Raw genomic sequence first — 144,179 nt, forward strand, 5'->3', positions numbered from 1 at the left:
TCCCCAGAATTTGTTGTTTGTAGATTTTCTGAGGATGCCGATTCTAACAGGTGTGAGGTGATACCTCATTGTAGTTTTGATTTGCATTTCTCTAATACTTAGTGCTGTTGAGCAGCTTTTCATGGGCGTCTTGGCCATCTCTGTGTCTTCTTTGAAAAAACGTCTCTTTAGATCTTCTGCCCATTTTTGTATTGGGTTGTTTGTTTTTTTAATATTAAGCTGCATGAGCTGTTTATATATATATTGGAGATTAAACCTTTGTCCATTGATTCGTTTGCAACGATGTTCGCCCATTCTGAGGGATGCCTTTTTCCATTCCCGTTTTTTTGAGAAAAAAGGAAAGAAAGAAAAAGAAGCAGAACACTAATGTGGGTAAAATATGCCTTTTGAAATGGTCGTTTTGAAATATGGACGTCCTTTGAATTTTTTGGTCGATATGTGACCCCAGGATTTGTTTTCAGGGCAGGTGTCATTTACAGGCCTGCAATGATTTTGAATATCAACTGACCATTGGCGCTGGGATTAAAGCTGCTGTTGCGTGAAACGGCCACAAGGTGGCAGCAGTTCTCCCTTACCTAATCTGGTTACTAGAGCAACAGAGCCTCAATGGAGGTCGTGTTCTAGATTGGAATTTAGAATGGAATGTGCCAGGAGAAAGCCCCTCAAGTTTGTCTCACTACTTCTTGTTCGTGTTTTTATTTTTTTTTTTTTATTTTCTATTACAGCAAGTTTGATTACAATGTTTGGCTTGTTGTAGGTGTGGAAGATGTGGTTCTTTTACACATATACAGATGTCTGTTCTTCCTGGGATCCTTTTCCCATGTACGTTAGGACAGAATGTTGAGTAGTCTTCTCTTGGTATTCCGTAGGTCTTTGGTGATTATATATGTCACCTGTGTTTGATTATGTCTGTTAACCCCGATATCATAATGAAACCAATCCTCACACCTTTCCATTGGTGAACCATAAGTTTGTTTAATGAATCTGTGATTGCCCTTCTCCGTGGAAATATCTGCCCTGGTATCCATTTTTAGGTAACACCTATAAGTGATATGATACGATATGTGTCTTTCACTTTCTGACTTACTCCAAGTCACGTGATTACCTCTAGACTCATCTACGGGGCTGCAAATGGCATTATGTCCTTTTTTTCCTTGGCTTCTATTCTGCCTTAGCGAGGTCCATTTTCAACAATGTGATTCCCTGAGGGTTGTGGATTAGCTGACCTGGGCAGCCTTACCCTGCCGGCCGGCCCTCCCCAGGTGTGCCTGGTTGAGGTCAATAGAAACAGCGCTCCAGGCAGCAATAGCCCCTGAAGTTGTGCCTGACTCCATATTCTCTGCCCCGTCAGCAGTCTCGGGGCTGTGCTGGTGGGAGGGAGTGAGGGGCCAAGGCTTTGTTGGTGGCCCGGTGTGAGTGGGGCTCTGCTGGCCTTTCTGCAGGAGTTGCCAGGCTGCCACCTTTAAAGAAGAGGATGTGTCACCCATACCTTCCGCTGGAATTTCTCTCCGGACTGAGGTGAGGAAGGAAAAAAAGCAGTGGGGGCCGGGACAGGAGGGGTATCTCAGGCAGGGCAATAGAAAGCTTCCAGAAGAGCGCCCAGGGCCAGGAGCATCTTGGCTGGCCTGCAGGCACCAAGTTGGCCTGCGTGCTGTCGCTGGTGTGGCTCCAGGGCCCTTCTTCTAGGCTTTCAAGCCCTTGTACATATTCAGGTGTTTTACCTGGGAAGGGTGGGAACAGTTCAGCAGCAGCTGGCCTAGGGCTCAGCTCACGTTTACTCACAGATGCCTCAGCACTGTCCCCCAGCTTTGCAATGAGGACGCTCCTTGCATGGGGGGTGGGTTGCTGGCTGTATGGGAGGTGATTCCCCACCTCTGAACAATTTCAGAATTGTTTACCGCTGGAGCAAGTGCCCTGCTAGGGTTTCCCTCTGTATAACTGGTGGGTTCAGGTTTTTTTTTCTTTTATGGTTCAAGTTAGATTTGATTCCTCTTTTATGTATTTATAGATATCAGCATGGAAATAATTCATTCCTATAAATACATCTGTGTGAAGGGAATAACATTTTTCTGTTTTATTTGGAAATTTATTTTTTAAAATTTTGAAATTTAATTTTATTTATTTTTTTATACAGCAGGTTATTATTAGTTATGTATTTTATGCATATACATGTATACAGGTCAATCCCAAGCTCCCAACTCATCCCACCACCACCACCCCATGGCTTCCCACATTGGTGTCCATACGTTTGTTCTCTACATCTGTGTCTCTATTTCTTCCCTGCAAACCAGTTCATCTGTACCATTTCTTAGGTTCCACATATATGCATTAATATACAATATTTGTTTTCCTCTTTTTGACTGACTTCATTCTGTATGACAGTCTCTAGATCCATCGATGTCTCTACAAATGACCCAGTTTCATTCCTTTTTATGGCTGAGTAATATTCCATTTCATATATGTACCACATCTTTATCCATTCATCTGTCTGTGGGCATTTAGGTTGCTTGCATTACCTGGCTATTGTAAATAGTGCTGCAATGAACATTGTGGTGAATGTGCCTTTTTGATTTATGGTTTTCTCTGGTTATATGCCCAGAAGTGGGATTGCTGGATCAGATGGTAATTCTATTTCTAGTTTTTTTAAGGAAACTCCATACTGTTCTCCATAGTGACTGTATCAATTTACATCCCCACCAATAGTGGAAGAGGGCTCCTTTTGTCCACACCCTCCCCAGAATTTGTTGTTTGTAGATTTTCTGAGGATGCCGATTCTAACTGGTGTGAGGTGATACCTCATTGTAGTTTTGATTTGCATTTCTCTAATACTTAGTGCTGTTGAGCAGCTTTTCATGTGCGTCTTGGCCATCTCTGTGTCTTCTTTGAAGAAACGTCTCTTTAGATCTTCTGCCCATTTTTGTATTGGGTTGTTTGGTTTTTTAATATTAAGCTGCATGAGCTGTTTATATATATACTGGAGATTAAACCTTTGTCCATTGATTCGTTTGCAACGATTTTCGCCCATTCTGAGGGATGCCTTTTTCCATTCCCGTTTTTTTAACAAAAAAGGAAAGAAAGAAAAAGAAGCAGAACACTAATGTGGGTAAAATATGCCTTTTGAAATGGTCGTTTTGAAATATGGACGTCCTTTGAATTTTTTGGTCGATATGTGACCCCAGGATTTGTTTTCAGGGCAGGTGTCATTTACAGGCCTGCAATGATTTTGAATATCAACTGACCATTAGCGCTGGGATTAAAGCTGCTGTTGCGTGAAACGGCCACAAGGTGGCAGCAGTTCTCCCTTACCTAATCTGGTTACTAGAGCAACAGAGCCTCAATGGAGGTCGTGTTCTAGATTGGAATTTAGAATGGAATGTGCCAGGAGAAAGCCCCTCAAGTTTGTCTCACTACTTCTTGTACGTGTTTTTATTTTATTTTTTTATTTTCTATTACAGCAAGTTTGATTACAATGTTTGGCTTGTTGTAGGTGTGGAAGATGTGGTTCTTTTACACATATACAGATGTCTGTTCTTCCTGGGATCCTTTTCCCATGTACGTTAGGCCAGAATGTTGAGTAGTCTTCTCTTGGTATTCCGTAGGTCTTTGGTGATTATATATGTCACCTGTGTTTGATTATGTCTGTTAACCCCGATATCGTAATGAAACCAATCCTCACACCTTTCCATTGGTGAACCATAAGTGTGTTTAATGAATCTGTGATTACCCTTCTCCGTGGAAATATCTGCCCTGGTATCCATTTTTAGGTAACACCTATAAGTGATATGATACGATATGTGTCTTTCACTTTCTGACTTACTCCAAGTCACGTGATTACCTCTAGACTCATCTACGGGGCTGCAAATGGCATTGTGTCCTTTTTTTCCTTGGCTTCTATTCTGCCTTAGCGAGGTCCATTTTCAACAATGTGATTCCCTGAGGGTTGTGGATTAGCTGACCTGGGCAGCCTTACCCTGCCGGCCGGCCCTCCCCAGGTGTGCCTGGTTGAGGTCAATAGAAACAGCGCTCCAGGCAGCAATAGCCCCTGAAGTTGTGCCTGACTCCATATTCTCTGCCCCGTCAGCAGTCTCGGGGCTGTGCTGGTGGGAGGGAGTGAGGGGCCAAGGCTTTGTTGGTGGCCCGGTGTGAGTGGGGCTCTGCTGGCCTTTCTGCAGGAGTTGCCAGGCTGCCACCTGTAAAGAAGAGGATGTGTCACCCATACCTTCCGCTGGAATTTGTCTCCGGACAGAGGTGAGGAAGGAAAAAAGCAGTGGGGGCCGGGACAGGACGGGTATCTCAGGAAGGGCAATAGAAAGCTTCCAGAAGAGCGCCCGGGGCCAGGACCATCCTGGCTGGCCTGCAGGCACCAAGTTGGCCTGCGTGCTGTCGCTGGTGTGGCTCCAGGGCCCTTCCTCTAGGCTTTCAAGCCCTTGTACATATTCAGGTGTTTTACCTGGGAAGGGTGGGAACAGTTCAGCAGCAGCTGGCCTGGGGCTCAGCTCACGTTTACTCACAGATGCCTCAGCACGGTCCCCCAGCTTTGCAATGAGGACGCTCCTTGCATGGGGGGTGGGTTGCTGGCTGTATGGGAGGTGATTCCCCACCTCTGACCAATTTCAGAATTGTTTACCGCTGGAGCAAGTGCCCTGATAGGGTTTCCCTCTGTATAACTGCTGGGTTCAGGGTTTTTTTTTCTTTTATGGTTCAAGGTAGATTTGATTCCTCTTTTATGTATTTATAGATATCAGCATGGAAATAATTCATTCCTATAAATACATCTGTGTGAAGGGAATAACTTTTTTCTGTTTTATTTTAAAATTTTATTTTTTAAAATTTTGAAATTTAATTTAATTTATTTTTTTATACAGCAGGTTATTATTAGTTATGTATTTTATGCATATACATGTATACAGGTCAATCCCAATCTCCCAACTCATCCCACCACCACCACCCCATGGCTTCCCACACTTGGTGTCCATACGTTTGTTCTCTACCTCTGTGTCTCTATTTCTTCCCTGCAAACCAGTTCATCTGTACCATTTTTTAGGTTCCACATATATGCATTAATATACAATATTTGTTTTCCTCTTTCTGACTGACTTCATTCTGTATGACAGTCTCTAGATCCATCGATGTCTCTACAAATGACCCAGTTTCATTCCTTTTTATGGCTGAGTAATATTGCATTTTATATATGTACCACATCTTTATCCATTCATCTGTCTGTGGGCATTTAGGTTGCTTGCATTACCTGGCTATTGTAAATAGTGCTGCAATGAACATTGTGGTGAATGTGCCTTTTTGATTTATGGTTTTCTCTGGGTATATGCCCAGAAGTGGGATTGCTGGATCAGATGGTAATTCTATTTCTAGTTTTTCTAAGGAAACTCCATACTGTTCTCCATAGTGACTGTATCAATTTACATCCCCACCAATAGTGGAAGAGGGCTCCTTTTGTCCACACCCTCCCCAGACTTTGTTGTTTGTAGATTTTCTGAGGATGCCGATTCTAACAGGTGTGAGGTGATACCTCATTGTAGTTTTGATTTGCATTTCTCTAATACTTAGTGCTGTTGAGCAGCTTTTCATGTGCGTCTTGGCCATCTCTGTGTCTTCTTTGAAGAAACGTCTCTTTAGATCTTCTGCCCATTTTTGTATTGGGTTGTTTGTTTTTTTAATATTAAGCTGCATGAGCTGTTTATATATATACTGGAGATTAAACCTTTGTCCATTGATTCGTTTGCAACGATGTTCGCCCATTCTGAGGGATGCCTTTTTTCATTCCCGTTTTTTTAACAAAAAAGGAAAGAAAGAAAAAGAAGCAGAACACTAATGTGGGTAAAATATGCCTTTTGAAATGGTCGTTTTGAAATATGGACGTCCTTTGAATTTTTTGGTCGATATGTGACCCCAGGATTTGTTTTCAGGGCAGGTGTCATTTACAGGCCTGCAATGATTTTGAATATCAACTGACCCTTAGCGCTGGGATTAAAGCTGCTGTTGCGTGAAACGGCCACAAGGTGGCAGCAGTTCTCCCTTACCTAATCTGGTTACTAGAGCAACAGAGCCTCAATGGAAGTCGTGTTCTAGATTGGAATTTAGAATGGAATGTGCCAGGAGAAAGCCCCTCAAGTTTGTCTCACTACCTCTTGTTCGTGTTTTAATTTTTTTTTTATTTTCTATTACAGCAAGTTTGATTACAATGTTTGGCTTGTTGTAGGTGTGGAAGATGTGGTTCTTTTACACATATACAGATGTCTGTTCTTCCTGGGATCCTTTTCCCATGTACGTTAGGACAGAATGTTGAGTAGTCTTCTCTTGGTATTCCGTAGGTCTTTGGTGATTATATATGTCACCTGTGTTTGATTATGTCTGTTAACCCCGATATCGTAATGAAACCAATCCTCACACCTTTCCATTGGTGAACCATAAGTTTGTTTAATGAATCTGTGATTGCCCTTCTCCGTGGAAATATCTGCCCTGGTATCCATTTTTAGGTAACACCTATAAGTGATATGATACGATATGTGTCTTTCACTTTCTGACTTACTCCAAGTCACGTGATTACCTCTAGACTCATCTACGGGGCTGCAAATGACATTGTGTCCTTTTTTTCCTTGGCTTCTATTCTGCCTTAGCGAGGTCCATTTTCAAAAAGGTGATTCCCTGAGGGTTGTGGATTAGCTGACCTGGGCAGCCTTACCCTGCCGGCCGGCCCTCCCCAGGTGTGCCTGGTTGAGGTCAATAGAAACAGCGCTCCAGGCAGCAATAGCCCCTGAAGTTGTGCCTGACTCCATATTCTCTGCCCCGTCAGCAGTCTCGGGGCTGTGCTGGTGGGAGGGAGTGAGGGGCCAAGGCTTTGTTGGTGGCCCGGTGTGAGTGGGGCTCTGCTGGCCTTTCTGCAGGAGTTGCCAGGCTGCCACCTGTAAAGAAGAGGATGTGTCACCCATACCTTCCGCTGGAATTTCTCTCCGGACAGAGGTGAGGAAGGAAAAAAGCAGTGGGGGCCGGGACAGGAGGGGTATCTCAGGCAGGGCAATAGAAAGCTTCCAGAAGAGCGCCCGGGGCCAGGACCATCCTGGCTGGCCTGCAGGCACCAAGTTGGCCTGCGTGCTGTCGCTGGTGTGGCTCCAGGGCCCTTCCTCTAGGCTTTCAAGCCCTTGTACATATTCAGGTGTTTTACCTGGGAAGGGTGGGAACAGTTCAGCAGCAGCTGGCCTGGGGCTCAGCTCACGTTTACTCACAGATGCCTCAGCACGGTCCCCCAGCTTTGCAATGAGGACGCTCCTTGCATGGGGGGTGGGTTGCTGGCTGTATGGGAGGTGATTCCCCACCTCTGACCAATTTCAGAATTGTTTACCACTGGAGCAAGTGCCCTGCTAGGTTTTCCCTCTGTATAACTGGTGGGTTCAGGTTTTTTTTTCTTTTATGGTTCAAGTTAGATTTGATTCCTCTTTTATGTATTTATAGATATCAGCATGGAAATAATTCATTCCTATAAATACATCTGTGTGAAGGGAATAACATTTTTCTGTTTTATTTGGAAATTTATTTTTTAAAATTTTGAAATTTAATTTTATTTATTTTTTTATACAGCAGGTTATTATTAGTTATGTATTTTATGCATATACATGTATACAGGTCAATCCCAATCTCCCAACTCATCCCACCACCACCACCCCATGGCTTCCCACATTGGTGTCCATACGTTTGTTCTCTACCTCTGTGTCTCTATTTCTTCCCTGCAAACCAGTTCATCTGTACCATTTTTTAGGTTCCACATATATGCATTAATATACAATATTTGTTTTCCTCTTTCTGACTGACTTCATTCTGTATGACAGTCTCTAGATCCATCGATGTCTCTACAAATGACCCAGTTTCATTCCTTTTTATGGCTGAGTAATATTGCATTTTATATATGTACCACATCTTTATCCATTCATCTGTCTGTGGGCATTTAGGTTGCTTGCATTACCTGGCTATTGTAAATAGTGCTGCAATGAACATTGTGGTGAATGTGCCTTTTTGATTTATGGTTTTCTCTGGTTATATGCCCAGAAGTGGGATTGCTGGATCAGATGGTAATTCTATTTCTAGTTTTTTTAAGGAAACTCCATACTGTTCTCCATAGTGACTGTATCAATTTACATCCCCACCAATAGTGGAAGAGGGCTCCTTTTGTCCACACCCTCCCCAGAATTTGTTGTTTGTAGATTTTCTGAGGATGCCGATTCTAACAGGTGTGAGGTGATACCTCATTGTAGTTTTGATTTGCATTTCTCTAATACTTAGTGCTGTTGAGCAGCTTTTCATGTGCGTCTTGGCCATCTCTGTGTCTTCTTTGAAGAAACGTCTCTTTAGATCTTCTGCCCATTTTTGTATTGGGTTGTTTTTTTTTAATATTAAGCTGCATGAGCTGTTTATATATATACTGGAGATTAAACCTTTGTCCATTGATCCGTTTGCAATGATTTTCGCCCATTCTGAGGGATGCCTTTTTCCATTCCCGTTTTTTTAACAAAAAAGGAAAGAAAGAAAAAGAAGCAGAACACTAATGTGGGTAAAATATGCCTTTTGAAATGGTCGTTTTGAAATATGGACGTCCTTTGAATTTTTTGGTCGATATGTGACCCCAGGATTTGTTTTCAGGGCAGGTGTCATTTACAGGCCTGCAATGATTTTGAATATCAACTGACCATTAGCGCTGGGATTAAAGCTGCTGTTGCGTGAAACGGCCACAAGGTGGCAGCAGTTCTCCCTTACCTAATCTGGTTACTAGAGCAACAGAGCCTCAATGGAGGTCGTGTTCTAGATTGGAATTTAGAATGGAATGTGCCAGGAGAAAGCCCCTCAAGTTTGTCTCACTACTTCTTGTACGTGTTTTTATTTATTTTTTTTTTATTTTCTATTACAGCAAGTTTGATTACAATGTTTGGCTTGTTGTAGGTGTGGAAGATGTGGTTCTTTTACACATATACAGATGTCTGTTCTTCCTGGGATCCTTTTCCCATGTACGTTAGGACAGAATGTTGAGTAGTCTTCTCTTGGTATTCCGTAGGTCTTTGGTGATTATATATGTCACCTGTGTTTGATTATGTCTGTTAACCCCGATATCGTAATGAAACCAATCCTCACACCTTTCCATTGGTGAACCATAAGTGTGTTTAATGAATCTGTGATTACCCTTCTCCGTGGAAATATCTGCCCTGGTATCCATTTTTAGGTAACACCTATAAGTGATATGATACGATATGTGTCTTTCACTTTCTGACTTACTCCAAGTCACGTGATTACCTCTAGACTCATCTACGGGGCTGCAAATGGCATTGTGTCCTTTTTTTCCTTGGCTTCTATTCTGCCTTAGCGAGGTCCATTTTCAACAAGGTGATTCCCTGAGGGTTGTGGATTAGCTGACCTGGGCAGCCTTACCCTGCCGGCCGGCCCTCCCCAGGTGTGCCTGGTTGAGGTCAATATAAACAGCGCTCCAGGCAGCAATAGCCCCTGAAGTTGTGCCTGACTCCATATTCTCTGCCCCGTCAGCAGTCTCGGGGCTGTGCTGGTGGGAGGGAGTGAGGGGCCAAGGCTTTGTTGGTGGCCCGGTGTGAGTGGGGCTCTGCTGGCCTTTCTGCAGGAGTTGCCAGGCTGCCACCTGTAAAGAAGAGGATGTGTCACCCATACCTTCCGCTGGAATTTCTCTCCGGACAGAGGTGAGGAAGGAAAAAAGCAGTGGGGGCCGGGACAGGAGGGGTATCTCAGGCAGGGCAATAGAAAGCTTCCAGAAGAGCGCCCGGGGCCAGGACCATCCTGGCTGGCCTGCAGGCACCAAGTTGGCCTGCGTGCTGTCGCTGGTGTGGCTCCAGGGCCCTTCCTCTAGGCTTTCAAGCCCTTGTACATATTCAGGTGTTTTACCTGGGAAGGGTGGGAACAGTTCAGCAGCAGCTGGCCTGGGGCTCAGCTCACGTTTACTCACAGATGCCTCAGCACGGTCCCCCAGCTTTGCAATGAGGACGCTCCTTGCATGGGGGGTGGGTTGCTGGCTGTATGGGAGGTGATTCCCCACCTCTGACCAATTTCAGAATTGTTTACCGCTGGAGCAAGTGCCCTGATAGGGTTTCCCTCTGTATAACTGGTGGGTTCAGGTTTTTTTTTCTTTTATGGTTCAAGTTAGATTTGATTCCTCTTTTATGTATTTGTAGACATCAGCATGGAAATAATACATTCCTATAAATACATCTGTGTGAAGGGAATAACATTTTTCTGTTTTATTTTGAAATTTATTTTTTAAAATTTTGAAATTTAATTTTATTCATTTTTTTATACAGCAGGTTATTATTAGTTATGTATTTTATGCATATACATGTATACAGGTCAATCCCAATCTCCCAACTCATCCCACCACCACCACCCCATGGCTTCCCACATTGTTGTCCATACGTTTGTTCTCTACCTCTGTGTCTCTATTTCTTCCCTGCAAACCAGTTCATCTGTACCATTTTTTAGGTTCCACATATATGCATTAATATACAATATTTGTTTTCCTCTTTCTGACTGACTTCATTCTGTATGACAGTCTCTAGATCCATCGATGTCTCTACAAATGACCCAGTTTCATTCCTTTTTATGGCTGAGTAATATTGCATTTTATATATGTACCACATCTTTATCCATTCATCTGTCTGTGGGCATTTAGGTTGCTTGCATTACCTGGCTATTGTAAATAGTGCTGCAATGAACATTGTGGTGAATGTGCCTTTTTGATTTATGGTTTTCTCTGGGTATATGCCCAGAAGTGGGATTGCTGGATCAGATGGTAATTCTATTTCTAGTTTTTTTAAGGAAACTCCATACTGTTCTCCATAGTGACTGTATCAATTTACATCCCCACCAATAGTGGAAGAGGGCTCCTTTTGTCCACACCCTCCCCAGAATTTGTTGTTTGTAGATTTTCTGAGGATGCCGATTCTAACTGGTGTGAGGTGATACCTCATTGTAGTTTTGATTTGCATTTCTCTAATACTTAGTGCTGTTGAGCAGCTTTTCATGTGCGTCTTGGCCATCTCTGTGTCTTCTTTGAAGAAACGTCTCTTTAGATCTTCTGCCCATTTTTGTATTGGGTTGTTTGGTTTTTTAATATTAAGCTGCATGAGCTGTTTATATATATACTGGAGATTAAACCTTTGTCCATTGATTCGTTTGCAACGATTTTCGCCCATTCTGAGGGATGCCTTTTTCCATTCCCGTTTTTTTAACAAAAAAGGAAAGAAAGAAAAAGAAGCAGAACACTAATGTGGGTAAAATATGCCTTTTGAAATGGTCGTTTTGAAATATGGACGTCCTTTGAATTTTTTGGTCGATATGTGACCCCAGGATTTGTTTTCAGGGCAGGTGTCATTTACAGGCCTGCAATGATTTTGAATATCAACTGACCATTAGCGCTGGGATTAAAGCTGCTGTTGCGTGAAACGGCCACAAGGTGGCAGCAGTTCTCCCTTACCTAATCTGGTTACTAGAGCAACAGAGCCTCAATGGAGGTCGTGTTCTAGATTGGAATTTAGAATGGAATGTGCCAGGAGAAAGCCCCTCAAGTTTGTCTCACTACTTCTTGTACGTGTTTTTATTTTATTTTTTTATTTTCTATTACAGCAAGTTTGATTACAATGTTTGGCTTGTTGTAGGTGTGGAAGATGTGGTTCTTTTACACATATACAGATGTCTGTTCTTCCTGGGATCCTTTTCCCATGTACGTTAGGACAGAATGTTGAGTAGTCTTCTCTTGGTATTCCGTAGGTCTTTGGTGATTATATATGTCACCTGTGTTTGATTATGTCTGTTAACCCCGATATCGTAATGAAACCAATCCTCACACCTTTCCATTGGTGAACCATAAGTGTGTTTAATGAATCTGTGATTACCCTTCTCCGTGGAAATATCTGCCCTGGTATCCATTTTTAGGTAACACCTATAAGTGATATGATACGATATGTGTCTTTCACTTTCTGACTTACTCCAAGTCACGTGATTACCTCTAGACTCATCTACGGGGCTGCAAATGGCATTGTGTCCTTTTTTTCCTTGGCTTCTATTCTGCCTTAGCGAGGTCCATTTTCAACAATTTGATTCCCTGAGGGTTGTGGATTAGCTGACCTGGGCAGCCTTACCCTGCCGGCCGGCCCTCCCCAGGTGTGCCTGGTTGAGGTCAATAGAAACAGCGCTCCAGGCAGCAATAGCCCCTGAAGTTGTGCCTGACTCCATATTCTCTGCCCCGTCAGCAGTCTCGGGGCTGTGCTGGTGGGAGGGAGTGAGGGGCCAAGGCTTTGTTGGTGGCCCGGTGTGAGTGGGGCTCTGCTGGCCTTTCTGCAGGAGTTGCCATGCTGCCACCTGTAAAGAAGAGGATGTGTCACCCATACCTTCCGCTGGAATTTGTCTCCGGACAGAGGTGAGGAAGGAAAAAAGCAGTGGGGGCCGGGACAGGACGGGTATCTCAGGAAGAGCAATAGAAAGCTTCCAGAAGAGCGCCCGGGGCCAGGACCATCCTGGCTGGCCTGCAGGCACCAAGTTGGCCTGCGTGCTGTCGCTGGTGTGGCTCCAGGGCCCTTCCTCTAGGCTTTCAAGCCCTTGTACATATTCAGGTGTTTTACCTGGGAAGGGTGGGAACAGTTCAGCAGCAGCTGGCCTGGGGCTCAGCTCACGTTTACTCACAGATGCCTCAGCACGGTCCCCCAGCTTTGCAATGAGGACGCTCCTTGCATGGGGGGTGGGTTGCTGGCTGTATGGGAGGTGATTCCCCACCTCTGACCAATTTCAGAATTGTTTACCGCTGGAGCAAGTGCCCTGATAGGGTTTCCCTCTGTATAACTGCTGGGTTCAGGGTTTTTTTTTCTTTTATGGTTCAAGGTAGATTTGATTCCTCTTTTATGTATTTATAGATATCAGCATGGAAATAATTCATTCCTATAAATACATCTGTGTGAAGGGAATAACTTTTTTCTGTTTTATTTTAAAATTTTATTTTTTAAAATTTTGAAATTTAATTTTATTTATTTTTTTATACAGCAGGTTATTATTAGTTATGTATTTTATGCATATATATGTATACAGGTCAATCCCAATCTCCCAACTCATCCCACCACCACCACCCCATGGCTTCCCACACTTGGTGTCCATACGTTTGTTCTCTACCTCTGTGTCTCTATTTCTTCCCTGCAAACCAGTTCATCTGTACCATTTTTTAGGTTCCACATATATGCATTAATATACAATATTTGTTTTCCTCTTTCTGACTGACTTCATTCTGTATGACAGTCTCTAGATCCATCGATGTCTCTACAAATGACCCAGTTTCATTCCTTTTTTTGGCTGAGTAATATTCCATTTTATATATGTACCACATCTTTATCCATTCATCTGTCTGTGGGCATTTAGGTTGCTTGCATTACCTGGCTATTGTAAATAGTGCTGCAATGAACATTGTGGTGAATGTGCCTTTTTGATTTATGGTTTTCTCTGGGTATATGCCCAGAAGTGGGATTGCTGGATCAGATGGTAATTCTATTTCTAGTTTTTTTAAGGAAACTCCATACTGTTCTCCATAGTGACTGTATCAATTTACATCCCCACCAATAGTGGAAGAGGGCTCCTTTTGTCCACACCCTCCCCAGAATTTGTTGTTTGTAGATTTTCTGATGATGCCGATTCTAACAGGTGTGAGGTGATACCTCAGTGTAGTTTTGATTTGCATTTCTCTAATAATTAGTGCTGTTGAGCAGCTTTTCATGGGCGTCTTGGCCATCTCTGTGTCTTCTTTGAAGAAACGTCTCTTTAGATCTTCTGCCCATTTTTGTATTGGGTTGTTTGTTTTTTTAATATTAAGCTGCATGAGCTGTTTATATATATATTGGAGATTAAACCTTTGTCCATTGATTCATTTGCAACGATTTTCTCCCATTCTGAGGGATGCCTTTTTCCATTCCCGTTTTTTTAACAAAAAAGGAAAGAAAGAAAAAGAAGCAGAAAACTAATGTGCGTAAAATATGCCTTTTGAAATGGTCGTTTTGAAATATGGACGTCCTTTGAATTTTTTGGTCGATATGTGACCCCAGGATTTGTTTTCAGGGCAGGTGTCATTTACAGGCCTGCAATGATTTTGAATATCAACTAACCATTAGCACTGGGATTAAAGCTGCTGTTGCGTGAAACGGCCACAAGGTGGCAGCAGTTCTCCCTTACCAAATCTGGTTACTAGAGCAACAGAGCCTCAATGGAAGTCGTGTTCTAGATTGGAATTTAGAATGGAATGTGCCAGGAGAAAGCCCCTCAAGTTTGTCTCACTACTTCTTGTTCGTGTTTTTACTTTTTTTTTCTATTACAGCAAGTTTGATTACAATGTTTGGCTTGTTGTAGGTGTGGAAGATGTGGTTCTTTTACACATATACAGATGTCTGTTCTTCCTGGGATCCTTTTCCCATGTACGTTAGGACAGAATGTTGAGTAGTCTTCTCTTGGTATTCCGTAGGTCTTTGGTGATTATATATGTCACCTGTGTTTGATTATGTCTGTTAACCCCGATATCGTAATGAAACCAATCCTCACACCTTTCCATTGGTGAACCCTAAGTTTGTTTAATGAATCTGTGATTGCCCTTCTCCGTGGAAATATCTGCCCTGGTATCCATTTTTAGGTAATACCTATAAGTGATATGATACGATATGTGTCTTTCACTTTCTGACTTACTCCAAGTCACGTGATTACCTCTAGACTCATCTACGGGGCTGCAAATGGCATTGTGTCCTTTTTTTCCTTGGCTTCTATTCTGCCTTAGCGAGGTCCATTTTCAACAATGTGATTCCCTGAGGGTTGTGGATTAGCTGACCTGGGCAGCCTTACCCTGCCGGCCGGCCCTCCCCAGGTGTGCCTGGTTGAGGTCAATATAAACAGCGCTCCAGGCAGCAATAGCCCCTGAAGTTGTGCCTGACTCCATATTCTCTGCCCCGTCAGCAGTCTCGGGGCTGTGCTGGTGGGAGGGAGTGAGGGGCCAAGGCTTTGTTGGTGGCCCGGTGTGAGTGGGGCTCTGCTGGCCTTTCTGCAGGAGTTGCCAGGCTGCCACCTGTAAAGAAGAGGATGTGTCACCCATACCTTCCGCTGGAATTTCTCTCCGGACAGAGGTGAGGAAGGAAAAAAGCAGTGGGGGCCGGGACAGGAGGGGTATCTCAGGCAGGGCAATAGAAAGCTTCCAGAAGAGCGCCCGGGGCCAGGACCATCCTGGCTGGCCTGCAGGCACCAAGTTGGCCTGCGTGCTGTCGCTGGTGTGGCTCCACGGCCCTTCCTCTAGGCTTTCAAGCCCTTGTACATATTCAGGTGTTTTACCTGGGAAGGGTGGGAACAGTTCAGCAGCAGCTGGCCTGGGGCTCAGCTCACGTTTACTCACAGATGCCTCAGCACGGTCCCCCAGCTTTGCAATGAGGACGCTCCTTGCATGGGGGGGTGGGTTGCTGGCTGTATGGGAGGTGATTCCCCACCTCTGACCAAATTCAGAATTGTTTACCGCTGGAGCAAGTGCCCTGATAGGGTTTCCCTCTGTATAACTGGTTGGTTCGGGATTTTTTTTCTTTTATGGTTCAAGTTAGATTTGATTCCTCTTTTATGTATTTATAGATATAAGCATGGAAATAATTCATTCCTATAAATACATCTGTGTGAAGGGAAGAACTTTTTTCTGTTTTATTTTAAAATTTTATTTTTTAAAATTTTGAAATTTAATTTTATTTATTTTTTTATACAGCAGGTTATTATTAGTTATGTGTTTTATGCATATACATGTATACAGGTCAATCCCAATCTCCCAACTCATCCCACCACCACCACCCCATGGCTTCCCACACTTGGTGTCCATACGTTTGTTCTCTACCTCTGTGTCTCCATTTCTTCCCTGAAAACCAGTTCATCTGTACCATTTTTTAGGTTCCACATATATGCATTAATATACAATATTTGTTTTCCTCTTTCTGACTTACTTCATTCCGTATGACAGTCTCTAGATCCATCGATGTCTCTACAAATGACCCAGTTTCATTCCTTTTTATGGCTGAGTAATATTCCATTTTATATATGTACCACATCTTTATCCATTCATCTGTCTGTGGGCATTTAGGTTGCTTGCATTACCTGGCTATTGTAAATAGTGCTGCAATGAACATTGTGGTGAATGTGCCTTTTTGATTTATGGTTTTCTGTGGGTATGTGCCCAGAAGTGGGATTGCTGGATCAGATGGTAATTCTATTTCTAGTTTTTTTAAGGAAACTCCATACTGTTCTCCATAGTGACTGTATCAATTTACATCCCCACCAATAGTGGAAGAGGGCTCCTTTTGTCCACACCCTCCCCAGAATTTGTTGTTTGTAGATTTTCTGATGATGCCGATTCTAACAGGTGTGAGGTGATACCTCATTGTAGTTTTGATTTGCATTTCTCTAATAATTAGTGCTGTTGAGCAGCTTTTCATGGGCGTCTTGGCCATCTCTGTGTCTTCTTTGAAGAAACGTCTCTTTAGATCTTCTGCCCATTTTTGTATTGGGTTGTTTGTTTTTTTAATATTAAGCTGCATGAGCTGTTTATATATATATTGGAGATTAAACCTTTGTCCATTGATTCATTTGCAACAATTTTCTCCCATTCTGAGGGATGCCTTTTTCCATTCCCGTTTTTTTAACAAAAAAGGAAAGAAAGAAAAAGAAGCAGAACACTAATGTGCGTAAAATATGCCTTTTGAAATGGTCGTTTTGAAATATGGACGTCCTTTGAATTTTTTGGTCGATATGTGACCCCAGGATTTGTTTTCAGGGCAGGTGTCATTTACAGGCCTGCAATGATTTTGAATATCAACTAACCATTAGCGCTGGGATTAAAGCTGCTGTTGCGTGAAACGGCCACAAGGTGGCAGCAGTTCTCCCTTACCAAATCTGGTTACTAGAGCAACAGAGCCTCAATGGAAGTCGTGTTCTAGATTGGAATTTAGAATGGAATGTGCCAGGAGAAAGCCCCTCAAGTTTGTCTCACTACTTCTTGTTCGTGTTTTTACTTTTTTTTTCTATTACAGCAAGTTTGATTACAATGTTTGGCTTGTTGTAGGTGTGGAAGATGTGGTTCTTTTACACATATACAGATGTCTGTTCTTCCTGGGATCCTTTTCCCATGTACGTTAGGACAGAATGTTGAGTAGTCTTCTCTTGGTATTCCGTAGGTCTTTGGTGATTATATATGTCACCTGTGTTTGATTATGTCTGTTAACCCCGATATCGTAATGAAACCAATCCTCACACCTTTCCATTGGTGAACCCTAAGTTTGTTTAATGAATCTGTGATTGCCCTTCTCCGTGGAAATATCTGCCCTGGTATCCATTTTTAGGTAATACCTATAAGTGATATGATACGATATGTGTCTTTCACTTTCTGACTTACTCCAAGTCACGTGATTACCTCTAGACTCATCTACGGGGCTGCAAATGGCATTGTGTCCTTTTTTTCCTTGGCTTCTATTCTGCCTTAGCGAGGTCCATTTTCAACAATGTGATTCCCTGAGGGTTGTGGATTAGCTGACCTGGGCAGCCTTACCCTGCCGGCCGGCCCTCCCCAGGTGTGCCTGGTTGAGGTCAATAGAAACAGCGCTCCAGGCAGCAATAGCCCCTGAAGTTGTGCCTGACTCCATATTCTCTGCCCCGTCAGCAGTCTCGGGGCTGTGCTGGTGGGAGGGAGTGAGGGGCCAAGGCTTTGTTGGTGGCCCGGTGTGAGTGGGGCTCTGCTGGCCTTTCTGCAGGAGTTGCCAGGCTGCCACCTGTAAAGAAGAGGATGTGTCACCCATACCTTCCGATGGAATTTCTCTCCGGACAGAGGTGAGGAAGGAAAAAAGCAGTGGGGGCCGGGACAGGAGGGGTATCTCAGGCAGGGCAATAGAAAGCTTCCAGAAGAGCGCCCGGGGCCAGGACCATCCTGGCTGGCCTGCAGGCACCAAGTTGGCCTGCGTGCTGTCGCTGGTGTGGCTCCACGGCCCTTCCTCTAGGCTTTCAAGCCCTTGTACATATTCAGGTGTTTTACCTGGGAAGGGTGGGAACAGTTCAGCAGCAGCTGGCCTGGGGCTCAGCTCACGTTTACTCACAGATGCCTCAGCACGGTCCCCCAGCTTTGCAATGAGGACGCTCCTTGCATGGGGGGTGGGTTGCTGGCTGTATGGGAGGTGATTCCCCACCTCTGACCAAATTCAGAATTGTTTACCGCTGGAGCAAGTGCCCTGATAGGGTTTCCCTCTGTATAACTGGTGGGTTCGGGTTTTTTTTTCTTTTATGGTTCAAGTTAGATTTGATTCCTCTTTTATGTATTTATAGATATAAGCATGGAAATAATTCATTCCTATAAATACATCTGTGTGAAGGGAAGAACTTTTTTCTGTTTTATTTTAAAATTTTATTTTTTAACATTATGAAATTTAATTTTATTTATTTTTTTATACAGCAGGTTATTATTAGTTATGTGTTTTATGCATATACATGTATACAGGTCAATCCCAATCTCCCAACTCATCCCACCACCACCACCCCAGGGCTTCCCACACTTGGTGTCCATACGTTTGTTCTCTACCTCTGTGTCTCTATTTCTTCCCTGCAAACCAGTTCATCTGTACCATTTTTTAGGTTCCACATATATGCATTAATATACAATATTTGTTTTCCTCTTTCTGGCTTACTTCATTCTGTATGACAGTCTCTAGATCCATCGATGTCTCTACAAATGACCCAGTTTCATTCCTTTTTTTGGCTGAGTAATATTGCATTTTATATATGTACCACATCTTTATCCATTCATCTGTCTGTGGGCATTTAGGTTGCTTGCATTACCTGGCTATTGTAAATAGTGCTGCAATGAACATTGTGGTGAATGTGCCTTTTTGATTTATGGTTTTCTCTGGGTATATGCCCAGAAGTGGGATTGCTGGATCAGATGGTAATTCTATTTCTAGTTTTTTTAAGGAAACTCCATACTGTTCTCCATAGTGACTGTATCAATTTACATCCCCACCAATAGTGGAAGAGGGCTCCTTTTGTCCACACCCTCCCCAGAATTTGTTGTTTGTAGATTTTCTGATGATGCCGATTCTAACAGGTGTGAGGTGATACCTCATTGTAGTTTTGATTTGCATTTCTCTAATAATTAGTGCTGTTGAGCAGCTTTTCATGGGCGTCTTGGCCATCTCTGTGTCTTCTTTGAAGAAACGTCTCTTTAGATCTTCTGCCCATTTTTGTATTGGGTTGTTTGTTTTTTTAATATTAAGCTGCATGAGCTGTTTATATATATATTGGAGATTAAACCTTTGTCCATTGATTCATTTGCAACGATTTTCTCCCATTCTGAGGGATGCCTTTTTCCATTCCCGTTTTTTTAACAAAAAAGGAAAGAAAGAAAAAGAAGCAGAAAACTAATGTGCATAAAATATGCCTTTTGAAATGGTCGTTTTGAAATATGGACGTCCTTTGAATTTTTTGGTCGATATGTGACCCCAGGATTTGTTTTCAGGGCAGGTGTCATTTACAGGCCTGCAATGATTTTGAATATCAACTAACCATTAGCGCTGGGATTAAAGCTGCTGTTGCGTGAAACGGCCACAAGGTGGCAGCAGTTCTCCCTTACCTAATCTGGTTACTAGAGCAACAGAGCCTCAATGGAGGTCGTGTTCTAGATTGGAATTTAGAATGGAATGTGCCAGGAGAAAGCCCCTCAAGTTTGTCTCACTACTTCTTGTTCGTGTTTTTATTTTTTTTTTTATTTTCTATTACAGCAAGTTTGATTACAATGTTTGGCTTGTTGTAGGTGTGGAAGATGTGGTTCTTTTACACATATACAGATGTCTGTTCTTCCTGGGATCCTTTTCCCGTGTACGTTAGGACAGAATGTTGAGTAGTCTTCTCTTGGTATTCCGTAGGTCTTTGGTGATTATATATGTCACCTGTGTTTGATTATGTCTGTTAACCCCGATATCGTAATGAAACCAATCCTCACACCTTTCCATTGGTGAACCATAAGTTTGTTTAATGAATCTGTGATTGCCCTTCTCCGTGGAAATATCTGCCCTGGTATCCATTTTTAGGTAACACCTATAAGTGATATGATACGATATGTGTCTTTCACTTTCTGACTTACTCCAAGTCACGTGATTACCTCTAGACTCATCTACGGGGCTGCAAATGGCATTGTGTCCTTTTTTTCCTTGGCTTCTATTCTGCCTTAGCGAGGTCCATTTTCAACAATGTGATTCCCTGAGGGTTGTGGATTAGCTGACCTGGGCAGCCTTACCCTGCCGGCCGGCCCTCCCCAGGTGTGCCTGGTTGAGGTCAATAGAAACAGCGCTCCAGGCAGCAATAGCCCCTGAAGTTGTGCCTGACTCTATATTCTCTGCCCCGTCAGCAGTATCGGGGCTGTGCTGCTGGGAGGGTGTGAGGGGCCAAGGCTTTGTTGGTGGCCCGGTGTGAGTGGGGCTCTGCTGGCCTTTCTGCAGGAGTTGCCAGGCTGCCACCTGTAAAGAAGAGGATGTGTCACCCATACCTTCCGCTGGAATTTCTCTCCGGACAGAGGTGAGGAAGGAAAAAAGCAGTGGGGGCCGGGACAGGAGGGGTATCTCAGGCAGGGCAATAGAAAGCTTCCAGAAGAGCGCCCTGGGCCAGGAGCATCCTGGCTGGCCTGCAGGCACCAAGTTGGCCTGCGTGCTGTCGCTGGTGTGGCTCCAGGGCCCTTCCTCTAGGCTTTCAAGCCCTTGTACATATTCAGGTGTTTTACCTGGGAAGGGTGGGAACAGTTCAGCAGCAGCTGGCCTGGGGATCAGTTCACGTTTACTCACAGATGCCTCAGCACGGTCCCCCAGCTTTGCAATGAGGACGCTCCTTGCATGGGGGGTGGGTTGCTGGCTGTATGGGAGGTGATTCCCCACCTCTGACCAATTTCAGAATTGTTTACCACTGGAGCAAGTGCCCTGATAGGGTTTCCCTCTGTATAACTAGTGGGTTCAGGTTTTTTTTTCTTTTATGGTTCGAGTTAGATTTGATTCCTCTTTTATGTATTTATAGATATCAGCATGGAAATAATTCATTCCTATAAATACATCTGTGTGAAGGGAATAACTTTTTTCTGTTTTATTTTAAAATTTTATTTTTTTAAATTTTGAAATTTAATTTTTATTTATTTTTTTATACAGCAGGTTATTATTAGTTATGTATTTTATGCATATACATGTATACAGGTCAATCCCAATCTCCCAACTCATCCCACCACCACCACCCCATGGCTTCCCACACTTGGTGTCCATACGTTTGTTCTCTACCTCTGTGTCTCTATTTCTTCCCTGCAAACCAGTTCATCTGTACCATTTTTTAGGTTCCACATATATGCATTAATATACAATATTTGTTTTCCTCTTTCTGACTGACTTCATTCTGTATGACAGTCTCTAGATCCATCGATGTCTCTACAAATGACCCAGTTTCATTCCTTTTTATGGCTGAGTAATATTGCATTTTATATATGTACCACATCTTTATCCATTCATCTGTCTGTGGGCATTTAGGTTGCTTGCATTACCTGGCTATTGTAAATAGTGCTGCAATGAACATTGTGGTGAATGTGCCTTTTTGATTTATGGTTTTCTCTGGGTATATGCCCAGAAGTGGGATTGCTGGATCAGATGGTAATTCTATTTCTAGTTTTTTTAAGGAAACTCCATACTGTTCTCCATAGTGACTGTATCAATTTACATCCCCACCAATAGTGGAAGAGGGCTCCTTTTGTCCACACCCTCCCCAGAATTTGTTGTTTGTAGATTTTCTGATGATGCCGATTCTAACAGGTGTGAGGTGATACCTCAGTGTAGTTTTGATTTGCATTTCTCTAATAATTAGTGCTGTTGAGCAGCTTTTCATGGGCGTCTTGGCCATCTCTGTGTCTTCTTTGAAGAAACGTCTCTTTAGATCTTCTGCCCATTTTTGTATTGGGTTGTTTGTTTTTTTAATATTAAGCTGCATGAGCTGTTTATATATATATTGGAGATTAAACCTTTGTCCATTGATTCATTTGCAACGATTTTCTCCCATTCTGAGGGATGCCTTTTTCCATTCCCGTTTTTTTAACAAAAAAGGAAAGAAAGAAAAAGAAGCAGAAAACTAATGTGCATAAAATATGCCTTTTGAAATGGTCGTTTTGAAATATGGACGTCCTTTGAATTTTTTGGTCGATATGTGACCCCAGGATTTGTTTTCAGGGCAGGTGTCATTTACAGGCCTGCAATGATTTTGAATATCAACTAACCATTAGCGCTGGGATTAAAGCTGCTGTGGCGTGAAACGGCCACAAGGTGGCAGCAGTTCTCCCTTACCTAATCTGGTTACTAGAGCAACAGAGCCTCAATGGAGGTCGTGTTCTAGATTGGAATTTAGAATGGAATGTGCCAGGAGAAAGCCCCTCAAGTTTGTCTCACTACTTCTTGTTCGTGTTTTTATTTTTTTTTTTATTTTCTATTACAGCAAGTTTGATTACAATGTTTGGCTTGTTGTAGGTGTGGAAGATGTGGTTCTTTTACACATATACAGATGTCTGTTCTTCCTGGGATCCTTTTCCCGTGTACGTTAGGACAGAATGTTGAGTAGTCTTCTCTTGGTATTCCGTAGGTCTTTGGTGATTATATATGTCACCTGTGTTTGATTATGTCTGTTAACCCCGATATCGTAATGAAACCAATCCTCACACCTTTCCATTGGTGAACCATAAGTTTGTTTAATGAATCTGTGATTGCCCTTCTCCGTGGAAATATCTGCCCTGGTATCCATTTTTAGGTAACACCTATAAGTGATATGATACGATATGTGTCTTTCACTTTCTGACTTACTCCAAGTCACGTGATTACCTCTAGACTCATCTACGGGGCTGCAAATGGCATTGTGTCCTTTTTTTCCTTGGCTTCTATTCTGCCTTAGCGAGGTCCATTTTCAACAATGTGATTCCCTGAGGGTTGTGGATTAGCTGACCTGGGCAGCCTTACCCTGCCGGCCGGCCCTCCCCAGGTGTGCCTGGTTGAGGTCAATAGAAACAGCGCTCCAGGCAGCAATAGCCCCTGAAGTTGTGCCTGACTCCATATTCTCTGCCCCGTCAGCAGTCTCGGGGCTGTGCTGGTGGGAGGGAGTGAGGGGCCAAGGCTTTGTTGGTGGCCCGGTGTGAGTGGGGCTCTGCTGGCCTTTCTGCAGGAGTTGCCAGGCTGCCACCTGTAAAGAAGAGGATGTGTCACCCATACCTTCCGCTGGAATTTCTCTCCGGACAGAGGTGAGGAAGGAAAAAAGCAGTGGGGGCCGGGACAGGAGGGGTATCTCAGGCAGGGCAATAGAAAGCTTCCAGAAGAGCGCCCTGGGCCAGGAGCATCCTGGCTGGCCTGCAGGCACCAAGTTGGCCTGCGTGCTGTCGCTGGTGTGGCTCCAGGGCCCTTCCTCTAGGCTTTCAAGCCCTTGTACATATTCAGGTGTTTTACCTGGGAAGGGTGGGAACAGTTCAGCAGCAGCTGGCCTGGGGATCAGTTCACGTTTACTCACAGATGCCTCAGCACGGTCCCCCAGCTTTGCAATGAGGACGCTCCTTGCATGGGGGGTGGGTTGCTGGCTGTATGGGAGGTGATTCCCCACCTCTGACCAATTTCAGAATTGTTTACCGCTGGAGCAAGTGCCCTGATAGGGTTTCCCTCTGTATAACTAGTGGGTTCAGGTTTTTTTTTCTTTTATGGTTCGAGTTAGATTTGATTCCTCTTTTATGTATTTATAGATATCAGCATGGAAATAATTCATTCCTATAAATACATCTGTGTGAAGGGAATAACTTTTTTCTGTTTTATTTTAAAATTTTATTTTTTTAAATTTTGAAATTTAATTTTTATTTATTTTTTTATACAGCAGGTTATTATTAGTTATGTGTTTTATGCATATACATGTATACAGGTCAATCCCAATCTCCCAACTCATCCCACCACCACCACCCCATGGCTTCCCACACTTGGTGTCCATACGTTTGTTCTCTACCTCTGTGTCTCTATTTCTTCCCTGCAAACCAGTTCATCTGTACCATTTTTTAGGTTCCACATATATGCATTAATATACAATATTTGTTTTCCTCTTTCTGACTGACTTCATTCTGTATGACAGTCTCTAGATCCATCGATGTCTCTACAAATGACCCAGTTTCATTCCTTTTTATGGCTGAGTAATATTGCATTTTATATATGTACCACATCTTTATCCATTCATCTGTCTGTGGGCATTTAGGTTGCTTGCATTACCTGGCTATTGTAAATAGTGCTGCAATGAACATTGTGGTGAATGTGCCTTTTTGATTTATGGTTTTCTCTGGGTATATGCCCAGAAGTGGGATTGCTGGATCAGATGGTAATTCTATTTCTAGTTTTTTTAAGGAAACTCCATACTGTTCTCCATAGTGACTGTATCAATTTACATCCCCACCAATAGTGGAAGAGGGCTCCTTTTGTCCACACCCTCCCCAGAATTTGTTGTTTGTAGATTTTCTGATGATGCCGATTCTAACAGGTGTGAGGTGATACCTCATTGTAGTTTTGATTTGCATTTCTCTAATACTTAGTGCTGTTGAGCAGCTTTTCATGTGCGTCTTGGCCATCTCTGTGTCTTCTTTGAAGAAACGTCTCTTTAGATCTTCTGCCCATTTTTGTTTTGGGTTGTTTGTTTTTTTCAATATTAAGCTGCATGAGCTGTTTATATATATATTGGAGATTAAACCTTTGTCCATTGATTCGTTTGCAACGATGTTCGCCCATTCTGAGGGATGCCCTTTTCCATTCCCGTTTTTTTAACAAAAAAGGAAAGAAAGAAAAAGAAGCAGAACACTAATGTGGGTAAAATATGCCTTTAGAAATGGTCGTTTTGAAATATTGACGTCCTTTGAATTTTTTGGTTGATATGTGACCCCAGGATTTGTTTTCAGGGCAGGTGTCATTTACAGGCCTGCAATGATTTTGAATATCAACAGACCATTGGCGCTGGGATTAAAGCTGCTGTTGCGTGAAACGGCCACAAGGTGGCAGCAGTTCTCCCTTACCTAATCTAGTTACTAGAGCAACAGAGCCTCAATGGAGGTCGTGTTCTAGATTGGAATTTAGAATGGAATGTGCCAGGAGAAAGCCCCTCAAGTTTGTCTCACTACTTCTTGTTCGTGTTTTTATTTTTTTTTTATTTTCTATTACAGCAAGTTTGATTACAATGTTTGGCTTGTTGTAGGTGTGGAAGATGTGGTTCTTTTACACATATACAGATGTCTGTTCTTCCTGGGATCCTTTTCCCGTGTACGTTAGGACAGAATGTTGAGTAGTCTTCTCTTGGTATTCCGTAGGTCTTTGGTGATTATATATGTCACCTGTGTTTGATTATGTCTGTTAACCCCGATATCGTAATGAAACCAATCCTCACACCTTTCCATTGGTGAACCATAAGTTTGTTTAATGAATCTGTGATTGCCCTTCTCCGTGGAAATATCTGCCCTGGTATCCATTTTTAGGTAACACCTATAAGTGATATGATACGATATGTGTCTTTCACTTTCTGACTTACTCCAAGTCACGTGATTACCTCTAGACTCATCTACGGGGCTGCAAATGGCATTGTGTCCTTTTTTTCCTTGGCTTCTATTCTGCCTTAGCGAGGTCCATTTTCAACAATGTGATTCCCTGAGGGTTGTGGATTAGCTGACCTGGGCAGCCTTACCCTGCCGGCCGGCCCTCCCCAGGTGTGCCTGGTTGAGGTCAATAGAAACAGCGCTCCAGGCAGCAATAGCCCCTGAAGTTGTGCCTGACTCCATATTCTCTGCCCCGTCAGCAGTCTCGGGGCTGTGCTGGTGGGAGGGAGTGAGGGGCCAAGGCTTTGTTGGTGGCCCGGTGTGAGTGGGGCTCTGCTGGCCTTTCTGCAGGAGTTGCCAGGCTGCCACCTGTAAAGAAGAGGATGTGTCACCCATACCTTCCGCTGGAATTTCTCTCCGGACAGAGGTGAGGAAGGAAAAAAGCAGTGGGGGCCGGGACAGGAGGGGTATCTCAGGCAGGGCAATAGAAAGCTTCCAGAAGAGCGCCCTGTGCCAGGAGCATCCTGGCTGGCCTGCAGGCACCAAGTTGGCCTGCGTGCTGTCGCTGGTGTGGCTCCAGGGCCCTTCCTCTAGGCTTTCAAGCCCTTGTACATATTCAGGTGTTTTACCTGGGAAGGGTGGGAACAGTTCAGCAGCAGCTGGCCTGGGGCTCAGTTCACGTTTACTCACAGATGCCTCAGCACGGTCCCCCAGCTTTGCAATGAGGACGCTCCTTGCATGGGGGGTGGGTTGCTGGCTGTACGGGAGGTGATTCCCCACCTCTGACCAATTTCAGAATTGTTTACCACTGGAGCAAGTGCCGTGATAGGGTTTCCCTCTGTATAACTAGTGGGTTCAGGTTTTTTTTTCTTTTATGGTTCGAGTTAGATTTGATTCCTCTTTTATGTATTTATAGATATCAGCATGGAAATAATTCATTCCTATAAATACATCTGTGTGAAGGGAATAACTTTTTTCTGTTTTATTTTAAAATTTTATTTTTTTAAATTTTGAAATTTAATTTTATTTATTTTTTTTATACAGCAGGTTATTATTAGTTATGTATTTTATGCATATACATGTATACAGGTCAATCCCAATCTCCCAACTCATCCCACCACCACCACCCCATGGCTTCCCACACTTGGTGTCCATACGTTTGTTCTCTACCTCTGTGTCTCTATTTCTTCCCTGCAAACCAGTTCATCTGTACCATTTTTTAGGTTCCACATATATGCATTAATATACAATATTTGTTTTCCTCTTTCTGACTGACTTCATTCTGTATGACAGTCTCTAGATCCATCGATGTCTCTACAAATGACCCAGTTTCATTCCTTTTTATGGCTGAGTAATATTGCATTTTATATATGTACCACATCTTTATCCATTCATCTGTCTGTGGGCATTTAGGTTGCTTGCATTACCTGGCTATTGTAAATAGTGCTGCAATGAATATTGTGGTGAATGTGCCTTTTTGATTTATGGTTTTCTCTGGGTATATGCCCAGAAGTGGGATTGCTGGATCAGATGGTAATTCTATTTCTAGTTTTTTTAAGGAAACTCCATACTGTTCTCCATAGTGACTGTATCAATTTACATCCCCACCAATAGTGGAAGAGGGCTCCTTTTGTCCACACCCTCCCCAGAATTTGTTGTTTGTAGATTTTCTGATGATGCCGATTCTAACAGGTGTGAGGTGATACCTCATTGTAGTTTTGATTTGCATTTCTCTAATACTTAGTGCTGTTGAGCAGCTTTTCATGTGCGTCTTGGCCATCTCTGTGTCTTCTTTGAAGAAACGTCTCTTTAGATCTTCTGCCCATTTTTGTATTGGGTTGTTTGTTTTTTTAATATTAAGCTGCATGAGCTGTTTATATATATATTGGAGATTAAACCTTTGTCCATTGATTCGTTTGCAACGATGTTCGCCCATTCTGAGGGATGCCTTTTTCCATTCCCGATTTTTAAGAAAAAAGGAAAGAAAGAAAAAGAAGCAGAACACTAATGTGGGTAAAATATGCCTTTTGAAATGGTCGTTTTGAAATATGGACGTCCTTTGAATTTTTTGGTCGATATGTGACCCCAGGATTTGTTTTCAGGGCAGGTGTCATTTACAGGCCTGCAATGATTTTGAATATCAACTGACCATTGGCGCTGGGATTAAAGCTGCTGTTGCGTGAAACGGCCACAAGGTGGCAGCAGTTCTCCCTTACCTAATCTGGTTACTAGAGCAACAGAGCCTCAATGGAGGTCGTGTTCTAGATTGGAATTTAGAATGGAATGTGCCAGGAGAAAGCCCCTCAAGTTTGTCTCACTACTTCTTGTTCGTGTTTTTATTTTTTTTTTTATTTTCTATTACAGCAAGTTTGATTACAATGTTTGGCTTGTTGTAGGTGTGGAAGATGTGGTTCTTTTACACATATACAGATGTCTGTTCTTCCTGGGATCCTTTTCCCGTGTACTTTAGGACAGAATGTTGAGTAGTCTTCTCTTGGTATTCCGTAGGTCTTTGGTGATTATATATGTCACCTGTGTTTGATTATGTCTGTTAACCCCGATATCGTAATGAAACCAATCCTCACACCTTTCCATTGGTGAACCATAAGTTTGTTTAATGAATCTGTGATTGCCCTTCTCCGTGGAAATATCTGCCCTGGTATCCATTTTTAGGTAACACCTATAAGTGATATGATACGATATGTGTCTTTCACTTTCTGACTTACTCCAAGTCACGTGATTACCTCTAGACTCATCTACGGGGCTGCAAATGGCATTGTGTCCTTTTTTTCCTTGGCTTCTATTCTGCCTTAGCGAGGTCCATTTTCAACAGTGTGATTCCCTGAGGGTTGTGGATTAGCTGACCTGGGCAGCCTTACCCTGCCGGCCGGCCCTCCCCAGGTGTGCCTGGTTGAGGTCAATAGAAACAGCGCTCCAGGCAGCAATAGCCCCTGAAGTTGTGCCTGACTCTATATTCTCTGCCCCGTCAGCAGTCTCGGGGCTGTGCTGGTGGGAGGGAGTGAGGGGCCAAGGCTTTGTTGGTGGCCCGGTGTGAGTGGGGCTCTGCTGGCCTTTCTGCAGGAGTTGCCAGGCTACCATCTGTAAAGAAGAGGATGTGTCACCCATACCTTCCGCTGGAATTTCTCTCCGGACAGAGGTGAGGAAGGAAAAAAGCAGTGGGGGCCGGGACAGGAGGGGTATCTCAGGAAGGGCAATAGAAAGCTTCCAGAAGAGCGCCTGGGGCCAGGATGATCAGGCTGGCCTACAGGCACCAAGTCGGCCTGCGTGCTGTCGCTGGTGTGGCTCCAGGGTCCTTCCTCTAGGCTTTCAAGCCCTTGTACATATTCAGGTGTTTTACCTGGGAAGGGTGGGAACAGTTCAGCAGCAGCTGGCCTGGGGCTCAGCTCACGTTTACTCACAGATGCCTCAGCACGGTCCCCCAGCTTTGCAATGAGGACGCTCCTTGCATGGGGGGTGGGTTGCTGGCTGTATGGGAGGTGATTCCCCACCTCTGACCAATTTCAGAATTGTTTACCGCTGGAGCAAGTGCCCTGATAGGGTTTCCCTCTGTATAACTGGTGGGTTCAGGTTTTTTTTTTCTTTTATGGTTCGAGTTAGATTTGATTCCTCTTTTATGTATTTATAGATATCAGCATGGAAATAATTCATTCCTATAAATACATCTGTGTGAAGGGAATAACTTTTTTCTGTTTTATTTTAAAATTTTATTTTTTTAAATTTTGAAATTTAATTTTATTTATTTTTTTATACAGCAGGTTATTATTAGTTATGTATTTTATGCATATACATGTATACAGGTCAATCCCAATCTCCCAACTCATCCCACCACCACCACCCCATGGCTTCCCACACTTGGTGTCCATACGTTTGTTCTCTACCTCTGTGTCTCTATTTCTTCCCTGCAAACCAGTTCATCTGTACCATTTTTTAGGTTCCACATATATGCATTAATATACAATATTTGTTTTCCTCTTTCTGACTGACTTCATTCTGTATGACAGTCTCTAGATCCATCGATGTCTCTACAAATGACCCAGTTTCATTCCTTTTTATGGCTGAGTAATATTGCATTTTATATATGTACCACATCTTTATCCATTCATCTGTCTGTGGGCATTTAGGTTGCTTGCATTACCTGGCTATTGTAAATAGTGCTGCAATGAACATTGTGGTGAATGTGCCTTTTTGATTTATGGTTTTCTCTGGGTATATGCCCAGAAGTGGGATTGCTGGATCAGATGGTAATTCTATTTCTAGTTTTTTTAAGGAAACTCCATACTGTTCTCCATAGTGACTGTATCAATTTACATCCCCACCAATAGTGGAAGAGGGCTCCTTTTGTCCACACCCTCCCCAGAATTTGTTGTTTGTAGATTTTCTGATGATGCCGATTCTAACAGGTGTGAGGTGATACCTCATTGTAGTTTTGATTTGCATTTCTCTAATACTTAGTGCTGTTGAGCAGCTTTTCATGTGCGTCTTGGCCATCTCTGTGTCTTCTTTGAAGAAACGTCTCTTTAGATCTTCTGCCCATTTTTGTATTGGGTTGTTTGTTTTTTTAATATTAAGCTGCATGAGCTGTTTATATATATATTGGAGATTAAACCTTTGTCCATTGATTCGTTTGCAACGATGTTCGCCCATTCTGAGGGATGCCTTTTTCCATTCCCGTTTTTTTAAGAAAAAAGGAAAGAAAGAAAAAGAAGCAGAACACTAATGTGGGTAAAATATGCCTTTTGAAATGGTCGTTTTGAAATATGGACGTCCTTTGAATTTTTTGGTCGATATGTGACCCCAGGATTTGTTTTCAGGGCAGGTGTCATTTACAGGCCTGCAATGATTTTGAATATCAACTGACCATTGGCGCTGGGATTAAAGCTGCTGTTGCGTGAAACGGCCACAAGGTGGCAGCAGTTCTCCCTTACCTAATCTGGTTACTAGAGCAACAGAGCCTCAATGGAGGTCGTGTTCTAGATTGGAATTTAGAATGGAATGTGCCAGGAGAAAGCCCCTCAAGTTTGTCTCACTACTTCTTCTTCGTGTTTTAATTTTTTTTTTATTTTCTATTACAGCAAGTTTGATTACAATGTTTGGCTTGTTGTAGGTGTGGAAGATGTGGTTCTTTTACACATATACAGATGTCTGTTCTTCCTGGGATCCTTTTCCCATGTACGTTAGGACAGAATGTTGAGTAGTCTTCTCTTGGTATTCCGTAGGTCTTTGGTGATTATATATGTCACCTGTGTTTGATTATGTCTGTTAACCCCGATATCGTAATGAAACCAATCCTCACACCTTTCCATTGGTGAACCATAAGTTTGTTTAATGAATCTGTGATTGCCCTTCTCCGTGGAAATATCTGCCCTGGTATCCATTTTTAGGTAACACCTATAAGTGATATGATACGATATGTGTCTTTCACTTTCTGACTTACTCCAAGTCACGTGATTACCTCTAGACTCATCTACGGGGCTGCAAATGGCATTGTGTCCTTTTTTTCCTTGGCTTCTATTCTGCCTTAGCGAGGTCCATTTTCAACAATGTGATTCCCTGAGGGTTGTGGATTAGCTGACCTGGGCAGCCTTACCCTGCCGGCTGGCCCTCCCCAGGTGTGCCTGGTTGAGGTCAATAGAAACAGCACTCCAGGCAGCAATAGCCCCTGAAGTTGTGCCTGACTCCATATTCTCTGCCCCGTCAGCAGTCTCGGGGCTGTGCTGGTGGGAGGGAGTGAGGGGCCAAGGCTTTGTTGGTGGCCCGGTGTGAGTGGGGCTCTGCTGGCCTTTCTGCAGGAGTTGCCAGGCTGCCACCTGTAAAGAAGAGGATGTGTCACCCATACCTTCCGCTGGAATTTCTCTCCGGACAGAGGTGAGGAAGGAAAAAAGCAGTGGGGGCCGGGACAGGAGGGGTATCTCAGGCAGGGCAATAGAAAGCTTCCAGAAGAGCGCCCGGGGCCAGGAGCATCCTGGCTGGCCTGCAGGCACCAAGTTGGCCTGCGTGCTGTCGCTGGTGTGGCTCCAGGGCCCTTCCTCTAGGCTTTCAAGCCCTTGTACATATTCAGGTGTTTTACCTGGGAAGGGTGGGAACAGTTCAGCAGCAGCTGGCCTGGGGCTCAGCTCACGTTTACTCACAGATGCCTCAGCACGGTCCCCCAGCTTTGCAATGAGGACGCTCCTTGCATGGGGGGTGGGTTGCTGGCTGTATGGGAGGTGATTCCCCACCTCTGACCAATTTCAGAATTGTTTACCACTGGAGCAAGTGCCCTGCTAGGGTTTCCCTCTGTATAACTGGTGGGTTCAGGTTTTTTTTTCTTTTATGGTTCGAGTTAGATTTGATTCCTCTTTTATGTATTTATAGATATCAGCATGGAAATAATTCATTCCTATAAATACATCTGTGTGAAGGGAATAACTTTTTTCTGTTTTATTTTAAAATTTTATTTTTTTAAATTTTGAAATTTAATTTTATTTATTTTTTTATACAGCAGGTTATTATTAGTTATGTATTTTATGCATATACATGTATACAGGTCAATCCCAATCTCCCAACTCATCCCACCACCACCACCCCATGGCTTCCCACACTTGGTGTCCATACGTTTGTTCTCTACCTCTGTGTCTGTATTTCTTCCCTGCAAACCAGTTCATCTGTACCATTTTTTAGGTTCCACATATATGCATTAATATACAATATTTGTTTTCCTCTTTCTGACTGACTTCATTCTGTATGACAGTCTCTAGATCCATCGATGTCTCTACAAATGACCCAGTTTCATTCCTTTTTATGGCTGAGTAATATTGCATTTTATATATGTACCACATCTTTATCCATTCATCTGTCTGTGGGCATTTAGGTTGCTTGCATTACCTGGCTATTGTAAATAGTGCTGCAATGAATATTGTGGTGAATGTGCCTTTTTGATTTATGGTTTTCTCTGGGTATATGCCCAGAAGTGGGATTGCTGGATCAGATGGTAATTCTATTTCTAGTTTTTTTAAGGAAACTCCATACTGTTCTCCATAGTGACTGTATCAATTTACATCCCCACCAATAGTGGAAGAGGGCTCCTTTTGTCCACACCCTCCCCAGAATTTGTTGTTTGTAGATTTTCTGAGGATGCCGATTCTAACAGGTGTGAGGTGATACCTCATTGTAGTTTTGATTTGCATTTCTCTAATACTTAGTGCTGTTGAGCAGCTTTTCATGTGCGTCTTGGCCATCTCTGTGTCTTCTTTGAAAAATCGTCTCTTTAGATCTTCTGCCCATTTTTGTATTGGGTTGTTTGTTTTTTTAATATTAAGCTGCATGAGCTGTTTATATATATATTGGAGATTAAACCTTTGTCCATTGATTCGTTTGCAACGATGTTCGCCCATTCTGAGGGATGCCTTTTTCCATTCCCGTTTTTTTGAGAAAAAAGGAAAGAAAGAAAAAGAAGCAGAACACTAATGTGGGTAAAATATGCCTTTTGAAATGGTCGTTTTGAAATATGGACGTCCTTTGAATTTTTTGGTCGATATGTGACCCCAGGATTTGTTTTCAGGGCAGGTGTCATTTACAGGCCTGCAATGATTTTGAATATCAACTGACCATTGGCGCTGGGATTAAAGCTGCTGTTGCGTGAAACGGCCACAAGGTGGCAGCAGTTCTCCCTTACCTAATCTGGTTACTAGAGCAACAGAGCCTCAATGGAGGTCGTGTTCTAGATTGGAATTTAGAATGGAATGTGCCAGGAGAAAGCCCCTCAAGTTTGTCTCACTACTTCTTGTTCGTGTTTTTATTTTTTTTTTTATTTTCTATTACAGCAAGTTTGATTACAATGTTTGGCTTGTTGTAGGTGTGGAAGATGTGGTTCTTTTACACATATACAGATGTCTGTTCTTCCTGGGATCCTTTTCCCATGTACGTTAGGACAGAATGTTGAGTAGTCTTCTCTTGGTATTCCGTAGGTCTTTGGTGATTATATATGTCACCTGTGTTTGATTATGTCTGTTAACCCCGATATCATAATGAAACCAATCCTCACACCTTTCCATTGGTGAACCATAAGTTTGTTTAATGAATCTGTGATTGCCCTTCTCCGTGGAAATATCTGCCCTGGTATCCATTTTTAGGTAACACCTATAAGTGATATGATACGATATGTGTCTTTCACTTTCTGACTTACTCCAAGTCACGTGATTACCTCTAGACTCATCTACGGGGCTGCAAATGGCATTATGTCCTTTTTTTCCTTGGCTTCTATTCTGCCTTAGCGAGGTCCATTTTCAACAATGTGATTCCCTGAGGGTTGTGGATTAGCTGACCTGGGCAGCCTTACCCTGCCGGCCGGCCCTCCCCAGGTGTGCCTGGTTGAGGTCAATAGAAACAGCGCTCCAGGCAGCAATAGCCCCTGAAGTTGTGCCTGACTCCATATTCTCTGCCCCGTCAGCAGTCTCGGGGCTGTGCTGGTGGGAGGGAGTGAGGGGCCAAGGCTTTGTTGGTGGCCCGGTGTGAGTGGGGCTCTGCTGGCCTTTCTGCAGGAGTTGCCAGGCTGCCACCTTTAAAGAAGAGGATGTGTCACCCATACCTTCCGCTGGAATTTCTCTCCGGACTGAGGTGAGGAAGGAAAAAAAGCAGTGGGGGCCGGGACAGGAGGGGTATCTCAGGCAGGGCAATAGAAAGCTTCCAGAAGAGCGCCCAGGGCCAGGAGCATCTTGGCTGGCCTGCAGGCACCAAGTTGGCCTGCGTGCTGTCGCTGGTGTGGCTCCAGGGCCCTTCTTCTAGGCTTTCAAGCCCTTGTACATATTCAGGTGTTTTACCTGGGAAGGGTGGGAACAGTTCAGCAGCAGCTGGCCTGGGGCTCAGCTCACGTTTACTCACAGATGCCTCAGCACGGTCCCCCAGCTTTGCAATGAGGACGCTCCTTGCATGGGGGGTGGGTTGCTGGCTGTATGGGAGGTGATTCCCCACCTCTGACCAATTTCAGAATTGTTTACCGCTGGAGCAAGTGCCCTGATAGGGTTTCCCTCTGTATAACTGCTGGGTTCAGGGTTTTTTTTTCTTTTATGGTTCAAGGTAGATTTGATTCCTCTTTTATGTATTTATAGATATCAGCATGGAAATAATTCATTCCTATAAATACATCTGTGTGAAGGGAATAACTTTTTTCTGTTTTATTTTAAAATTTTATTTTTTAAAATTTTGAAATTTAATTTTATTTATTTTTTTATACGGCAGGTTATTATTAGTTATGTATTTTATGCATATACATGTATACAGGTCAATCCCAATCTCCCAACTCATCCCACCACCACCACCCCATGGCTTCCCACACTTGGTGTCCATACGTTTGTTCTCTACCTCTGTGTCTCTATTTCTTCCCTGCAAACCAGTTCATCTGTACCATTTTTTAGGTTCCACATATATGCATTAATATACAATATTTGTTTTCCTCTTTCTGACTGACTTCATTCTGTATGACAGTCTCTAGATCCATCGATGTCTCTACAAATGACCCAGTTTCATTCCTTTTTATGGCTGAGTAATATTGCATTTTATATATGTACCACATCTTTATCCATTCATCTGTCTGTGGGCATTTAGGTTGCTTGCATTACCTGGCTATTGTAAATAGTGCTGCAATGAACATTGTGGTGAATGTGCCTTTTTGATTTATGGTTTTCTCTGGGTATATGCCCAGAAGTGGGATTGCTGGATCAGATGGTAATTCTATTTCTAGTTTTTCTAAGGAAACTCCATACTGTTCTCCATAGTGACTGTATCAATTTACATCCCCACCAATAGTGGAAGAGGGCTCCTTTTGTCCACACCCTCCCCAGACTTTGTTGTTTGTAGATTTTCTGAGGATGCCGATTCTAACAGGTGTGAGGTGATACCTCATTGTAGTTTTGATTTGCATTTCTCTAATACTTAGTGCTGTTGAGCAGCTTTTCATGTGCGTCTTGGCCATCTCTGTGTCTTCTTTGAAGAAACGTCTCTTTAGATCTTCTGCCCATTTTTGTATTGGGTTGTTTGTCTTTTTAATATTAAGCTGCATGAGCTGTTTATATATATACTGGAGATTAAACCTTTGTCCATTGATTCGTTTGCAACGATGTTCGCCCATTCTGAGGGATGCCTTTTTTTCATTCCCGTTTTTTTAACAAAAAAGGAAAGAAAGAAAAAGAAGCAGAACACTAATGTGGGTAAAATATGCCTTTTGAAATGGTCGTTTTGAAATATGGACGTCCTTTGAATTTTTTGGTCGATATGTGACCCCAGGATTTGTTTTCAGGGCAGGTGTCATTTACAGGCCTGCAATGATTTTGAATATCAACTGACCCTTAGCGCTGGGATTAAAGCTGCTGTTGCGTGAAACGGCCACAAGGTGGCAGCAGTTCTCCCTTACCTAATCTGGTTACTAGAGCAACAGAGCCTCAATGGAAGTCGTGTTCTAGATTGGAATTTAGAATGGAATGTGCCAGGAGAAAGCCCCTCAAGTTTGTCTCACTACCTCTTGTTCGTGTTTTAATTTTTTTTTTATTTTCTATTACAGCAAGTTTGATTACAATGTTTGGCTTGTTGTAGGTGTGGAAGATGTGGTTCTTTTACACATATACAGATGCCTGTTCTTCCTGGGATCCTTTTCCCATGTACGTTAGGACAGAATGTTGAGTAGTCTTCTCTTGGTATTCCGTAGGTCTTTGGTGATTATATATGTCACCTGTGTTTGATTATGTCTGTTAACCCCGAAATCGTAATGAAACCAATCCTCACACCTTTCCATTGGTGAACCATAAGTTTGTTTAATGAATCTGTGATTGCCCTTCTCCGTGGAAATATCTGCCCTGGTATCCATTTTTAGGTAACACCTATAAGTGATATGATACGATATGTGTCTTTCACTTTCTGACTTACTCCAAGTCACGTGATTACCTCTAGACTCATCTACGGGGCTGCAAATGACATTGTGTCCTTTTTTTCCTTGGCTTCTATTCTGCCTTAGCGAGGTCCATTTTCAAAAAGGTGATTCCCTGAGGGTTGTGGATTAGCTGACCTGGGCAGCCTTACCCTGCCGGCCGGCCCTCCCCAGGTGTGCCTGGTTGAGGTCAATAGAAACAGCGCTCCAGGCAGCAATAGCCCCTGAAGTTGTGCCTGACTCCATATTCTCTGCCCCGTCAGCAGTCTCGGGGCTGTGCTGGTGGGAGGGAGTGAGGGGCCAAGGCTTTGTTGGTGGCCCGGTGTGAGTGGGGCTCTGCTGGCCTTTCTGCAGGAGTTGCCAGGCTGCCACCTGTAAAGAAGAGGATGTGTCACCCATACCTTCTGATGGAATTTCTCTCCGGACAGAGGTGAGGAAGGAAAAAAGCAGTGGGGGCCGGGACAGGAGGGGTATCTCAGGCAGGGCAATAGAAAGCTTCCAGAAGAGCGCCCGGGGCCAGGACCATCCTGGCTGGCCTGCAGGCACCAAGTTGGCCTGCGTGCTGTCGCTGGTGTGGCTCCAGGGCCCTTCCTCTAGGCTTTCAAGCCCTTGTACATATTCAGGTGTTTTACCTGGGAAGGGTGGGAACAGTTCAGCAGCAGCTGGCCTGGGGCTCAGCTCACGTTTACTCACAGATGCCTCAGCACGGTCCCCCAGCTTTGCAATGAGGACGCTCCTTGCATGGGGGGTGGGTTGCTGGCTGTATGGGAGGTGATTCCCCACCTCTGACCAATTTCAGAATTGTTTACCACTGGAGCAAGTGCCCTGCTAGGTTTTCCCTCTGTATAACTGGTGGGTTCAGGTTTTTTTTTCTTTTATGGTTCAAGTTAGATTTGATTCCTCTTTTATGTATTTATAGATATCAGCATGGAAATAATTCATTCCTAAAAATACATCTGTGTGAAGGGAATAACATTTTTCTGTTTTATTTGGAAATTTATTTTTTAAAATTTTGAAATTTAATTTTATTTATTTTTTTATACAGCAGGTTATTATTAGTTATGTATTTTATGCATATACATGTATACAGGTCAATCCCAATCTCCCAACTCATCCCACCACCACCACCTCATGGCTTCCCACATTGGTGTCCATACGTTTGTTCTCTACCTCTGTGTCTCTATTTCTTCCCTGCAAACCAGTTCATCTGTACCATTTTTTAGGTTCCACATATATGCATTAATATACAATATTTGTTTTCCTCTTTCTGACTGACTTCATTCTGTATGACAGTCTCTAGATCCATCGATGTCTCTACAAATGACCCAGTTTCATTCCTTTTTATGGCTGAGTAATATTGCATTTTATATATGTACCACATCTTTATCCATTCATCTGTCTGTGGGCATTTAGGTTGCTTGCATTACCTGGCTATTGTAAATAGTGCTGCAATGAACATTGTGGTGAATGTGCCTTTTTGATTTATGGTTTTCTCTGGGTATATGCCCAGAAGTGGGATTGCTGGATCAGATGGTAATTCTATTTCTAGTTTTTTTAAGGAAACTCCATACTGTTCTCCATAGTGACTGTATCAATTTACATCCCCACCAATAGTGGAAGAGGGCTCCTTTTGTCCACACCCTCCCCAGAATTTGTTGTTTGTAGATTTTCTGAGGATGCCGATTCTAACAGGTGTGAGGTGATACCTCATTGTAGTTTTGATTTGCATTTCTCTAATACTTAGTGCTGTTGAGCAGCTTTTCATGTGCGTCTTGGCCATCTCTGTGTCTTCTTTGAAGAAACGTCTCTTTAGATCTTCTGCCCATTTTTGTATTGGGTTGTTTGTTTTTTTAATATTAAGCTGCATGAGCTGTTTATATATAAATTGGAGATTAAACCTTTGTCCATTGATTCGTTTGCAACGATGTTCGCCCATTCTGAGGGATGCCTTTTTCCATTCCCGTTTTTTTGAGAAAAAAGGAAAGAAAGAAAAAGAAGCAGAACACTAATGTGCGTAAAATATGCCTTTTGAAATGGTCGTTTTGAAATATGGACGTCCTTTGAATTTTTTGGTCGATATGTGACCCCAGGATTTGTTTTCAGGGCAGGTGTCATTTACAGGCCTGCAATGATTTTGAATATCAACTGACCATTGGCGCTGGGATTAAAGCTGCTGTTGCGTGAAACGGCCACAAGGTGGCAGCAGTTCTCCCTTACCTAATCTGGTTACTAGAGCAACAGAGCCTCAATGGAGGTCGTGTTCTAGATTGGAATTTAGAATGGAATGTGCCAGGAGAAAGCCCCTCAAGTTTGTCTCACTACTTCTTGTTCGTGTTTTTATTTTTTTTTTATTTTCTATTACAGCAAGTTTGATTACAATGTTTGGCTTGTTGTAGGTGTGGAAGATGTGGTTCTTTTACACATATACAGATGTCTGTTCTTCCTGGGATCCTTTTCCCATGTACGTTAGGACAGAATGTTGAGTAGTCTTCTCTTGGTATTCCGTAGGTCTTTGGTGATTATATATGTCACCTGTGTTTGATTATGTCTGTTAACCCCGATATCATAATGAAACCAATCCTCACACCTTTCCATTGGTGAACCATAAGTTTGTTTAATGAATCTGTGATTGCCCTTCTCCGTGGAAATATCTGCCCTGGTATCCATTTTTAGGTAACACCTATAAGTGATATGATACGATATGTGTCTTTCACTTTCTGACTTACTCCAAGTCACGTGATTACCTCTAGACTCATCTACGGGGCTGCAAATGGCATTATGTCCTTTTTTTCCTTGGCTTCTATTCTGCCTTAGCGAGGTCCATTTTCAACAATGTGATTCCCTGAGGGTTGTGGATTAGCTGACCTGGGCAGCCTTACCCTGCCGGCCGGCCCTCCCCAGGTGTGCCTGGTTGAGGTCAATAGAAACAGCGCTCCAGGCAGCAATAGCCCCTGAAGTTGTGCCTGACTCCATATTCTCTGCCCCGTCAGCAGTCTCGGGGCTGTGCTGGTGGGAGGGAGTGAGGGGCCAAGGCTTTGTTGGTGGCCCGGTGTGAGTGGGGCTCTGCTGGCCTTTCTGCAGGAGTTGCCAGGCTGCCACCTGTAAAGAAGAGGATGTGTCACCCATACCTTCCGCTGGAATTTCTCTCCGGACAGAGGTGAGGAAGGAAAAAAAGCAGTGGGGGCCGGGACAGGAGGGGTATCTCAGGCAGGGCAATAGAAAGCTTCCAGAAGAGCGCCCAGGGCCAGGAGCATCTTGGCTGGCCTGCAGGCACCAAGTTGGCCTGCGTGCTGTCGCTGGTGTGGCTCCAGGGCCCTTCTTCTAGGCTTTCAAGCCCTTGTACATATTCAGGTGTTTTACCTGGAAAGGGTGGGAACAGTTCAGCAGCAGCTGGCCTAGGGCTCAGCTCACGTTTACTCACAGATGCCTCAGCACTGTCCCCCAGCTTTGCAATGAGGACGCTCCTTGCATGGGGGGTGGGTTGCTGGCTGTATGGGAGGTGATTCCCCACCTCTGAACAATTTCAGAATTGTTTACCGCTGGAGCAAGTGCCCTGCTAGGGTTTCCCTCTGTATAACTGGTGGGTTCAGGTTTTTTTTTCTTTTATGGTTCAAGTTAGATTTGATTCCTCTTTTATGTATTTATAGATATCAGCATGGAAATAATTCATTCCTATAAATACATCTGTGTGAAGGGAATAACATTTTTCTGTTTTATTTGGAAATTTATTTTTTAAAATTTTGAAATTTAATTTTATTTATTTTTTTATACAGCAGGTTATTATTAGTTATGTATTTTATGCATATACATGTATACAGGTCAATCCCAAGCTCCCAACTCATCCCACCACCACCACCCCATGGCTTCCCACATTGGTGTCCATACGTTTGTTCTCTACCTCTGTGTCTCTATTTCTTCCCTGCAAACCAGTTCATCTGTACCATTTCTTAGGTTCCACATATATGCATTAATATACAATATTTGTTTTCCTCTTTTTGACTGACTTCATTCTGTATGACAGTCTCTAGATCCATCGATGTCTCTACAAATGACCCAGTTTCATTCCTTTTTATGGCTGAGTAATATTGCATTTTATATATGTACCACATCTTTATCCATTCATCTGTCTGTGGGCATTTAGGTTGCTTGCATTACCTGGCTATTGTAAATAGTGCTGCAATGAACATTCTGGTGAATGTGCCTTTTTGATTTATGGTTTTCTCTGGTTATATGCCCAGAAGTGGGATTGCTGGATCAGATGGTAATTCTATTTCTAGTTTTTTTAAGGAAACTCCATACTGTTCTCCATAGTGACTGTATCAATTTACATCCCCACCAATAGTGGAAGAGGGCTCCTTTTGTCCACACCCTCCCCAGAATTTGTTGTTTGTAGATTTTCTGAGGATGCCGATTCTAACTGGTGTGAGGTGATACCTCATTGTAGTTTTGATTTGCATTTCTCTAATACTTAGTGCTGTTGAGCAGCTTTTCATGTGCGTCTTGGCCATCTCTGTGTCTTCTTTGAAGAAACGTCTCTTTAGATCTTCTGCCCATTTTTGTATTGGGTTGTTTGTTTTTTTAATATTAAGCTGCATGAGCTGTTTATATATATACTGGAGATTAAACCTTTGTCCATTGATTCGTTTGCAACGATTTTCGCCCATTCTGAGGGATGCCTTTTTCCATTCCCGTTTTTTTAACAAAAAAGGAAAGAAAGAAAAAGAAGCAGAACACTAATGTGGGTAAAATATGCCTTTTGAAATGGTCGTTTTGAAATATGGACGTCCTTTGAATTTTTTGGTCGATATGTGACCCCAGGATTTGTTTTCAGGGCAGGTGTCATTTACAGGCCTGCAATGATTTTGAATATCAACTGACCATTAGCGCTGGGATTAAAGCTGCTGTTGCGTGAAACGGCCACAAGGTGGCAGCAGTTCTCCCTTACCTAATCTGGTTACTAGAGCAACAGAGCCTCAATGGAGGTCGTGTTCTAGATTGGAATTTAGAATGGAATGTGCCAGGAGAAAGCCCCTCAAGTTTGTCTCACTACTTCTTGTACGTGTTTTTATTTTATTTTTTTATTTTCTATTACAGCAAGTTTGATTACAATGTTTGGCTTGTTGTAGGTGTGGAAGATGTGGTTCTTTTACACATATACAGATGTCTGTTCTTCCTGGGATCCTTTTCCCATGTACGTTAGGACAGAATGTTGAGTAGTCTTCTCTTGGTATTCCGTAGGTCTTTGGTGATTATATATGTCACCTGTGTTTGATTATGTCTGTTAACCCCGATATCGTAATGAAACCAATCCTCACACCTTTCCATTGGTGAACCATAAGTGTGTTTAATGAATCTGTGATTACCCTTCTCCGTGGAAATATCTGCCCTGGTATCCATTTTTAGGTAACACCTATAAGTGATATGATACGATATGTGTCTTTCACTTTCTGACTTACTCCAAGTCACGTGATTACCTCTAGACTCATCTACGGGGCTGCAAATGGCATTGTGTCCTTTTTTTCCTTGGCTTCTATTCTGCCTTAGCGAGGTCCATTTTCAACAATTTGATTCCCTGAGGGTTGTGGATTAGCTGACCTGGGCAGCCTTACCCTGCCGGCCGGCCCTCCCCAGGTGTGCCTGGTTGAGGTCAATATAAACAGCGCTCCAGGCAGCAATAGCCCCTGAAGTTGTGCCTGACTCCATATTCTCTGCCCCGTCAGCAGTCTCGGGGCTGTGCTGGTGGGAGGGAGTGAGGGGCCAAGGCTTTGTTGGTGGCCCGGTGTGAGTGGGGCTCTGCTGGCCTTTCTGCAGGAGTTGCCAGGCTGCCACCTGTAAAGAAGAGGATGTGTCACCCATACCTTCCGCTGGAATTTGTCTCCGGACAGAGGTGAGGAAGGAAAAAAGCAGTGGGGGCCGGGACAGGACGGGTATCTCAGGAAGGGCAATAGAAAGCTTCCAGAAGAGCGCCCGGGGCCAGGACCATCCTGGCTGGCCTGCAGGCACCAAGTTGGCCTGCGTGCTGTCGCTGGTGTGGCTCCAGGGCCCTTCCTCTAGGCTTTCAAGCCCTTGTACATATTCAGGTGTTTTACCTGGGAAGGGTGGGAACAGTTCAGCAGCAGCTGGCCTGGGGCTCAGCTCACGTTTACTCACAGATGCCTCAGCACGGTCCCCCAGCTTTGCAATGAGGACGCTCCTTGCATGGGGGGTGGGTTGCTGGCTGTATGGGAGGTGATTCCCCACCTCTGACCAATTTCAGAATTGTTTACCGCTGGAGCAAGTGCCCTGATAGGGTTTCCCTCTGTATAACTGCTGGGTTCAGGGTTTTTTTTTCTTTTATGGTTCAAGGTAGATTTGATTCCTCTTTTATGTATTTATAGATATCAGCATGGAAATAATTCATTCCTATAAATACATCTGTGTGAAGGGAATAACTTTTTTCTGTTTTATTTTAAAATTTTATTTTTTAAAATTTTGAAATTTAATTTTATTTATTTTTTTATACAGCAGGTTATTATTAGTTATGTATTTTATGCATATACATGTATACAGGTCAATCCCAATCTCCCAACTCATCCCACCACCACCACCCCATGGCTTCCCACACTTGGTGTCCATACGTTTGTTCTCTACCTCTGTGTCTCTATTTCTTCCCTGCAAACCAGTTCATCTGTACCATTTTTTAGGTTCCACATATATGCATTAATATACAATATTTGTTTTCCTCTTTCTGACTGACTTCATTCTGTATGACAGTCTCTAGATCCATCGATGTCTCTACAAATGACCCAGTTTCATTCCTTTTTATGGCTGAGTAATATTGCATTTTATATATGTACCACATCTTTATCCATTCATCTGTCTGTGGGCATTTAGGTTGCTTGCATTACCTGGCTATTGTAAATAGTGCTGCAATGAACATTGTGGTGAATGTGCCTTTTTGATTTATGGTTTTCTCTGGGTATATGCCCAGAAGTGGGATTGCTGGATCAGATGGTAATTCTATTTCTAGTTTTTCTAAGGAAACTCCATACTGTTCTCCATAGTGACTGTATCAATTTACATCCCCACCAATAGTGGAAGAGGGCTCCTTTTGTCCACACCCTCCCCAGACTTTGTTGTTTGTAGATTTTCTGAGGATGCCGATTCTAACAGGTGTGAGGTGATACCTCATTGTAGTTTTGATTTGCATTTCTCTAATACTTAGTGCTGTTGAGCAGCTTTTCATGTGCGTCTTGGCCATCTCTGTGTCTTCTTTGAAGAAACGTCTCTTTAGATCTTCTGCCCATTTTTGTATTGGGTTGTTTGTCTTTTTAATATTAAGCTGCATGAGCTGTTTTTATATATACTGGAGATTAAACCTTTGTCCATTGATTCGTTTGCAACGATGTTCGCCCATTCTGAGGGATGCCTTTTTTCATTCCCGTTTTTTTAACAAAAAAGGAAAGAAAGAAAAAGAAGCAGAACACTAATGTGGGTAAAATATGCCTTTTGAAATGGTCGTTTTGAAATATGGACGTCCTTTGAATTTTTTGGTCGATATGTGACCCCAGGATTTGTTTTCAGGGCAGGTGTCATTTACAGGCCTGCAATGATTTTGAATATCAACTGACCCTTAGCGCTGGGATTAAAGCTGCTGTTGCGTGAAACGGCCACAAGGTGGCAGCAGTTCTCCCTTACCTAATCTGGTTACTAGAGCAACAGAGCCTCAATGGAAGTCGTGTTCTAGATTGGAATTTAGAATGGAATGTGCCAGGAGAAAGCCCCTCAAGTTTGTCTCACTACCTCTTGTTCGTGTTTTAATTTTTTTTTTATTTTCTATTACAGCAAGTTTGATTACAATGTTTGGCTTGTTGTAGGTGTGGAAGATGTGGTTCTTTTACACATATACAGATGTCTGTTCTTCCTGGGATCCTTTTCCCATGTACGTTAGGACAGAATGTTGAGTAGTCTTCTCTTGGTATTCCGTAGGTCTTTGGTGATTATATATGTCACCTGTGTTTGATTATGTCTGTTAACCCCGATATCGTAATGAAACCAATCCTCACACCTTTCCATTGGTGAACCATAAGTTTGTTTAATGAATCTGTGATTGCCCTTCTCCGTGGAAATATCTGCCCTGGTATCCATTTTTAGGTAACACCTATAAGTGATATGATACGATATGTGTCTTTCACTTTCTGACTTACTCCAAGTCACGTGATTACCTCTAGACTCATCTACGGGGCTGCAAATGACATTGTGTCCTTTTTTTCCTTGGCTTCTATTCTGCCTTAGCGAGGTCCATTTTCAAAAAGGTGATTCCCTGAGGGTTGTGGATTAGCTGACCTGGGCAGCCTTACCCTGCCGGCCGGCCCTCCCCAGGTGTGCCTGGTTGAGGTCAATAGAAACAGCGCTCCAGGCAGCAATAGCCCCTGAAGTTGTGCCTGACTCCATATTCTCTGCCCCGTCAGCAGTCTCGGGGCTGTGCTGGTGGGAGGGAGTGAGGGGCCAAGGCTTTGTTGGTGGCCCGGTGTGAGTGGGGCTCTGCTGGCCTTTCTGCAGGAGTTGCCAGGCTGCCACCTGTAAAGAAGAGGATGTGTCACCCATACCTTCTGATGGAATTTCTCTCCGGACAGAGGTGAGGAAGGAAAAAAGCAGTGGGGGCCGGGACAGGAGGGGTATCTCAGGCAGGGCAATAGAAAGCTTCCAGAAGAGCGCCCGGGGCCAGGACCATCCTGGCTGGCCTGCAGGCACCAAGTTGGCCTGCGTGCTGTCGCTGGTGTGGCTCCAGGGCCCTTCCTCTAGGCTTTCAAGCCCTTGTACATATTCAGGTGTTTTACCTGGGAAGGGTGGGAACAGTTCAGCAGCAGCTGGCCTGGGGCTCAGCTCACGTTTACTCACAGATGCCTCAGCACGGTCCCCCAGCTTTGCAATGAGGACGCTCCTTGCATGGGGGGTGGGTTGCTGGCTGTATGGGAGGTGATTCCCCACCTCTGACCAATTTCAGAATTGTTTACCACTGGAGCAAGTGCCCTGCTAGGTTTTCCCTCTGTATAACTGGTGGGTTCAGGTTTTTTTTTCTTTTATGGTTCAAGTTAGATTTGATTCCTCTTTTATGTATTTATAGATATCAGCATGGAAATAATTCATTCCTATAAATACATCTGTGTGAAGGGAATAACATTTTTCTGTTTTATTTGGAAATTTATTTTTTAAAATTTTGAAATTTAATTTTATTTATTTTTTTATACAGCAGGTTATTATTAGTTATGTATTTTATGCATATACATGTATACAGGTCAATCCCAATCTCCCAACTCATCCCACCACCACCACCCCATGGCTTCCCACATTGGTGTCCATACGTTTGTTCTCTACCTCTGTGTCTCTATTTCTTCCCTGCAAACCAGTTCATCTGTACCATTTTTTAGGTTCCACATATATGCATTAATATACAATATTTGTTTTCCTCTTTCTGACTGACTTCATTCTGTATGACAGTCTCTAGATCCATCGATGTCTCTACAAATGACCCATTTTCATTCCTTTTTATGGCTGAGTAATATTGCATTTTATATATGTACCACATCTTTATCCATTCATCTGTCTGTGGGCATTTAGGTTGCTTGCATTACCTGGCTATTGTAAATAGTGCTGCAATGAACATTGTGGTGAATGTGCCTTTTTGATTTATGGTTTTCTCTGGTTATATGCCCAGAAGTGGGATTGCTGGATCAGATGGTAATTCTATTTCTAGTTTTTTTAAGGAAACTCCATACTGTTCTCCATAGTGACTGTATCAATTTACACCCCCACCAATAGTGGAAGAGGGCTCCTTTTGTCCACACCCTCCCCAGAATTTGTTGTTTGTAGATTTTCTGAGGATGCCGATTCTAACAGGTGTGAGGTGATACCTCATTGTAGTTTTGATTTGCATTTCTCTAATACTTAGTGCTGTTGAGCAGCTTTTCATGTGCGTCTTGGCCATCTCTGTGTCTTCTTTGAAGAAACGTCTCTTTAGATCTTCTGCCCATTTTTGTATTGGGTTGTTTTTTTTTTAATATTAAGCTGCATGAGCTGTTTATATATATACTGGAGATTAAACCTTTGTCCATTGATCCGTTTGCAATGATTTTCGCCCATTCTGAGGGATGCCTTTTTCCATTCCCGTTTTTTTAACAAAAAAGGAAAGAAAGAAAAAGAAGCAGAACACTAATGTGGGTAAAATATGCCTTTTGAAATGGTCGTTTTGAAATATGGACGTCCTTTGAATTTTTTGGTCGATATGTGACCCCAGGATTTGTTTTCAGGGCAGGTGTCATTTACAGGCCTGCAATGATTTTGAATATCAACTGACCATTAGCGCTGGGATTAAAGCTGCTGTTGCGTGAAACGGCCACAAGGTGGCAGCAGTTCTCCCTTACCTAATCTGGTTACTAGAGCAACAGAGCCTCAATGGAGGTCGTGTTCTAGATTGGAATTTAGAATGGAATGTGCCAGGAGAAAGCCCCTCAAGTTTGTCTCACTACTTCTTGTACGTGTTTTTATTTATTTTTTTTTATTTTCTATTACAGCAAGTTTGATTACAATGTTTGGCTTGTTGTAGGTGTGGAAGATGTGGTTCTTTTACACATATACAGATGTCTGTTCTTCCTGGGATCCTTTTCCCATGTACGTTAGGACAGAATGTTGAGTAGTCTTCTCTTGGTATTCCGTAGGTCTTTGGTGATTATATATGTCACCTGTGTTTGATTATGTCTGTTAACCCCGATATCGTAATGAAACCAATCCTCACACCTTTCCATTGGTGAACCATAAGTGTGTTTAATGAATCTGTGATTACCCTTCTCCGTGGAAATATCTGCCCTGGTATCCATTTTTAGGTAACACCTATAAGTGATATGATACGATATGTGTCTTTCACTTTCTGACTTACTCCAAGTCACGTGATTACCTCTAGACTCATCTACGGGGCTGCAAATGGCATTGTGTCCTTTTTTTCCTTGGCTTCTATTCTGCCTTAGCGAGGTCCATTTTCAACAAGGTGATTCCCTGAGGGTTGTGGATTAGCTGACCTGGGCAGCCTTACCCTGCCGGCCGGCCCTCCCCAGGTGTGCCTGGTTGAGGTCAATAGAAACAGCGCTCCAGGCAGCAATAGCCCCTGAAGTTGTGCCTGACTCCATATTCTCTGCCCCGTCAGCAGTCTCGGGGCTGTGCTGGTGGGAGGGAGTGAGGGGCCAAGGCTTTGTTGGTGGCCCGGTGTGAGTGGGGCTCTGCTGGCCTTTCTGCAGGAGTTGCCAGGCTGCCACCTGTAAAGAAGAGGATGTGTCACCCATACCTTCCGCTGGAATTTCTCTCCGGACAGAGGTGAGGAAGGAAAAAAGCAGTGGGGGCCGGGACAGGAGGGGTATCTCAGGCAGGGCAATAGAAAGCTTCCAGAAGAGCGCCCGGGGCGAGGACCATCCTGGCTGGCCTGCAGGCACCAAGTTGGCCTGCGTGCTGTCGCTGGTGTGGCTCCAGGGCCCTTCCTCTAGGCTTTCAAGCCCTTGTACATATTCAGGTGTTTTACCTGGGAAGGGTGGGAACAGTTCAGCAGCAGCTGGCCTGGGGCTCAGCTCACGTTTACTCACAGATGCCTCAGCACGGTCCCCCAGCTTTGCAATGAGGACGCTCCTTGCATGGGGGGTGGGTTGCTGGCTGTATGGGAGGTGATTCCCCACCTCTGACCAATTTCAGAATTGTTTACCGCTGGAGCAAGTGCCCTGATAGGGTTTCCCTCTGTATAACTGGTGGGTTCAGGTTTTTTTTTTTCTTTTATGGTTCAAGTTAGATTTGATTCCTCTTTTATGTATTTATAGATATCAGCATGGAAATAATTCATTCCTATAAATACATCAGTGTGAAGGGAATAACTATTTTCTGTTTTATTTTAAAATTTTATTTTTTAAAATTTTGAAATTCAATTTTATTTATTTTTTTATACAGCAGGTTATTATTAGTTATGTATTTTATGCATATACATGTATACAGGTCAATCCCAATCTCCCAACTCATCCCACCACCACCACCCCATGGCTTCCCACACTTGGTGTCCATACGTTTCTTCTCTACCTCTGTGTCTCTATTTCTTCCCTGCAAACCAGTTCATCTGTACCATTTTTTAGGTTCCACATATATGCATTAATATACAATATTTGTTTTCCTCTTTCTGACTGACTTCATTCTGTATGACAGTCTCTAGATCCATCGATGTCTCTACAAATGACCCAGTTTCATTCCTTTTTATGGCTGAGTAATATTGCATTTTATATATGTACCACATCTTTATCCATTCATCTGTCTGTGGGCATTTAGGTTGCTTGCATTACCTGGCTATTGTAAATAGTGCTGCAATGAACATTGTGGTGAATGTGCCTTTTTGATTTATGGTTTTCTCTGGGTATATGCCCAGAAGTGGGATTGCTGGATCAGATGGTAATTCTATTTCTAGTTTTTTTAAGGAAACTCCATACTGTTCTCCATAGTGACTGTATCAATTTACATCCCCACCAATAGTGGAAGAGGGCTCCTTTTGTCCACACCCTCCCCAGAATTTGTTGTTTGTAGATTTTCTGATGATGCCGATTCTAACAGGTGTGAGGTGATACCTCATTGTAGTTTTGATTTGCATTTCTCTAATACTTAGTGCTGTTGAGCAGCTTTTCATGTGCGTCTTGGCCATCTCTGTGTCTTCTTTGAAGAAACGTCTCTTTAGATCTTCTGCCCATTTTTGTTTTGGGTTGTTTGTTTTTTTCAATATTAAGCTGCATGAGCTGTTTATATATATATTGGAGATTAAACCTTTGTCCATTGATTCGTTTGCAACGATGTTCGCCCATTCTGAGGGATGCCCTTTTCCATTCCCGTTTTTTTAACAAAAAAGGAAAGAAAGAAAAAGAAGCAGAACACTAATGTGGGTAAAATATGCCTTTAGAAATGGTCGTTTTGAAATATTGACGTCCTTTGAATTTTTTGGTTGATATGTGACCCCAGGATTTGTTTTCAGGGCAGGTGTCATTTACAGGCCTGCAATGATTTTGAATATCAACAGACCATTGGCGCTGGGATTAAAGCTGCTGTTGCGTGAAACGGCCACAAGGTGGCAGCAGTTCTCCCTTACCTAATCTAGTTACTAGAGCAACAGAGCCTCAATGGAGGTCGTGTTCTAGATTGGAATTTAGAATGGAATGTGCCAGGAGAAAGCCCCTCAAGTTTGTCTCACTACTTCTTGTTCGTGTTTTTATTTTTTTTTTATTTTCTATTACAGCAAGTTTGATTACAATGTTTGGCTTGTTGTAGGTGTGGAAGATGTGGTTCTTTTACACATATACAGATGTCTGTTCTTCCTGGGATCCTTTTCCCGTGTACGTTAGGACAGAATGTTGAGTAGTCTTCTCTTGGTATTCCGTAGGTCTTTGGTGATTATATATGTCACCTGTGTTTGATTATGTCTGTTAACCCCGATATCGTAATGAAACCAATCCTCACACCTTTCCATTGGTGAACCATAAGTTTGTTTAATGAATCTGTGATTGCCCTTCTCCGTGGAAATATCTGCCCTGGTATCCATTTTTAGGTAACACCTATAAGTGATATGATACGATATGTGTCTTTCACTTTCTGACTTACTCCAAGTCACGTGATTACCTCTAGACTCATCTACGGGGCTGCAAATGGCATTGTGTCCTTTTTTTCCTTGGCTTCTATTCTGCCTTAGCGAGGTCCATTTTCAACAATGTGATTCCCTGAGGGTTGTGGATTAGCTGACCTGGGCAGCCTTACCCTGCCGGCCGGCCCTCCCCAGGTGTGCCTGGTTGAGGTCAATAGAAACAGCGCTCCAGGCAGCAATAGCCCCTGAAGTTGTGCCTGACTCCATATTCTCTGCCCCGTCAGCAGTCTCGGGGCTGTGCTGGTGGGAGGGAGTGAGGGGCCAAGGCTTTGTTGGTGGCCCGGTGTGAGTGGGGCTCTGCTGGCCTTTCTGCAGGAGTTGCCAGGCTGCCACCTGTAAAGAAGAGGATGTGTCACCCATACCTTCCGCTGGAATTTCTCTCCGGACAGAGGTGAGGAAGGAAAAAAGCAGTGGGGGCCGGGACAGGAGGGGTATCTCAGGCAGGGCAATAGAAAGCTTCCAGAAGAGCGCCCTGTGCCAGGAGCATCCTGGCTGGCCTGCAGGCACCAAGTTGGCCTGCGTGCTGTCGCTGGTGTGGCTCCAGGGCCCTTCCTCTAGGCTTTCAAGCCCTTGTACATATTCAGGTGTTTTACCTGGGAAGGGTGGGAACAGTTCAGCAGCAGCTGGCCTGGGGCTCAGTTCACGTTTACTCACAGATGCCTCAGCACGGTCCCCCAGCTTTGCAATGAGGACGCTCCTTGCATGGGGGGTGGGTTGCTGGCTGTACGGGAGGTGATTCCCCACCTCTGACCAATTTCAGAATTGTTTACCACTGGAGCAAGTGCCGTGATAGGGTTTCCCTCTGTATAACTAGTGGGTTCAGGTTTTTTTTTCTTTTATGGTTCGAGTTAGATTTGATTCCTCTTTTATGTATTTATAGATATCAGCATGGAAATAATTCATTCCTATAAATACATCTGTGTGAAGGGAATAACTTTTTTCTGTTTTATTTTAAAATTTTATTTTTTTAAATTTTGAAATTTAATTTTATTTATTTTTTTTATACAGCAGGTTATTATTAGTTATGTATTTTATGCATATACATGTATACAGGTCAATCCCAATCTCCCAACTCATCCCACCACCACCACCCCATGGCTTCCCACACTTGGTGTCCATACGTTTGTTCTCTACCTCTGTGTCTCTATTTCTTCCCTGCAAACCAGTTCATCTGTACCATTTTTTAGGTTCCACATATATGCATTAATATACAATATTTGTTTTCCTCTTTCTGACTGACTTCATTCTGTATGACAGTCTCTAGATCCATCGATGTCTCTACAAATGACCCAGTTTCATTCCTTTTTATGGCTGAGTAATATTGCATTTTATATATGTACCACATCTTTATCCATTCATCTGTCTGTGGGCATTTAGGTTGCTTGCATTACCTGGCTATTGTAAATAGTGCTGCAATGAATATTGTGGTGAATGTGCCTTTTTGATTTATGGTTTTCTCTGGGTATATGCCCAGAAGTGGGATTGCTGGATCAGATGGTAATTCTATTTCTAGTTTTTTTAAGGAAACTCCATACTGTTCTCCATAGTGACTGTATCAATTTACATCCCCACCAATAGTGGAAGAGGGCTCCTTTTGTCCACACCCTCCCCAGAATTTGTTGTTTGTAGATTTTCTGATGATGCCGATTCTAACAGGTGTGAGGTGATACCTCATTGTAGTTTTGATTTGCATTTCTCTAATACTTAGTGCTGTTGAGCAGCTTTTCATGTGCGTCTTGGCCATCTCTGTGTCTTCTTTGAAGAAACGTCTCTTTAGATCTTCTGCCCATTTTTGTATTGGGTTGTTTGTTTTTTTAATATTAAGCTGCATGAGCTGTTTATATATATATTGGAGATTAAACCTTTGTCCATTGATTCGTTTGCAACGATGTTCGCCCATTCTGAGGGATGCCTTTTTCCATTCCCGATTTTTAAGAAAAAAGGAAAGAAAGAAAAAGAAGCAGAACACTAATGTGGGTAAAATATGCCTTTTGAAATGGTCGTTTTGAAATATGGACGTCCTTTGAATTTTTTGGTCGATATGTGACCCCAGGATTTGTTTTCAGGGCAGGTGTCATTTACAGGCCTGCAATGATTTTGAATATCAACTGACCATTGGCGCTGGGATTAAAGCTGCTGTTGCGTGAAACGGCCACAAGGTGGCAGCAGTTCTCCCTTACCTAATCTGGTTACTAGAGCAACAGAGCCTCAATGGAGGTCGTGTTCTAGATTGGAATTTAGAATGGAATGTGCCAGGAGAAAGCCCCTCAAGTTTGTCTCACTACTTCTTGTTCGTGTTTTTATTTTTTTTTTTATTTTCTATTACAGCAAGTTTGATTACAATGTTTGGCTTGTTGTAGGTGTGGAAGATGTGGTTCTTTTACACATATACAGATGTCTGTTCTTCCTGGGATCCTTTTCCCGTGTACTTTAGGACAGAATGTTGAGTAGTCTTCTCTTGGTATTCCGTAGGTCTTTGGTGATTATATATGTCACCTGTGTTTGATTATGTCTGTTAACCCCGATATCGTAATGAAACCAATCCTCACACCTTTCCATTGGTGAACCATAAGTTTGTTTAATGAATCTGTGATTGCCCTTCTCCGTGGAAATATCTGCCCTGGTATCCATTTTTAGGTAACACCTATAAGTGATATGATACGATATGTGTCTTTCACTTTCTGACTTACTCCAAGTCACGTGATTACCTCTAGACTCATCTACGGGGCTGCAAATGGCATTGTGTCCTTTTTTTCCTTGGCTTCTATTCTGCCTTAGCGAGGTCCATTTTCAACAGTGTGATTCCCTGAGGGTTGTGGATTAGCTGACCTGGGCAGCCTTACCCTGCCGGCCGGCCCTCCCCAGGTGTGCCTGGTTGAGGTCAATAGAAACAGCGCTCCAGGCAGCAATAGCCCCTGAAGTTGTGCCTGACTCTATATTCTCTGCCCCGTCAGCAGTCTCGGGGCTGTGCTGGTGGGAGGGAGTGAGGGGCCAAGGCTTTGTTGGTGGCCCGGTGTGAGTGGGGCTCTGCTGGCCTTTCTGCAGGAGTTGCCAGGCTACCATCTGTAAAGAAGAGGATGTGTCACCCATACCTTCCGCTGGAATTTCTCTCCGGACAGAGGTGAGGAAGGAAAAAAGCAGTGGGGGCCGGGACAGGAGGGGTATCTCAGGAAGGGCAATAGAAAGCTTCCAGAAGAGCGCCTGGGGCCAGGATGATCAGGCTGGCCTACAGGCACCAAGTCGGCCTGCGTGCTGTCGCTGGTGTGGCTCCAGGGTCCTTCCTCTAGGCTTTCAAGCCCTTGTACATATTCAGGTGTTTTACCTGGGAAGGGTGGGAACAGTTCAGCAGCAGCTGGCCTGGGGCTCAGCTCACGTTTACTCACAGATGCCTCAGCACGGTCCCCCAGCTTTGCAATGAGGACGCTCCTTGCATGGGGGGTGGGTTGCTGGCTGTATGGGAGGTGATTCCCCACCTCTGACCAATTTCAGAATTGTTTACCGCTGGAGCAAGTGCCCTGATAGGGTTTCCCTCTGTATAACTGGTGGGTTCAGGTTTTTTTTTTCTTTTATGGTTCGAGTTAGATTTGATTCCTCTTTTATGTATTTATAGATATCAGCATGGAAATAATTCATTCCTATAAATACATCTGTGTGAAGGGAATAACTTTTTTCTGTTTTATTTTAAAATTTTATTTTTTTAAATTTTGAAATTTAATTTTATTTATTTTTTTATACAGCAGGTTATTATTAGTTATGTATTTTATGCATATACATGTATACAGGTCAATCCCAATCTCCCAACTCATCCCACCACCACCACCCCATGGCTTCCCACACTTGGTGTCCATACGTTTGTTCTCTACCTCTGTGTCTCTATTTCTTCCCTGCAAACCAGTTCATCTGTACCATTTTTTAGGTTCCACATATATGCATTAATATACAATATTTGTTTTCCTCTTTCTGACTGACTTCATTCTGTATGACAGTCTCTAGATCCATCGATGTCTCTACAAATGACCCAGTTTCATTCCTTTTTATGGCTGAGTAATATTGCATTTTATATATGTACCACATCTTTATCCATTCATCTGTCTGTGGGCATTTAGGTTGCTTGCATTACCTGGCTATTGTAAATAGTGCTGCAATGAACATTGTGGTGAATGTGCCTTTTTGATTTATGGTTTTCTCTGGGTATATGCCCAGAAGTGGGATTGCTGGATCAGATGGTAATTCTATTTCTAGTTTTTTTAAGGAAACTCCATACTGTTCTCCATAGTGACTGTATCAATTTACATCCCCACCAATAGTGGAAGAGGGCTCCTTTTGTCCACACCCTCCCCAGAATTTGTTGTTTGTAGATTTTCTGATGATGCCGATTCTAACAGGTGTGAGGTGATACCTCATTGTAGTTTTGATTTGCATTTCTCTAATACTTAGTGCTGTTGAGCAGCTTTTCATGTGCGTCTTGGCCATCTCTGTGTCTTCTTTGAAGAAACGTCTCTTTAGATCTTCTGCCCATTTTTGTATTGGGTTGTTTGTTTTTTTAATATTAAGCTGCATGAGCTGTTTATATATATATTGGAGATTAAACCTTTGTCCATTGATTCGTTTGCAACGATGTTCGCCCATTCTGAGGGATGCCTTTTTCCATTCCCGTTTTTTTAAGAAAAAAGGAAAGAAAGAAAAAGAAGCAGAACACTAATGTGGGTAAAATATGCCTTTTGAAATGGTCGTTTTGAAATATGGACGTCCTTTGAATTTTTTGGTCGATATGTGACCCCAGGATTTGTTTTCAGGGCAGGTGTCATTTACAGGCCTGCAATGATTTTGAATATCAACTGACCATTGGCGCTGGGATTAAAGCTGCTGTTGCGTGAAACGGCCACAAGGTGGCAGCAGTTCTCCCTTACCTAATCTGGTTACTAGAGCAACAGAGCCTCAATGGAGGTCGTGTTCTAGATTGGAATTTAGAATGGAATGTGCCAGGAGAAAGCCCCTCAAGTTTGTCTCACTACTTCTTGTTCGTGTTTTAATTTTTTTTTTATTTTCTATTACAGCAAGTTTGATTACAATGTTTGGCTTGTTGTAGGTGTGGAAGATGTGGTTCTTTTACACATATACAGATGTCTGTTCTTCCTGGGATCCTTTTCCCATGTACGTTAGGACAGAATGTTGAGTAGTCTTCTCTTGGTATTCCGTAGGTCTTTGGTGATTATATATGTCACCTGTGTTTGATTATGTCTGTTAACCCCGATATCGTAATGAAACCAATCCTCACACCTTTCCATTGGTGAACCATAAGTTTGTTTAATGAATCTGTGATTGCCCTTCTCCGTGGAAATATCTGCCCTGGTATCCATTTTTAGGTAACACCTATAAGTGATATGATACGATATGTGTCTTTCACTTTCTGACTTACTCCAAGTCACGTGATTACCTCTAGACTCATCTACGGGGCTGCAAATGGCATTGTGTCCTTTTTTTCCTTGGCTTCTATTCTGCCTTAGCGAGGTCCATTTTCAACAATGTGATTCCCTGAGGGTTGTGGATTAGCTGACCTGGGCAGCCTTACCCTGCCGGCCGGCCCTCCCCAGGTGTGCCTGGTTGAGGTCAATAGAAACAGCACTCCAGGCAGCAATAGCCCCTGAAGTTGTGCCTGACTCCATATTCTCTGCCCCGTCAGCAGTCTCGGGGCTGTGCTGGTGGGAGGGAGTGAGGGGCCAAGGCTTTGTTGGTGGCCCGGTGTGAGTGGGGCTCTGCTGGCCTTTCTGCAGGAGTTGCCAGGCTGCCACCTGTAAAGAAGAGGATGTGTCACCCATACCTTCCGCTGGAATTTCTCTCCGGACAGAGGTGAGGAAGGAAAAAAGCAGTGGGGGCCGGGACAGGAGGGGTATCTCAGGCAGGGCAATAGAAAGCTTCCAGAAGAGCGCCCGGGGCCAGGAGCATCCTGGCTGGCCTGCAGGCACCAAGTTGGCCTGCGTGCTGTCGCTGGTGTGGCTCCAGGGCCCTTCCTCTAGGCTTTCAAGCCCTTGTACATATTCAGGTGTTTTACCTGGGAAGGGTGGGAACAGTTCAGCAGCAGCTGGCCTGGGGCTCAGCTCACGTTTACTCACAGATGCCTCAGCACGGTCCCCCAGCTTTGCAATGAGGACGCTCCTTGCATGGGGGGTGGGTTGCTGGCTGTATGGGAGGTGATTCCCCACCTCTGACCAATTTCAGAATTGTTTACCACTGGAGCAAGTGCCCTGCTAGGGTTTCCCTCTGTATAACTGGTGGGTTCAGGTTTTTTTTTCTTTTATGGTTCGAGTTAGATTTGATTCCTCTTTTATGTATTTATAGATATCAGCATGGAAATAATTCATTCCTATAAATACATCTGTGTGAAGGGAATAACTTTTTTCTGTTTTATTTTAAAATTTTATTTTTTTAAATTTTGAAATTTAATTTTATTTATTTTTTTATACAGCAGGTTATTATTAGTTATGTATTTTATGCATATACATGTATACAGGTCAATCCCAATCTCCCAACTCATCCCACCACCACCACCCCATGGCTTCCCACACTTGGTGTCCATACGTTTGTTCTCTACCTCTGTGTCTGTATTTCTTCCCTGCAAACCAGTTCATCTGTACCATTTTTTAGGTTCCACATATATGCATTAATATACAATATTTGTTTTCCTCTTTCTGACTGACTTCATTCTGTATGACAGTCTCTAGATCCATCGATGTCTCTACAAATGACCCAGTTTCATTCCTTTTTATGGCTGAGTAATATTGCATTTTATATATGTACCACATCTTTATCCATTCATCTGTCTGTGGGCATTTAGGTTGCTTGCATTACCTGGCTATTGTAAATAGTGCTGCAATGAATATTGTGGTGAATGTGCCTTTTTGATTTATGGTTTTCTCTGGGTATATGCCCAGAAGTGGGATTGCTGGATCAGATGGTAATTCTATTTCTAGTTTTTTTAAGGAAACTCCATACTGTTCTCCATAGTGACTGTATCAATTTACATCCCCACCAATAGTGGAAGAGGGCTCCTTTTGTCCACACCCTCCCCAGAATTTGTTGTTTGTAGATTTTCTGAGGATGCCGATTCTAACAGGTGTGAGGTGATACCTCATTGTAGTTTTGATTTGCATTTCTCTAATACTTAGTGCTGTTGAGCAGCTTTTCATGTGCGTCTTGGCCATCTCTGTGTCTTCTTTGAAAAATCGTCTCTTTAGATCTTCTGCCCATTTTTGTATTGGGTTGTTTGTTTTTTTAATATTAAGCTGCATGAGCTGTTTATATATATATTGGAGATTAAACCTTTGTCCATTGATTCGTTTGCAACGATGTTCGCCCATTCTGAGGGATGCCTTTTTCCATTCCCGTTTTTTTGAGAAAAAAGGAAAGAAAGAAAAAGAAGCAGAACACTAATGTGGGTAAAATATGCCTTTTGAAATGGTCGTTTTGAAATATGGACGTCCTTTGAATTTTTTGGTCGATATGTGACCCCAGGATTTGTTTTCAGGGCAGGTGTCATTTACAGGCCTGCAATGATTTTGAATATCAACTGACCATTGGCGCTGGGATTAAAGCTGCTGTTGCGTGAAACGGCCACAAGGTGGCAGCAGTTCTCCCTTACCTAATCTGGTTACTAGAGCAACAGAGCCTCAATGGAGGTCGTGTTCTAGATTGGAATTTAGAATGGAATGTGCCAGGAGAAAGCCCCTCAAGTTTGTCTCACTACTTCTTGTTCGTGTTTTTATTTTTTTTTTTATTTTCTATTACAGCAAGTTTGATTACAATGTTTGGCTTGTTGTAGGTGTGGAAGATGTGGTTCTTTTACACATATACAGATGTCTGTTCTTCCTGGGATCCTTTTCCCATGTACGTTAGGACAGAATGTTGAGTAGTCTTCTCTTGGTATTACGTAGGTCTTTGGTGATTATATATGTCACCTGTGTTTGATTATGTCTGTTAACCCCGATATCATAATGAAACCAATCCTCACACCTTTCCATTGGTGAACCATAAGTTTGTTTAATGAATCTGTGATTGCCCTTCTCCGTGGAAATATCTGCCCTGGTATCCATTTTTAGGTAACACCTATAAGTGATATGATACGATATGTGTCTTTCACTTTCTGACTTACTCCAAGTCACGTGATTACCTCTAGACTCATCTACGGGGCTGCAAATGGCATTATGTCCTTTTTTTCCTTGGCTTCTATTCTGCCTTAGCGAGGTCCATTTTCAACAATGTGATTCCCTGAGGGTTGTGGATTAGCTGACCTGGGCAGCCTTACCCTGCCGGCCGGCCCTCCCCAGGTGTGCCTGGTTGAGGTCAATAGAAACAGCGCTCCAGGCAGCAATAGCCCCTGAAGTTGTGCCTGACTCCATATTCTCTGCCCCGTCAGCAGTCTCGGGGCTGTGCTGGTGGGAGGGAGTGAGGGGCCAAGGCTTTGTTGGTGGCCCGGTGTGAGTGGGGCTCTGCTGGCCTTTCTGCAGGAGTTGCCAGGCTGCCACCTTTAAAGAAGAGGATGTGTCACCCATACCTTCCGCTGGAATTTCTCTCCGGACTGAGGTGAGGAAGGAAAAAAAGCAGTGGGGGCCGGGACAGGAGGGGTATCTCAGGCAGGGCAATAGAAAGCTTCCAGAAGAGCGCCCAGGGCCAGGAGCATCTTGGCTGGCCTGCAGGCACCAAGTTGGCCTGCGTGCTGTCGCTGGTGTGGCTCCAGGGCCCTTCTTCTAGGCTTTCAAGCCCTTGTACATATTCAGGTGTTTTACCTGGGAAGGGTGGGAACAGTTCAGCAGCAGCTGGCCTGGGGCTCAGCTCACGTTTACTCACAGATGCCTCAGCACGGTCCCCCAGCTTTGCAATGAGGACGCTCCTTGCATGGGGGGTGGGTTGCTGGCTGTATGGGAGGTGATTCCCCACCTCTGACCAATTTCAGAATTGTTTACCGCTGGAGCAAGTGCCCTGATAGGGTTTCCCTCTGTATAACTGCTGGGTTCAGGGTTTTTTTTTCTTTTATGGTTCAAGGTAGATTTGATTCCTCTTTTATGTATTTATAGATATCAGCATGGAAATAATTCATTCCTATAAATACATCTGTGTGAAGGGAATAACTTTTTTCTGTTTTATTTTAAAATTTTATTTTTTAAAATTTTGAAATTTAATTTTATTTATTTTTTTATACGGCAGGTTATTATTAGTTATGTATTTTATGCATATACATGTATACAGGTCAATCCCAATCTCCCAACTCATCCCACCACCACCACCCCATGGCTTCCCACACTTGGTGTCCATACGTTTGTTCTCTACCTCTGTGTCTCTATTTCTTCCCTGCAAACCAGTTCATCTGTACCATTTTTTAGGTTCCACATATATGCATTAATATACAATATTTGTTTTCCTCTTTCTGACTGACTTCATTCTGTATGACAGTCTCTAGATCCATCGATGTCTCTACAAATGACCCAGTTTCATTCCTTTTTATGGCTGAGTAATATTGCATTTTATATATGTACCACATCTTTATCCATTCATCTGTCTGTGGGCATTTAGGTTGCTTGCATTACCTGGCTATTGTAAATAGTGCTGCAATGAACATTGTGGTGAATGTGCCTTTTTGATTTATGGTTTTCTCTGGGTATATGCCCAGAAGTGGGATTGCTGGATCAGATGGTAATTCTATTTCTAGTTTTTCTAAGGAAACTCCATACTGTTCTCCATAGTGACTGTATCAATTTACATCCCCACCAATAGTGGAAGAGGGCTCCTTTTGTCCACACCCTCCCCAGACTTTGTTGTTTGTAGATTTTCTGAGGATGCCGATTCTAACAGGTGTGAGGTGATACCTCATTGTAGTTTTGATTTGCATTTCTCTAATACTTAGTGCTGTTGAGCAGCTTTTCATGTGCGTCTTGGCCATCTCTGTGTCTTCTTTGAAGAAACGTCTCTTTAGATCTTCTGCCCATTTTTGTATTGGGTTGTTTGTCTTTTTAATATTAAGCTGCATGAGCTGTTTATATATATACTGGAGATTAAACCTTTGTCCATTGATTCGTTTGCAACGATGTTCGCCCATTCTGAGGGATGCCTTTTTTCATTCCCGTTTTTTTAACAAAAAAGGAAAGAAAGAAAAAGAAGCAGAACACTAATGTGGGTAAAATATGCCTTTTGAAATGGTCGTTTTGAAATATGGACGTCCTTTGAATTTTTTGGTCGATATGTGACCCCAGGATTTGTTTTCAGGGCAGGTGTCATTTACAGGCCTGCAATGATTTTGAATATCAACTGACCCTTAGCGCTGGGATTAAAGCTGCTGTTGCGTGAAACGGCCACAAGGTGGCAGCAGTTCTCCCTTACCTAATCTGGTTACTAGAGCAACAGAGCCTCAATGGAAGTCGTGTTCTAGATTGGAATTTAGAATGGAATGTGCCAGGAGAAAGCCCCTCAAGTTTGTCTCACTACCTCTTGTTCGTGTTTTAATTTTTTTTTTATTTTCTATTACAGCAAGTTTGATTACAATGTTTGGCTTGTTGTAGGTGTGGAAGATGTGGTTCTTTTACACATATACAGATGCCTGTTCTTCCTGGGATCCTTTTCCCATGTACGTTAGGACAGAATGTTGAGTAGTCTTCTCTTGGTATTCCGTAGGTCTTTGGTGATTATATATGTCACCTGTGTTTGATTATGTCTGTTAACCCCGATATCGTAATGAAACCAATCCTCACACCTTTCCATTGGTGAACCATAAGTTTGTTTAATGAATCTGTGATTGCCCTTCTCCGTGGAAATATCTGCCCTGGTATCCATTTTTAGGTAACACCTATAAGTGATATGATACGATATGTGTCTTTCACTTTCTGACTTACTCCAAGTCACGTGATTACCTCTAGACTCATCTACGGGGCTGCAAATGACATTGTGTCCTTTTTTTCCTTGGCTTCTATTCTGCCTTAGCGAGGTCCATTTTCAAAAAGGTGATTCCCTGAGGGTTGTGGATTAGCTGACCTGGGCAGCCTTACCCTGCCGGCCGGCCCTCCCCAGGTGTGCCTGGTTGAGGTCAATAGAAACAGCGCTCCAGGCAGCAATAGCCCCTGAAGTTGTGCCTGACTCCATATTCTCTGCCCCGTCAGCAGTCTCGGGGCTGTGCTGGTGGGAGGGAGTGAGGGGCCAAGGCTTTGTTGGTGGCCCGGTGTGAGTGGGGCTCTGCTGGCCTTTCTGCAGGAGTTGCCAGGCTGCCACCTGTAAAGAAGAGGATGTGTCACCCATACCTTCTGATGGAATTTCTCTCCGGACAGAGGTGAGGAAGGAAAAAAGCAGTGGGGGCCGGGACAGGAGGGGTATCTCAGGCAGGGCAATAGAAAGCTTCCAGAAGAGCGCCCGGGGCCAGGACCATCCTGGCTGGCCTGCAGGCACCAAGTTGGCCTGCGTGCTGTCGCTGGTGTGGCTCCAGGGCCCTTCCTCTAGGCTTTCAAGCCCTTGTACATATTCAGGTGTTTTACCTGGGAAGGGTGGGAACAGTTCAGCAGCAGCTGGCCTGGGGCTCAGCTCACGTTTACTCACAGATGCCTCAGCACGGTCCCCCAGCTTTGCAATGAGGACGCTCCTTGCATGGGGGGTGGGTTGCTGGCTGTATGGGAGGTGATTCCCCACCTCTGACCAATTTCAGAATTGTTTACCACTGGAGCAAGTGCCCTGCTAGGTTTTCCCTCTGTATAACTGGTGGGTTCAGGTTTTTTTTTCTTTTATGGTTCAAGTTAGATTTGATTCCTCTTTTATGTATTTATAGATATCAGCATGGAAATAATTCATTCCTAAAAATACATCTGTGTGAAGGGAATAACATTTTTCTGTTTTATTTGGAAATTTATTTTTAAAAATTTTGAAATTTAATTTTATTTATTTTTTTATACAGCAGGTTATTATTAGTTATGTATTTTATGCATATACATGTATACAGGTCAATCCCAATCTCCCAACTCATCCCACCACCACCACCTCATGGCTTCCCACATTGGTGTCCATACGTTTGTTCTCTACCTCTGTGTCTCTATTTCTTCCCTGCAAACCAGTTCATCTGTACCATTTTTTAGGTTCCACATATATGCATTAATATACAATATTTGTTTTCCTCTTTCTGACTGACTTCATTCTGTATGACAGTCTCTAGATCCATCGATGTCTCTACAAATGACCCAGTTTCATTCCTTTTTATGGCTGAGTAATATTGCATTTTATATATGTACCACATCTTTATCCATTCATCTGTCTGTGGGCATTTAGGTTGCTTGCATTACCTGGCTATTGTAAATAGTGCTGCAATGAACATTCTGGTGAATGTGCCTTTTTGATTTATGGTTTTCTCTGGGTATATGCCCAGAAGTGGGATTGCTGGATCAGATGGTAATTCTATTTCTAGTTTTTTTAAGGAAACTCCATACTGTTCTCCATAGTGACTGTATCAATTTACATCCCCACCAATAGTGGAAGAGGGCTCCTTTTGTCCACACCCTCCCCAGAATTTGTTGTTTGTAGATTTTCTGAGGATGCCGATTCTAACAGGTGTGAGGTGATACCTCATTGTAGTTTTGATTTGCATTTCTCTAATACTTAGTGCTGTTGAGCAGCTTTTCATGTGCGTCTTGGCCATCTCTGTGTCTTCTTTGAAGAAACGTCTCTTTAGATCTTCTGCCCATTTTTGTATTGGGTTGTTTGTTTTTTTAATATTAAGCTGCATGAGCTGTTTATATATATATTGGAGATTAAACCTTTGTCCATTGATTCGTTTGCAACGATGTTCGCCCATTCTGAGGGATGCCTTTTTCCATTCCCGTTTTTTTGAGAAAAAAGGAAAGAAAGAAAAAGAAGCAGAACACTAATGTGGGTAAAATATGCCTTTTGAAATGGTCGTTTTGAAATATGGACGTCCTTTGAATTTTTTGGTCGATATGTGACCCCAGGATTTGTTTTCAGGGCAGGTGTCATTTACAGGCCTGCAATGATTTTGAATATCAACTGACCATTGGCGCTGGGATTAAAGCTGCTGTTGCGTGAAACGGCCACAAGGTGGCAGCAGTTCTCCCTTACCTAATCTGGTTACTAGAGCAACAGAGCCTCAATGGAGGTCGTGTTCTAGATTGGAATTTAGAATGGAATGTGCCAGGAGAAAGCCCCTCAAGTTTGTCTCACTACCTCTTGTTCGTGTTTTAATTTTTTTTTTATTTTCTATTACAGCAAGTTTGATTACAATGTTTGGCTTGTTGTAGGTGTGGAAGATGTGGTTCTTTTACACATATACAGATGTCTGTTCTTCCTGGGATCCTTTTCCCATGTACGTTAGGACAGAATGTTGAGTAGTCTTCTCTTGGTATTCCGTAGGTCTTTGGTGATTATATATGTCACCTGTGTTTGATTATGTCTGTTAACCCCGATATCATAATGAAACCAATCCTCACACCTTTCCATTGGTGAACCATAAGTTTGTTTAATGAATCTGTGATTGCCCTTCTCCGTGGAAATATCTGCCCTGGTATCCATTTTTAGGTAACACCTATAAGTGATATGATACGATATGTGTCTTTCACTTTCTGACTTACTCCAAGTCACGTGATTACCTCTAGACTCATCTACGGGGCTGCAAATGGCATTATGTCCTTTTTTTCCTTGGCTTCTATTCTGCCTTAGCGAGGTCCATTTTCAACAATGTGATTCCCTGAGGGTTGTGGATTAGCTGACCTGGGCAGCCTTACCCTGCCGGCCGGCCCTCCCCAGGTGTGCCTGGTTGAGGTCAATAGAAACAGCGCTCCAGGCAGCAATAGCCCCTGAAGTTGTGCCTGACTCCATATTCTCTGCCCCGTCAGCAGTCTCGGGGCTGTGCTGGTGGGAGGGAGTGAGGGGCCAAGGCTTTGTTGGTGGCCCGGTGTGAGTGGGGCTCTGCTGGCCTTTCTGCAGGAGTTGCCAGGCTGCCACCTGTAAAGAAGAGGATGTGTCACCCATACCTTCCGCTGGAATTTCTCTCCGGACAGAGGTGAGGAAGGAAAAAAAGCAGTGGGGGCCGGGACAGGAGGGGTATCTCAGGCAGGGCAATAGAAAGCTTCCAGAAGAGCGCCCAGGGCCAGGAGCATCTTGGCTGGCCTGCAGGCACCAAGTTGGCCTGCGTGCTGTCGCTGGTGTGGCTCCAGGGCCCTTCTTCTAGGCTTTCAAGCCCTTGTACATATTCAGGTGTTTTACCTGGAAAGGGTGGGAACAGTTCAGCAGCAGCTGGCCTAGGGCTCAGCTCACGTTTACTCACAGATGCCTCAGCACTGTCCCCCAGCTTTGCAATGAGGACGCTCCTTGCATGGGGGGTGGGTTGCTGGCTGTATGGGAGGTGATTCCCCACCTCTGAACAATTTCAGAATTGTTTACCGCTGGAGCAAGTGCCCTGCTAGGGTTTCCCTCTGTATAACTGGTGGGTTCAGGTTTTTTTTTCTTTTATGGTTCAAGTTAGATTTGATTCCTCTTTTATGTATTTATAGATATCAGCATGGAAATAATTCATTCCTATAAATACATCTGTGTGAAGGGAATAACATTTTTCTGTTTTATTTGGAAATTTATTTTTTAAAATTTTGAAATTTAATTTTATTTATTTTTTTATACAGCAGGTTATTATTAGTTATGTATTTTATGCATATACATGTATACAGGTCAATCCCAAGCTCCCAACTCATCCCACCACCACCACCCCATGGCTTCCCACATTGGTGTCCATACGTTTGTTCTCTACCTCTGTGTCTCTATTTCTTCCCTGCAAACCAGTTCATCTGTACCATTTCTTAGGTTCCACATATATGCATTAATATACAATATTTGTTTTCCTCTTTTTGACTGACTTCATTCTGTATGACAGTCTCTAGATCCATCGATGTCTCTACAAATGACCCAGTTTCATTCCTTTTTATGGCTGAGTAATATTGCATTTTATATATGTACCACATCTTTATCCATTCATCTGTCTGTGGGCATTTAGGTTGCTTGCATTACCTGGCTATTGTAAATAGTGCTGCAATGAACATTCTGGTGAATGTGCCTTTTTGATTTATGGTTTTCTCTGGTTATATGCCCAGAAGTGGGATTGCTGGATCAGATGGTAATTCTATTTCTAGTTTTTTTAAGGAAACTCCATACTGTTCTCCATAGTGACTGTATCAATTTACATCCCCACCAATAGTGGAAGAGGGTTCCTTTTGTCCACACCCTCCCCAGAATTTGTTGTTTGTAGATTTTCTGAGGATGCCGATTCTAACTGGTGTGAGGTGATACCTCATTGTAGTTTTGATTTGCATTTCTCTAATACTTAGTGCTGTTGAGCAGCTTTTCATGTGCGTCTTGGCCATCTCTGTGTCTTCTTTGAAGAAACGTCTCTTTAGATCTTCTGCCCATTTTTGTATTGGGTTGTTTGTTTTTTTAATATTAAGCTGCATGAGCTGTTTATATATATACTGGAGATTAAACCTTTGTCCATTGATTCGTTTGCAACGATTTTCGCCCATTCTGAGGGATGCCTTTTTCCATTCCCGTTTTTTTAACAAAAAAGGAAAGAAAGAAAAAGAAGCAGAACACTAATGTGGGTAAAATATGCCTTTTGAAATGGTCGTTTTGAAATATGGACGTCCTTTGAATTTTTTGGTCGATATGTGACCCCAGGATTTGTTTTCAGGGCAGGTGTCATTTACAGGCCTGCAATGATTTTGAATATCAACTGACCATTAGCGCTGGGATTAAAGCTGCTGTTGCGTGAAACGGCCACAAGGTGGCAGCAGTTCTCCCTTACCTAATCTGGTTACTAGAGCAACAGAGCCTCAATGGAGGTCGTGTTCTAGATTGGAATTTAGAATGGAATGTGCCAGGAGAAAGCCCCTCAAGTTTGTCTCACTACTTCTTGTACGTGTTTTTATTTTATTTTTTTATTTTCTATTACAGCAAGTTTGATTACAATGTTTGGCTTGTTGTAGGTGTGGAAGATGTGGTTCTTTTACACATATACAGATGTCTGTTCTTCCTGGGATCCTTTTCCCATGTACGTTAGGACAGAATGTTGAGTAGTCTTCTCTTGGTATTCCGTAGGTCTTTGGTGATTATATATGTCACCTGTGTTTGATTATGTCTGTTAACCCCGATATCGTAATGAAACCAATCCTCACACCTTTCCATTGGTGAACCATAAGTGTGTTTAATGAATCTGTGATTACCCTTCTCCGTGGAAATATCTGCCCTGGTATCCATTTTTAGGTAACACCTATAAGTGATATGATACGATATGTGTCTTTCACTTTCTGACTTACTCCAAGTCACGTGATTACCTCTAGACTCATCTACGGGGCTGCAAATGGCATTGTGTCCTTTTTTTCCTTGGCTTCTATTCTGCCTTAGCGAGGTCCATTTTCAACAATTTGATTCCCTGAGGGTTGTGGATTAGCTGACCTGGGCAGCCTTACCCTGCCGGCCGGCCCTCCCCAGGTGTGCCTGGTTGAGGTCAATATAAACAGCGCTCCAGGCAGCAATAGCCCCTGAAGTTGTGCCTGACTCCATATTCTCTGCCCCGTCAGCAGTCTCGGGGCTGTGCTGGTGGGAGGGAGTGAGGGGCCAAGGCTTTGTTGGTGGCCCGGTGTGAGTGGGGCTCTGCTGGCCTTTCTGCAGGAGTTGCCAGGCTGCCACCTGTAAAGAAGAGGATGTGTCACCCATACCTTCCGCTGGAATTTGTCTCCGGACAGAGGTGAGGAAGGAAAAAAGCAGTGGGGGCCGGGACAGGACGGGTATCTCAGGAAGGGCAATAGAAAGCTTCCAGAAGAGCGCCCGGGGCCAGGACCATCCTGGCTGGCCTGCAGGCACCAAGTTGGCCTGCGTGCTGTCGCTGGTGTGGCTCCAGGGCCCTTCCTCTAGGCTTTCAAGCCCTTGTACATATTCAGGTGTTTTACCTGGGAAGGGTGGGAACAGTTCAGCAGCAGCTGGCCTGGGGCTCAGCTCACGTTTACTCACAGATGCCTCAGCACGGTCCCCCAGCTTTGCAATGAGGACGCTCCTTGCATGGGGGGTGGGTTGCTGGCTGTATGGGAGGTGATTCCCCACCTCTGACCAATTTCAGAATTGTTTACCGCTGGAGCAAGTGCCCTGATAGGGTTTCCCTCTGTATAACTGCTGGGTTCAGGGTTTTTTTTTCTTTTATGGTTCAAGGTAGATTTGATTCCTCTTTTATGTATTTATAGATATCAGCATGGAAATAATTCATTCCTATAAATACATCTGTGTGAAGGGAATAACTTTTTTCTGTTTTATTTTAAAATTTTATTTTTTAAAATTTTGAAATTTAATTTTATTTATTTTTTTATACAGCAGGTTATTATTAGTTATGTATTTTATGCATATACATGTATACAGGTCAATCCCAATCTCCCAACTCATCCCACCACCACCACCCCATGGCTTCCCACACTTGGTGTCCATACGTTTGTTCTCTACCTCTGTGTCTCTATTTCTTCCCTGCAAACCAGTTCATCTGTACCATTTTTTAGGTTCCACATATATGCATTAATATACAATATTTGTTTTCCTCTTTCTGACTGACTTCATTCTGTATGACAGTCTCTAGATCCATCGATGTCTCTACAAATGACCCATTTTCATTCCTTTTTATGGCTGAGTAATATTGCATTTTATATATGTACCACATCTTTATCCATTCATCTGTCTGTGGGCATTTAGGTTGCTTGCATTACCTGGCTATTGTAAATAGTGCTGCAATGAACATTGTGGTGAATGTGCCTTTTTGATTTATGGTTTTCTCTGGGTATATGCCCAGAAGTGGGATTGCTGGATCAGATGGTAATTCTATTTCTAGTTTTTCTAAGGAAACTCCATACTGTTCTCCATAGTGACTGTATCAATTTACATCCCCACCAATAGTGGAAGAGGGCTCCTTTTGTCCACACCCTCCCCAGACTTTGTTGTTTGTAGATTTTCTGAGGATGCCGATTCTAACAGGTGTGAGGTGATACCTCATTGTAGTTTTGATTTGCATTTCTCTAATACTTAGTGCTGTTGAGCAGCTTTTCATGTGCGTCTTGGCCATCTCTGTGTCTTCTTTGAAGAAACGTCTCTTTAGATCTTCTGCCCATTTTTGTATTGGGTTGTTTGTCTTTTTAATATTAAGCTGCATGAGCTGTTTATATATATACTGGAGATTAAACCTTTGTCCATTGATTCGTTTGCAACGATGTTCGCCCATTCTGAGGGATGCCTTTTTTCATTCCCGTTTTTTTAACAAAAAAGGAAAGAAAGAAAAAGAAGCAGAACACTAATGTGGGTAAAATATGCCTTTTGAAATGGTCGTTTTGAAATATGGACGTCCTTTGAATTTTTTGGTCGATATGTGACCCCAGGATTTGTTTTCAGGGCAGGTGTCATTTACAGGCCTGCAATGATTTTGAATATCAACTGACCCTTAGCGCTGGGATTAAAGCTGCTGTTGCGTGAAACGGCCACAAGGTGGCAGCAGTTCTCCCTTACCTAATCTGGTTACTAGAGCAACAGAGCCTCAATGGAAGTCGTGTTCTAGATTGGAATTTAGAATGGAATGTGCCAGGAGAAAGCCCCTCAAGTTTGTCTCACTACCTCTTGTTCGTGTTTTAATTTTTTTTTTATTTTCTATTACAGCAAGTTTGATTACAATGTTTGGCTTGTTGTAGGTGTGGAAGATGTGGTTCTTTTACACATATACAGATGTCTGTTCTTCCTGGGATCCTTTTCCCATGTACGTTAGGACAGAATGTTGAGTAGTCTTCTCTTGGTATTCCGTAGGTCTTTGGTGATTATATATGTCACCTGTGTTTGATTATGTCTGTTAACCCCGATATCGTAATGAAACCAATCCTCACACCTTTCCATTGGTGAACCATAAGTTTGTTTAATGAATCTGTGATTGCCCTTCTCCGTGGAAATATCTGCCCTGGTATCCATTTTTAGGTAACACCTATAAGTGATATGATACGATATGTGTCTTTCACTTTCTGACTTACTCCAAGTCACGTGATTACCTCTAGACTCATCTACGGGGCTGCAAATGACATTGTGTCCTTTTTTTCCTTGGCTTCTATTCTGCCTTAGCGAGGTCCATTTTCAAAAAGGTGATTCCCTGAGGGTTGTGGATTAGCTGACCTGGGCAGCCTTACCCTGCCGGCCGGCCCTCCCCAGGTGTGCCTGGTTGAGGTCAATAGAAACAGCGCTCCAGGCAGCAATAGCCCCTGAAGTTGTGCCTGACTCCATATTCTCTGCCCCGTCAGCAGTCTCGGGGCTGTGCTGGTGGGAGGGAGTGAGGGGCCAAGGCTTTGTTGGTGGCCCGGTGTGAGTGGGGCTCTGCTGGCCTTTCTGCAGGAGTTGCCAGGCTGCCACCTGTAAAGAAGAGGATGTGTCACCCATACCTTCTGATGGAATTTCTCTCCGGACAGAGGTGAGGAAGGAAAAAAGCAGTGGGGGCCGGGACAGGAGGGGTATCTCAGGCAGGGCAATAGAAAGCTTCCAGAAGAGCGCCCGGGGCCAGGACCATCCTGGCTGGCCTGCAGGCACCAAGTTGGCCTGCGTGCTGTCGCTGGTGTGGCTCCAGGGCCCTTCCTCTAGGCTTTCAAGCCCTTGTACATATTCAGGTGTTTTACCTGGGAAGGGTGGGAACAGTTCAGCAGCAGCTGGCCTGGGGCTCAGCTCACGTTTACTCACAGATGCCTCAGCACGGTCCCCCAGCTTTGCAATGAGGACGCTCCTTGCATGGGGGGTGGGTTGCTGGCTGTATGGGAGGTGATTCCCCACCTCTGACCAATTTCAGAATTGTTTACCACTGGAGCAAGTGCCCTGCTAGGTTTTCCCTCTGTATAACTGGTGGGTTCAGGTTTTTTTTTCTTTTATGGTTCAAGTTAGATTTGATTCCTCTTTTATGTATTTATAGATATCAGCATGGAAATAATTCATTCCTATAAATACATCTGTGTGAAGGGAATAACATTTTTCTGTTTTATTTGGAAATTTATTTTTTAAAATTTTGAAATTTAATTTTATTTATTTTTTTATACAGCAGGTTATTATTAGTTATGTATTTTATGCATATACATGTATACAGGTCAATCCCAATCTCCCAACTCATCCCACCACCACCACCCCATGGCTTCCCACATTGGTGTCCATACGTTTGTTCTCTACCTCTGTGTCTCTATTTCTTCCCTGCAAACCAGTTCATCTGTACCATTTTTTAGGTTCCACATATATGCATTAATATACAATATTTGTTTTCCTCTTTCTGACTGACTTCATTCTGTATGACAGTCTCTAGATCCATCGATGTCTCTACAAATGACCCATTTTCATTCCTTTTTATGGCTGAGTAATATTGCATTTTATATATGTACCACATCTTTATCCATTCATCTGTCTGTGGGCATTTAGGTTGCTTGCATTACCTGGCTATTGTAAATAGTGCTGCAATGAACATTGTGGTGAATGTGCCTTTTTGATTTATGGTTTTCTCTGGTTATATGCCCAGAAGTGGGATTGCTGGATCAGATGGTAATTCTATTTCTAGTTTTTTTAAGGAAACTCCATACTGTTCTCCATAGTGACTGTATCAATTTACACCCCCACCAATAGTGGAAGAGGGCTCCTTTTGTCCACACCCTCCCCAGAATTTGTTGTTTGTAGATTTTCTGAGGATGCCGATTCTAACAGGTGTGAGGTGATACCTCATTGTAGTTTTGATTTGCATTTCTCTAATACTTAGTGCTGTTGAGCAGCTTTTCATGTGCGTCTTGGCCATCTCTGTGTCTTCTTTGAAGAAACGTCTCTTTAGATCTTCTGCCCATTTTTGTATTGGGTTGTTTTTTTTTTAATATTAAGCTGCATGAGCTGTTTATATATATACTGGAGATTAAACCTTTGTCCATTGATCCGTTTGCAATGATTTTCGCCCATTCTGAGGGATGCCTTTTTCCATTCCCGTTTTTTTAACAAAAAAGGAAAGAAAGAAAAAGAAGCAGAACACTAATGTGGGTAAAATATGCCTTTTGAAATGGTCGTTTTGAAATATGGACGTCCTTTGAATTTTTTGGTCGATATGTGACCCCAGGATTTGTTTTCAGGGCAGGTGTCATTTACAGGCCTGCAATGATTTTGAATATCAACTGACCATTAGCGCTGGGATTAAAGCTGCTGTTGCGTGAAACGGCCACAAGGTGGCAGCAGTTCTCCCTTACCTAATCTGGTTACTAGAGCAACAGAGCCTCAATGGAGGTCGTGTTCTAGATTGGAATTTAGAATGGAATGTGCCAGGAGAAAGCCCCTCAAGTTTGTCTCACTACTTCTTGTACGTGTTTTTATTTATTTTTTTTTATTTTCTATTACAGCAAGTTTGATTACAATGTTTGGCTTGTTGTAGGTGTGGAAGATGTGGTTCTTTTACACATATACAGATGTCTGTTCTTCCTGGGATCCTTTTCCCATGTACGTTAGGACAGAATGTTGAGTAGTCTTCTCTTGGTATTCCGTAGGTCTTTGGTGATTATATATGTCACCTGTGTTTGATTATGTCTGTTAACCCCGATATCGTAATGAAACCAATCCTCACACCTTTCCATTGGTGAACCATAAGTGTGTTTAATGAATCTGTGATTGCCCTTCTCCGTGGAAATATCTGCCCTGGTATCCATTTTTAGGTAACACCTATAAGTGATATGATACGATATGTGTCTTTCACTTTCTGACTTACACCAAGTCACGTGATTACCTCTAGACTCATCTACGGGGCTGCAAATGGCATTGTGTCCTTTTTTTCCTTGGCTTCTATTCTGCCTTAGCGAGGTCCATTTTCAACAAGGTGATTCCCTGAGGGTTGTGGATTAGCTGACCTGGGCAGCCTTACCCTGCCGGCCGGCCCTCCCCAGGTGTGCCTGGTTGAGGTCAATAGAAACAGCGCTCCAGGCAGCAATAGCCCCTGAAGTTGTGCCTGACTCCATATTCTCTGCCCCGTCAGCAGTCTCGGGGCTGTGCTGGTGGGAGGGAGTGAGGGGCCAAGGCTTTGTTGGTGGCCCGGTGTGAGTGGGGCTCTGCTGGCCTTTCTGCAGGAGTTGCCAGGCTGCCACCTGTAAAGAAGAGGATGTGTCACCCATACCTTCCGCTGGAATTTCTCTCCGGACAGAGGTGAGGAAGGAAAAAAGCAGTGGGGGCCGGGACAGGAGGGGTATCTCAGGCAGGGCAATAGAAAGCTTCCAGAAGAGCGCCCGGGGCGAGGACCATCCTGGCTGGCCTGCAGGCACCAAGTTGGCCTGCGTGCTGTCGCTGGTGTGGCTCCAGGGCCCTTCCTCTAGGCTTTCAAGCCCTTGTACATATTCAGGTGTTTTACCTGGGAAGGGTGGGAACAGTTCAGCAGCAGCTGGCCTGGGGCTCAGCTCACGTTTACTCACAGATGCCTCAGCACGGTCCCCCAGCTTTGCAATGAGGACGCTCCTTGCATGGGGGGTGGGTTGCTGGCTGTATGGGAGGTGATTCCCCACCTCTGACCAATTTCAGAATTGTTTACCGCTGGAGCAAGTGCCCTGATAGGGTTTCCCTCTGTATAACTGGTGGGTTCAGGTTTTTTTTTCTTTTATGGTTCAAGTTAGATTTGATTCCTCTTTTATGTATTTGTAGACATCAGCATGGAAATAATACATTCCTATAAATACAACTGTGTGAAGGGAATAACATTTTTCTGTTTTATTTTGAAATTTATTTTTTAAAATTTTGAAATTTAATTTTATTCATTTTTTTATACAGCAGGTTATTATTAGTTATGTATTTTATGCATATACATGTATACAGGTCAATCCCAATCTCCCAACTCATCCCACCACCACCACCCCATGGCTTCCCACATTGGTGTCCATACGTTTGTTCTCTACCTCTGTGTCTCTATTTCTTCCCTGCAAACCAGTTCATCTGTACCATTTTTTAGGTTCCACATATATGCATTAATATACAATATTTGTTTTCCTCTTTCTGACTGACTTCATTCTGTATGACAGTCTCTAGATCCATCGATGTCTCTACAAATGACCCAGTTTCATTCCTTTTTATGGCTGAGTAATATTGCATTTTATATATGTACCACATCTTTATCCATTCATCTGTCTGTGGGCATTTAGGTTGCTTGCATTACCTGGCTATTGTAAATAGTGCTGCAATGAACATTGTGGTGAATGTGCCTTTTTGATTTATGGTTTTCTATGGGTATATGCCCAGAAGTGGGATTGCTGGATCAGATGGTAATTCTATTTCTAGTTTTTTTAAGGAAACTCCATACTGTTCTCCATAGTGACTGTATCAATTTACATCCCCACCAATAGTGGAAGAGGGCTCCTTTTGTCCACACCCTCCCCAGAATTTGTTGTTTGTAGATTTTCTGAGGATGCCGATTCTAACAGGTGTGAGGTGATACCTCATTGTAGTTTTGATTTGCATTTCTCTAATACTTAGTGCTGTTGAGCAGCTTTTCATGTGCGTCTTGGCCATCTCTGTGTCTTCTTTGAAGAAACGTCTCTTTAGATCTTCTGCCCATTTTTGTATTGGGTTGTTTGTTTTTTTTTTAAATATTAAGCTGCATGAGCTGTTTATATATATATTGGAGATTAAACCTTTGTCCATTGATTCGTTTGCAACGATTTTCGCCCATTCTGAGGGATGCCTTTTTCCATTCCCGTATTTTTAACAAAAAAGGAAAGAAAGAAAAAGAAGCAGAACACTAATGTGGGTAAAATATGCCTTTTGAAATGGTCGTTTTGAAATATGGACGTTCTTTGAATTTTTTGGTCGATATGTGACCCCAGGATTTGTTTGCAGGGCAGGTGTCATTTACAGGCGTGCGATGATTTTGAATATCAACTGACCCTTAGCGCTGGGATTAAAGCTGCTGTTGCGTGAAACGGCCACAAGGTGGCAGCAGTTCTCCCTTACCTAATCTGGTTACTAGAGCAACAGAGCCTCAATGGAGGTCGTGTTCTAGATTGGAATTTAGAATGGAATGTGACAGGAGAAAGCCCCTCAAGTTTGTCTCACTACTTCTTGTTCGTGTTTTTAATTTTTTTTTCTATTACAGCAAGTTTGATTACAATGTTTGGCTTGTTGTAGGTGTGGAAGATGTGGTTCTTTTACACATATACAGATGTCTGTTCTTCCTGGGATCCTTTTCCCATGTACGTTAGGACAGAATGTTGAGTAGTCTTCTCTTGGTATTCCGTAGGTCTTTGGTGATTATATATGTCACCTGTGTTTGATTATGTCTGTTAACCCCGATATCGTAATGAAACCAATCCTCACAACTTTCCATTTGTGAACCATAAGTTTGTTTAATGAATCTGTGATTGCCCTTCTCCGTGGAAATATCTGCCCTGGTATCCATTTTTAGGTAACACCTATAAGTGATATGATACGATATGTGTCTTTCACTTTCTGACTCACTCCAAGTCACGTGATTACCTCTAGACTCATCTACGGGGCTGCAAATGGCATTGTGTCCTTTTTTTCCTTGGCTTCTATTCTGCCTTAGCGAGGTCCATTTTCAACAAGGTGATTCCCTGAGGGTTGTGGATTAGCTGACCTGGGCAGCCTTACCCTGCCGGCCGGCCCTCCCCAGGTGTGCCTGGTTGAGGTCAATAGAAACAGCGCTCCAGGCAGCAATAGCCCCTGAAGTTGTGCCTGACTCCATATTCTCTGCCCCGTCAGCAGTCTCGGGGCTGTGCTGGTGGGAGGGAGTGAGGGGCCAAGGCTTTGTTGGTGTCCCGGTGTGAGTGGGGCTCTGCTGGCCTTTCTGCAGGAGTTGCCAGGCTACCACCTGTAAAGAAGAGGATGTGTCATCCATACCTTCCGCTGGAATTTCTCTCCGGACAGAGGTGAGGAAGGAAAAAAGCAGTGGGGGCCGGGACAGGAGGGGTATCTCAGGCAGGACAATAGAAAGCTTCCAGAAGAGCGCCCGGGGCCAGGACCATCCTGGCTGGCCTGCAGGCACCAAGTTGGCCTGCGTGCTGTCGCTGGTGTGGCTCCAGGGCCCTTCCTCTAGGCTTTCAAGCCCTTGTACATATACAGGTGTTTTACCTGGGAAGGGTGGGAACAGTTCAGCAGCAGCTGGCCTGGGGCTCAGCTCACGTTTACTCACAGATGCCTCAGCACGGTCCCCCAGCTTTGCAATGAGGACGCTCCTTGCATGGGGGGTGGGTTGCTGGCTGTATGGGAGGTGATTCCCCACCTCTGACCAATTTCAGAATTGTTTACCGCTGGAGCAAGTGCCCTGATAGGGTTTCCCTCTGTATAACTGGTGGGTTCAGGTTTTTTTTTCTTTTATGGTTCAAGTTAGATTTGATTCCTCTTTTATGTATTTGTAGATAAAAGCATGGAAATAATACATTCCTATAAATACATCTGTGTGAAGGGAATAACTATTTTCTGTTTTATTTTAAAATTTTATTTTTTAAAATTTTGAAATTCAATTTTATTTATTTTTTTATACAGCAGGTTATTATTAGTTATGTATTTTATGCATATACATGTATACAGGTCAATCCCAATCTCCCAACTCATCCCACCACCACCACCCCATGGCTTCCCACACTTGGTGTCCATACGTTTATTCTCTACCTCTGTGTCTCTATTTCTTCCCTGCAAACCAGTTCATCTGTACCATTTTTTAGGTTCCACATAAATGCATTAATATACAATATTTGTTTTCCTCTTTCTGACTGACTTCATTCTGTATGACAGTCTCTAGATCCATCGATGTCTCTACAAATGACCCAGTTTCATTCCTTTTTATGGCTGAGTAATATTGCATTTTATATATGTACCACATCTTTATCCATTCATCTGTCTGTGGGCATTTAGGTTGCTTGCATTACCTGGCTATTGTAAATAGTGCTGCAATGAACATTGTGGTGAATGTGCCTTTTTGATTTATGGTTTTCTCTGGGTATATGCCCAGAAGTGGGATTGCTGGATCAGATGATAATTCTATTTCTAGTTTTTTTAAGGAAACTCCATACTGTTCTCCATAGTGACTGTATCAATTTACACCCCCACCAATAGTGGAAGAGGGCTCCTTTTGTCCACACCCTCCCCAGAATTTGTTGTTTGTAGATTTTCTGAGGATGCCGATTCTAACAGGTGTGAGGTGATACCTCATTGTAGTTTTGATTTGCATTTCTCTAATACTTAGTGCTGTTGAGCAGCTTTTCATGTGCGTCTTGGCCATCTCTGTGTCTTCTTTGAAGAAACGTCTCTTTAGATCTTCTGCCCATTTTTGTATTGGGTTGTTTGTTTTTTTAATATTAAGCTGCATGAGCTGTTTATATATATATTGGAGATTAAACCTTTGTCCATTGATTCGTTTGCAACGATGTTCGCCCATTCTGAGGGATGCCTTTTTCCATTCCCGTTTTTTTGAGAAAAAAGGAAAGAAAGAAAAAGAAGCAGAACACTAATGTGGGTAAAATATGCCTTTTGAAATGGTCGTTTTGAAATATGGACGTCCTTTGAATTTTTTGGTCGATATGTGACCCCAGGATTTGTTTTCAGGGCAGGTGTCATTTACAGGCCTGCAATGATTTTGAATATCAACTGACCATTGGCGCTGGGACTAAAGCTGCTGTTGCGTGACACGGCGACAAGGTGGCAGCAGTTCTCCCTTACCTAATCTGGTTACTAGAGCAACAGAGCCTCAATGGAGGTCGTGTTCTAGATTGGAATTTAGAATGGAATGTGCCAGGAGAAAGCCTCTCAAGTTTGTCTCACTACTTCTTGTTCGTGTTTTTATTTTTTTTTATTTTCTATTACAGCAAGTTTGATTACAATGTTTGGCTTGTTGTAGGTGTGGAAGATGTGGTTCTTTTACACATATACAGATGTCTGTTCTTCCTGGGATCCTTTTCCCGTGTACGTTAGGACAGAATGTTGAGTAGTCTTCTCTTGGTATTCCGTAGGTCTTTGGTGATTATATATGTCACCTGTGTTTGATTATGTCTGTTAACCCCGATATCGTAATGAAACCAATCCTCACACCTTTCCATTGGTGAACCATAAGTTTGTTTAATGAATCTGTGATTGCCCTTCTCCGTGGAAATATCTGCCCTGGTATCCATTTTTAGGTAACACCTATAAGTGATATGATACGATATGTGTCTTTCACTTTCTGACTTACTCCAAGTCACGTGATTACCTCTAGACTCATCTACGGGGCTGCAAATGGCATTGTGTCCTTTTTGTCCTTGGCTTCTATTCTGCCTTAGCGAGGTCCATTTTCAACAATGTGATTCCCTGAGGGTTGTGGATTAGCTGACCTGGGCAGCCTTACCCTGCCGGCCGGCCCTCCCCAGGTGTGCCTGGTTGAGGTCAATAGAAACAGCGCTCCAAGCAGCAATAGCCCCTGAAGTTGTGCCTGACTCCATATTCTCTGCCCCGTCAGCAGTCTCGGGGCTGTGCTGGTGGGAGGGAGTGAGGGGCCAAGGCTTTGTTGGTGGCCCGGTGTGAGTGGGGCTCTGCTGGCCTTTCTGCAGGAGTTGCCAGGCTGCCACCTGTAAAGAAGAGGATGTGTCACCCATACCTTCTGATGGAATTTCTCTCCGGACAGAGGTGAGGAAGGAAAAAAGCAGTGGGGGCCGGGACAGGATGGGTATCTCAGGCAGGGCAATAGAAAGCTTCCAGAAGAGCGCCCGGGGCCAGGAGCATCCTGGCTGGCCTGCAGTCACCAAGTTGGCCTGCGTGCTGTCGCTGGTGTGGCTCCAGGGCCCTTCCTCTAGGCTTTCAAGCCCTTGTACATATTCAGGTGTTTTACCTGGGAAGGGTGGGAACAGTTCAGCAGCAGCTGGCCTGGGGCTCAGCTCACGTTTACTCACAGATGCCTCAGCACGGTCCCCCAGCTTTGCAATGAGGACGCTCCTTGCATGGGGGGTGGGTTGCTGCCTGTATGGGAGGTGATTCTCCACCTCTGACCAATTTCAGAATTGTTTACCACTGGAGAAAGTGCCCTGCTAGGGTTTCCCTCTGTATAACTGGTGGGTTCAGGTTTTTTTTTTTCTTTTATGGTTCAAGTTAGATTTGATTCCTCTTTTATGTATTTATAGATATCAGCATGGAAATAATTCATTCCTATAAATACATCTGTGTGAAGGGAATAACTTTTTTCTGTTTTATTTTAAATTTTATTTTTTTTAATTTTGAAATTTAATTTTATTCATTTTTTTATACAGCAGGTTATTATTAGTTATGTATTTTATGCATATACATGTATACAGGTCAATCCCAATCTCCCAACTCATCCCACCACCACCACCCCATGGCTTCCCACACTTGCTGTCCATACGTTTGTTCTCTACCTCTGTGTCTCTATTTCTTCCCTGCAAACCAGTTCATCTGTACCATTTTTTAGGTTCCACATATATGCATTAATATACAATATTTGTTTTCCTCTTTCTGACTGACTTCATTCTGTATGACAGTCTCTAGATCTATCGATGTCTCTACAAATGACGCAGTTTCATTCCTTTTTATGGCTGAGTAATATTCCATTTTATATATGTACCACATCTTTATCCATTCATCTGTCTGTGGGCATTTAGGTTGCTTGCATTACCTGGCTATTGTAAATAGTGCTGCAATGAACATTGTGGTGAATGTGCCTTTTTGATTTATGGTTTTCTCTGGGTATATGCCCAGAAGTGGGATTGCATGATCAGATGGTAATTCTATTTCTAGTATTTTTAAGGAAACTCCATACTGTTCTCCATAGTGACTGTATCAATTTACATCCCCACCAATAGTGGAAGAGGGCTCCTTTTGTCCACACCCTCCCCAGAATTTGTTGTTTGTAGATTTTCTGAGGATGCCGATTCTAACAGGTGTGAGGTGATACCTCATTGTAGTTTTGATTTGCATTTCTCTAATACTTAGTGCTGTTGAGCAGCTTTTCATGTGCGTCTTGGCCATCTCTGTGTCTTCTTTGAAGAAACGTCTCTTTAGATCTTCTGCCCATTTTTGTATTGGGTTGTTTGTTTTTTTAATATTAAGCTGCATGAGCTGTTTATATATATATTGAAGATTAAAACTTTGTCCATTGATTCGTTTGCAACGATTTTCGCCCATTCTGAGGGATGCCTTTTTCCATTCCCGTTTTTTTAACAAAAAAGGAAAGAAAGAAAAAGAAGCAGAACACTAATGTGGGTAAAATATGCCTTTTGAAATGGTCGTTTTGAAATATGGACGTCCTTTGAATTTTTTGGTCGATATGTGACCCCAGGATTTGTTTTCAGGGCAGGTGTCATTTACAGGCCTGCAATGATTTGGAATATCAACTGACCCTTAGCGCTGGGATTAAAGCTGCTGTTGCGTGAAACGGCCACAAGTTGGCAGCAGTTCTCCCTTACCTAATCTGGTTACTACAGCAACAGAGCCTCAATGGAGGTCGTGTTCTAGATTGGAATTTAGAATGGAATGTGCCAGGAGAAAGCCCCTCAAGTTTGTCTCACTACTTCTTGTTCGTGTTTTTAATTTTTTTTTTATTTTCTATTACAGCAAGTTTGATTACAATGTTTGGCTTGTTGTAGGTGTGGAAGATGTGGTTCTTTTACACATATACAGATGTCTGTTCTTCCTGGGATCCTTTTCCCGTGTACGTTAGGACAGAATGTTGAGTAGTCTTCTCTTGGTATTCCGTAGGTCTTTGGTGATTATATATGTCACCTGTGTTTGATTATGTCTGTTAACCCCGATATCGTAATGAAACCAATCCTCACACCTTTCCATTGGTGAACCATAAGTTTGTTTAATGAATCTGTGATTGCCCTTCTCCGTGGAAATATCTGCCCTGGTATCCATTTTTAGGTAACACCTATAAGTGATATGATACGATATGTGTCTTTCACTTTCTGACTTACTCCAAGTCACGTGATTACCTCTAGACTCATCTACGGGGCTGCAAATGGCATTGTGTCCTTTTTGTCCTTGGCTTCTATTCTGCCTTAGCGAGGTCCATTTTCAACAATGTGATTCCCTGAGGGTTTTGGATTAGCTGACCTGGGCAGCCTTACCCTGCCGGCCGGCCCTCCCCAGGTGTGCCTGGTTGAGGTCAATAGAAACAGCGCTCCAGGCAGCAATAGCCCCTGAAGTTGTGCCTGACTCCATATTCTCTGCCCCGTCAGCAGTCTCGGGGCTGTGCTGGTGGGAGGGAGTGAGGGGCCAAGGCTTTGTTGGTGGCCCGGTGTGAGTGGGGCTCTGCTGGCCTTTCTGCAGGAGTTGCCAGGCTGCCACCTGTAAAGAAGAGGATGTGTCACCCATACCTTCCGCTGGAATTTCTCTCCGGACAGAGGTGAGGAAGGAAAAAAGCAGTGGGGGCCGGGACAGGAGGGGTATCTCAGGCAGGGCAATAGAAAGCTTCCAGAAGAGCGCCCGGGGCCAGGAGCATCCTGGCTGGCCTGCAGGCACCAAGTTGGCCTGCGTGCTGTCGCTGGTGTGGCTCCAGGGCCCTTCCTCTAGGCTTTCAAGCCCTTGTACATATTCAGGTGTTTTACCTGGGAAGGGTGGGAACAGTTCAGCAGCAGCTGGCCTGGGGCTCAGCTCACGTTTACTCACAGATGCCTCAGCACGGTCCCCCAGCTTTGCAATGAGGACGCTCCTTGCATGGGGGGTGGGTTGCTGGCTGTATGGGAGGTGATTCCCCACCTCTGACCAATTTCAGAATTGTTTACCACTGGAGCAAGTGCCCTGCTAGGGTTTCCCTCTGTATAACTGGTGGGTTCAGGTTTTTTTTTCTTTTATGGTTCGAGTTAGATTTGATTCCTCTTTTATGTATTTATAGATATCAGCATGGAAATAATTCATTCCTATAAATACATCTGTGTGAAGGGAATAACTTTTTTCTGTTTTATTTTAAAATTTTATTTTTTTAAATTTTGAAATTTAATTTTATTTATTTTTTTATACAGCAGGTTATTATTAGTTATGTATTTTATGCATATACATGTATACAGGTCAATCCCAATCTCCCAACTCATCCCACCACCACCACCCCATGGCTTCCCACACTTGGTGTCCATACGTTTGTTCTCTACCTCTGTGTCTCTATTTCTTCCCTGCAAACCAGTTCATCTGTACCATTTTTTAGGTTCCACATATATGCATTAATATACAATATTTGTTTTCCTCTTTCTGACTGACTTCATTCTGTATGACAGTCTCTAGATCCATCGATGTCTCTACAAATGACCCAGTTTCATTCCTTTTTATGGCTGAGTAATATTGCATTTTATATATGTACCACATCTTTATCCATTCATCTGTCTGTGGGCATTTAGGTTGCTTGCATTACCTGGCTATTGTAAATAGTGCTGCAATGAACATTGTGGTGAATGTGCCTTTTTGATTTATGGTTTTCTCTGGGTATATGCCCAGAAGTGGGATTGCTGGATCAGATGGTAATTCTATTTCTAGTTTTTTTAAGGAAACTCCATACTGTTCTCCATAGTGACTGTATCAATTTACATCCCCACCAATAGTGGAAGAGGGCTCCTTTTGTCCACACCCTCCCCAGAATTTGTTGTTTGTAGATTTTCTGAGGATGCCGATTCTAACAGGTGTGAGGTGATACCTCATTGTAGTTTTGATTTGCATTTCTCTAATACTTAGTGCTGTTGAGCAGCTTTTCATGTGCGTCTTGGCCATCTCTGTGTCTTCTTTGAAGAAACGTCTCTTTAGATCTTCTGCCCATTTTTGTATTGGGTTGTTTGTTTTTTTAATATTAAGCTGCATGAGCTGTTTATATATATATTGGAGATTAAACCTTTGTCCATTGATTCGTTTGCAACGATGTTCGCCCATTCTGAGGGATGCCTTTTTCCATTCCCGTTTTTTTGAGAAAAAAGGAAAGAAAGAAAAAGAAGCAGAACACTAATGTGGGTAAAATATGCCTTTTGAAATGGTCGTTTTGAAATATGGACGTCCTTTGAATTTTTTGGTCGATATGTGACCCCAGGATTTGTTTTCAGGGCAGGTGTCATTTACAGGCCTGCAATGATTTTGAATATCAACTGACCATTGGCGCTGGGATTAAAGCTGCTGTTGCGTGAAACGGCCACAAGGTGGCAGCAGTTCTCCCTTACCTAATCTGGTTACTAGAGCAACAGAGCCTCAATGGAGGTCGTGTTCTAGATTGGAATTTAGAATGGAATGTGCCAGGAGAAAGCCCCTCAAGTTTGTCTCACTACTTCTTGTTCGTGTTTTTATTTTTTTTTTATTTTCTATTACAGCAAGTTTGATTACAATGTTTGGCTTGTTGTAGGTGTGGAAGATGTGGTTCTTTTACACATATACAGATGTCTGTTCTTCCTGGGATCCTTTTCCCATGTACGTTAGGACAGAATGTTGAGTAGTCTTCTCTTGGTATTCCGTAGGTCTTTGGTGATTATATATGTCACCTGTGTTTGATTATGTCTGTTAACCCCGATATCGTAATGAAACCAATCCTCACACCTTTCCATTGGTGAACCATAAGTTTGTTTAATGAATCTGTGATTGCCCTTCTCCGTGGAAATATCTGCCCTGGTATCCATTTTTAGGTAACACCTATAAGTGATATGATACGATATGTGTCTTTCACTTTCTGACTTACTCCAAGTCACGTGATTACCTCTAGACTCATCTACGGGGCTGCAAATGGCATTGTGTCCTTTTTTTCCTTGGCTTCTATTCTGCCTTAGCGAGGTCCATTTTCAACAATGTGATTCCCTGAGGGTTGTGGATTAGCTGACCTGGGCAGCCTTACCCTGCCGGCCGGCCCTCCCCAGGTGTGCCTGGTTGAGGTCAATAGAAACAGCGCTCCAGGCAGCAATAGCCCCTGAAGTTGTGCCTGACTCCATATTCTCTGCCCCGTCAGCAGTCTCGGGGCTGTGCTGGTGGGAGGGAGTGAGGGGCCAAGGCTTTGTTGGTGGCCCGGTGTGAGTGGGGCTCTGCTGGCCTTTCTGCAGGAGTTGCCAGGCTGCCACCTGTAAAGAAGAGGATGTGTCACCCATACCTTCCGCTGGAATTTCTCTCCGGACAGAGGTGAGGAAGGAAAAAAGCAGTGGGGGCCGGGACAGGAGGGGTATCTCAGGCAGGGCAATAGAAAGCTTCCAGAAGAGCGCCCGGGGCCAGGAGCATCCTGGCTGGCCTGCAGGCACCAAGTTGGCCTGCGTGCTGTCGCTGGTGTGGCTCCAGGGCCCTTCCTCTAGGCTTTCAAGCCCTTGTACATATTCAGGTGTTTTACCTGGGAAGGGTGGGAACAGTTCAGCAGCAGCTGGCCTGGGGCTCAGCTCACGTTTACTCACAGATGCCTCAGCACGGTCCCCCAGCTTTGCAATGAGGACGCTCCTTGCATGGGGGGTGGGTTGCTGGCTGTATGGGAGGTGATTCCCCACCTCTGACCAATTTCAGAATTGTTTACCACTGGAGCAAGTGCCCTGCTAGGGTTTCCCTCTGTATAACTGGTGGGTTCAGGTTTTTTTTTCTTTTATGGTTCGAGTTAGATTTGATTCCTCTTTTATGTATTTATAGATATCAGCATGGAAATAATTCATTCCTATAAATACATCTGTGTGAAGGGAATAACTTTTTTCTGTTTTATTTTAAAATTTTATTTTTTTAAATTTTGAAATTTAATTTTATTTATTTTTTTATACAGCAGGTTATTATTAGTTATGTATTTTATGCATATACATGTATACAGGTCAATCCCAATCTCCCAACTCATCCCACCACCACCACCCCATGGCTTCCCACACTTGGTGTCCATACGTTTGTTCTCTACCTCTGTGTCTCTATTTCTTCCCTGCAAACCAGTTCATCTGTACCATTTTTTAGGTTCCACATATATGCATTAATATACAATATTTGTTTTCCTCTTTCTGACTGACTTCATTCTGTATGACAGTCTCTAGATCCATCGATGTCTCTACAAATGACCCAGTTTCATTCCTTTTTATGGCTGAGTAATATTGCATTTTATATATGTACCACATCTTTATCCATTCATCTGTCTGTGGGCATTTAGGTTGCTTGCATTACCTGGCTATTGTAAATAGTGCTGCAATGAACATTGTGGTGAATGTGCCTTTTTGATTTATGGTTTTCTCTGGGTATATGCCCAGAAGTGGGATTGCTGGATCAGATGGTAATTCTATTTCTAGTTTTTTTAAGGAAACTCCATACTGTTCTCCATAGTGACTGTATCAATTTACATCCCCACCAATAGTGGAAGAGGGCTCCTTTTGTCCACACCCTCCCCAGAATTTGTTGTTTGTAGATTTTCTGAGGATGCCGATTCTAACAGGTGTGAGGTGATACCTCATTGTAGTTTTGATTTGCATTTCTCTAATACTTAGTGCTGTTGAGCAGCTTTTCATGTGCGTCTTGGCCATCTCTGTGTCTTCTTTGAAGAAACGTCTCTTTAGATCTTCTGCCCATTTTTGTATTGGGTTGTTTGTTTTTTTAATATTAAGCTGCATGAGCTGTTTATATATATATTGGAGATTAAACCTTTGTCCATTGATTCGTTTGCAACGATGTTCGCCCATTCTGAGGGATGCCTTTTTCCATTCCCGTTTTTTTGAGAAAAAAGGAAAGAAAGAAAAAGAAGCAGAACACTAATGTGGGTAAAATATGCCTTTTGAAATGGTCGTTTTGAAATATGGACGTCCTTTGAATTTTTTGGTCGATATGTGACCCCAGGATTTGTTTTCAGGGCAGGTGTCATTTACAGGCCTGCAATGATTTTGAATATCAACTGACCATTGGCGCTGGGATTAAAGCTGCTGTTGCGTGAAACGGCCACAAGGTGGCAGCAGTTCTCCCTTACCTAATCTGGTTACTAGAGCAACAGAGCCTCAATGGAGGTCGTGTTCTAGATTGGAATTTAGAATGGAATGTGCCAGGAGAAAGCCCCTCAAGTTTGTCTCACTACTTCTTGTTCGTGTTTTTATTTTTTTTTTATTTTCTATTACAGCAAGTTTGATTACAATGTTTGGCTTGTTGTAGGTGTGGAAGATGTGGTTCTTTTACACATATACAGATGTCTGTTCTTCCTGGGATCCTTTTCCCATGTACGTTAGGACAGAATGTTGAGTAGTCTTCTCTTGGTATTCCGTAGGTCTTTGGTGATTATATATGTCACCTGTGTTTGATTATGTCTGTTAACCCCGATATCATAATGAAACCAATCCTCACACCTTTCCATTGGTGAACCATAAGTTTGTTTAATGAATCTGTGATTGCCCTTCTCCGTGGAAATATCTGCCCTGGTATCCATTTTTAGGTAACACCTATAAGTGATATGATACGATATGTGTCTTTCACTTTCTGACTTACTCCAAGTCACGTGATTACCTCTAGACTCATCTACGGGGCTGCAAATGGCATTATGTCCTTTTTTTCCTTGGCTTCTATTCTGCCTTAGCGAGGTCCATTTTCAACAATGTGATTCCCTGAGGGTTGTGGATTAGCTGACCTGGGCAGCCTTACCCTGCCGGCCGGCCCTCCCCAGGTGTGCCTGGTTGAGGTCAATAGAAACAGCGCTCCAGGCAGCAATAGCCCCTGAAGTTGTGCCTGACTCCATATTCTCTGCCCCGTCAGCAGTCTCGGGGCTGTGCTGGTGGGAGGGAGTGAGGGGCCAAGGCTTTGTTGGTGGCCCGGTGTGAGTGGGGCTCTGCTGGCCTTTCTGCAGGAGTTGCCAGGCTGCCACCTGTAAAGAAGAGGATGTGTCACCCATACCTTCCGCTGGAATTTCTCTCCGGACAGAGGTGAGGAAGGAAAAAAAGCAGTGGGGGCCGGGACAGGAGGGGTATCTCAGGCAGGGCAATAGAAAGCTTCCAGAAGAGCGCCCAGGGCCAGGAGCATCTTGGCTGGCCTGCAGGCACCAAGTTGGCCTGCGTGCTGTCGCTGGTGTGGCTCCAGGGCCCTTCTTCTAGGCTTTCAAGCCCTTGTACATATTCAGGTGTTTTACCTGGAAAGGGTGGGAACAGTTCAGCAGCAGCTGGCCTAGGGCTCAGCTCACGTTTACTCACAGATGCCTCAGCACTGTCCCCCAGCTTTGCAATGAGGACGCTCCTTGCATGGGGGGTGGGTTGCTGGCTGTATGGGAGGTGATTCCCCACCTCTGACCAATTTCAGAATTGTTTACCGCTGGAGCAAGTGCCCTGCTAGGGTTTCCCTCTGTATAACTGGTGGGTTCAGGTTTTTTTTTCTTTTATGGTTCAAGTTAGATTTGATTCCTCTTTTATGTATTTATAGATATCAGCATGGAAATAATTCATTCCTATAAATACATCTGTGTGAAGGGAATAACATTTTTCTGTTTTATTTGGAAATTTATTTTTTAAAATTTTGAAATTTAATTTTATTTATTTTTTTATACAGCAGGTTATTATTAGTTATGTATTTTATGCATATACATGTATACAGGTCAATCCCAAGCTCCCAACTCATCCCACCACCACCACCCCATGGCTTCCCACATTGGTGTCCATACGTTTGTTCTCTACCTCTGTGTCTCTATTTCTTCCCTGCAAACCAGTTCATCTGTACCATTTCTTAGGTTCCACATATATGCATTAATATACAATATTTGTTTTCCTCTTTTTGACTGACTTCATTCTGTATGACAGTCTCTAGATCCATCGATGTCTCTACAAATGACCCAGTTTCATTCCTTTTTATGGCTGAGTAATATTGCATTTTATATATGTACCACATCTTTATCCATTCATCTGTCTGTGGGCATTTAGGTTGCTTGCATTACCTGGCTATTGTAAATAGTGCTGCAATGAACATTCTGGTGAATGTGCCTTTTTGATTTATGGTTTTCTGTGGGTATGTGCCCAGAAGTGGGATTGCTGGATCAGATGGTAATTCTATTTCTAGTTTTTTTAAGGAAACTCCATACTGTTCTCCATAGTGACTGTATCAATTTACATCCCCACCAATAGTGGAAGAGGGCTCCTTTTGTCCACACCCTCCCCAGAATTTGTTGTTTGTAGATTTTCTGAGGATGCCGATTCTAACTGGTGTGAGGTGATACCTCATTGTAGTTTTGATTTGCATTTCTCTAATACTTAGTGCTGTTGAGCAGCTTTTCATGTGCGTCTTGGCCATCTCTGTGTCTTCTTTGAAGAAACGTCTCTTTAGATCTTCTGCCCATTTTTGTATTGGGTTGTTTGGTTTTTTAATATTAAGCTGCATGAGCTGTTTATATATATACTGGAGATTAAACCTTTGTCCATTGATTCGTTTGCAACGATTTTCGCCCATTCTGAGGGATGCCTTTTTCCATTCCCGTTTTTTTAACAAAAAAGGAAAGAAAGAAAAAGAAGCAGAACACTAATGTGGGTAAAATATGCCTTTTGAAATGGTCGTTTTGAAATATGGACGTCCTTTGAATTTTTTGGTCGATATGTGACCCCAGGATTTGTTTTCAGGGCAGGTGTCATTTACAGGCCTGCAATGATTTTGAATATCAACTGACCATTAGCGCTGGGATTAAAGCTGCTGTTGCGTGAAACGGCCACAAGGTGGCAGCAGTTCTCCCTTACCTAATCTGGTTACTAGAGCAACAGAGCCTCAATGGAGGTCGTGTTCTAGATTGGAATTTAGAATGGAATGTGCCAGGAGAAAGCCCCTCAAGTTTGTCTCACTACTTCTTGTACGTGTTTTTATTTTATTTTTTTATTTTCTATTACAGCAAGTTTGATTACAATGTTTGGCTTGTTGTAGGTGTGGAAGATGTGGTTCTTTTACACATATACAGATGTCTGTTCTTCCTGGGATCCTTTTCCCATGTACGTTAGGACAGAATGTTGAGTAGTCTTCTCTTGGTATTCCGTAGGTCTTTGGTGATTATATATGTCACCTGTGTTTGATTATGTCTGTTAACCCCGATATCGTAATGAAACCAATCCTCACACCTTTCCATTGGTGAACCATAAGTGTGTTTAATGAATCTGTGATTACCCTTCTCCGTGGAAATATCTGCCCTGGTATCCATTTTTAGGTAACACCTATAAGTGATATGATACGATATGTGTCTTTCACTTTCTGACTTACTCCAAGTCACGTGATTACCTCTAGACTCATCTACGGGGCTGCAAATGGCATTGTGTCCTTTTTTTCCTTGGCTTCTATTCTGCCTTAGCGAGGTCCATTTTCAACAATTTGATTCCCTGAGGGTTGTGGATTAGCTGACCTGGGCAGCCTTACCCTGCCGGCCGGCCCTCCCCAGGTGTGCCTGGTTGAGGTCAATATAAACAGCGCTCCAGGCAGCAATAGCCCCTGAAGTTGTGCCTGACTCCATATTCTCTGCCCCGTCAGCAGTCTCGGGGCTGTGCTGGTGGGAGGGAGTGAGGGGCCAAGGCTTTGTTGGTGGCCCGGTGTGAGTGGGGCTCTGCTGGCCTTTCTGCAGGAGTTGCCAGGCTGCCACCTGTAAAGAAGAGGATGTGTCACCCATACCTTCCGCTGGAATTTGTCTCCGGACAGAGGTGAGGAAGGAAAAAAGCAGTGGGGGCCGGGACAGGACGGGTATCTCAGGAAGGGCAATAGAAAGCTTCCAGAAGAGCGCCCGGGGCCAGGACCATCCTGGCTGGCCTGCAGGCACCAAGTTGGCCTGCGTGCTGTCGCTGGTGTGGCTCCAAGGCCCTTCCTCTAGGCTTTCAAGCCCTTGTACATATTCAGGTGTTTTACCTGGGAAGGGTGGGAACAGTTCAGCAGCAGCTGGCCTGGGGCTCAGCTCACGTTTACTCACAGATGCCTCAGCACGGTCCCCCAGCTTTGCAATGAGGACGCTCCTTGCATGGGGGGTGGGTTGCTGGCTGTATGGGAGGTGATTCCCCACCTCTGACCAATTTCAGAATTGTTTACCGCTGGAGCAAGTGCCCTGATAGGGTTTCCCTCTGTATAACTGCTGGGTTCAGGGTTTTTTTTTCTTTTATGGTTCAAGGTAGATTTGATTCCTCTTTTATGTATTTATAGATATCAGCATGGAAATAATTCATTCCTATAAATACATCTGTGTGAAGGGAATAACTTTTTTCTGTTTTATTTTAAAATTTTATTTTTTAAAATTTTGAAATTTAATTTTATTTATTTTTTTATACAGCAGGTTATTATTAGTTATGTATTTTATGCATATACATGTATACAGGTCAATCCCAATCTCCCAACTCATCCCACCACCACCACCCCATGGCTTCCCACACTTGGTGTCCATACGTTTGTTCTCTACCTCTGTGTCTCTATTTCTTCCCTGCAAACCAGTTCATCTGTACCATTTTTTAGGTTCCACATATATGCATTAATATACAATATTTGTTTTCCTCTTTCTGACTGACTTCATTCTGTATGACAGTCTCTAGATCCATCGATGTCTCTACAAATGACCCAGTTTCATTCCTTTTTTTGGCTGAGTAATATTCCATTTTATATATGTACCACATCTTTATCCATTCATCTGTCTGTGGGCATTTAGGTTGCTTGCATTACCTGGCTATTGTAAATAGTGCTGCAATGAACATTGTGGTGAATGTGCCTTTTTGATTTATGGTTTTCTCTGGGTATATGCCCAGAAGTGGGATTGCTGGATCAGATGGTAATTCTATTTCTAGTTTTTTTAAGGAAACTCCATACTGTTCTCCATAGTGACTGTATCAATTTACATCCCCACCAATAGTGGAAGAGGGCTCCTTTTGTCCACACCCTCCCCAGAATTTGTTGTTTGTAGATTTTCTGATGATGCCGATTCTAACAGGTGTGAGGTGATACCTCAGTGTAGTTTTGATTTGCATTTCTCTAATAATTAGTGCTGTTGAGCAGCTTTTCATGGGCGTCTTGGCCATCTCTGTGTCTTCTTTGAAGAAACGTCTCTTTAGATCTTCTGCCCATTTTTGTATTGGGTTGTTTGTTTTTTTAATATTAAGCTGCATGAGCTGTTTATATATATATTGGAGATTAAACCTTTGTCCATTGATTCATTTGCAACGATTTTCTCCCATTCTGAGGGATGCCTTTTTCCATTCCCGTTTTTTTAACAAAAAAGGAAAGAAAGAAAAAGAAGCAGAAAACTAATGTGCGTAAAATATGCCTTTTGAAATGGTCGTTTTGAAATATGGACGTCCTTTGAATTTTTTGGTCGATATGTGACCCCAGGATTTGTTTTCAGGGCAGGTGTCATTTACAGGCCTGCAATGATTTTGAATATCAACTAACCATTAGCACTGGGATTAAAGCTGCTGTTGCGTGAAACGGCCACAAGGTGGCAGCAGTTCTCCCTTACCAAATCTGGTTACTAGAGCAACAGAGCCTCAATGGAAGTCGTGTTCTAGATTGGAATTTAGAATGGAATGTGCCAGGAGAAAGCCCCTCAAGTTTGTCTCACTACTTCTTGTTTGTGTTTTTACTTTTTTTTTCTATTACAGCAAGTTTGATTACAATGTTTGGCTTGTTGTAGGTGTGGAAGATGTGGTTCTTTTACACATATACAGATGTCTGTTCTTCCTGGGATCCTTTTCCCATGTACGTTAGGACAGAATGTTGAGTAGTCTTCTCTTGGTATTCCGTAGGTCTTTGGTGATTATATATGTCACCTGTGTTTGATTATGTCTGTTAACCCCGATATCGTAATGAAACCAATCCTCACACCTTTCCATTGGTGAACCCTAAGTTTGTTTAATGAATCTGTGATTGCCCTTCTCCGTGGAAATATCTGCCCTGGTATCCATTTTTAGGTAATACCTATAAGTGATATGATACGATATGTGTCTTTCACTTTCTGACTTACTCCAAGTCACGTGATTACCTCTAGACTCATCTACGGGGCTGCAAATGGCATTGTGTCCTTTTTTTCCTTGGCTTCTATTCTGCCTTAGCGAGGTCCATTTTCAACAATGTGATTCCCTGAGGGTTGTGGATTAGCTGACCTGGGCAGCCTTACCCTGCCGGCCGGCCCTCCCCAGGTGTGCCTGGTTGAGGTCAATAGAAACAGCGCTCCAGGCAGCAATAGCCCCTGAAGTTGTGCCTGACTCCATATTCTCTGCCCCGTCAGCAGTCTCGGGGCTGTGCTGGTGGGAGGGAGTGAGGGGCCAAGGCTTTGTTGGTGGCCCGGTGTGAGTGGGGCTCTGCTGGCCTTTCTGCAGGAGTTGCCAGGCTGCCACCTGTAAAGAAGAGGATGTGTCACCCATACCTTCCGATGGAATTTCTCTCCGGACAGAGGTGAGGAAGGAAAAAAGCAGTGGGGGCCGGGACAGGAGGGGTATCTCAGGCAGGGCAATAGAAAGCTTCCAGAAGAGCGCCCGGGGCCAGGACCATCCTGGCTGGCCTGCAGGCACCAAGTTGGCCTGCGTGCTGTCGCTGGTGTGGCTCCACGGCCCTTCCTCTAGGCTTTCAAGCCCTTGTACATATTCAGGTGTTTTACCTGGGAAGGGTGGGAACAGTTCAGCAGCAGCTGGCCTGGGGCTCAGCTCACGTTTACTCACAGATGCCTCAGCACGGTCCCCCAGCTTTGCAATGAGGACGCTCCTTGCATGGGGGGTGGGTTGCTGGCTGTATGGGAGGTGATTCCCCACCTCTGACCAAATTCAGAATTGTTTACCGCTGGAGCAAGTGCCCTGATAGGGTTTCCCTCTGTATAACTGGTGGGTTCGGGATTTTTTTTCTTTTATGGTTCAAGTTAGATTTGATTCCTCTTTTATGTATTTATAGATATAAGCATGGAAATAATTCATTCCTATAAATACATCTGTGTGAAGGGAAGAACTTTTTTCTGTTTTATTTTAAAATTTTATTTTTTAAAATTTTGAAATTTAATTTTATTTATTTTTTTATACAGCAGGTTATTATTAGTTATGTGTTTTATGCATATACATGTATACAGGTCAATCCCAATCTCCCAACTCATCCCACCACCACCACCCCATGGCTTCCCACACTTGGTGTCCATACGTTTGTTCTCTACCTCTGTGTCTCCATTTCTTCCCTGAAAACCAGTTCATCTGTACCATTTTTTAGGTTCCACATATATGCATTAATATACAATATTTGTTTTCCTCTTTCTGACTTACTTCATTCCGTATGACAGTCTCTAGATCCATCGATGTCTCTACAAATGACCCAGTTTCATTCCTTTTTATGGCTGAGTAATATTCCATTTTATATATGTACCACATCTTTATCCATTCATCTGTCTGTGGGCATTTAGGTTGCTTGCATTACCTGGCTATTGTAAATAGTGCTGCAATGAACATTGTGGTGAATGTGCCTTTTTGATTTATGGTTTTCTGTGGGTATGTGCCCAGAAGTGGGATTGCTGGATCAGATGGTAATTCTATTTCTAGTTTTTTTAAGGAAACTCCATACTGTTCTCCATAGTGACTGTATCAATTTACATCCCCACCAATAGTGGAAGAGGGCTCCTTTTGTCCACACCCTCCCCAGAATTTGTTGTTTGTAGATTTTCTGATGATGCCGATTCTAACAGGTGTGAGGTGATACCTCATTGTAGTTTTGATTTGCATTTCTCTAATACTTAGTGCTGTTGAGCAGCTTTTCATGGGCGTCTTGGCCATCTCTGTGTCTTCTTTGAAGAAACGTCTCTTTAGATCTTCTGCCCATTTTTGTATTGGGTTGTTTGTTTTTTTAATATTAAGCTGCATGAGCTGTTTATATATATATTGGAGATTAAACCTTTGTCCATTGATTCATTTGCAACAATTTTCTCCCATTCTGAGGGATGCCTTTTTCCATTCCCGTTTTTTTAACAAAAAAGGAAAGAAAGAAAAAGAAGCAGAACACTAATGTGCGTAAAATATGCCTTTTGAAATGGTCGTTTTGAAATATGGACGTCCTTTGAATTTTTTGGTCGATATGTGACCCCAGGATTTGTTTTCAGGGCAGGTGTCATTTACAGGCCTGCAATGATTTTGAATATCAACTAACCATTAGCGCTGGGATTAAAGCTGCTGTTGCGTGAAACGGCCACAAGGTGGCAGCAGTTCTCCCTTACCAAATCTGGTTACTAGAGCAACAGAGCCTCAATGGAAGTCGTGTTCTAGATTGGAATTTAGAATGGAATGTGCCAGGAGAAAGCCCCTCAAGTTTGTCTCACTACTTCTTGTTCGTGTTTTTACTTTTTTTTTCTATTACAGCAAGTTTGATTACAATGTTTGGCTTGTTGTAGGTGTGGAAGATGTGGTTCTTTTACACATATACAGATGTCTGTTCTTCCTGGGATCCTTTTCCCATGTACGTTAGGACAGAATGTTGAGTAGTCTTCTCTTGGTATTCCGTAGGTCTTTGGTGATTATATATGTCACCTGTGTTTGATTATGTCTGTTAACCCCGATATCGTAATGAAACCAATCCTCACACCTTTCCATTGGTGAACCCTAAGTTTGTTTAATGAATCTGTGATTGCCCTTCTCCGTGGAAATATCTGCCCTGGTATCCATTTTTAGGTAATACCTATAAGTGATATGATACGATATGTGTCTTTCACTTTCTGACTTACTCCAAGTCACGTGATTACCTCTAGACTCATCTACGGGGCTGCAAATGGCATTGTGTCCTTTTTTTCCTTGGCTTCTATTCTGCCTTAGCGAGGTCCATTTTCAACAATGTGATTCCCTGAGGGTTGTGGATTAGCTGACCTGGGCAGCCTTACCCTGCCGGCCGGCCCTCCCCAGGTGTGCCTGGTTGAGATCAATAGAAACAGCGCTCCAGGCAGCAATAGCCCCTGAAGTTGTGCCTGACTCCATATTCTCTGCCCCGTCAGCAGTCTCGGGGCTGTGCTGGTGGGAGGGAGTGAGGGGCCAAGGCTTTGTTGGTGGCCCGGTGTGAGTGGGGCTCTGCTGGCCTTTCTGCAGGAGTTGCCAGGCTGCCACCTGTAAAGAAGAGGATGTGTCACCCATACCTTCCGATGGAATTTCTCTCCGGACAGAGGTGAGGAAGGAAAAAAGCAGTGGGGGCCGGGACAGGAGGGGTATCTCAGGCAGGGCAATAGAAAGCTTCCAGAAGAGCGCCCGGGGCCAGGACCATCCTGGCTGGCCTGCAGGCACCAAGTTGGCCTGCGTGCTGTCGCTGGTGTGGCTCCACGGCCCTTCCTCTAGGCTTTCAAGCCCTTGTACATATTCAGGTGTTTTACCTGGGAAGGGTGGGAACAGTTCAGCAGCAGCTGGCCTGGGGCTCAGCTCACGTTTACTCACAGATGCCTCAGCACGGTCCCCCAGCTTTGCAATGAGGACGCTCCTTGCATGGGGGGTGGGTTGCTGGCTGTATGGGAGGTGATTCCCCACCTCTGACCAAATTCAGAATTGTTTACCGCTGGAGCAAGTGCCCTGATAGGGTTTCCCTCTGTATAACTGGTGGGTTCGGGTTTTTTTTTCTTTTATGGTTCAAGTTAGATTTGATTCCTCTTTTATGTATTTATAGATATAAGCATGGAAATAATTCATTCCTATAAATACATCTGTGTGAAGGGAAGAACTTTTTTCTGTTTTATTTTAAAATTTTATTTTTTAACATTATGAAATTTAATTTTATTTATTTTTTTATACAGCAGGTTATTATTAGTTATGTGTTTTATGCATATACATGTATACAGGTCAATCCCAATCTCCCAACTCATCCCACCACCACCACCCCAGGGCTTCCCACACTTGGTGTCCATACGTTTGTTCTCTACCTCTGTGTCTCTATTTCTTCCCTGCAAACCAGTTCATCTGTACCATTTTTTAGGTTCCACATATATGCATTAATATACAATATTTGTTTTCCTCTTTCTGGCTTACTTCATTCTGTATGACAGTCTCTAGATCCATCGATGTCTCTACAAATGACCCAGTTTCATTCCTTTTTTTGGCTGAGTAATATTGCATTTTATATATGTACCACATCTTTATCCATTCATCTGTCTGTGGGCATTTAGGTTGCTTGCATTACCTGGCTATTGTAAATAGTGCTGCAATGAACATTGTGGTGAATGTGCCTTTTTGATTTATGGTTTTCTCTGGGTATATGCCCAGAAGTGGGATTGCTGGATCAGATGGTAATTCTATTTCTAGTTTTTTTAAGGAAACTCCATACTGTTCTCCATAGTGACTGTATCAATTTACATCCCCACCAATAGTGGAAGAGGGCTCCTTTTGTCCACACCCTCCCCAGAATTTGTTGTTTGTAGATTTTCTGATGATGCCGATTCTAACAGGTGTGAGGTGATACCTCATTGTAGTTTTGATTTGCATTTCTCTAATAATTAGTGCTGTTGAGCAGCTTTTCATGGGCGTCTTGGCCATCTCTGTGTCTTCTTTGAAGAAACGTCTCTTTAGATCTTCTGCCCATTTTTGTATTGGGTTGTTTGTTTTTTTAATATTAAGCTGCATGAGCTGTTTATATATATATTGGAGATTAAACCTTTGTCCATTGATTCATTTGCAACGATTTTCTCCCATTCTGAGGGATGCCTTTTTCCATTCCCGTTTTTTTAACAAAAAAGGAAAGAAAGAAAAAGAAGCAGAAAACTAATGTGCATAAAATATGCCTTTTGAAATGGTCGTTTTGAAATATGGACGTCCTTTGAATTTTTTGGTCGATATGTGACCCCAGGATTTGTTTTCAGGGCAGGTGTCATTTACAGGCCTGCAATGATTTTGAATATCAACTAACCATTAGCGCTGGGATTAAAGCTGCTGTGGCGTGAAACGGCCACAAGGTGGCAGCAGTTCTCCCTTACCTAATCTGGTTACTAGAGCAACAGAGCCTCAATGGAGGTCGTGTTCTAGATTGGAATTTAGAATGGAATGTGCCAGGAGAAAGCCCCTCAAGTTTGTCTCACTACTTCTTGTTCGTGTTTTTATTTTTTTTTTTATTTTCTATTACAGCAAGTTTGATTACAATGTTTGGCTTGTTGTAGGTGTGGAAGATGTGGTTCTTTTACACATATACAGATGTCTGTTCTTCCTGGGATCCTTTTCCCGTGTACGTTAGGACAGAATGTTGAGTAGTCTTCTCTTGGTATTCCGTAGGTCTTTGGTGATTATATATGTCACCTGTGTTTGATTATGTCTGTTAACCCCGATATCGTAATGAAACCAATCCTCACACCTTTCCATTGGTGAACCATAAGTTTGTTTAATGAATCTGTGATTGCCCTTCTCCGTGGAAATATCTGCCCTGGTATCCATTTTTAGGTAACACCTATAAGTGATATGATACGATATGTGTCTTTCACTTTCTGACTTACTCCAAGTCACGTGATTACCTCTAGACTCATCTACGGGGCTGCAAATGGCATTGTGTCCTTTTTTTCCTTGGCTTCTATTCTGCCTTAGCGAGGTCCATTTTCAACAATGTGATTCCCTGAGGGTTGTGGATTAGCTGACCTGGGCAGCCTTACCCTGCCGGCCGGCCCTCCCCAGGTGTGCCTGGTTGAGGTCAATATAAACAGCGCTCCAGGCAGCAATAGCCCCTGAAGTTGTGCCTGACTCTATATTCTCTGCCCCGTCAGCAGTCTCGGGGCTGTGCTGCTGGGAGGGTGTGAGGGGCCAAGGCTTTGTTGGTGGCCCGGTGTGAGTGGGGCTCTGCTGGCCTTTCTGCAGGAGTTGCCAGGCTGCCACCTGTAAAGAAGAGGATGTGTCACCCATACCTTCCGCTGGAATTTCTCTCCGGACAGAGGTGAGGAAGGAAAAAAGCAGTGGGGGCCGGGACAGGAGGGGTATCTCAGGCAGGGCAATAGAAAGCTTCCAGAAGAGCGCCCTGGGCCAGGAGCATCCTGGCTGGCCTGCAGGCACCAAGTTGGCCTGCGTGCTGTCGCTGGTGTGGCTCCAGGGCCCTTCCTCTAGGCTTTCAAGCCCTTGTACATATTCAGGTGTTTTACCTGGGAAGGGTGGGAACAGTTCAGCAGCAGCTGGCCTGGGGATCAGTTCACGTTTACTCACAGATGCCTCAGCACGGTCCCCCATCTTTGCAATGAGGACGCTCCTTGCATGGGGGGTGGGTTGCTGGCTGTATGGGAGGTGATTCCCCACCTCTGACCAATTTCAGAATTGTTTACCACTGGAGCAAGTGCCCTGATAGGGTTTCCCTCTGTATAACTAGTGGGTTCAGGTTTTTTTTTCTTTTATGGTTCGAGTTAGATTTGATTCCTCTTTTATGTATTTATAGATATCAGCATGGAAATAATTCATTCCTATAAATACATCTGTGTGAAGGGAATAACTTTTTTCTGTTTTATTTTAAAATTTTATTTTTTAAATTTTGAAATTTAATTTTTTTTTATTTTTTTATACAGCAGGTTATTAATAGTTATGTATTTTATGCATATACATGTATACAGGTCAATCCCAATCTCCCAACTCATCCCACCACCACCACCCCATGGCTTCCCACACTTGGTGTCCATACGTTTGTTCTCTACCTCTGTGTCTCTATTTCTTCCCTGCAAACCAGTTCATCTGTACCATTTTTTAGGTTCCACATATATGCATTAATATACAATATTTGTTTTCCTCTTTCTGACTGACTTCATTCTGTATGACAGTCTCTAGATCCATCGATGTCTCTACAAATGACCCAGTTTCATTCCTTTTTATGGCTGAGTAATATTGCATTTTATATATGTACCACATCTTTATCCATTCATCTGTCTGTGGGCATTTAGGTTGCTTGCATTACCTGGCTATTGTAAATAGTGCTGCAATGAACATTGTGGTGAATGTGCCTTTTTGATTTATGGTTTTCTCTGGGTATATGCCCAGAAGTGGGATTGCTGGATCAGATGGTAATTCTATTTCTAGTTTTTTTAAGGAAACTCCATACTGTTCTCCATAGTGACTGTATCAATTTACATCCCCACCAATAGTGGAAGAGGGCTCCTTTTGTCCACACCCTCCCCAGAATTTGTTGTTTGTAGATTTTCTGATGATGCCGATTCTAACAGGTGTGAGGTGATACCTCAGTGTAGTTTTGATTTGCATTTCTCTAATAATTAGTGCTGTTGAGCAGCTTTTCATGGGCGTCTTGGCCATCTCTGTGTCTTCTTTGAAGAAACGTCTCTTTAGATCTTCTGCCCATTTTTGTATTGGGTTGTTTGTTTTTTTAATATTAAGCTGCATGAGCTGTTTATATATATATTGGAGATTAAACCTTTGTCCATTGATTCATTTGCAACGATTTTCTCCCATTCTGAGGGATGCCTTTTTCCATTCCCGTTTTTTTAACAAAAAAGGAAAGAAAGAAAAAGAAGCAGAAAACTAATGTGCATAAAATATGCCTTTTGAAATGGTCGTTTTGAAATATGGACGTCCTTTGAATTTTTTGGTCGATATGTGACCCCAGGATTTGTTTTCAGGGCAGGTGTCATTTACAGGCCTGCAATGATTTTGAATATCAACTAACCATTAGCGCTGGGATTAAAGCTGCTGTGGCGTGAAACGGCCACAAGGTGGCAGCAGTTCTCCCTTACCTAATCTGGTTACTAGAGCAACAGAGCCTCAATGGAGGTCGTGTTCTAGATTGGAATTTAGAATGGAATGTGCCAGGAGAAAGCCCCTCAAGTTTGTCTCACTACTTCTTGTTCGTGTTTTTATTTTTTTTTTTATTTTCTATTACAGCAAGTTTGATTACAATGTTTGGCTTGTTGTAGGTGTGGAAGATGTGGTTCTTTTACACATATACAGATGTCTGTTCTTCCTGGGATCCTTTTCCCGTGTACGTTAGGACAGAATGTTGAGTAGTCTTCTCTTGGTATTCCGTAGGTCTTTGGTGATTATATATGTCACCTGTGTTTGATTATGTCTGTTAACCCCGATATCGTAATGAAACCAATCCTCACACCTTTCCATTGGTGAACCATAAGTTTGTTTAATGAATCTGTGATTGCCCTTCTCCGTGGAAATATCTGCCCTGGTATCCATTTTTAGGTAACACCTATAAGTGATATGATACGATATGTGTCTTTCACTTTCTGACTTACTCCAAGTCACGTGATTACCTCTAGACTCATCTACGGGGCTGCAAATGGCATTGTGTCCTTTTTTTCCTTGGCTTCTATTCTGCCTTAGCGAGGTCCATTTTCAACAATGTGATTCCCTGAGGGTTGTGGATTAGCTGACCTGGGCAGCCTTACCCTGCCGGCCGGCCCTCCCCAGGTGTGCCTGGTTGAGGTCAATAGAAACAGCGCTCCAGGCAGCAATAGCCCCTGAAGTTGTGCCTGACTCCATATTCTCTGCCCCGTCAGCAGTCTCGGGGCTGTGCTGGTGGGAGGGAGTGAGGGGCCAAGGCTTTGTTGGTGGCCCGGTGTGAGTGGGGCTCTGCTGGCCTTTCTGCAGGAGTTGCCAGGCTGCCACCTGTAAAGAAGAGGATGTGTCACCCATACCTTCCGCTGGAATTTCTCTCCGGACAGAGGTGAGGAAGGAAAAAAGCAGTGGGGGCCGGGACAGGAGGGGTATCTCAGGCAGGGCAATAGAAAGCTTCCAGAAGAGCGCCCTGGGCCAGGAGCATCCTGGCTGGCCTGCAGGCACCAAGTTGGCCTGCGTGCTGTCGCTGGTGTGGCTCCAGGGCCCTTCCTCTAGGCTTTCAAGCCCTTGTACATATTCAGGTGTTTTACCTGGGAAGGGTGGGAACAGTTCAGCAGCAGCTGGCCTGGGGATCAGTTCACGTTTACTCACAGATGCCTCAGCACGGTCCCCCAGCTTTGCAATGAGGACGCTCCTTGCATGGGGGGTGGGTTGCTGGCTGTATGGGAGGTGATTCCCCACCTCTGACCAATTTCAGAATTGTTTACCACTGGAGCAAGTGCCCTGATAGGGTTTCCCTCTGTATAACTAGTGGGTTCAGGTTTTTTTTTCTTTTATGGTTCGAGTTAGATTTGATTCCTCTTTTATGTATTTATAGATATCAGCATGGAAATAATTCATTCCTATAAATACATCTGTGTGAAGGGAATAACTTTTTTCTGTTTTATTTTAAAATTTTATTTTTTTAAATTTTGAAATTTAATTTTTATTTATTTTTTTATACAGCAGGTTATTATTAGTTATGTATTTTATGCATATACATGTATACAGGTCAATCCCAATCTCCCAACTCATCCCACCACCACCACCCCATGGCTTCCCACACTTGGTGTCCATACGTTTGTTCTCTACCTCTGTGTCTCTATTTCTTCCCTGCAAACCAGTTCATCTGTACCATTTTTTAGGTTCCACATATATGCATTAATATACAATATTTGTTTTCCTCTTTCTGACTGACTTCATTCTGTATGACAGTCTCTAGATCCATCGATGTCTCTACAAATGACCCAGTTTCATTCCTTTTTATGGCTGAGTAATATTGCATTTTATATATGTACCACATCTTTATCCATTCATCTGTCTGTGGGCATTTAGGTTGCTTGCATTACCTGGCTATTGTAAATAGTGCTGCAATGAACATTGTGGTGAATGTGCCTTTTTGATTTATGGTTTTCTCTGGGTATATGCCCAGAAGTGGGATTGCTGGATCAGATGGTAATTCTATTTCTAGTTTTTTTAAGGAAACTCCATACTGTTCTCCATAGTGACTGTATCAATTTACATCCCCACCAATAGTGGAAGAGGGCTCCTTTTGTCCACACCCTCCCCAGAATTTGTTGTTTGTAGATTTTCTGATGATGCCGATTCTAACAGGTGTGAGGTGATACCTCATTGTAGTTTTGATTTGCATTTCTCTAATACTTAGTGCTGTTGAGCAGCTTTTCATGTGCGTCTTGGCCATCTCTGTGTCTTCTTTGAAGAAACGTCTCTTTAGATCTTCTGCCCATTTTTGTTTTGGGTTGTTTGTTTTTTTTAATATTAAGCTGCATGAGCTGTTTATATATATATTGGAGATTAAACCTTTGTCCATTGATTCGTTTGCAACGATGTTCGCCCATTCTGAGGGATGCCCTTTTCCATTCCCGTTTTTTTAACAAAAAAGGAAAGAAAGAAAAAGAAGCAGAACACTAATGTGGGTAAAATATGCCTTTAGAAATGGTCGTTTTGAAATATTGACGTCCTTTGAATTTTTTGGTTGATATGTGACCCCAGGATTTGTTTTCAGGGCAGGTGTCATTTACAGGCCTGCAATGATTTTGAATATCAACAGACCATTGGCGCTGGGATTAAAGCTGCTGTTGCGTGAAACGGCCACAAGGTGGCAGCAGTTCTCCCTTACCTAATCTAGTTACTAGAGCAACAGAGCCTCAATGGAGGTCGTGTTCTAGATTGGAATTTAGAATGGAATGTGCCAGGAGAAAGCCCCTCAAGTTTGTCTCACTACTTCTTGTTCGTGTTTTTATTTTTTTTTTATTTTCTATTACAGCAAGTTTGATTACAATGTTTGGCTTGTTGTAGGTGTGGAAGATGTGGTTCTTTTACACATATACAGATGTCTGTTCTTCCTGGGATCCTTTTCCCGTGTACGTTAGGACAGAATGTTGAGTAGTCTTCTCTTGGTATTCCGTAGGTCTTTGGTGATTATATATGTCACCTGTGTTTGATTATGTCTGTTAACCCCGATATCGTAATGAAACCAATCCTCACACCTTTCCATTGGTGAACCATAAGTTTGTTTAATGAATCTGTGATTGCCCTTCTCCGTGGAAATATCTGCCCTGGTATCCATTTTTAGGTAACACCTATAAGTGATATGATACGATATGTGTCTTTCACTTTCTGACTTACTCCAAGTCACGTGATTACCTCTAGACTCATCTACGGGGCTGCAAATGGCATTGTGTCCTTTTTTTCCTTGGCTTCTATTCTGCCTTAGCGAGGTCCATTTTCAACAATGTGATTCCCTGAGGGTTGTGGATTAGCTGACCTGGGCAGCCTTACCCTGCCGGCCGGCCCTCCCCAGGTGTGCCTGGTTGAGGTCAATAGAAACAGCGCTCCAGGCAGCAATAGCCCCTGAAGTTGTGCCTGACTCCATATTCTCTGCCCCGTCAGCAGTCTCGGGGCTGTGCTGGTGGGAGGGAGTGAGGGGCCAAGGCTTTGTTGGTGGCCCGGTGTGAGTGGGGCTCTGCTGGCCTTTCTGCAGGAGTTGCCAGGCTGCCACCTGTAAAGAAGAGGATGTGTCACCCATACCTTCCGCTGGAATTTCTCTCCGGACAGAGGTGAGGAAGGAAAAAAGCAGTGGGGGCCGGGACAGGAGGGGTATCTCAGGCAGGGCAATAGAAAGCTTCCAGAAGAGCGCCCGGGGCGAGGACCATCCTGGCTGGCCTGCAGGCACCAAGTTGGCCTGCGTGCTGTCGCTGGTGTGGCTCCAGGGCCCTTCCTCTAGGCTTTCAAGCCCTTGTACATATTCAGGTGTTTTACCTGGGAAGGGTGGGAACAGTTCAGCAGCAGCTGGCCTGGGGCTCAGCTCACGTTTACTCACAGATGCCTCAGCACGGTCCCCCAGCTTTGCAATGAGGACGCTCCTTGCATGGGGGGTGGGTTGCTGGCTGTACGGGAGGTGATTCCCCACCTCTGACCAATTTCAGAATTGTTTACCACTGGAGCAAGTGCCGTGATAGGGTTTCCCTCTGTATAACTAGTGGGTTCAGGTTTTTTTTTCTTTTATGGTTCGAGTTAGATTTGATTCCTCTTTTATGTATTTATAGATATCAGCATGGAAATAATTCATTCCTATAAATACATCTGTGTGAAGGGAATAACTTTTTTCTGTTTTATTTTAAAATTTTATTTTTTTAAATTTTGAAATTTAATTTTATTTATTTTTTTTATACAGCAGGTTATTATTAGTTATGTATTTTATGCATATACATGTATACAGGTCAATCCCAATCTCCCAACTCATCCCACCACCACCACCCCATGGCTTCCCACACTTGGTGTCCATACGTTTGTTCTCTACCTCTGTGTCTCTATTTCTTCCCTGCAAACCAGTTCATCTGTACCATTTTTTAGGTTCCACATATATGCATTAATATACAATATTTGTTTTCCTCTTTCTGACTGACTTCATTCTGTATGACAGTCTCTAGATCCATCGATGTCTCTACAAATGACCCAGTTTCATTCCTTTTTATGGCTGAGTAATATTGCATTTTATATATGTACCACATCTTTATCCATTCATCTGTCTGTGGGCATTTAGGTTGCTTGCATTACCTGGCTATTGTAAATAGTGCTGCAATGAATATTGTGGTGAATGTGCCTTTTTGATTTATGGTTTTCTCTGGGTATATGCCCAGAAGTGGGATTGCTGGATCAGATGGTAATTCTATTTCTAGTTTTTTTAAGGAAACTCCATACTGTTCTCCATAGTGACTGTATCAATTTACATCCCCACCAATAGTGGAAGAGGGCTCCTTTTGTCCACACCCTCCCCAGAATTTGTTGTTTGTAGATTTTCTGATGATGCCGATTCTAACAGGTGTGAGGTGATACCTCATTGTAGTTTTGATTTGCATTTCTCTAATACTTAGTGCTGTTGAGCAGCTTTTCATGTGCGTCTTGGCCATCTCTGTGTCTTCTTTGAAGAAACGTCTCTTTAGATCTTCTGCCCATTTTTGTATTGGGTTGTTTGTTTTTTTAATATTAAGCTGCATGAGCTGTTTATATATATATTGGAGATTAAACCTTTGTCCATTGATTCGTTTGCAACGATGTTCGCCCATTCTGAGGGATGCCTTTTTCCATTCCCGATTTTTAAGAAAAAAGGAAAGAAAGAAAAAGAAGCAGAACACTAATGTGGGTAAAATATGCCTTTTGAAATGGTCGTTTTGAAATATGGACGTCCTTTGAATTTTTTGGTCGATATGTGACCCCAGGATTTGTTTTCAGGGCAGGTGTCATTTACAGGCCTGCAATGATTTTGAATATCAACTGACCATTGGCGCTGGGATTAAAGCTGCTGTTGCGTGAAACGGCCACAAGGTGGCAGCAGTTCTCCCTTACCTAATCTGGTTACTAGAGCAACAGAGCCTCAATGGAGGTCGTGTTCTAGATTGGAATTTAGAATGGAATGTGCCAGGAGAAAGCCCCTCAAGTTTGTCTCACTACTTCTTGTTTGTGTTTTTATTTTTTTTTTTATTTTCTATTACAGCAAGTTTGATTACAATGTTTGGCTTGTTGTAGGTGTGGAAGATGTGGTTCTTTTACACATATACAGATGTCTGTTCTTCCTGGGATCCTTTTCCCGTGTACTTTAGGACAGAATGTTGAGTAGTCTTCTCTTGGTATTCCGTAGGTCTTTGGTGATTATATATGTCACCTGTGTTTGATTATGTCTGTTAACCCCGATATCGTAATGAAACCAATCCTCACACCTTTCCATTGGTGAGCCATAAGTTTGTTTAATGAATCTGTGATTGCCCTTCTCCGTGGAAATATCTGCCCTGGTATCCATTTTTAGGTAACACCTATAAGTGATATGATACGATATGTGTCTTTCACTTTCTGACTTACTCCAAGTCACGTGATTACCTCTAGACTCATCTACGGGGCTGCAAATGGCATTGTGTCCTTTTTTTCCTTGGCTTCTATTCTGCCTTAGCGAGGTCCATTTTCAACAGTGTGATTCCCTGAGGGTTGTGGATTAGCTGACCTGGGCAGCCTTACCCTGCCGGCCGGCCCTCCCCAGGTGTGCCTGGTTGAGGTCAATAGAAACAGCGCTCCAGGCAGCAATAGCCCCTGAAGTTGTGCCTGACTCTATATTCTCTGCCCCGTCAGCAGTCTCGGGGCTGTGCTGGTGGGAGGGAGTGAGGGGCCAAGGCTTTCTTGGTGGCCCGGTGTGAGTGGGGCTCTGCTGGCCTTTCTGCAGGAGTTGCCAGGCTACCATCTGTAAAGAAGAGGATGTGTCACCCATACCTTCTGATGGAATTTCTCTCCGGACAGAGGTGAGGAAGGAAAAAAGCAGTGGGGGCCGGGACAGGAGGGGTATCTCAGGAAGGGCAATAGAAAGCTTCCAGAAGAGCGCCTGGGGCCAGGATGATCAGGCTGGCCTACAGGCACCAAGTCGGCCTGCGTGCTGTCGCTGGTGTGGCTCCAGGGTCCTTCCTCTAGGCTTTCAAGCCCTTGTACATATTCAGGTGTTTTACCTGGGAAGGGTGGGAACAGTTCAGCAGCAGCTGGCCTGGGGCTCAGCTCACGTTTACTCACAGATGCCTCAGCACGGTCCCCCAGCTTTGCAATGAGGACGCTCCTTGCATGGGGGGTGGGTTGCTGGCTGTATGGGAGGTGATTCCCCACCTCTGAACAATTTCAGAATTGTTTACCGCTGGAGCAAGTGCCCTGCTAGGGTTTCCCTCTGTATAACTGGTGGGTTCAGGTTTTTTTTTCTTTTATGGTTCAAGTTAGATTTGATTCCTCTTTTATGTATTTATAGATATCAGCATGGAAATAATTCATTCCTATAAATACATCTGTGTGAAGGGAATAACATTTTTCTGTTTTATTTGGAAATTTATTTTTTAAAATTTTGAAATTTAATTTTATTTATTTTTTTATACAGCAGGTTATTATTAGTTATGTATTTTATGCATATACATGTATACAGGTCAATCCCAAGCTCCCAACTCATCCCACCACCACCACCCCATGGCTTCCCACATTGGTGTCCATACGTTTGTTCTCTACCTCTGTGTCTCTATTTCTTCCCTGCAAACCAGTTCATCTGTACCATTTCTTAGGTTCCACATATATGCATTAATATACAATATTTGTTTTCCTCTTTTTGACTGACTTCATTCTGTATGACAGTCTCTAGATCCATCGATGTCTCTACAAATGACCCAGTTTCATTCCTTTTTATGGCTGAGTAATATTCCATTTTATATATGTACCACATCTTTATCCATTCATCTGTCTGTGGGCATTTAGGTTGCTTGCATTACCTGGCTATTGTAAATAGTGCTGCAATGAACATTGTGGTGAATGTGCCTTTTTGATTTATGGTTTTCTCTGGTTATATGCCCAGAAGTGGGATTGCTGGATCAGATGGTAATTCTATTTCTAGTTTTTTTAAGGAAACTCCATACTGTTCTCCATAGTGACTGTATCAATTTACATCCCCACCAATAGTGGAAGAGGGCTCCTTTTGTCCACACCCTCCCCAGAATTTGTTGTTTGTAGATTTTCTGAGGATGCCGATTCTAACTGGTGTGAGGTGATACCTCATTGTAGTTTTGATTTGCATTTCTCTAATACTTAGTGCTGTTGAGCAGCTTTTCATGTGCGTCTTGGCCATCTCTGTGTCTTCTTTGAAGAAACGTCTCTTTAGATCTTCTGCCCATTTTTGTATTGGGTTGTTTGGTTTTTTAATATTAAGCTGCATGAGCTGTTTATATATATACTGGAGATTAAACCTTTGTCCATTGATTCGTTTGCAACGATTTTCGCCCATTCTGAGGGATGCCTTTTTCCATTCCCGTTTTTTTAACAAAAAAGGAAAGAAAGAAAAAGAAGCAGAACACTAATGTGGGTAAAATATGCCTTTTGAAATGGTCGTTTTGAAATATGGACGTCCTTTGAATTTTTTGGTCGATATGTGACCCCAGGATTTGTTTTCAGGGCAGGTGTCATTTACAGGCCTGCAATGATTTTGAATATCAACTGACCATTAGCGCTGGGATTAAAGCTGCTGTTGCGTGAAACGGCCACAAGGTGGCAGCAGTTCTCCCTTACCTAATCTGGTTACTAGAGCAACAGAGCCTCAATGGAGGTCGTGTTCTAGATTGGAATTTAGAATGGAATGTGCCAGGAGAAAGCCCCTCAAGTTTGTCTCACTACTTCTTGTACGTGTTTTTATTTTATTTTTTTATTTTCTATTACAGCAAGTTTGATTACAATGTTTGGCTTGTTGTAGGTGTGGAAGATGTGGTTCTTTTACACATATACAGATGTCTGTTCTTCCTGGGATCCTTTTCCCATGTACGTTAGGCCAGAATGTTGAGTAGTCTTCTCTTGGTATTCCGTAGGTCTTTGGTGATTATATATGTCACCTGTGTTTGATTATGTCTGTTAACCCCGATATCGTAATGAAACCAATCCTCACACCTTTCCATTGGTGAACCATAAGTGTGTTTAATGAATCTGTGATTACCCTTCTCCGTGGAAATATCTGCCCTGGTATCCATTTTTAGGTAACACCTATAAGTGATATGATACGATATGTGTCTTTCACTTTCTGACTTACTCCAAGTCACGTGATTACCTCTAGACTCATCTACGGGGCTGCAAATGGCATTGTGTCCTTTTTTTCCTTGGCTTCTATTCTGCCTTAGCGAGGTCCATTTTCAACAATGTGATTCCCTGAGGGTTGTGGATTAGCTGACCTGGGCAGCCTTACCCTGCCGGCCGGCCCTCCCCAGGTGTGCCTGGTTGAGGTCAATATAAACAGCGCTCCAGGCAGCAATAGCCCCTGAAGTTGTGCCTGACTCCATATTCTCTGCCCCGTCAGCAGTCTCGGGGCTGTGCTGGTGGGAGGGAGTGAGGGGCCAAGGCTTTGTTGGTGGCCCGGTGTGAGTGGGGCTCTGCTGGCCTTTCTGCAGGAGTTGCCAGGCTGCCACCTGTAAAGAAGAGGATGTGTCACCCATACCTTCCGCTGGAATTTGTCTCCGGACAGAGGTGAGGAAGGAAAAAAGCAGTGGGGGCCGGGACAGGACGGGTATCTCAGGAAGGGCAATAGAAAGCTTCCAGAAGAGCGCCCGGGGCCAGGACCATCCTGGCTGGCCTGCAGGCACCAAGTTGGCCTGCGTGCTGTCGCTGGTGTGGCTCCAGGGCCCTTCCTCTAGGCTTTCAAGCCCTTGTACATATTCAGGTGTTTTACCTGGGAAGGGTGGGAACAGTTCAGCAGCAGCTGGCCTGGGGCTCAGCTCACGTTTACTCACAGATGCCTCAGCACGGTCCCCCAGCTTTGCAATGAGGACGCTCCTTGCATGGGGGGTGGGTTGCTGGCTGTATGGGAGGTGATTCCCCACCTCTGACCAATTTCAGAATTGTTTACCGCTGGAGCAAGTGCCCTGATAGGGTTTCCCTCTGTATAACTGCTGGGTTCAGGGTTTTTTTTTCTTTTATGGTTCAAGGTAGATTTGATTCCTCTTTTATGTATTTATAGATATCAGCATGGAAATAATTCATTCCTATAAATACATCTGTGTGAAGGGAATAACTTTTTTCTGTTTTATTTTAAAATTTTATTTTTTAAAATTTTGAAATTTAATTTTATTTATTTTTTTATACAGCAGGTTATTATTAGTTATGTATTTTATGCATATACATGTATACAGGTCAATCCCAATCTCCCAACTCATCCCACCACCACCACCCCATGGCTTCCCACACTTGGTGTCCATACGTTTGTTCTCTACCTCTGTGTCTCTATTTCTTCCCTGCAAACCAGTTCATCTGTACCATTTTTTAGGTTCCACATATATGCATTAATATACAATATTTGTTTTCCTCTTTCTGACTGACTTCATTCTGTATGACAGTCTCTAGATCCATCGATGTCTCTACAAATGACCCAGTTTCATTCCTTTTTATGGCTGAGTAATATTGCATTTTATATATGTACCACATCTTTATCCATTCATCTGTCTGTGGGCATTTAGGTTGCTTGCATTACCTGGCTATTGTAAATAGTGCTGCAATGAACATTGTGGTGAATGTGCCTTTTTGATTTATGGTTTTCTCTGGGTATATGCCCAGAAGTGGGATTGCTGGATCAGATGGTAATTCTATTTCTAGTTTTTCTAAGGAAACTCCATACTGTTCTCCATAGTGACTGTATCAATTTACATCCCCACCAATAGTGGAAGAGGGCTCCTTTTGTCCACACCCTCCCCAGACTTTGTTGTTTGTAGATTTTCTGAGGATGCCGATTCTAACAGGTGTGAGGTGATACCTCATTGTAGTTTTGATTTGCATTTCTCTAATACTTAGTGCTGTTGAGCAGCTTTTCATGTGCGTCTTGGCCATCTCTGTGTCTTCTTTGAAGAAACGTCTCTTTAGATCTTCTGCCCATTTTTGTATTGGGTTGTTTGTTTTTTTAATATTAAGCTGCATGAGCTGTTTATATATATACTGGAGATTAAACCTTTGTCCATTGATTCGTTTGCAACGATGTTCGCCCATTCTGAGGGATGCCTTTTTTCATTCCCGTTTTTTTAACAAAAAAGGAAAGAAAGAAAAAGAAGCAGAACACTAATGTGGGTAAAATATGCCTTTTGAAATGGTCGTTTTGAAATATGGACGTCCTTTGAATTTTTTGGTCGATATGTGACCCCAGGATTTGTTTTCAGGGCAGGTGTCATTTACAGGCCTGCAATGATTTTGAATATCAACTGACCCTTAGCGCTGGGATTAAAGCTGCTGTTGCGTGAAACGGCCACAAGGTGGCAGCAGTTCTCCCTTACCTAATCTGGTTACTAGAGCAACAGAGCCTCAATGGAAGTCGTGTTCTAGATTGGAATTTAGAATGGAATGTGCCAGGAGAAAGCCCCTCAAGTTTGTCTCACTACCTCTTGTTCGTGTTTTAATTTTTTTTTTATTTTCTATTACAGCAAGTTTGATTACAATGTTTGGCTTGTTGTAGGTGTGGAAGATGTGGTTCTTTTACACATATACAGATGTCTGTTCTTCCTGGGATCCTTTTCCCATGTACGTTAGGACAGAATGTTGAGTAGTCTTCTCTTGGTATTCCGTAGGTCTTTGGTGATTATATATGTCACCTGTGTTTGATTATGTCTGTTAACCCCGATATCGTAATGAAACCAATCCTCACACCTTTCCATTGGTGAACCATAAGTTTGTTTAATGAATCTGTGATTGCCCTTCTCCGTGGAAATATCTGCCCTGGTATCCATTTTTAGGTAACACCTATAAGTGATATGATACGATATGTGTCTTTCACTTTCTGACTTACTCCAAGTCACGTGATTACCTCTAGACTCATCTACGGGGCTGCAAATGACATTGTGTCCTTTTTTTCCTTGGCTTCTATTCTGCCTTAGCGAGGTCCATTTTCAAAAAGGTGATTCCCTGAGGGTTGTGGATTAGCTGACCTGGGCAGCCTTACCCTGCCGGCCGGCCCTCCCCAGGTGTGCCTGGTTGAGGTCAATAGAAACAGCGCTCCAGGCAGCAATAGCCCCTGAAGTTGTGCCTGACTCCATATTCTCTGCCCCGTCAGCAGTCTCGGGGCTGTGCTGGTGGGAGGGAGTGAGGGGCCAAGGCTTTGTTGGTGGCCCGGTGTGAGTGGGGCTCTGCTGGCCTTTCTGCAGGAGTTGCCAGGCTGCCACCTGTAAAGAAGAGGATGTGTCACCCATACCTTCCGCTGGAATTTCTCTCCGGACAGAGGTGAGGAAGGAAAAAAGCAGTGGGGGCCGGGACAGGAGGGGTATCTCAGGCAGGGCAATAGAAAGCTTCCAGAAGAGCGCCCGGGGCCAGGACCATCCTGGCTGGCCTGCAGGCACCAAGTTGGCCTGCGTGCTGTCGCTGGTGTGGCTCCAGGGCCCTTCCTCTAGGCTTTCAAGCCCTTGTACATATTCAGGTGTTTTACCTGGGAAGGGTGGGAACAGTTCAGCAGCAGCTGGCCTGGGGCTCAGCTCACGTTTACTCACAGATGCCTCAGCACGGTCCCCCAGCTTTGCAATGAGGACGCTCCTTGCATGGGGGGTGGGTTGCTGGCTGTATGGGAGGTGATTCCCCACCTCTGACCAATTTCAGAATTGTTTACCACTGGAGCAAGTGCCCTGCTAGGTTTTCCCTCTGTATAACTGGTGGGTTCAGGTTTTTTTTTCTTTTATGGTTCAAGTTAGATTTGATTCCTCTTTTATGTATTTATAGATATCAGCATGGAAATAATTCATTCCTATAAATACATCTGTGTGAAGGGAATAACATTTTTCTGTTTTATTTGGAAATTTATTTTTTAAAATTTTGAAATTTAATTTTATTTATTTTTTTATACAGCAGGTTATTATTAGTTATGTATTTTATGCATATACATGTATACAGGTCAATCCCAATCTCCCAACTCATCCCACCACCACCACCCCATGGCTTCCCACATTGGTGTCCATACGTTTGTTCTCTACCTCTGTGTCTCTATTTCTTCCCTGCAAACCAGTTCATCTGTACCATTTTTTAGGTTCCACATATATGCATTAATATACAATATTTGTTTTCCTCTTTCTGACTGACTTCATTCTGTATGACAGTCTCTAGATCCATCGATGTCTCTACAAATGACCCAGTTTCATTCCTTTTTATGGCTGAGTAATATTGCATTTTATATATGTACCACATCTTTATCCATTCATCTGTCTGTGGGCATTTAGGTTGCTTGCATTACCTGGCTATTGTAAATAGTGCTGCAATGAACATTGTGGTGAATGTGCCTTTTTGATTTATGGTTTTCTCTGGTTATATGCCCAGAAGTGGGATTGCTGGATCAGATGGTAATTCTATTTCTAGTTTTTTTAAGGAAACTCCATACTGTTCTCCATAGTGACTGTATCAATTTACATCCCCACCAATAGTGGAAGAGGGCTCCTTTTGTCCACACCCTCCCCAGACTTTGTTGTTTGTAGATTTTCTGAGGATGCCGATTCTAACAGGTGTGAGGTGATACCTCATTGTAGTTTTGATTTGCATTTCTCTAATACTTAGTGCTGTTGAGCAGCTTTTCATGTGCGTCTTGGCCATCTCTGTGTCTTCTTTGAAGAAACGTCTCTTTAGATCTTCTGCCCATTTTTGTATTGGGTTGTTTGTTTTTTTAATATTAAGCTGCATGAGCTGTTTATATATATACTGGAGATTAAACCTTTGTCCATTGATTCGTTTGCAACGATGTTCGCCCATTCTGAGGGATGCCTTTTTTCATTCCCGTTTTTTTAACAAAAAAGGAAAGAAAGAAAAAGAAGCAGAACACTAATGTGGGTAAAATATGCCTTTTGAAATGGTCGTTTTGAAATATGGACGTCCTTTGAATTTTTTGGTCGATATGTGACCCCAGGATTTGTTTTCAGGGCAGGTGTCATTTACAGGCCTGCAATGATTTTGAATATCAACTGACCCTTAGCGCTGGGATTAAAGCTGCTGTTGCGTGAAACGGCCACAAGGTGGCAGCAGTTCTCCCTTACCTAATCTGGTTACTAGAGCAACAGAGCCTCAATGGAAGTCGTGTTCTAGATTGGAATTTAGAATGGAATGTGCCAGGAGAAAGCCCCTCAAGTTTGTCTCACTACCTCTTGTTCGTGTTTTAATTTTTTTTTTATTTTCTATTACAGCAAGTTTGATTACAATGTTTGGCTTGTTGTAGGTGTGGAAGATGTGGTTCTTTTACACATATACAGATGTCTGTTCTTCCTGGGATCCTTTTCCCATGTACGTTAGGACAGAATGTTGAGTAGTCTTCTCTTGGTATTCCGTAGGTCTTTGGTGATTATATATGTCACCTGTGTTTGATTATGTCTGTTAACCCCGATATCGTAATGAAACCAATCCTCACACCTTTCCATTGGTGAACCATAAGTTTGTTTAATGAATCTGTGATTGCCCTTCTCCGTGGAAATATCTGCCCTGGTATCCATTTTTAGGTAACACCTATAAGTGATATGATACGATATGTGTCTTTCACTTTCTGACTTACTCCAAGTCACGTGATTACCTCTAGACTCATCTACGGGGCTGCAAATGACATTGTGTCCTTTTTTTCCTTGGCTTCTATTCTGCCTTAGCGAGGTCCATTTTCAAAAAGGTGATTCCCTGAGGGTTGTGGATTAGCTGACCTGGGCAGCCTTACCCTGCCGGCCGGCCCTCCCCAGGTGTGCCTGGTTGAGGTCAATATAAACAGCGCTCCAGGCAGCAATAGCCCCTGAAGTTGTGCCTGACTCCATATTCTCTGCCCCGTCAGCAGTCTCGGGGCTGTGCTGGTGGGAGGGAGTGAGGGGCCAAGGCTTTGTTGGTGGCCCGGTGTGAGTGGGGCTCTGCTGGCCTTTCTGCAGGAGTTGCCAGGCTGCCACCTGTAAAGAAGAGGATGTGTCACCCATACCTTCCGCTGGAATTTCTCTCCGGACAGAGGTGAGGAAGGAAAAAAGCAGTGGGGGCCGGGACAGGAGGGGTATCTCAGGCAGGGCAATAGAAAGCTTCCAGAAGAGCGCCCGGGGCCAGGACCATCCTGGCTGGCCTGCAGGCACCAAGTTGGCCTGCGTGCTGTCGCTGGTGTGGCTCCAGGGCCCTTCCTCTAGGCTTTCAAGCCCTTGTACATATTCAGGTGTTTTACCTGGGAAGGGTGGGAACAGTTCAGCAGCAGCTGGCCTGGGGCTCAGCTCACGTTTACTCACAGATGCCTCAGCACGGTCCCCCAGCTTTGCAATGAGGACGCTCCTTGCATGGGGGGTGGGTTGCTGGCTGTATGGGAGGTGATTCCCCACCTCTGACCAATTTCAGAATTGTTTACCACTGGAGCAAGTGCCCTGCTAGGTTTTCCCTCTGTATAACTGGTGGGTTCAGGTTTTTTTTTTCTTTTATGGTTCAAGTTAGATTTGATTCCTCTTTTATGTATTTATAGATATCAGCATGGAAATAATTCATTCCTATAAATACATCTGTGTGAAGGGAATAACATTTTTCTGTTTTATTTGGAAATTTATTTTTTAAAATTTTGAAATTTAATTTTATTTATTTTTTTATACAGCAGGTTATTATTAGTTATGTATTTTATGCATATACATGTATACAGGTCAATCCCAATCTCCCAACTCATCCCACCACCACCACCCCATGGCTTCCCACATTGGTGTCCATACGTTTGTTCTCTACCTCTGTGTCTCTATTTCTTCCCTGCAAACCAGTTCATCTGTACCATTTTTTAGGTTCCACATATATGCATTAATATACAATATTTGTTTTCCTCTTTCTGACTGACTTCATTCTGTATGACAGTCTCTAGATCCATCGATGTCTCTACAAATGACCCAGTTTCATTCCTTTTTATGGCTGAGTAATATTGCATTTTATATATGTACCACATCTTTATCCATTCATCTGTCTGTGGGCATTTAGGTTGCTTGCATTACCTGGCTATTGTAAATAGTGCTGCAATGAACATTGTGGTGAATGTGCCTTTTTGATTTATGGTTTTCTCTGGTTATATGCCCAGAAGTGGGATTGCTGGATCAGATGGTAATTCTATTTCTAGTTTTTTTAAGGAAACTCCATACTGTTCTCCATAGTGACTGTATCAATTTACATCCCCACCAATAGTGGAAGAGGGCTCCTTTTGTCCACACCCTCCCCAGAATTTGTTGTTTGTAGATTTTCTGAGGATGCCGATTCTAACAGGTGTGAGGTGATACCTCATTGTAGTTTTGATTTGCATTTCTCTAATACTTAGTGCTGTTGAGCAGCTTTTCATGTGCGTCTTGGCCATCTCTGTGTCTTCTTTGAAGAAACGTCTCTTTAGATCTTCTGCCCATTTTTGTATTGGGTTGTTTTTTTTTTAATATTAAGCTGCATGAGCTGTTTATATATATACTGGAGATTAAACCTTTGTCCATTGATCCGTTTGCAATGATTTTCGCCCATTCTAAGGGATGCCTTTTTCCATTCCCGTTTTTTTAACAAAAAAGGAAAGAAAGAAAAAGAAGCAGAACACTAATGTGGGTAAAATATGCCTTTTGAAATGGTCGTTTTGAAATATGGACGTCCTTTGAATTTTTTGGTCGATATGTGACCCCAGGATTTGTTTTCAGGGCAGGTGTCATTTACAGGCCTGCAATGATTTTGAATATCAACTGACCATTAGCGCTGGGATTAAAGCTGCTGTTGCGTGAAACGGCCACAAGGTGGCAGCAGTTCTCCCTTACCTAATCTGGTTACTAGAGCAACAGAGCCTCAATGGAGGTCGTGTTCTAGATTGGAATTTAGAATGGAATGTGCCAGGAGAAAGCCCCTCAAGTTTGTCTCACTACTTCTTGTACGTGTTTTTATTTATTTTTTTTTATTTTCTATTACAGCAAGTTTGATTACAATGTTTGGCTTGTTGTAGGTGTGGAAGATGTGGTTCTTTTACACATATACAGATGTCTGTTCTTCCTGGGATCCTTTTCCCATGTACGTTAGGACAGAATGTTGAGTAGTCTTCTCTTGGTATTCCGTAGGTCTTTGGTGATTATATATGTCACCTGTGTTTGATTATGTCTGTTAACCCCGATATCGTAATGAAACCAATCCTCACACCTTTCCATTGGTGAACCATAAGTGTGTTTAATGAATCTGTGATTACCCTTCTCCGTGGAAATATCTGCCCTGGTATCCATTTTTAGGTAACACCTATAAGTGATATGATACGATATGTGTCTTTCACTTTCTGACTTACTCCAAGTCACGTGATTACCTCTAGACTCATCTACGGGGCTGCAAATGGCATTGTGTCCTTTTTTTCCTTGGCTTCTATTCTGCCTTAGCGAGGTCCATTTTCAACAAGGTGATTCCCTGAGGGTTGTGGATTAGCTGACCTGGGCAGCCTTACCCTGCCGGCCGGCCCTCCCCAGGTGTGCCTGGTTGAGGTCAATAGAAACAGCGCTCCAGGCAGCAATAGCCCCTGAAGTTGTGCCTGACTCCATATTCTCTGCCCCGTCAGCAGTCTCGGGGCTGTGCTGGTGGGAGGGAGTGAGGGGCCAAGGCTTTGTTGGTGGCCCGGTGTGAGTGGGGCTCTGCTGGCCTTTCTGCAGGAGTTGCCAGGCTGCCACCTGTAAAGAAGAGGATGTGTCACCCATACCTTCCGCTGGAATTTCTCTCCGGACAGAGGTGAGGAAGGAAAAAAGCAGTGGGGGCCGGGACAGGAGGGGTATCTCAGGCAGGGCAATAGAAAGCTTCCAGAAGAGCGCCCGGGGTGAGGACCATCCTGGCTGGCCTGCAGGCACCAAGTTGGCCTGCGTGCTGTCGCTGGTGTGGCTCCAGGGCCCTTCCTCTAGGCTTTCAAGCCCTTGTACATATTCAGGTGTTTTACCTGGGAAGGGTGGGAACAGTTCAGCAGCAGCTGGCCTGGGGCTCAGCTCACGTTTACTCACAGATGCCTCAGCACGGTCCCCCAGCTTTGCAATGAGGACGCTCCTTGCATGGGGGGTGGGTTGCTGGCTGTATGGGAGGTGATTCCCCACCTCTGACCAATTTCAGAATTGTTTACCGCTGGAGCAAGTGCCCTGATAGGGTTTCCCTCTGTATAACTGGTGGGTTCAGGTTTTTTTTTCTTTTATGGTTCAAGTTAGATTTGATTCCTCTTTTATGTATTTGTAGACATCAGCATGGAAATAATACATTCCTATAAATACATCTGTGTGAAGGGAATAACATTTTTCTGTTTTATTTTGAAATTTATTTTTTAAAATTTTGAAATTTAATTTTATTCATTTTTTTATACAGCAGGTTATTATTAGTTATGTATTTTATGCATATACATGTATACAGGTCAATCCCAATCTCCCAACTCATCCCACCACCACCACCCCATGGCTTCCCACATTGTTGTCCATACGTTTGTTCTCTACCTCTGTGTCTCTATTTCTTCCCTGCAAACCAGTTCATCTGTACCATTTTTTAGGTTCCACATATATGCATTAATATACAATATTTGTTTTCCTCTTTCTGACTGACTTCATTCTGTATGACAGTCTCTAGATCCATCGATGTCTCTACAAATGACCCAGTTTCATTCCTTTTTATGGCTGAGTAATATTGCATTTTATATATGTACCACATCTTTATCCATTCATCTGTCTGTGGGCATTTAGGTTGCTTGCATTACCTGGCTATTGTAAATAGTGCTGCAATGAACATTGTGGTGAATGTGCCTTTTTGATTTATGGTTTTCTCTGGGTATATGCCCAGAAGTGGGATTGCTGGATCAGATGGTAATTCTATTTCTAGTTTTTTTAAGGAAACTCCATACTGTTCTCCATAGTGACTGTATCAATTTACATCCCCACCAATAGTGGAAGAGGGCTCCTTTTGTCCACACCCTCCCCAGAATTTGTTGTTTGTAGATTTTCTGAGGATGCCGATTCTAACAGGTGTGAGGTGATACCTCATTGTAGTTTTGATTTGCATTTCTCTAATACTTAGTGCTGTTGAGCAGCTTTTCATGTGCGTCTTGGCCATCTCTGTGTCTTCTTTGAAGAAACGTCTCTTTAGATCTTCTGCCCATTTTTGTATTGGGTTGTTTGTTTTTTTAATATTAAGCTGCATGAGCTGTTTATATATATATTGGAGATTAAACCTTTGTCCATTGATTCGTTTGCAACGATGTTCGCCCATTCTGAGGGATGCCTTTTTCCATTCCCGTTTTTTTAAGAAAAAAGGAAAGAAAGAAAAAGAAGCAGAACACTAATGTGGGTAAAATATGCCTTTTGAAATGGTCGTTTTGAAATATGGACGTCCTTTGAATTTTTTGGTCGATATGTGACCCCAGGATTTGTTTTCAGGGCAGGTGTCATTTACAGGCCTGCAATGATTTTGAATATCAACTGACCATTGGCGCTGGGATTAAAGCTGCTGTTGCGTGAAACGGCCACAAGGTGGCAGCAGTTCTCCCTTACCTAATCTGGTTACTAGAGCAACAGAGCCTCAATGGAGGTCGTGTTCTAGATTGGAATTTAGAATGGAATGTGCCAGGAGAAAGCCCCTCAAGTTTGTCTCACTACTTCTTGTTCGTGTTTTTATTTTTTTTTTATTTTCTATTACAGCAAGTTTGATTACAATGTTTGGCTTGTTGTAGGTGTGGAAGATGTGGTTCTTTTACACATATACAGATGTCTGTTCTTCCTGGGATCCTTTTCCCATGTACGTTAGGACAGAATGTTGAGTAGTCTTCTCTTGGTATTCCGTAGGTCTTTGGTGATTATATATGTCACCTGTGTTTGATTATGTCTGTTAACCCCGATATCGTAATGAAACCAATCCTCACACCTTTCCATTGGTGAACCATAAGTTTGTTTAATGAATCTGTGATTGCCCTTCTCCGTGGAAATATCTGCCCTGGTATCCATTTTTAGGTAACACCTATAAGTGATATGATACGATATGTGTCTTTCACTTTCTGACTTACTCCAAGTCACGTGATTACCTCTAGACTCATCTACGGGGCTGCAAATGGCATTGTGTCCTTTTTTTCCTTGGCTTCTATTCTGCCTTAGCGAGGTCCATTTTCAACAATGTGATTCCCTGAGGGTTGTGGATTAGCTGACCTGGGCAGCCTTACCCTGCCGGCCGGCCCTCCCCAGGTGTGCCTGGTTGAGGTCAATAGAAACAGCGCTCCAGGCAGCAATAGCCCCTGAAGTTGTGCCTGACTCCATATTCTCTGCCCCGTCAGCAGTCTCGGGGCTGTGCTGGTGGGAGGGAGTGAGGGGCCAAGGCTTTGTTGGTGGCCCGGTGTGAGTGGGGCTCTGCTGGCCTTTCTGCAGGAGTTGCCAGGCTGCCACCTGTAAAGAAGAGGATGTGTCACCCATACCTTCCGCTGGAATTTCTCTCCGGACAGAGGTGAGGAAGGAAAAAAGCAGTGGGGGCCGGGACAGGAGGGGTATCTCAGGCAGGGCAATAGAAAGCTTCCAGAAGAGCGCCCGGGGCCAGGAGCATCCTGGCTGGCCTGCAGGCACCAAGTTGGCCTGCGTGCTGTCGCTGGTGTGGCTCCAGGGCCCTTCCTCTAGGCTTTCAAGCCCTTGTACATATTCAGGTGTTTTACCTGGGAAGGGTGGGAACAGTTCAGCAGCAGCTGGCCTGGGGCTCAGCTCACGTTTACTCACAGATGCCTCAGCACGGTCCCCCAGCTTTGCAATGAGGACGCTCCTTGCATGGGGGGTGGGTTGCTGGCTGTATGGGAGGTGATTCCCCACCTCTGACCAATTTCAGAATTGTTTACCACTGGAGCAAGTGCCCTGCTAGGGTTTCCCTCTGTATAACTGGTGGGTTCAGGTTTTTTTTTCTTTTATGGTTCGAGTTAGATTTGATTCCTCTTTTATGTATTTATAGATATCAGCATGGAAATAATTCATTCCTATAAATACATCTGTGTGAAGGGAATAACTTTTTTCTGTTTTATTTTAAAATTTTATTTTTTTAAATTTTGAAATTTAATTTTATTTATTTTTTTATACAGCAGGTTATTATTAGTTATGTATTTTATGCATATACATGTATACAGGTCAATCCCAATCTCCCAACTCATCCCACCACCACCACCCCATGGCTTCCCACACTTGGTGTCCATACGTTTGTTCTCTACCTCTGTGTCTCTATTTCTTCCCTGCAAACCAGTTCATCTGTACCATTTTTTAGGTTCCACATATATGCATTAATATACAATATTTGTTTTCCTCTTTCTGACTGACTTCATTCTGTATGACAGTCTCTAGATCCATCGATGTCTCTACAAATGACCCAGTTTCATTCCTTTTTATGGCTGAGTAATATTGCATTTTATATATGTACCACATCTTTATCCATTCATCTGTCTGTGGGCATTTAGGTTGCTTGCATTACCTGGCTATTGTAAATAGTGCTGCAATGAACATTGTGGTGAATGTGCCTTTTTGATTTATGGTTTTCTCTGGGTATATGCCCAGAAGTGGGATTGCTGGATCAGATGGTAATTCTATTTCTAGTTTTTTTAAGGAAACTCCATACTGTTCTCCATAGTGACTGTATCAGTTTACATCCCCACCAATAGTGGAAGAGGGCTCCTTTTGTCCACACCCTCCCCAGAATTTGTTGTTTGTAGATTTTCTGAGGATGCCGATTCTAACAGGTGTGAGGTGATACCTCATTGTAGTTTTGATTTGCATTTCTCTAATACTTAGTGCTGTTGAGCAGCTTTTCATGTGCGTCTTGGCCATCTCTGTGTCTTCTTTGAAGAAACGTCTCTTTAGATCTTCTGCCCATTTTTGTATTGGGTTGTTTGTTTTTTTAATATTAAGCTGCATGAGCTGTTTATATATATATTGGAGATTAAACCTTTGTCCATTGATTCGTTTGCAACGATGTTCGCCCATTCTGAGGGATGCCTTTTTCCATTCCCGTTTTTTTGAGAAAAAAGGAAAGAAAGAAAAAGAAGCAGAACACTAATGTGGGTAAAATATGCCTTTTGAAATGGTCGTTTTGAAATATGGACGTCCTTTGAATTTTTTGGTCGATATGTGACCCCAGGATTTGTTTTCAGGGCAGGTGTCATTTACAGGCCTGCAATGATTTTGAATATCAACTGACCATTGGCGCTGGGATTAAAGCTGCTGTTGCGTGAAACGGCCACAAGGTGGCAGCAGTTCTCCCTTACCTAATCTGGTTACTAGAGCAACAGAGCCTCAATGGAGGTCGTGTTCTAGATTGGAATTTAGAATGGAATGTGCCAGGAGAAAGCCCCTCAAGTTTGTCTCACTACTTCTTGTTCGTGTTTTTATTTATTTTTTTTATTTTCTATTACAGCAAGTTTGATTACAATGTTTGGCTTGTTGTAGGTGTGGAAGATGTGGTTCTTTTACACATATACAGATGTCTGTTCTTCCTGGGATCCTTTTCCCATGTACGTTAGGACAGAATGTTGAGTAGTCTTCTCTTGGTATTCCGTAGGTCTTTGGTGATTATATATGTCACCTGTGTTTGATTATGTCTGTTAACCCCGATATCATAATGAAACCAATCCTCACACCTTTCCATTGGTGAACCATAAGTTTGTTTAATGAATCTGTGATTGCCCTTCTCCGTGGAAATATCTGCCCTGGTATCCATTTTTAGGTAACACCTATAAGTGATATGATACGATATGTGTCTTTCACTTTCTGACTTACTCCAAGTCACGTGATTACCTCTAGACTCATCTACGGGGCTGCAAATGGCATTATGTCCTTTTTTTCCTTGGCTTCTATTCTGCCTTAGCGAGGTCCATTTTCAACAATGTGATTCCCTGAGGGTTGTGGATTAGCTGACCTGGGCAGCCTTACCCTGCCGGCCGGCCCTCCCCAGGTGTGCCTGGTTGAGGTCAATAGAAACAGCGCTCCAGGCAGCAATAGCCCCTGAAGTTGTGCCTGACTCCATATTCTCTGCCCCGTCAGCAGTCTCGGGGCTGTGCTGGTGGGAGGGAGTGAGGGGCCAAGGCTTTGTTGGTGGCCCGGTGTGAGTGGGGCTCTGCTGGCCTTTCTGCAGGAGTTGCCAGGCTGCCACCTGTAAAGAAGAGGATGTGTCACCCATACCTTCCGCTGGAATTTCTCTCCGGACAGAGGTGAGGAAGGAAAAAAAGCAGTGGGGGCCGGGACAGGAGGGGTATCTCAGGCAGGGCAATAGAAAGCTTCCAGAAGAGCGCCCAGGGCCAGGAGCATCTTGGCTGGCCTGCAGGCACCAAGTTGGCCTGCGTGCTGTCGCTGGTGTGGCTCCAGGGCCCTTCTTCTAGGCTTTCAAGCCCTTGTACATATTCAGGTGTTTTACCTGGAAAGGGTGGGAACAGTTCAGCAGCAGCTGGCCTAGGGCTCAGCTCACGTTTACTCACAGATGCCTCAGCACTGTCCCCCAGCTTTGCAATGAGGACGCTCCTTGCATGGGGGGTGGGTTGCTGGCTGTATGGGAGGTGATTCCCCACCTCTGAACAATTTCAGAATTGTTTACCGCTGGAGCAAGTGCCCTGCTAGGGTTTCCCTCTGTATAACTGGTGGGTTCAGGTTTTTTTTTCTTTTATGGTTCAAGTTAGATTTGATTCCTCTTTTATGTATTTATAGATATCAGCATGGAAATAATTCATTCCTATAAATACATCTGTGTGAAGGGAATAACATTTTTCTGTTTTATTTGGAAATTTATTTTTTAAAATTTTGAAATTTAATTTTATTTATTTTTTTATACAGCAGGTTATTATTAGTTATGTATTTTATGCATATACATGTATACAGGTCAATCCCAAGCTCCCAACTCATCCCACCACCACCACCCCATGGCTTCCCACATTGGTGTCCATACGTTTGTTCTCTACCTCTGTGTCTCTATTTCTTCCCTGCAAACCAGTTCATCTGTACCATTTCTTAGGTTCCACATATATGCATTAATATACAATATTTGTTTTCCTCTTTTTGACTGACTTCATTCTGTATGACAGTCTCTAGATCCATCGATGTCTCTACAAATGACCCAGTTTCATTCCTTTTTATGGCTGAGTAATATTGCATTTTATATATGTACCACATCTTTATCCATTCATCTGTCTGTGGGCATTTAGGTTGCTTGCATTACCTGGCTATTGTAAATAGTGCTGCAATGAACATTCTGGTGAATGTGCCTTTTTGATTTATGGTTTTCTCTGGTTATATGCCCAGAAGTGGGATTGCTGGATCAGATGGTAATTCTATTTCTAGTTTTTTTAAGGAAACTCCATACTGTTCTCCATAGTGACTGTATCAATTTACATCCCCACCAATAGTGGAAGAGGGCTCCTTTTGTCCACACCCTCCCCAGAATTTGTTGTTTGTAGATTTTCTGAGGATGCCGATTCTAACTGGTGTGAGGTGATACCTCATTGTAGTTTTGATTTGCATTTCTCTAATACTTAGTGCTGTTGAGCAGCTTTTCATGTGCGTCTTGGCCATCTCTGTGTCTTCTTTGAAGAAACGTCTCTTTAGATCTTCTGCCCATTTTTGTATTGGGTTGTTTGTTTTTTTAATATTAAGCTGCATGAGCTGTTTATATATATACTGGAGATTAAACCTTTGTCCATTGATTCGTTTGCAACGATTTTCGCCCATTCTGAGGGATGCCTTTTTCCATTCCCGTTTTTTTAACAAAAAAGGAAAGAAAGAAAAAGAAGCAGAACACTAATGTGGGTAAAATATGCCTTTTGAAATGGTCGTTTTGAAATATGGACGTCCTTTGAATTTTTTGGTCGATATGTGACCCCAGGATTTGTTTTCAGGGCAGGTGTCATTTACAGGCCTGCAATGATTTTGAATATCAACTGACCATTAGCGCTGGGATTAAAGCTGCTGTTGCGTGAAACGGCCACAAGGTGGCAGCAGTTCTCCCTTACCTAATCTGGTTACTAGAGCAACAGAGCCTCAATGGAGGTCGTGTTCTAGATTGGAATTTAGAATGGAATGTGCCAGGAGAAAGCCCCTCAAGTTTGTCTCACTACTTCTTGTACGTGTTTTTATTTTATTTTTTTATTTTCTATTACAGCAAGTTTGATTACAATGTTTGGCTTGCTGTAGGTGTGGAAGATGTGGTTCTTTTACACATATACAGATGTCTGTTCTTCCTGGGATCCTTTTCCCATGTACGTTAGGACAGAATGTTGAGTAGTCTTCTCTTGGTATTCCGTAGGTCTTTGGTGATTATATATGTCACCTGTGTTTGATTATGTCTGTTAACCCCGATATCGTAATGAAACCAATCCTCACACCTTTCCATTGGTGAACCATAAGTGTGTTTAATGAATCTGTGATTACCCTTCTCCGTGGAAATATCTGCCCTGGTATCCATTTTTAGGTAACACCTATAAGTGATATGATACGATATGTGTCTTTCACTTTCTGACTTACTCCAAGTCACGTGATTACCTCTAGACTCATCTACGGGGCTGCAAATGGCATTGTGTCCTTTTTTTCCTTGGCTTCTATTCTGCCTTAGCGAGGTCCATTTTCAACAATTTGATTCCCTGAGGGTTGTGGATTAGCTGACCTGGGCAGCCTTACCCTGCCGGCCGGCCCTCCCCAGGTGTGCCTGGTTGAGGTCAATATAAACAGCGCTCCAGGCAGCAATAGCCCCTGAAGTTGTGCCTGACTCCATATTCTCTGCCCCGTCAGCAGTCTCGGGGCTGTGCTGGTGGGAGGGAGTGAGGGGCCAAGGCTTTGTTGGTGGCCCGGTGTGAGTGGGGCTCTGCTGGCCTTTCTGCAGGAGTTGCCAGGCTGCCACCTGTAAAGAAGAGGATGTGTCACCCATACCTTCCACTGGAATTTGTCTCCGGACAGAGGTGAGGAAGGAAAAAAGCAGTGGGGGCCGGGACAGGACGGGTATCTCAGGAAGGGCAATAGAAAGCTTCCAGAAGAGCGCCCGGGGCCAGGACCATCCTGGCTGGCCTGCAGGCACCAAGTTGGCCTGCGTGCTGTCGCTGGTGTGGCTCCAGGGCCCTTCCTCTAGGCTTTCAAGCCCTTGTACATATTCAGGTGTTTTACCTGGGAAGGGTGGGAACAGTTCAGCAGCAGCTGGCCTGGGGCTCAGCTCACGTTTACTCACAGATGCCTCAGCACGGTCCCCCAGCTTTGCAATGAGGACGCTCCTTGCATGGGGGGTGGGTTGCTGGCTGTATGGGAGGTGATTCCCCACCTCTGACCAATTTCAGAATTGTTTACCGCTGGAGCAAGTGCCCTGATAGGGTTTCCCTCTGTATAACTGCTGGGTTCAGGGTTTTTTTTTCTTTTATGGTTCAAGGTAGATTTGATTCCTCTTTTATGTATTTATAGATATCAGCATGGAAATAATTCATTCCTATAAATACATCTGTGTGAAGGGAATAACTTTTTTCTGTTTTATTTTAAAATTTTATTTTTTAAAATTTTGAAATTTAATTTTATTTATTTTTTTATACAGCAGGTTATTATTAGTTATGTATTTTATGCATATACATGTATACAGGTCAATCCCAATCTCCCAACTCATCCCACCACCACCACCCCATGGCTTCCCACACTTGGTGTCCATACGTTTGTTCTCTACCTCTGTGTCTCTATTTCTTCCCTGCAAACCAGTTCATCTGTACCATTTTTTAGGTTCCACATATATGCATTAATATACAATATTTGTTTTCCTCTTTCTGACTGACTTCATTCTGTATGACAGTCTCTAGATCCATCGATGTCTCTACAAATGACCCAGTTTCATTCCTTTTTATGGCTGAGTAATATTGCATTTTATATATGTACCACATCTTTATCCATTCATCTGTCTGTGGGCATTTAGGTTGCTTGCATTACCTGGCTATTGTAAATAGTGCTGCAATGAACATTGTGGTGAATGTGCCTTTTTGATTTATGGTTTTCTCTGGGTATATGCCCAGAAGTGGGATTGCTGGATCAGATGGTAATTCTATTTCTAGTTTTTCTAAGGAAACTCCATACTGTTCTCCATAGTGACTGTATCAATTTACATCCCCACCAATAGTGGAAGAGGGCTCCTTTTGTCCACACCCTCCCCAGACTTTGTTGTTTGTAGATTTTCTGAGGATGCCGATTCTAACAGGTGTGAGGTGATACCTCATTGTAGTTTTGATTTGCATTTCTCTAATACTTAGTGCTGTTGAGCAGCTTTTCATGTGCGTCTTGGCCATCTCTGTGTCTTCTTTGAAGAAACGTCTCTTTAGATCTTCTGCCCATTTTTGTATTGGGTTGTTTGTCTTTTTAATATTAAGCTGCATGAGCTGTTTATATATATACTGGAGATTAAACCTTTGTCCATTGATTCGTTTGCAACGATGTTCGCCCATTCTGAGGGATGCCTTTTTTCATTCCCGTTTTTTTAACAAAAAAGGAAAGAAAGAAAAAGAAGCAGAACACTAATGTGGGTAAAATATGCCTTTTGAAATGGTCGTTTTGAAATATGGACGTCCTTTGAATTTTTTGGTCGATATGTGACCCCAGGATTTGTTTTCAGGGCAGGTGTCATTTACAGGCCTGCAATGATTTTGAATATCAACTGACCCTTAGCGCTGGGATTAAAGCTGCTGTTGCGTGAAACGGCCACAAGGTGGCAGCAGTTCTCCCTTACCTAATCTGGTTACTAGAGCAACAGAGCCTCAATGGAAGTCGTGTTCTAGATTGGAATTTAGAATGGAATGTGCCAGGAGAAAGCCCCTCAAGTTTGTCTCACTACCTCTTGTTCGTGTTTTAATTTTTTTTTTATTTTCTATTACAGCAAGTTTGATTACAATGTTTGGCTTGTTGTAGGTGTGGAAGATGTGGTTCTTTTACACATATACAGATGTCTGTTCTTCCTGGGATCCTTTTCCCATGTACGTTAGGACAGAATGTTGAGTAGTCTTCTCTTGGTATTCCGTAGGTCTTTGGTGATTATATATGTCACCTGTGTTTGATTATGTCTGTTAACCCCGATATCGTAATGAAACCAATCCTCACACCTTTCCATTGGTGAACCATAAGTTTGTTTAATGAATCTGTGATTGCCCTTCTCCGTGGAAATATCTGCCCTGGTATCCATTTTTAGGTAACACCTATAAGTGATATGATACGATATGTGTCTTTCACTTTCTGACTTACTCCAAGTCACGTGATTACCTCTAGACTCATCTACGGGGCTGCAAATGACATTGTGTCCTTTTTTTCCTTGGCTTCTATTCTGCCTTAGCGAGGTCCATTTTCAAAAAGGTGATTCCCTGAGGGTTGTGGATTAGCTGACCTGGGCAGCCTTACCCTGCCGGCCGGCCCTCCCCAGGTGTGCCTGGTTGAGGTCAATAGAAACAGCGCTCCAGGCAGCAATAGCCCCTGAAGTTGTGCCTGACTCCATATTCTCTGCCCCGTCAGCAGTCTCGGGGCTGTGCTGGTGGGAGGGAGTGAGGGGCCAAGGCTTTGTTGGTGGCCCGGTGTGAGTGGGGCTCTGCTGGCCTTTCTGCAGGAGTTGCCAGGATGCCACCTGTAAAGAAGAGGATGTGTCACCCATACCTTCTGATGGAATTTCTCTCCGGACAGAGGTGAGGAAGGAAAAAAGCAGTGGGGGCCGGGACAGGAGGGGTATCTCAGGCAGGGCAATAGAAAGCTTCCAGAAGAGCGCCCGGGGCCAGGACCATCCTGGCTGGCCTGCAGGCACCAAGTTGGCCTGCGTGCTGTCGCTGGTGTGGCTCCAGGGCCCTTCCTCTAGGCTTTCAAGCCCTTGTACATATTCAGGTGTTTTACCTGGGAAGGGTGGGAACAGTTCAGCAGCAGCTGGCCTGGGGCTCAGCTCACGTTTACTCACAGATGCCTCAGCACGGTCCCCCAGCTTTGCAATGAGGACGCTCCTTGCATGGGGGGTGGGTTGCTGGCTGTATGGGAGGTGATTCCCCACCTCTGACCAATTTCAGAATTGTTTACCACTGGAGCAAGTGCCCTGCTAGGTTTTCCCTCTGTATAACTGGTGGGTTCAGGTTTTTTTTTCTTTTATGGTTCAAGTTAGATTTGATTCCTCTTTTATGTATTTATAGATATCAGCATGGAAATAATTCATTCCTATAAATACATCTGTGTGAAGGGAATAACATTTTTCTGTTTTATTTGGAAATTTATTTTTTAAAATTTTGAAATTTAATTTTATTTATTTTTTTATACAGCAGGTTATTATTAGTTATGTATTTTATGCATATACATGTATACAGGTCAATCCCAATCTCCCAACTCATCCCACCACCACCACCCCATGGCTTCCCACATTGGTGTCCATACGTTTGTTCTCTACCTCTGTGTCTCTATTTCTTCCCTGCAAACCAGTTCATCTGTACCATTTTTTAGGTTCCACATATATGCATTAATATACAATATTTGTTTTCCTCTTTCTGACTGACTTCATTCTGTATGACAGTCTCTAGATCCATCGATGTCTCTACAAATGACCCAGTTTCATTCCTTTTTATGGCTGAGTAATATTGCATTTTATATATGTACCACATCTTTATCCATTCATCTGTCTGTGGGCATTTAGGTTGCTTGCATTACCTGGCTATTGTAAATAGTGCTGCAATGAACATTGTGGTGAATGTGCCTTTTTGATTTATGGTTTTCTCTGGGTATATGCCCAGAAGTGGGATTGCTGGATCAGATGGTAATTCTATTTCTAGTTTTTTTAAGGAAACTCCATACTGTTCTCCATAGTGACTGTATCAATTTACATCCCCACCAATAGTGGAAGAGGGCTCCTTTTGTCCACACCCTCCCCAGAATTTGTTGTTTGTAGATTTTCTGAGGATGCCGATTCTAACAGGTGTGAGGTGATACCTCATTGTAGTTTTGATTTGCATTTCTCTAATACTTAGTGCTGTTGAGCAGCTTTTCATGTGCGTCTTGGCCATCTCTGTGTCTTCTTTGAAGAAACGTCTCTTTAGATCTTCTGCCCATTTTTGTATTGGGTTGTTTTTTTTTTAATATTAAGCTGCATGAGCTGTTTATATATATACTGGAGATTAAACCTTTGTCCATTGATCCGTTTGCAATGATTTTCGCCCATTCTGAGGGATGCCTTTTTCCATTCCCGTTTTTTTAACAAAAAAGGAAAGAAAGAAAAAGAAGCAGAACACTAATGTGGGTAAAATATGCCTTTTGAAATGGTCGTTTTGAAATATGGACGTCCTTTGAATTTTTTGGTCGATATGTGACCCCAGGATTTGTTTTCAGGGCAGGTGTCATTTACAGGCCTGCAATGATTTTGAATATCAACTGACCATTAGCGCTGGGATTAAAGCTGCTGTTGCGTGAAACGGCCACAAGGTGGCAGCAGTTCTCCCTTACCTAATCTGGTTACTAGAGCAACAGAGCCTCAATGGAGGTCGTGTTCTAGATTGGAATTTAGAATGGAATGTGCCAGGAGAAAGCCCCTCAAGTTTGTCTCACTACTTCTTGTACGTGTTTTTATTTATTTTTTTTTATTTTCTATTACAGCAAGTTTGATTACAATGTTTGGCTTGTTGTAGGTGTGGAAGATGTGGTTCTTTTACACATATACAGATGTCTGTTCTTCCTGGGATCCTTTTCCCATGTACGTTAGGACAGAATGTTGAGTAGTCTTCTCTTGGTATTCCGTAGGTCTTTGGTGATTATATATGTCACCTGTGTTTGATTATGTCTGTTAACCCCGATATCGTAATGAAACCAATCCTCACACCTTTCCATTGGTGAACCATAAGTGTGTTTAATGAATCTGTGATTGCCCTTCTCCGTGGAAATATCTGCCCTGGTATCCATTTTTAGGTAACACCTATAAGTGATATGATACGATATGTGTCTTTCACTTTCTGACTTACTCCAAGTCACGTGATTACCTCTAGACTCATCTACGGGGCTGCAAATGGCATTGTGTCCTTTTTTTCCTTGGCTTCTATTCTGCCTTAGCGAGGTCCATTTTCAACAAGGTGATTCCCTGAGGGTTGTGGATTAGCTGACCTGGGCAGCCTTACCCTGCCGGCCGGCCCTCCCCAGGTGTGCCTGGTTGAGGTCAATAGAAACAGCGCTCCAGGCAGCAATAGCCCCTGAAGTTGTGCCTGACTCCATATTCTCTGCCCCGTCAGCAGTCTCGGGGCTGTGCTGGTGGGAGGGAGTGAGGGGCCAAGGCTTTGTTGGTGGCCCGGTGTGAGTGGGGCTCTGCTGGCCTTTCTGCAGGAGTTGCCAGGCTGCCACCTGTAAAGAAGAGGATGTGTCACCCATACCTTCCGCTGGAATTTCTCTCCGGACAGAGGTGAGGAAGGAAAAAAGCAGTGGGGGCCGGGACAGGAGGGGTATCTCAGGCAGGGCAATAGAAAGCTTCCAGAAGAGCGCCCAGGGCGAGGACCATCCTGGCTGGCCTGCAGGCACCAAGTTGGCCTGCGTGCTGTCGCTGGTGTGGCTCCAGGGCCCTTCCTCTAGGCTTTCAAGCCCTTGTACATATTCAGGTGTTTTACCTGGGAAGGGTGGGAACAGTTCAGCAGCAGCTGGCCTGGGGCTCAGCTCACGTTTACTCACAGATGCCTCAGCACGGTCCCCCAGCTTTGCAATGAGGACGCTCCTTGCATGGGGGGTGGGTTGCTGGCTGTATGGGAGGTGATTCCCCACCTCTGACCAATTTCAGAATTGTATACCGCTGGAGCAAGTGCCCTGATAGGGTTTCCCTCTGTATAACTGGTGGGTTCAGGTTTTTTTTTCTTTTATGGTTCAAGTTAGATTTGATTCCTCTTTTATGTATTTGTAGATATCAGCATGGAAATAATACATTCCTATAAATACAACTGTGTGAAGGGAATAACCTTTTTATGTTTTATTTGGAAATTTATTTTTTAAAATTTTGAAATTTAATTTTATTCATTTTTTTATACAGCAGGTTATTATTAGTTATGTATTTTATGCATATACATGTATACAGGTCAATCCCAATCTCCCAACTCATCCCACCACCACCACCCCATGGCTTCCCACATTGGTGTCCATACGTTTGTTCTCTACCTCTGTGTCTCTATTTCTTCCCTGCAAACCAGTTCATCTGTACCATTTTTTAGGTTCCACATATATGCATTAATATACAATATTTGTTTTCCTCTTTCTGACTGACTTCATTCTGTATGACAGTCTCTAGATCCATCGATGTCTCTACAAATGACCCAGTTTCATTCCTTTTTATGGCTGAGTAATATTGCATTTTATATATGTACCACATCTTTATCCATTCATCTGTCTGTGGGCATTTAGGTTGCTTGCATTACCTGGCTATTGTAAATAGTGCTGCAATGAACATTGTGGTGAATGTGCCTTTTTGATTTATGGTTTTCTCTGGGTATATGCCCAGAAGTGGGATTGCTGGATCAGATGGTAATTCTATTTCTAGTTTTTTTAAGGAAACTCCATACTGTTCTCCATAGTGACTGTATCAATTTACATCCCCACCAATAGTGGAAGAGGGCTCCTTTTGTCCACACCCTCCCCAGAATTTGTTGTTTGTAGATTTTCTGAGGATGCCGATTCTAACAGGTGTGAGGTGATACCTCATTGTAGTTTTGATTTGCATTTCTCTAATACTTAGTGCTGTTGAGCAGCTTTTCATGTGCGTCTTGGCCATCTCTGTGTCTTCTTTGAAGAAACGTCTCTTTAGATCTTCTGCCCATTTTTGTATTGGGTTTTTTGTTTTTTTTTTTTAATATTAAGCTGCATGAGCTCTTTATATATATATTGGAGATTAAACCTTTATCCATTGATTCGTTTGCAACGATTTTCGCCCATTCTGAGGGATGCCTTTTTCCATTCCCGTTTTTTTAACAAAAAAGGAAAGAAAGAAAAAGAAGCAGAACACTAATGTGGGTAAAATATGCCTTTTGAAATGGTCGTTTTGAAATATGGACGTCCTTTGAATTTTTTGGTCGATATGTGACCCCAGGATTTGTTTTCAGGGCAGGTGTCATTTACAGGCCTGCAATGATTTTGAATATCAACTGACCCTTAGCGCTGGGATTAAAGCTGCTGTTGCGTGAAACGGCCACAAGGTGGCAGCAGTTCTCCCTTACCTAATCTGGTTACTAGAGCAACAGAGCCTCAATGGAGGTCGTGTTCTAGATTGGAATTTAGAATGGAATGTGCCAGGAGAAAGCCCCTCAAGTTTGTCTCACTACTTCTTGTTCGTGTTTTTAATTTTTTTTTCTATTACAGCAAGTTTGATTACAATGTTTGGCTTGTTGTAGGTGTGGAAGATGTGGTTCTTTTACACATATACAGATGTCTGTTCTTCCTGGGATCCTTTTCCCATGTACGTTAGGACAGAATGTTGAGTAGTCTTCTCTTGGTATTCCGTAGGTCTTTGGTGATTATATATGTCACCTGTGTTTGATTATGTCTGTTAACCCCGATATCGTAATGAAACCAATCCTCACACCTTTCCATTGGTGAACCATAAGTTTGTTTAATGAATCTGTGATTGCCCTTCTCCGTGGAAATATCTGCCCTGGTATCCATTTTTAGGTAACACCTATAAGTGATATGATACGATATGTGTCTTTCACTTTCTGACTTACTCCAAGTCACGTGATTACCTCTAGACTCATCTACGGGGCTGCAAATGGCATTGTGTCCTTTTTGTCCTTGGCTTCTATTCTGCCTTAGCGAGGTCCATTTTCAACAATGTGATTCCCTGAGGGTTGTGGATTAGCTGACCTGGGCAGCCTTACCCTGCCGGCCGGCCCTCCCCAGGTGTGCCTGGTTGAGGTCAATATAAACAGCGCTCCAGGCAGCAATAGCCCCTGAAGTTGTGCCTGACTCCATATTCTCTGCCCCGTCAGCAGTCTCGGGGCTGTGCTGGTGGGAGGGAGTGAGGGGCCAAGGCTTTGTTGGTGGCCCGGTGTGAGTGGGGCTCTGCTGGCCTTTCTGCAGGAGTTGCCAGGCTGCCACCTGTAAAGAAGAAGATGTGTCACCCATACCTTCTGATGGAATTTCTCTCCGGACAGAGGTGAGGAAGGAAAAAAGCAGTGGGGGCCGGGACAGGAGGGGTATCTCAGGCAGGGCAATAGAAAGCTTCCAGAAGAGCGCCCGGGGCCAGGACCATCCTGGCTGGCCTGCAGGCACCAAGTTGGCCTGCGTGCTGTCGCTGGTGTGGCTCCAGGGCCTTTCCTCTAGGCTTTCAAGCCCTTGTACATATTCAGGTGTTTTACCTGGGAAGGGTGGGAACAGTTCAGCAGCATCTGGCCTGGGGCTCAGCTCACGTTTACTCACAGATGCCTCAGCACGGTCCCCCAGCTTTGCAATGAGGACGCTCCTTGCATGGGGGGTGGGTTGCTGGCTGTATGGGAGGTGATTCCCCACCTCTGACCAATTTCAGAATTGTTTACCACTGGAGCAAGTGCCCTGCTAGGGTTTCCCTCTGTATAACTGGTGGGTTCAGGTTTTTTTTTCTTTTATGGTTCAAGTTAGATTTGATTCCTCTTTTATGTATTTATAGATATCAGCATGGAAATAATTCATTCCTATAAATACATCTGTGTGAAGGGAATAACATTTTTCTGTTTTATTTTGAAATTTATTTTTTAAAATTTTGAAATTTAATTTTATTTATTTTTTTATACAGCAGGTTATTATTAGTTATGTATTTTATGCATATACATGTATACAGGTCAATCCCAATCTCCCAACTCATCCCACCACCACCACCCCATGGCTTCCCTCATTGGTGTCAATACGTTTGTTCTCTACCTCTGTGTCTCTATTTCTTCCCTGCAAACCAGTTCATCTGTACCATTTTTTAGGTTCCACATATATGCATTAATATACAATATTTGTTTTCCTCTTTCTGACTGACTTCATTCTGTATGACAGTCTCTAGATCCATCGATGTCTCTACAAATGACCCAGTTTCATTCCTTTTTATGGCTGAGTAATATTGCATTTTATATATGTACCACATCTTTATCCATTCATCTGTCTGTGGGCATTTAGGTTGCTTGCATTACCTGGCTATTGTAAATAGTGCTGCAATGAACATTGTGGTGAATGTGCCTTTTTGATTTATGGTTTTCTCTGGGTATATGCCCAGAAGTGGGATTGCTGGATCAGATGGTAATTCTATTTCTAGTTTTTTTAAGGAAACTCCATACTGTTCTCCATAGTGACTGTATCAATTTACATCCCCACCAATAGTGGAAGAGGGCTCCTTTTGTCCACACCCTCCCCAGAATTTGTTGTTTGTAGATTTTCTGAGGATGCCGATTCTAACAGGTGTGAGGTGATACCTCATTGTAGTTTTGATTTGCATTTCTCTAATACTTAGTGCTGTTGAGCAGCTTTTCATGTGCGTCTTGGCCATCTCTGTGTCTTCTTTGAAGAAACGTCTCTTTAGATCTTCTGCCCATTTTTGTATTGGGTTGTTTGTTTTTTTTTTAAATATTAAGCTGCATGAGCTGTTTATATATATATTGGAGATTAAACCTTTGTCCATTGATTCGTTTGCAACGATTATCGCCCATTCTGAGGGATGCCTTTTTCCATTCCCGTATTTTTAACAAAAAAGGAAAGAAAGAAAAAGAAGCAGAACACTAATGTGGGTAAAATATGCCTTTTGAAATGGTCGTTTTGAAATATGGACGTTCTTTGAATTTTTTGGTCGATATGTGACCCCAGGATTTGTTTGCAGGGCAGGTGTCATTTACAGGCGTGCGATGATTTTGAATATCAACTGACCCTTAGCGCTGGGATTAAAGCTGCTGTTGCGTGAAACGGCCACAAGGTGGCAGCAGTTCTCCCTTACCTAATCTGGTTACTAGAGCAACAGAGCCTCAATGGAGGTCGTGTTCTAGATTGGAATTTAGAATGGAATGTGACAGGAGAAAGCCCCTCAAGTTTGTCTCACTACTTCTTGTTCGTGTTTTTAATTTTTTTTTTCTATTACAGCAAGTTTGATTACAATGTTTGGCTTGTTGTAGGTGTGGAAGATGTGGTTCTTTTACACATATACAGATGTCTGTTCTTCCTGGGATCCTTTTCCCATGTACGTTAGGACAGAATGTTGAGTAGTCTTCTCTTGGTATTCCGTAGGTCTTTGGTGATTATATATGTCACCTGTGTTTGATTATGTCTGTTAACCCCGATATCGTAATGAAACCAATCCTCACACCTTTCCATTGGTGAACCATAAGTTTGTTTAATGAATCTGTGATTGCCCTTCTCCGTGGAAATATCTGCCCTGGTATCCATTTTTAGGTAACACCTATAAGTGATATGATACGATATGTGTCTTTCACTTTCTGACTCACTCCAAGTCACGTGATTACCTCTAGACTCATCTACGGGGCTGCAAATGGCATTGTGTCCTTTTTTTCCTTGGCTTCTATTCTGCCTTAGCGAGGTCCATTTTCAACAAGGTGATTCCCTGAGGGTTGTGGATTAGCTGACCTGGGCAGCCTTACCCTGCCGGCCGGCCCTCCCCAGGTGTGCCTGGTTGAGGTCAATAGAAACAGCGCTCCAGGCAGCAATAGCCCCTGAAGTTGTGCCTGACTCCATATTCTCTGCCCCGTCAGCAGTCTCGGGGCTGTGCTGGTGGGAGGGAGTGAGGGGCCAAGGCTTTGTTGGTGGCCCGGTGTGAGTGGGGCTCTGCTGGCCTTTCTGCAGGAGTTGCCAGGCTACCACCTGTAAAGAAGAGGATGTGTCATCCATACCTTCCGCTGGAATTTCTCTCCGGACAGAGGTGAGGAAGGAAAAAAGCAGTGGGGGCCGGGACAGGAGGGGTATCTCAGGCAGGACAATAGAAAGCTTCCAGAAGAGCGCCCGGGGCCAGGACCATCCTGGCTGGCCTGCAGGCACCAAGTTGGCCTGCGTGCTGTCGCTGGTGTGGCTCCAGGGCCCTTCCTCTAGGCTTTCAAGCCCTTGTACATATACAGGTGTTTTACCTGGGAAGGGTGGGAACAGTTCAGCAGCAGCTGGCCTGGGGCTCAGCTCACGTTTACTCACAGATGCCTCAGCACGGTCCCCCAGCTTTGCAATGAGGACGCTCCTTGCATGGGGGGTGGGTTGCTGGCTGTATGGGAGGTGATTCCCCACCTCTGACCAATTTCAGAATTGTTTACCGCTGGAGCAAGTGCCCTGATAGGGTTTCCCTCTGTATAACTGGTGGGTTCAGGTTTTTTTTTCTTTTATGGTTCAAGTTAGATTTGATTCCTCTTTTATGTATTTGTAGATAAAAGCATGGAAATAATACATTCCTATAAATACATCTGTGTGAAGGGAATAACTATTTTCTGTTTTATTTTAAAATTTTATTTTTTAAAATTTTGAAATTCAATTTTATTTATTTTTTTATACAGCAGGTTATTATTAGTTATGTATTTTATGCATATACATGTATACAGGTCAATCCCAATCTCCCAACTCATCCCACCACCACCACCCCATGGCTTCCCACACTTGGTGTCCATACGTTTATTCTCTACCTCTGTGTCTCTATTTCTTCCCTGCAAACCAGTTCATCTGTACCATTTTTTAGGTTCCACATAAATGCATTAATATACAATATTTGTTTTCCTCTTTCTGACTGACTTCATTCTGTATGACAGTCTCTAGATCCATCGATGTCTCTACAAATGACCCAGTTTCATTCCTTTTTATGGCTGAGTAATATTGCATTTTATATATGTACCACATCTTTATCCATTCATCTGTCTGTGGGCATTTAGGTTGCTTGCATTACCTGGCTATTGTAAATAGTGCTGCAATGAACATTGTGGTGAATGTGCCTTTTTGATTTATGGTTTTCTCTGGGTATATGCCCAGAAGTGGGATTGCTGGATCAGATGGTAATTCTATTTCTAGTTTTTTTAAGGAAACTCCATACTGTTCTCCATAGTGACTATCAATTTACACCCCCACCAATAGTGGAAGAGGGCTCCTTTTGTCCACACCCTCCCCAGAATTTGTTGTTTGTAGATTTTCTGAGGATGCCGATTCTAACAGGTGTGAGGTGATACCTCATTGTAGTTTTGATTTGCATTTCTCTAATACTTAGTGCTGTTGAGCAGCTTTTCATGTGCGTCTTGGCCATCTCTGTGTCTTCTTTGAAGAAACGTCTCTTTAGATCTTCTGCCCATTTTTGTATTGGGTTGTTTGTTTTTTTATTATTAAGCTGCATGAGCTGTTTATATATATATTGGAGATTAAACCTTTGTCCATTGATTCGTTTGCAACGATGTTCGCCCATTCTGAGGGATGCCTTTTTCCATTCCCGTTTTTTTAACAAAAAAGGAAAGAAAGAAAAAGAAGCAGAACACTAATGTGGGTAAAATATGCCTTTTGAAATGGTCGTTTTGAAATATGGACGTCCTTTGAATTTTTTGGTCTATATGTGACCCCAGGATTTGTTTTCAGGTCAGGTGTCATTTACAGGCCTGCAATGATTTTGAATATCAACTGACCCTTAGCGCTGGGACTAAAGCTGCTGTTGCGTGACACGGCGACAAGGTGGCAGCAGTTCTCCCTTACCTAATCTGGTTACTAGAGCAACAGAGCCTCAATGGAGGTCGTGTTCTAGATTGGAATTTAGAATGGAATGTGCCAGGAGAAAGCCTCTCAAGTTTGTCTCACTACTTCTTGTTCGTGTTTTTATTTTTTTTTATTTTCTATTACAGCAAGTTTGATTACAATGTTTGGCTTGTTGTAGGTGTGGAAGATGTGGTTCTTTTACACATATACAGATGTCTGTTCTTCCTGGGATCCTTTTCCCGTGTACGTTAGGACAGAATGTTGAGTAGTCTTCTCTTGGTATTCCGTAGGTCTTTGGTGATTATATATGTCACCTGTGTTTGATTATGTCTGTTAACCCCGATATCGTAATGAAACCAATCCTCACACCTTTCCATTGGTGAACCATAAGTTTGTTTAATGAATCTGTGATTGCCCTTCTCCGTGGAAATATCTGCCCTGGTATCCATTTTTAGGTAACACCTATAAGTGATATGATACGATATGTGTCTTTCACTTTCTGACTTACTCCAAGTCACGTGATTACCTCTAGACTCATCTACGGGGCTGCAAATGGCATTGTGTCCTTTTTGTCCTTGGCTTCTATTCTGCCTTAGCGAGGTCCATTTTCAACAATGTGATTCCCTGAGGGTTGTGGATTAGCTGACCTGGGCAGCCTTACCCTGCCGGCCGGCCCTCCCCAGGTGTGCCTGGTTGAGGTCAATAGAAACAGCGCTCCAAGCAGCAATAGCCCCTGAAGTTGTGCCTGACTCCATATTCTCTGCCCCGTCAGCAGTCTCGGGGCTGTGCTGGTGGGAGGGAGTGAGGGGCCAAGGCTTTGTTGGTGGCCCGGTGTGAGTGGGGCTCTGCTGGCCTTTCTGCAGGAGTTGCCAGGCTGCCACCTGTAAAGAAGAGGATGTGTCACCCATACCTTCTGATGGAATTTCTCTCCGGACAGAGGTGAGGAAGGAAAAAAGCAGTGGGGGCCGGGACAGGATGGGTATCTCAGGCAGGGCAATAGAAAGCTTCCAGAAGAGCGCCCGGGGCCAGGAGCATCCTGGCTGGCCTGCAGTCACCAAGTTGGCCTGCGTGCTGTCGCTGGTGTGGCTCCAGGGCCCTTCCTCTAGGCTTTCAAGCCCTTGTACATATTCAGGTGTTTTACCTGGGAAGGGTGGGAACAGTTCAGCAGCAGCTGGCCTGGGGCTCAGCTCACGTTTACTCACAGATGCCTCAGCACGGTCCCCCAGCTTTGCAATGAGGACGCTCCTTGCATGGGGGATGGGTTGCTGCCTGTATGGGAGGTGATTCTCCACCTCTGACCAATTTCAGAATTGTTTACCACTGGAGAAAGTGCCCTGCTAGGGTTTCCCTCTGTATAACTGGTGGGTTCAGGTTTTTTTTTTTCTTTTATGGTTCAAGTTAGATTTGATTCCTCTTTTATGTATTTATAGATATCAGCATGGAAATAATTCATTCCTATAAATACATCTGTGTGAAGGGAATAACTTTTTTCTGTTTTATTTTAAATTTTATTTTTTTTAATTTTGAAATTTAATTTTATTCATTTTTTTATACAGCAGGTTATTATTAGTTATGTATTTTATGCATATACATGTATACAGGTCAATCCCAATCTCCCAACTCATCCCACCACCACCACCCCATGGCTTCCCACACTTGGTGTCCATACGTTTGTTCTCTACCTCTGTGTCTCTATTTCTTCCCTGCAAACCAGTTCATCTGTACCATTTTTTAGGTTCCACATATATGCATTAATATACAATATTTGTTTTCCTCTTTCTGACTGACTTCATTCTGTATGACAGTCTCTAGATCTATCGATGTCTCTACAAATGACGCAGTTTCATTCCTTTTTATGGCTGAGTAATATTCCATTTTATATATGTACCACATCTTTATCCATTCATCTGTCTGTGGGCATTTAGGTTGCTTGCATTACCTGGCTATTGTAAATAGTGCTGCAATGAACATTGTGGTGAATGTGCCTTTTTGATTTATGGTTTTCTCTGGGTATATGCCCAGAAGTGGGATTGCTGGATCAGATGGTAATTCTATTTCTAGTTTTTTTAAGGAAACTCCATACTGTTCTCCATAGTGACTGTATCAATTTACATCCCCACCAATAGTGGAAGAGGGCTCCTTTTGTCCACACCCTCCCCAGAATTTGTTGTTTGTAGATTTTCTGAGGATGCCGATTCTAACAGGTGTGAGGTGATACTTCATTGTAGTTTTGATTTGCATTTCTCTAATACTTAGTGCTGTTGAGCAGCTTTTCATGTGTGTCTTGGCCATCTCGGTGTCTTCTTTGAAGAAACGTCTCTTTAGATCTTCTGCCCATTTTTGTATTGGGTTGTTTTTTTTTTTTAATATTAAGCTGCATGAGCTGTTTATATATATATTGGAGATTAAACCTTTGTCCATTGATTCGTTTGCAACGATTTTCGCCCATTCTGAGGGATGCCTTTTTCCATTCCCGTTTTTTTAACAAAAAAGGAAAGAAAGAAAAAGAAGCAGAACACTAATGTGGGTAAAATATGCCTTTTGAAATGGTCGTTTTGAAATATGGACGTCCTTTGAATTTTTTGGTCGATATGTGACCCCAGGATTTGTTTTCAGGGCAGGTGTCATTTACAGGCCTGCAATGATTTTGAATATCAACTGACCCTTAGCGCTGGGAATAAAGCTGCTGTTGCGTGAAACGGCCACAAGGTGGCAGCAGTTCTCCCTTACCTAATCTGGTTACTAGAGCAACAGAGCCTCAATGGAGGTCGTGTTCTAGATTGGAATTTAGAATGGAATGTGCCAGGAGAAAACCCCTCAAGTTTGTCTCACTACTTCTTGTTCGTGTTTTTATTTATTTTTTTATTTTCTATTACAGCAAGTTTGATTACAATGTTTGGCTTGTTGTAGGTGTGGAAGATGTGGTTCTTTTACACATATACAGATGTCTGTTCTTCCTGGGATCCTTTTCCCATGTACGTTAGGATAGAATGTTGAGTAGTCTTCTCTTGGTATTCCGTAGGTCTTTGGTGATTATATATGTCACCTGTGTTTGATTATGTCTGTTAACCCCGATATCGTAATGAAACCAATCCTCACACCTTTCCATTGGTGAACCATAAGTTTGTTTAATGAATCTGTGATTGCCCTTCTTCGTGGAAATATTTGCCCTGGTATCCATTTTTAGGTAACACCTATAAGTGATATGATACGATATGTGTCTTTCACTTTCTGACTTACTCCAAGTCACGTGATTATCTCTAGACTCATCTACGGGGCTGCAAATGGCATTGTGTCCTTTTTTTCCTTGGCTTCTATTCTGCCTTAGCGAGGTCCATTTTCAACAAGGTGATTCCCTGAGGGTTGTGGATTAGCTGACCTGGGCAGCCTTACCCTGCCGGCCGGCCCTCCCCAGGTGTGCCTGGTTGAGGTCAATAGAAACAGCGCTCCAGGCAGCAATAGCCCCTGAAGTTGTGCCTGACTCCATATTCTCTGCCCTGTCAGCAGTCTCGGGGCTGTGCTGGTGGGAGGGAGTGAGGGGCCAAGGCTTTGTTGGTGGCCCGGTGTGAGTGGGGCTCTGCTGGCCTTCCTGCAGGAGTTGCCAGGCTGCCACCTGTAAAGAAGAGGATGTGTCACCCATACCTTCTGATGGAATTTCTCTCCGGACAGAGGTGAGGAAGGAAAAAAGCAGTGGGGGCCGGGACAGGAGGGGTATCTCAGGCAGGGCAATAGAAAGCTTCCAGAAGAGCGCCCGGGGCCAGGACCATCCTGGCTGGCCTGCAGTCACCAAGTTGGCCTGCGTGCTGTCGCTGGTGTGGCTCCAGGGCCCTTCCTCTAGGCTTTCAAGCCCTTGTACATATTCAGGTGTTTTACCTGGGAAGGGTGGGAACAGTTCAGCAGCAGCTGGCCTGGGGCTCAGCTCACGTTTACTCACAGATGCCTCAGCACGGTCCCCCAGCTTTGCAATAAGGATGCTCCTTGCATGGGGGGTGGGTTTCTGGCTCTATGGGAGGTGATTCCCCACCTCTGACCAATTTCAGAATTGTTTACCACTGGAGCAAGTGCCCTGCTAGGGTTTCCCTCTGTATAACTGGTGGGTTCAGGTTTTTTTTTCTTCTATGATTCAAGTTAGATTTGATTCCTCTTTTATGTATTTATAGATATCAGCATGGAAATAATTCATTTCTATAAATACATCTGTGTGAAGGGAATAACATTTTTCTGTTTTATTTTGAAATTTTTTTTAAAAAATTTTGAAATTTAATTTTATTTATTTTTTTATACTGCAGGTTATTATTAGTTATGTATTTTATGCATATACATGTATACAGGTCAATCCCAATCTCCCAACTCATCCCACCACCACCACCCCATGGCTTCCCACATTGGTGTCCATACGTTTGTTCTCTACCTCTGTGTCTCTACTTCTTCCCTGCAAACCAGTTCATCTGTACCATTTTTTAGGTTCCACATATATGCATTAATATACAATATTTGTTTTCCTCTTTCTGACTGACTTCATTCTGTATGACAGTCTCTAGATCCATCGATGTCTCTACAAATGACCCAGTTTCATTCCTTTTTATGGCTGAGTAATATTGCATTTTATATATGTACCACATCTTTATCCATTCATCTGTCTGTGGGCATTTAGGTTGCTTGCATTACCTGGCTATTGTAAATAGTGCTGCAATGAACATTGTGGTGAATGTGCCTTTTTGATTTATGGTTTTCTCTGGGTATATGCCCAGAAGTGGGATTGCTGGATCAGATGGTAATTCTATTTCTAGTTTTTTTAAGGAAACTCCATACTGTTCTCCATAGTGACTGTATCAATTTACATCCCCACCAATAGTGGAAGAGGGCTCCTTTTGTCCACACCCTCCCCAGAATTTGTTGTTTGTAGATTTTCTGAGGATGCCGATTCTAACAGGTGTGAGGTGATACCTCATTGTAGTTTTGATTTGCATTTCTCTAATACTTAGTGCTGTTGAGCAGCTTTTCATGTGCGTCTTGGCTATCTCGGTGTCTTCTTTGAAGAAACGTCTCTTTAGATCTTCTGCCCATTTTTGTATTGGGTTGTTTTTTTTTTTTTAATATTAAGCTGCATGAGCTGTTTATATATATATTGGAGATTGAACCTTTGTCCATTGATTCGTTTGCAACGATTTTCGCCCATTCTGAGGGATGCCTTTTTCCATTCCCGTTTTTTTAACAAAAAAGGAAAGAAAGAAAAAGAAGCAGAACACTAATGTGGGTAAAATATGCCTTTTGAAATGGTCGTTTTGAAATATGGACGTCCTTTGAATTTTTTGGTCGATATGTGACCCCAGGATTTGTTTTCAGGGCAGGTGTCATTTACAGGCCTGCAATGATTTTGAATATCAACTGACCCTTAGCGCTGGGAATAAAGCTGCTGTTGCGTGAAACGGCCACAAGGTGGCAGCAGTTCTCCCTTACCTAATCTGGTTACTAGAGCAACAGAGCCTCAATGGAGGTCGTGTTCTAGATTGGAATTTAGAATGGAATGTGCCAGGAGAAAGCCCCTCAAGTTTGTCTCACTACTTCTTGTTCGTGTTTTTATTTATTTTTTTATTTTCTATTACAGCAAGTTTGATTACAATGTTTGGCTTGTTGTAGGTGTGGAAGATGTGGTTCTTTTACACATATACAGATGTCTGTTCTTCCTGGGATCCTTTTCCCATGTACGTTAGGATAGAATGTTGAGTAGTCTTCTCTTGGTATTCCGTAGGTCTTTGGTGATTATATATGTCACCTGTGTTTGATTATGTCTGTTAACCCCGATATCGTAATGAAACCAATCCTCACACCTTTCCATTGGTGAACCATAAGTTTGTTTAATGAATCTGTGATTGCCCTTCTCCGTGGAAATATTTGCCCTGGTATCCATTTTTAGGTAACACCTATAAGTGATATGATACGATATGTGTCTTTCACTTTCTGACTTACTCCAAGTCACGTGATTATCTCTAGACTCATCTACGGGGCTGCAAATGGCATTGTGTCCTTTTTTTCCTTGGCTTCTATTCTGCCTTAGCGAGGTCCATTTTCAACAAGGTGATTCCCTGAGGGTTGTGGATTAGCTGACCTGGGCAGCCTTACCCTGCCGGCCGGCCCTTCCCAGGTGTGCCTGGTTGAGGTCAATAGAAACAGCGCTCCAGGCAGCAATAGCCCCTGAAGTTGTGCCTGACTCCATATTCTCTGCCCCGTCAGCAGTCTCGGGGCTGTGCTAGTGGGAGGGAGTGAGGGGCCAAGGCTTTGTTGGTGGCCCGGTGTGAGTGGGGCTCTGCTGGCCTTCCTGCAGGAGTTGCCAGGCTGCCACCTGTAAAGAAGAGGATGTGTCACCCATACCTTCTGATGGAATTTCTCTCCGGACAGAGGTGAGGAAGGAAAAAAGCAGTGGGGGCCGGGACAGGAGGGGTATCTCAGGCAGGGCAATAGAAAGCTTCCAGAAGAGCGCCCGGGGCCAGGACCATCCTGGCTGGCCTGCAGGCACCAAGTTGGCCTGCGTGCTGTCGCTGGTGTGGCTCCAGGGCCCTTCCTCTAGGCTTTCAAGCCCTTGTACATATTCAGGTGTTTTACCTGGGAAGGGTGGGAACAGTTCAGCAGCAGCTGGCCTGGGGCTCAGCTCACGTTTACTCACAGATGCCTCAGCACGGTCCCCCAGCTTTTCAATAAGGATGCTCCTTGCATGGGGGGTGGGTTTCTGGCTCTATGGGAGGTGATTCCCCACCTCTGACCAATTTCAGAATTGTTTACCACTGGAGCAAGTGCCCTGCTAGGGTTTCCCTCTGTATAACTGGTGGGTTCAGGTTTTTTTTTCTTCTATGATTCAAGTTAGATTTGATTCCTCTTTTATGTATTTATAGATATCAGCATGGAAATAATTCATTTCTATAAATACATCTGTGTGAAGGGAATAACATTTTTCTGTTTTATTTTGAAATTTTTTTTAAAAAATTTTGAAATTTAATTTTATTTATTTTTTTATACTGCAGGTTATTATTAGTTATGTATTTTATGCATATACATGTATACAGGTCAATCCCAATCTCCCAACTCATCCCACCACCACCACCCCATGGCTTCCCACATTGGTGTCCATACGTTTGTTCTCTACCTCTGTGTC

Source organism: Mesoplodon densirostris, chromosome 3 (assembly GCF_025265405.1).
Source record: "Mesoplodon densirostris isolate mMesDen1 chromosome 3, mMesDen1 primary haplotype, whole genome shotgun sequence".
Taxonomy (NCBI): Eukaryota; Metazoa; Chordata; class Mammalia; order Artiodactyla; family Ziphiidae; genus Mesoplodon; species Mesoplodon densirostris.